At 36.8% G+C, this 142,346-nt stretch overlaps 9 protein-coding genes and 1 long non-coding RNA gene across 32 annotated transcripts; 5 read left to right on the forward strand and 5 right to left on the reverse strand.

Annotated features, from left to right (window-relative positions):
• Positions 1 to 6,645: 6,645 nt before the first annotated feature.
• Positions 6,646 to 64,085, forward strand: LOC122308312 (protein SWEETIE). Of its 7 annotated transcripts, none has more exons than XM_043121563.1 (48): positions 6,646 to 6,948; positions 7,244 to 7,451; positions 10,606 to 10,712; positions 11,497 to 11,733; positions 11,852 to 11,941; positions 12,015 to 12,102; positions 13,401 to 13,465; positions 16,441 to 16,545; positions 18,341 to 18,430; positions 18,522 to 18,602; positions 19,349 to 19,417; positions 28,845 to 28,970; positions 32,195 to 32,298; positions 36,484 to 36,616; positions 36,692 to 36,798; positions 38,119 to 38,247; positions 38,333 to 38,500; positions 38,626 to 38,712; positions 38,923 to 39,016; positions 40,299 to 40,367; positions 40,469 to 40,591; positions 40,674 to 40,742; positions 40,865 to 40,969; positions 41,363 to 41,451; positions 41,845 to 42,001; positions 43,049 to 43,198; positions 43,431 to 43,480; positions 43,622 to 43,721; positions 43,809 to 43,865; positions 43,944 to 44,011; positions 44,788 to 44,881; positions 48,853 to 49,064; positions 50,623 to 50,767; positions 50,880 to 50,948; positions 51,969 to 52,025; positions 52,210 to 52,296; positions 52,395 to 52,523; positions 52,671 to 52,874; positions 52,993 to 53,451; positions 54,200 to 54,265; positions 54,765 to 54,862; positions 54,964 to 55,063; positions 59,580 to 59,724; positions 60,200 to 60,510; positions 60,650 to 60,784; positions 60,893 to 61,054; positions 61,139 to 61,264; positions 62,772 to 64,085. In XM_043121563.1, the coding sequence occupies exons 1-48, from the start codon at positions 6,784 to 6,786 to the stop codon at positions 63,654 to 63,656; spliced, it is 6,774 nt and encodes a 2,257-aa protein (XP_042977497.1). In that variant the 5' UTR covers positions 6,646 to 6,783; the 3' UTR covers positions 63,657 to 64,085. The 7 variants fall into 7 exon arrangements, with proteins under 7 accessions (XP_042977497.1, XP_042977498.1, XP_042977499.1 ...); XM_043121564.1 differs by having other exon boundaries at positions 54,964 to 55,060; XM_043121565.1 differs by having other exon boundaries at positions 54,967 to 55,063.
• Positions 64,086 to 64,831: 746 nt separating this feature from the next.
• LOC122307243 (NADPH-dependent diflavin oxidoreductase 1) lies at positions 64,832 to 82,277 on the forward strand. Of its 9 annotated transcripts, XM_043119984.1 has the most exons (13): positions 64,905 to 65,112; positions 66,305 to 66,430; positions 66,729 to 66,757; positions 66,873 to 66,977; positions 67,316 to 67,407; positions 73,018 to 73,202; positions 73,905 to 74,002; positions 75,561 to 75,635; positions 75,915 to 76,025; positions 78,735 to 78,866; positions 79,862 to 79,981; positions 81,129 to 81,345; positions 81,442 to 82,277. In XM_043119984.1, exons 1-13 carry the CDS (start codon positions 65,073 to 65,075, stop codon positions 81,969 to 81,971), a joined length of 1,860 nt encoding a protein of 619 aa, XP_042975918.1. In that variant the 5' UTR covers positions 64,905 to 65,072; the 3' UTR covers positions 81,972 to 82,277. The 9 variants fall into 9 exon arrangements, with proteins under 9 accessions (XP_042975916.1, XP_042975920.1, XP_042975918.1 ...); XM_043119982.1 differs by lacking the exon at positions 66,305 to 66,430 and having other exon boundaries at positions 64,832 to 65,112; positions 66,680 to 66,757; XM_043119985.1 differs by lacking the exon at positions 66,305 to 66,430 and having other exon boundaries at positions 64,906 to 65,112.
• A 615-nt stretch (positions 82,278 to 82,892) lies between these two features.
• LOC122308433 (ubiquitin receptor RAD23c-like) lies at positions 82,893 to 90,799 on the reverse strand. Of its 2 annotated transcripts, XM_043121759.1 has the most exons (13): positions 90,660 to 90,799; positions 90,409 to 90,545; positions 88,901 to 89,062; positions 86,828 to 86,881; positions 86,634 to 86,710; positions 86,476 to 86,523; positions 86,120 to 86,297; positions 84,401 to 84,541; positions 84,261 to 84,326; positions 84,120 to 84,167; positions 83,914 to 84,020; positions 83,712 to 83,790; positions 82,893 to 83,207 (listed from the first exon to the last, which is right to left on the reverse strand). In XM_043121759.1, exons 2-13 carry the CDS (start codon positions 90,472 to 90,474, stop codon positions 83,091 to 83,093), a joined length of 1,143 nt encoding a protein of 380 aa, XP_042977693.1. In that variant the 5' UTR covers positions 90,475 to 90,545; positions 90,660 to 90,799; the 3' UTR covers positions 82,893 to 83,090. The 2 variants fall into 2 exon arrangements, with proteins under 2 accessions (XP_042977693.1, XP_042977692.1); XM_043121758.1 differs by lacking the exon at positions 90,660 to 90,799 and having other exon boundaries at positions 90,409 to 90,629.
• Positions 90,800 to 92,408: 1,609 nt separating this feature from the next.
• On the forward strand, positions 92,409 to 95,995 carry LOC122308437 (30S ribosomal protein 3, chloroplastic-like). Of its 2 annotated transcripts, XM_043121763.1 has the most exons (3): positions 92,409 to 92,753; positions 93,275 to 93,564; positions 95,770 to 95,995. In XM_043121763.1, exons 1-2 carry the CDS (start codon positions 92,469 to 92,471, stop codon positions 93,554 to 93,556), a joined length of 567 nt encoding a protein of 188 aa, XP_042977697.1. In that variant the 5' UTR covers positions 92,409 to 92,468; the 3' UTR covers positions 93,557 to 93,564; positions 95,770 to 95,995. The 2 variants fall into 2 exon arrangements, with proteins under 2 accessions (XP_042977697.1, XP_042977696.1); XM_043121762.1 differs by lacking the exon at positions 95,770 to 95,995 and having other exon boundaries at positions 92,410 to 92,753; positions 93,275 to 93,697.
• LOC122308436 (IST1 homolog) lies at positions 95,492 to 97,042 on the reverse strand. Its single transcript, XM_043121761.1, has 5 exons — positions 96,639 to 97,042; positions 96,448 to 96,551; positions 96,142 to 96,313; positions 95,937 to 96,059; positions 95,492 to 95,842 (listed from the first exon to the last, which is right to left on the reverse strand). Exons 1-5 carry the CDS (start codon positions 96,822 to 96,824, stop codon positions 95,573 to 95,575), a joined length of 855 nt encoding a protein of 284 aa, XP_042977695.1. The 5' UTR covers positions 96,825 to 97,042; the 3' UTR covers positions 95,492 to 95,572.
• A 2,268-nt stretch (positions 97,043 to 99,310) lies between these two features.
• Positions 99,311 to 104,609, reverse strand: LOC122308435 (ubiquitin receptor RAD23c-like). Its single transcript, XM_043121760.1, has 12 exons — positions 104,417 to 104,609; positions 103,378 to 103,539; positions 103,183 to 103,236; positions 102,990 to 103,066; positions 102,828 to 102,875; positions 102,466 to 102,643; positions 100,960 to 101,100; positions 100,825 to 100,890; positions 100,683 to 100,730; positions 100,475 to 100,581; positions 100,313 to 100,391; positions 99,311 to 99,723 (listed from the first exon to the last, which is right to left on the reverse strand). The coding sequence occupies exons 1-12, from the start codon at positions 104,480 to 104,482 to the stop codon at positions 99,607 to 99,609; spliced, it is 1,143 nt and encodes a 380-aa protein (XP_042977694.1). The 5' UTR covers positions 104,483 to 104,609; the 3' UTR covers positions 99,311 to 99,606.
• A 4,547-nt stretch (positions 104,610 to 109,156) lies between these two features.
• LOC122308186 (cytokinin hydroxylase-like) lies at positions 109,157 to 113,289 on the forward strand. Its single transcript, XM_043121377.1, has 5 exons — positions 109,157 to 109,529; positions 109,683 to 109,909; positions 110,091 to 110,332; positions 110,647 to 111,034; positions 112,818 to 113,289. Exons 1-5 carry the CDS (start codon positions 109,244 to 109,246, stop codon positions 113,238 to 113,240), a joined length of 1,566 nt encoding a protein of 521 aa, XP_042977311.1. The 5' UTR covers positions 109,157 to 109,243; the 3' UTR covers positions 113,241 to 113,289.
• An 8,475-nt stretch (positions 113,290 to 121,764) lies between these two features.
• LOC122307692 (KH domain-containing protein HEN4-like) lies at positions 121,765 to 131,200 on the reverse strand. Of its 7 annotated transcripts, none has more exons than XR_006241799.1 (9): positions 130,994 to 131,199; positions 129,611 to 130,270; positions 124,492 to 124,968; positions 124,054 to 124,338; positions 123,754 to 123,960; positions 123,085 to 123,140; positions 122,868 to 122,999; positions 122,602 to 122,721; positions 122,203 to 122,344 (listed from the first exon to the last, which is right to left on the reverse strand). XR_006241799.1 is itself a non-coding variant. In XM_043120731.1 (9 exons), exons 2-8 carry the CDS (start codon positions 130,238 to 130,240, stop codon positions 122,638 to 122,640), a joined length of 1,839 nt encoding a protein of 612 aa, XP_042976665.1. In that variant the 5' UTR covers positions 130,241 to 130,270; positions 130,994 to 131,200; the 3' UTR covers positions 122,203 to 122,344; positions 122,602 to 122,637. The 7 variants fall into 7 exon arrangements, 5 of the variants coding, with proteins under 5 accessions (XP_042976663.1, XP_042976664.1, XP_042976667.1 ...); XM_043120731.1 differs by having other exon boundaries at positions 122,900 to 122,999; positions 130,994 to 131,200; XR_006241798.1 differs by having other exon boundaries at positions 122,204 to 122,344; positions 122,514 to 122,721; positions 122,900 to 122,999; positions 130,994 to 131,200.
• Positions 131,201 to 132,124: 924 nt separating this feature from the next.
• LOC122308322 (LOB domain-containing protein 41-like) lies at positions 132,125 to 133,683 on the reverse strand. The gene is made up of 2 exons (XM_043121587.1): positions 133,260 to 133,683; positions 132,125 to 133,108 (listed from the first exon to the last, which is right to left on the reverse strand). Exons 1-2 carry the CDS (start codon positions 133,447 to 133,449, stop codon positions 132,378 to 132,380), a joined length of 921 nt encoding a protein of 306 aa, XP_042977521.1. The 5' UTR covers positions 133,450 to 133,683; the 3' UTR covers positions 132,125 to 132,377.
• Positions 133,684 to 137,612: 3,929 nt separating this feature from the next.
• On the forward strand, positions 137,613 to 138,673 carry LOC122306996. The gene is made up of 2 exons (XR_006241602.1): positions 137,613 to 138,216; positions 138,339 to 138,673. It is a non-coding gene; the product is annotated as an uncharacterized LOC122306996 (long non-coding RNA).
• The last annotated feature ends 3,673 nt before the right edge of the window (positions 138,674 to 142,346 follow it).

The raw sequence follows: 142,346 nt of genomic DNA on the forward strand, positions 1-142,346 counted from the left end.
TGTGCATGCATGGACCAATAAAAGGATAAGGATTGTGATTATCCAAGAGTGATGCGCGAGACATCACTGCCAGTCCTAGGTAACCAAGACTATGGAAGCTGCATGGTCCGAGTCTTGCTTTTGACCATAAAGATCCAAATTTCTGAAATCCCCATTGGACTAGCATTTGGCACCCACTGGCTAAAATGGCACGCCGAAAGGGCGGTCCATCTCCTCCATGAAATAAAAAAGAAAAAAAAAAAAAGCAAAGAAAAAAAAAATAATAGAGACTCCTTTTCACACCCAATTTAGGTCTGTTCTTTTCCCAACGAGGAATGCCATGTACAAGTTTTACTTGTTCAAATTTTGTGCATATTTATTGACAGCTATCCATTGACAGTTTTCTTACCATATCAAGACTTGCACAATTTCTGTAATTAGCTTAATTTTAGGTCTCCATCACATTAGTTTACTTTCCTTTTGTATAAACTTTCCTTACATAACCTATTGTACGCCTATTTATTTGTATAGTTTGATATGAAATAAACAATTCACGTAGCTCAATTCTATCTACTTCTTCTGTCTTAACATGGTATCAGCCTAACAAAAAGATCCAGCCATGGCCGAGAACAACACTCTAGCCATTCCCTCCTCTTATCTTCTCCATCCCTCCGATTCTCCTAGTCTACTTCTTGTCAATGGTCTTCTCACCGGCGACAACTATCCCAAATGGCAAAAAGCCATCACCCGAGCCCTTAATGCCAAAAATAAACTTGGTTTTATCGATGGCACCCTCATACCCCCTGAACCTACCAAACCCGAATATACTCAGTGGAATCAAACAAAGGATATGGTCCTTATCTGGCTCCTCAACTCCATCAACCCTTCCCTTGCCAATTCCCTTGAATATCATATCGATCCCCGCGCTGTCTGGCTCGACCTCTCTTCCTGTTTCTGTCATGGAAACAATGCCCGCATTTACCACCTCAAACGAGCCCTTTCCTCCCTGCATCAAAACACAACCTCTGTCCATGACTATTTCAACCAAATCAAACAATTATGGGATGAACTTAGTCATCTCCAAACCGCCACTGACCTCAAAGACATGCAACGGCAAGCTGATGATGAACGTGTTTTTCAATTCCTCCTTGGACTCAACGATACCTTTGCTCCTCTTCGCACTCAGATTCTGGCAATGGACCCACTTCCATCTATCGGTAAAGTTTTTTCAATCTTGTTTCAGGAAGAACAACAGAGGCTTCTCAACCTCCAACCAATGTCGTCCGAGACCATGGTCATGGCCACCCGCACCACCAGTCGACCCCGTCCTCCTCTGAAGTGCACCGCATGTGGCAAAGACGGTCACACCCGTGACCGTTGCTGGACCCTCATCGGGTACCCCCCAGGCCGAGAACCTCGGATCACCAAACCCAGGCCGTCCCTTTTAGGGCCACCTCCGTCGGCTGCCAACTCGGTCTCTCTCCCTCCTTCTGCGTCGGCCAACCTTGTTTCTCTTCCTCCGGAGCTATATCAGAAGCTCCTCAAGCTCCTAGCCCCATCGCCTGTCCCGGCCGACCCATCCCCTGCAACTTTTGCTGGTAATACTTTCTCCTCATCCGATTTTACCTTTAATCGGCATCTTCACTGGATCATAGACAGTGGTGCGAGCCACCACATCTATCACCAGCGGAATGCCCTCACCGATCTGCAACCACTTCTCACTCCTCACCACATTCGGCTTCCATCCGGGCAAGAAATCCCAGCCGAAGGCTTCGGCTCTTGCCGCCTTTCTCCTTCTCTCACTTTACATAATGTTTTTTTTGTTCCCCTTCTATCCTTTAATTTACTTTCAGTTTCCCAAATTACCCTCCATAACTCTTGTCTTATTAATTTTTCTTCTAATTCTTGTTTAATTCAGGACTCTCAATCGATGAAGCCGATTGGAGCGGGTGATCTATGCAATGGGCTCTATGTGTATCGCCCGGACACTTCCATCATTTTTGCTGCTCAAACCACTGCTAATAAGACCTTATGGCATCAACGTCTAGGTTATCCCTCCAGTTTTATCATTCCCAGTCTTTTTAATTCTCCATGTGATGTTTCTGAATGTGATGTTTGTGCTCGTTCTAAACATACTAGATTACCTTTTTCAAATTATGCCAATAAAAGTGATTCTCGTTTTAATCGCATTTTTTGTGATATTTGGGGTGGTTATCACACGACATCCTTATGTGGCGCCCATTATTTTCTCACAATTGTTGATGATTTTTCTCGCACCACATGGGTTTATCTTATGCGTTTTAAATCTGAGGCTTACACCCATTTAACGCACTTCTTCGCCCTTGTCCGTAATCAATTTAATACCACAGTCAAAATTATTCGAACTGATAATGGACAAGAATTTCTTTCCCATCATTTTCAAACCTACCTACACACACACGGCATCATTCATGAACGTACCTGTGTTGAGACTCCCCAACAAAATGGCGTTGCGGAGCGTAAACACCGGCACCTTCTAAATGTTGCTCGCAGTCTTCGTTTTCAAGCACACTTACCTCTCACTTTTTGGGGTGATTGTGTGCTCACCGCAACCTACCTCATTAATCGCACCCCTAGCCGCACTCTCCAAAATAAATCCCCTTTTGAACTTCTGTTCAATAAAACTCCTAATTATGACCATCTTTGTGTCTTTGGTTGCCTTTGTTATGCACAAACACTTCGCGCTCACCGCGACAAATTTTCCCCCCGTGCCACTAAATGCGTCTTCCTTGGCTACCCGAGCACCCATAAAGCCTATAAGCTCTACAATCTCCAGACCCAGTCCATCTTCTACTCTCGTGATGTCACTTTTCACGAACACACATTCCCTTTCCAAGATCTTCCTGCCACTCTACCTCCTCCCACCTCCATCATCCCTCTTCCCGTCCCTGACCCTATTTCTCCTAATCCTCCTGACTCTGCTGTTTCTCCCATCTCTCCTGATTCATCTAACCCCACGCCCTCACCTAGTCCATCTCCTCCCGCTCCTCGCCCTCGTCGCACTATTACTCGACCTGCCTATCTTCACGACTATGTTTGTCCCACCTTACATACAGAGCCCCCGACATCTACACCTGCTTCACCGGCTTCAGGTACTGCTCATCCTTTGTCTGCTTTTCTTTCATATTCCCGTTTTTCTCCTTCACATATTACTTATTTGAATGCTCTTACATCTTGTCCTGAACCCTCTTGTTACACTGCTGCTATTCGCCACTCTCACTGGCGTGAGGCAATGACTGCTGAACTTCGTGCTTTAGAAGCTAATTCCACCTGGACTCTTGAGCCCCTCCCTCCTGGTAAGAAACCCATTGGGTGCAAATGGGTTTTCACAACCAAACTCAAAGCCGACGGATCTATCGAGCGCTACAAAGCTCGGCTCGTTGCCAAAGGATACACTCAGGTTGAAGGCCTTGACTATCATGAGACTTTTGCTCCGGTCGCCAAAATGACCACGGTTCGCTGCTTCTTGGCCGTTGCCGCTACTAAGAATTGGATTATTCATCAGCTCGACGTCAACAATGCCTTCTTGCACGGTGATCTTGATGAAGAAGTCTACATGACTCCACCTCCCGGTTATTGTCCTAAGGGGGAGACCCGCGTTTGTCGCCTCCGCAAATCCCTCTATGGCCTCAAACAAGCTTCCCGCAACTGGTTTTTTAAACTAACCTCAGTGCTTCTTGATGCAGGTTTTCACTCGTCTCAGGCAGATCATTCTTTATTTACCCTCACCACCTCTACCAGCATTGTTCTTGTCCTTGTTTATGTTGATGACATCCTAGTTGCTGGTAACGACCTTTCTCAGATTGAGATTTTCAAGAGAATCCTCTCCACTCACTTCAAAACAAAGGATCTCGGTTCTCTAAAGTACTTTCTTGGACTCGAAGTTGCACGGTCTTCCACAGGCATCTTCCTTAATCAACGCAAATATGCCCTCGACATTCTCTCTGACAGTGGCCAACTTGGTGCACGGACTGCTCTCTTTCCTATGGAGCAACATTTGAAGCTTACTGCTCAAGATGGCGACCTCCTCCCTGATCCTGGCCTTTATCGTCGTCTTGTTGGTCGCCTTATCTATCTGACCATCACTCGACCCGACATTGTTTATGCAGTCAACACACTCAGTCAGTTTATGCACGCTCCTCGAGTTCCCCACATGACCGCTGCTATTAGAGTTCTCCGCTACATCAAAGGCTGTCCGGGTCAAGGCATCTTCTTTCCTTCATCCAACAGTACTCATGTTTCAGCTTATACCGATTCTGATTGGGCCAGCTGCCCCACCACCCGTCGTTCCACCACCGGCTATTTTATTCAGTTGGGCACCAGTCCACTCTCATGGCGCACCAAGAAACAAAGTACAGTTTCTCGTTCTTCTGCTGAAGCTGAGTATCGTGCTATGGCCGTCACCACCTGTGAACTCACCTGGTTAAAACAACTTCTCACTGATCTTGGTGTTCCTCATCCCGAGCCTTTTACTCTCCATTGTGACAATCAGTCTGCTTTGCATATTGCTCATAATCCTGTGTTTCATGAGCGCACCAAACACATTGAGATTGATTGCCATATCATTCGTGACAAAATTCGCTCAGGGCTCCTCAAAGCTGTTCACACTTCTTCACATGAACAACTTGCGGATATCTTCACCAAAGCTTTGGGACATGACCTTTTTCATCATTTCTCGCGCAAGTTGGGCATTACGGATCTCCATGCGCCAACTTGAGGGGGAGTATTGACAGCTATCCATTGACAGTTTTCTTACCATATCAAGACTTGCACAATTTCTGTAATTAGCTTAATTTTAGGTCTCCATCACATTAGTTTACTTTCCTTTTGTATAAACTTTCCTTACATAACCTATTGTACGCCTATTTATTTGTATAGTTTGATATGAAATAAACAATTCACGTAGCTCAATTCTATCTACTTCTTCTGTCTTAACAATATTCATTGTAAGAAATGAGTTCCACTAGAAAAAATTATTTTTTATATATTTATTTCACGGTCAATACACAAGGACCTCACTTCTAAGCTGTGATCGCTTTTTGTATTATCAGACCATTGCTTTTTCTTAATATTTTTACATTCTCTTAGTTTTTTTTTTTTTTTCCTCACTCTCAATCCAAATAAGTTTTAAACACATTTTTTCCTTATAAAAATAGAGCGTCAAATTATTTTTTCTCTAACCTTATAATAAAAAACCACAAAAATTGAAAAACAAAATACTAATTTTCAAACATATTGTCATGATCTCAACCGATCGATACAAATCTCACTAGAAATATATTTTAAAAAATATTAGTAATCCAAACTTTTTTTTCTCAAAATCTGGTAATCTTGCAGCCTCGCGCGTGGCATATACTTCATTTCCAATAAAAATGCGCCACGTGCTGTAACAAATAAAATTTAAATTTAAAGAATCAGTGACGTTAAAAAAATAAAAAAAATAAAATTCAGGGGTGGCCTCCCCCATCCAACTAATGGCAGGCATCGCCACCAGGCCGCCCCCGACCGAGAGTGTGTTTCATTTTTTAAACTTTTTTAAAAGCATATTTATTTTTTAAAATGTAAGTTTTTATGTGCTGTGACACATGGCATAAAGCAACAGAGGTTCTATTGGGTCTAATAAATCTGTAACAAAAATGACCAGAATTGAGAGTACGCCTATAAAAACAAATCAAAATTTTAAAAATTAAGAAATATATATAGATTCAGTTTGATAATGTGAAATTCTCAATTCAAATATAAAATTTTTATTTTATTATTATAATTTTTTTAAATTTCTATACAAAATATAATAAATAATTTAATTTTTTCTTACTTTTTTATATCTCAAAATAATAATAATATTAAAATATAATATCCTAATTTTTTATTTAAAATTCAAAATTCTTATTTCAAAATTATTAAGTGACAAAGCTGAACCTTAAAATGCCAAATCATGGGAACTATTATGGTATTTAATTCATCATCTTATAGTCCCTTCAAAATAAGAAATAATTGATAAAAATTGCCGTATAATGTTTGTGCAGTCTATTACTTGTTAGAATTAGAATAATTTTATGTATTAGCCACTATTCATATTGCACACCACACACTTATAGGTTTTTATAGAATGTAGGGATACTTTTCATAAGATATATAGATGTTTTTAATAGGATGTGTGGTGTGCAATGATAAATAGTAGCTGCTCCCAATATTTTATCTTAGAATTAAGAGATTGAAAATTTTATATATCACACTATTATTATATTTTTATTTTATTATATAAAATATGATATAATTATTATAAAATTATTTAATAGTAATAAATATATCACATCTTATATAGAAATTAGATTTTTTTTTTCAATTAGTGTTAATTATCATTTAAATTGAGAGTTGATCTCAACTCATCTTATTTAATCATTATAATTTTTTTAAAATTTTTACACAAAATATAATAAACAACTCAATAATTTAAAATTTTGAAATAATAATAAAATTAAAAAATTATATTTTAATAATAATTTATTTAATTTTTAATTTTTATCTAAAACTCAATTCATCTTTTAACTCAATTCATTTTACTTTAATTATTCCTTGGCAAAACGGTACCGGATCTGACTGGATGACTCGACGGGCCTGTGCTGTGTCTTCACTGAGTTTCATTTTTGCCCTCACGCTCCAGTCTCTACTGAGTCTCATTTATGCCAAAAAGCTCTCTCATATGATCGTGTTTTGCCTTTTGCATCTCTCTCTGAAACCTGAATTGGCAGTTGTTGTCGTTGAATGGCGAAGAAGTACGTGAGGGAGACCATGCCGCTATCGCGGTTCGGGGTGCTGGTGGCGCAGTTGGAGTCCATAGCGGCCTCCGCGGCCCAGCAGCCTCCGGAGCCCCTCCTCTGCTTTGATCTCCTCTCCGATCTCATATCCGCCATTGACGAAGAGCCCAAGGTCTGTTTTCTTATCTTCCTCGACCTTTCTTTATATCTTAGATCTGCACTCCGCTTCTTCTCCGCAACGTGTTCTCTTCAAAATTTATTTCGACTTTCTCTTTTTCTGTTATCGATTTTCTCACAAATCTATTAGGGTTTCACATTTTTTTGGATTTGAACGATTTGAAATTGGAACCCAACTACATATCTTTTTTTTTTTTTGTCAAATTTTGGTTGAGTTCTCTTGAGTTTTTGCTGCTGTAGCAAGCGAAATGTTTTTATTTGCTCTTGAATGTTATTATTATTCATTTCAGGAGTCTATATTGTTGTGGCAAAGAAAATGTGAGGACGCGCTTTATTCTTTACTCATTCTTGGTGCTCGACGACCTGTTCGTCATCTGGCATCCGTGGCAATGGCAAGGATTATATTCAAGGGAGATGCCATTTCGATTTACTCCAGAGCGAGCAGTCTTCAAGGGTTTCTTTCTGATGGGAAAAAGAGCGAGCCTCAGAGAGTTGCTGGTTGGTCATAAACACTAAAACTTGTGGTTAGATAGTCACTCACATACTAATCTTTTTTTTTTTCTGCTTGCATTTATTCCAGTTCCATTCATATCTTGAACCTTATTACTATGAATGATTCATAAACTAGTCTTTAGCTTGTATCTAGGTCAAGGTGTTTCCGCTTGTGTACTCCGTAATTGGGCCATGCCTATTTATTTGTCTTAATAAAATATCTTATTACTTATCAAAAACAAAAAACATAAACCATATCCTGTTGGCAATTGTTTTTGATGACAAATTTAACATAGGGAATAGATGCACTGATGCTTGTTGGGTTTAAGCTTTTTGTTGGTTAATTGAAATTTTAGTTTGTGGATACAAATGGGCCAATTAATTTATATTATGCACTGTGATGATTGATACTTGCGTGGGATGGGATTAGGGCTTTTTAGAGCTCAAACATGATATTCTTTATATATCATTCAGTGTTGTCTATTTAGTGCATTATGCAAATCCACCTTAGTGTTGTATACATTCAGTGTACTTGGTTATTCCTATTGTTATATATATATATATATAATATTTTAACTTGAAGATTAGGGCTGGAGGGGAAGACAAACTATTATGGACATGCACAGGGAATAAGAAATTTTCAGTCCATTCTTACTACAAGGCCTTGACGATTCACTCCCCCAATGCCTTCCCTTGGAAGAGCATCTGGAGGAGCAAGGCCCCCTTAAGGTCACTTTCTTCGGGTGGGTGGCTTCCCATGGTAAAATACTAACTATAGACAAGCTAAGGAAGCATGGACTCTTCATAATGGACTGGTGCTTCATGTGCAAACACAATGGTGAATTAGTGGACCATCTTCTCCTCCATTGCAACGTAGTTAAGGTATTGTGGGATGAGATCCTCTTGAGGCTTGGCATCGCTTGGGCCATGCCACAGAGGGTGATCGATTTACTGTCTTGTTGGCAAGGGCTAAGAGGCAATCGCCAGATTGAAACTGTATGGAAGATGGTACCTTTATGCTTAATCTGGTGCACGTGGATCAAAAGAAATGACCACTGTTTTGAGAATAAGGAATGCTCTCCTGATGGTTTTCGGGCCTTTTTCTTTCACACTACTCCTTTGGGCATCTACTATTGTATTGAATGGAATGAGTCTTATTGACTTTTATGCTACTATCCGTAGCACTTAGATTGTAACTAGGCTATTTCTTGTATATTCCCTGTGTACTCGGACTTTTCCTATTTACGTGGATCAATAAAATTTATTTACCTATCAAAAATATTTTAACTTACAAAAAATAAAATAAAATTGGGGGATGTATAAGGGTTTTATTGAAATGGCCACTAAGGTGGTGCAACGCTTACACGAGAGGAATATATATGAGTGGAGCACCTCGATAGTCGTTGATAGAAGATCACAGTGAACTCTTTAATGGGATGCCTAAAGGGTCTTGACTTGGTATAATTGCTTGCCTTGACCCTTATGAGTGTGCTTCCCCTTTTAGCTAGCTTAAGGGGTATCAGAGTGCTCCTCTATCTAGGAGAGTAATACCTAGAGTGTGTGATTGTGTATGAGAATGTGGTGAACGAGATCCTACATTGCTTGGGAGGGAGAAGTTCAAGTGTTTTATAATGAAATACGGGAATTCCAATTGTAACCATGATTGGTCTTTTTGGAGCATGTGCTTTGACGTGACTTGGGTCTTCTTTATGATATCAGAGGCAATTCCAACAAAAAGTGTGGGACTTGAGCGGTGCCACTTGTGATCGACTTGGCTTGATAAGGACGTTGGAGATTTTAAGGGGGTGGTTCTAATACCCTAGATTGTGTATGAAAAGGTGGTTGATGGGATCTCACATTAATTGAGAGGGAGAAACTCTAGCATCTTATTATGATTAAGGCAATTTGCAAGATGATCCCGATATGCATTATGTGGTGCGTGAGGCAAGAGAGCAATGAACGGACATTCGAGGATAAAGAGAGATCAATGGAGGAGTTGAAAGTCTTCTTTTCTTTTAACTCTTTGTACTTGGGCTATTGCTGTTAGTTTAATGGCCAAAATTTACATGAGTTTCTTATTTCTTTTGACCCTACATAGTGTAGGACATTCTTTGTACTGAACGCAGCATTTTGCCTATTCTTTTTTAATATACTTTCTTATTTTTCTCAAAAAAAAAACTAGTCCTTATGCAGCATGGCCCCAGATGTGGATTGGACCTTCCTTAGGGTGTTATAGAAGACATGGGATTTCATTAGCATGTTTTTAATTCTAAAGAGTGCATTAATTCAATAGCTAGGTATTTTGTATGCCTTAGAGGCCCGTGATGCTTGTTGTCATTCATAACCCCGGATTTTCTATACGCCTGGGGCCCAAATTTGGCAGTTGGCTGCTGCTGGGCATTAATGATGAAAAATGAAGTGCTAATGGCACCCTTTCTACCACTGCTTTAATGAATCATTAAAACCAAGTAATTAACAATAACCTCCAGCTCCAAGTTTCACTTAGATTGTCAAGTGAGACTCCTAAAGTTTGATTTTATCGATCCATGTATGTGTACCTATGCCTACTTGAGTTGACAATTAATTGTTTATAATGGAACATACTGTTGAAGAAACATTATAGTGTGATGTTCCAGGTCAGGTTACCATTTGAATAAGTGGAGAAAGAAACCTAGCTATGAAGGAAGTATCTGAATGGTTCCCAGATTTGATTTGATTGTTGTTTTCTTAATGAAGAATTAAGTTTCTTGTTGTAGCTCAACAATTGGTAGGCCAATCATCTTGTGCTTTGAGGTGGGAGGTTAATTTTTGAGGGTTATAAATTTCCATCTAGATGGCATCATTTTGATCTTAATTTTATGATTGTTTATTGTTTACAAGTGATATATGGCATATTTTGGTACTCTATATTACTCTATATTATATAATATTTATCGCAGTGATTCTTTTTAATGTTGGTTATTGTATGGGTATGCTTATGCGGCATGTTTCTATTGGCTGTAAAAAAGATCATTTTGTTTCTACAGAGACATTTTGTAGAAACAAAATGCTCTTTGTCATATTCTTGCTGAGGCTGTCTGTTTTTTGGGTTGTTGTCTATTTAGGCTTTTTCCTATTCTATTTCTAATTTATCATTTTCTTAATGCATCAATCTTTATAGGTGCTGCACAATGCTTAGGAGAATTATATAAGCATTTTGGGAGGAGAATTACCTCAGGTTTACTTGAAACGACTATTATTGTGACAAAACTTATCAAGTTTCATGAGGTATCCCATCCTATCTGTGTTTTTATCCATAGAATTTTGTTCATTCATGTCATAAGAAACTGAATCTTCATTAAGAAAGGAGTAGGAATGAAATAGAGGAGAATGAACTTATATAACTTCTTCAAGACTACATGAATACTCTTACTCTCGTGTTTGACATCTTCTCCTTGTTTTCATAAATTATTTTTTTCTCTCTTCATTTCCTTTTATTTGGTGTGACTTATGTTCATTTTTTTTGTAAGTCTCCATACATGCTTCCAGTCATGATTTGGATAATAATATTGCTAACGATCCATAAATATCAAGAATGTTGTTGTGTTATAACTTGGTAATTTTATCATATTTTCTATTTTGCAAGAAAAGGGTATGCCATATGCGTTGATGCTTTTACTCTTGCATATGATAAGTGTTTTTTTATTGGTAAATAAATTTTTATTGATCATTAGAATAGGCAAAAGCCCAAGTACATAGGACTGCATAGTAGAAATCTTTTGTTATTTACTTTTCATGAATTATTATATTCTAAGTATATACTTCCATATCCTTATTCTAGAGAAAGATTTGTTACTTATGGGTCGATCAACTTGACAAGATATTCTAAGTCTTAGTTTGTGTGTGTGAGAGGAAGGGATGGAGCGATTGGGGTGAGGCTTAGTGAGATTGTTAGAAGGGTGATATAGGTATGTTGTGTCTGATTATCATCATTGAGTCATTTTTTTTGAGTTCATGTTGCTTTTCTTTTTCCTTTGTTGTGTAAATTCTATTTATACTCCTCCAATCTCAGGAGTTTGTGAGACAAGAGGCTCTATATATGCTTCAAAATGCTTTGGAAGGTTCTGGTGGTAGTGCTGCTTCATCTGCATATACTGAAGCGTTCCGTCTCATCATGCGATTTGCTGTTGGGGATAAATCATTTGTTTGTAGAATAGCTGCAGCAAGATGTCTGAAGGCATTTGCTCACATTGGAGGGCCAGGTTTAGGAGTGGGTGAGCTTGACAATGCCGCATCTTATTGTGTCAAGGCAAGTGTTGTTCTTTGTGATTTTTATCTCATTTCTTTTTTATTAGTCAACAGCTGAATCTTTGAGATTTGTTGTCATAAATTTTAATTCCACTTTTTTTTACTGATGCTCTTGGTAGGCGCTAGAGGATCCCATTTCATCTGTTCGGGATGCATTTGCAGAAGCTTTGGGCTCCTTGCTTGCTCTTGGAATGAATCCAGATGCACAGGTTCTATATGTCTATTCTGATTGCTTTTTCTCTCTGATCCTTTTGTGATCTCACAGTTTGTTTCTCTTACTAGGTTCAACCAAGGGGAAAAGTTCCTTCTCCTCCAGCAAAGAAATTAGAAGGTGGTTTGCAAAGGCATTTGGCTTTGCCCTTCAGGAAAGGTATAGTTTATTTTATGAACCTAATTTCTCTTTTTTATGAGAGCTCAATTATGCAATCTCCCTTTCCAATTTTGATTTGAACTTAAACAACTTTGGACCAGGATTGATCATTTCGATCGAGAAGGATACAAATAAATAATGAACATTTGTCAATTCCCTGTGACTGGATGAGGCTTTACCTTTTGTAAAGTTCAAACAACAAAAGACCAATATAAATTCCCTCATCAACTGATCCTTGATTGTAGATTGTCACTAACAGCGATTGTGGATTCAAGTCCCACTGGGCATGCATGCCCTGCCATGTAAAAATGTGATGGTTTTACCTATTAAAAAAAAAAAGATTTTTACTAACAGAGAACTAAGCCCTATATGTTTCCCATTTGTATGGGAGGATAATACCCTCATATGTGATCGAGATCCTTTGCAATGTAGACAACCTCGATGTGGTCGAATATCATGACATGTTTGACTGTAATGGTGATCGAATTCATGTAGAAAAACTTGTCGGTTTTGTAGATAACCTTGAATGTATCCATATCTCCTACCCCTCGATTTTGTTTAAGCACTCTTTAGTCTTTAAAACCAAGCATCAATCTAGCTATATCCATTTTTTGCGATGCTATAGCATTGATCTAGTTGTTTTATCACTGATTGAACAAGCCTACTCTTTTGATTGAGGAATATGCTTACATTAAGGGCACTGTGATTATTTAAAAAATGGGATGATCTGATCCTTTCGATTCCTTTCTTATTAATTACTTTTGAAGGACAAGGGGGGTCACTTAATTGATAAGAAACTCGAAGGAAGTGCTAATTTTTCTCAATGGGAACAAGAAGATGCTCTAATATTGTCTCTCATGCTGTCTAGCATTCAACCTATTATTGATTCTAGTTTGATGTATCTTGATATTACGGAAGAGCAAACCATTAAAGTGGTGCCGTTATACAAGAGTTATTCTGTCTATAAAGAAAAAAATAGATTTACCTTCCACATGCACAAGGGGTGGGAAAATGGTCTAATAATTTATGGATGTACAAGTTATTTTATCTATAAAGGAAAAAAAGAAGTTTTTTGTCATATGTATTGGTTTTCAATTTATAACAAAGCTTGTAACGACGAACATAAAGTATATTGACAATGGAAAGGATCACTAAAATTGTAATATTTCTTCCTTTTATTAGTATTTTATCTATCTTGCATAGAAAAAAAGACATCATCTTTTTAGTTGGTTCATATGTTAAATACTTTGCATGCCTCTTGGCATCGATTGATCTCTCACATGTTTTGTAAATTGCAGCAAGCGGAGGTCGCTCAAAGGATGTACGAGTTGGCCTAACCTTGTCTTGGGTTTTCTTTTTACAGGTAGATTCTGGCGATCAATCCCTGCTCTTCCCCCTTCCCTTTTTTCCTTGTCGTGTTTTAGAAGGTTTTTGCAATTGAATTGGTTTTTCTTTTACTAATTTTACAATAGTGTGGTGCATTTGGGAGGGAAATGAACCATAGAACTTTTAAAGACTTGTTAGTGGACAATGGATGAAGTTAAAATTTTCTTCTTCAATATGCAGTTCCTTTGGATGATTGCTAGAGGTTTTAAAGGACTAAGTTTCCGGGATTACATTATATCTGTTTCTAGTTCTAATTAGGCATTTCTCTTGTACACGAACCATTGACTTGGGGCCATGCCTTTTGATTTTTGCAATAATTTTTTATTTTTTGCAATAAGCATGAGAATAACTATTCAACTTTTTATTTTTTGCAATAAGATTGCCACTCCCTATGACTTATCTTGGCCTCCCGTTGGGGGCCCCCTTGAGAGCAGCTTCTATATGGGATATAGTGATTGAGAAAGTAGAGCGTCAATTAGCAAGATGGAAGAGAATGTACCTGTTAAAAGGTGGTAGGATTACCCTGATAAAGAGTACATTATCTAATCTACCGACCTATTTTTTGTCCATGTTTTCTATTCCAGCTAGTGTGGCACTTCGTAACGAGAAATTACAAAGGGATTTCTTGTGGGGTGTAATAGGCGAGGAGTTCAAATTTCACCTAGTCAAATGGGAGAAGGTTTGTAGGCCTATTTCGAATGGTGGTTTGGGCATTAAAAATTTGAGAATCTTTAATTGGGCGCTACACTAGAATCTTACAACTACTTGGTAAGTGGTTGTGGCGATATAATAAAGAACCAGAAGTTCTTTGGAAGATGGTGATTGAGAGTAAGTATGGGGGATTATGGGGTGGATGGTGTTCTAACGAAGTAAGCGGGGTGTATGGAGTGCGGTTGTGGAAATATATTAGACGAGGATGGGAGGTCTTTTCTCGCTACACCAGGTTTAGTTTAGGAGAGGGGGCCAGGATCAAATTTTGATATGGCATTTGGTGTGCTAGTGGTGCACGTAAGGATCTATTTCCGGCACTTTTCAGGGTTGCAAGTGCCAAAGATGCTTCAGTGGCGGAAGTCATAGTAATGGTGGGGGAACAAATCTAGTGGAACATCAATTTTAGCAGGGTGGCCCAAGATTGGGAATTGGACAGTTTTGAAGCCTTTTCAGCCTTTTGTACTCAACCAAACCAAGTAACCAGCATGTTGATTTATTGTGGTGGATACCTACGGGCAAATGCATGTTTTCGGTTAGCTCATTTTATAAGTCTCTAACACATGAGCCTTCTATTCCGTTTCCATGGAAAAGGCTTTGGAAACACAAGGCGCCTCTTAAAGCAGCATTTTTTGTGTGGACCGCCTTCTTGGGTAAAATCCTCACAACAGATAATTTGAAAAAACAAAGGGTGATAATTGTATATTGGTGTTGCATGTGTAAGAAGGGGGGCGAATCTGTGGATCATCTCCTACTACACTGTGAGGTAGCTCGAGGGTTATGGAATGAGGTTTTTCGTAGACTAGACTTGGATTGGGTTATGCCTGAGACAGTAGTAGCAGTCCTAGCTAGCTGGACAGATTTAAGAGGCAACAACTAGATCAAGGCTATGTGGAAGATAATTCCTCTTTGCATCATGTGGTGTGTGTGGCAGGAGCGCAACGAACGGACGTTCAAGGACAAAGAGAGATCAATGGAGGAGCTGAAAGCTTTCATTTTTAGAACCCTTTGTACTTGGCCATTGCCATTAATTTTAATGGGATTTTCATGATTTCCTTGCTTCTATTGCTCCTACATAGCTAGGACATTCTTTGTACTGAACTTGGCTTTTGCCTATTCTTTTATTAATATACTTTCTTACTTATCCAAAAAAAAAAAAAAATTCAACCTTTTTATTATTATTATGATTATTATTATTATTATTATTATCATTTATTGTTGTTACCTGTATTTGATCAAGATTCAATAGATTGTTTTGAATTCAATCTATTGGAAAGTGAACATTTGAGATTAGAACTTTCTACCAATTTGTTGTAATTGATTTTAATGGCATGAACATTCATGAATTTCTTGTATCATTAGAACACTACTCGTAGGCATTGCTCTTGTATATATCCCATGTTTTTGGGCTTTTGCCTATCCTTATGATCAATAGAATCTTATTTACCGATTAAAAAGGAACTTTCTACCAATTTGGAAAGTGTAAAGTGGGTAAGGCCTTGTGTGTCTTGATTTTACCATCTCTTCGGAATATAGTGGATTATGACCAAAGGGTGGTGGAGCTAATGGCTTGTTGGGAAGAGTAGATTGGCAGTCAACATATGTTAGTAGTTTCAGATGGCTCCTTTATGCTTAATGTGGTGTATTTGGGATGAACACAATGCTTGTAATTTAGAAGACTGGTACAGTGTGGTGTTAGAGTCTGAAATCACTATGCTCAAATCCCTCTATATCTGGATGATGACCACATTTTTTGCTTTTGAGTTTCTGTTTCTCTCCTCTCCCTTTATTTGGGTGCTTTTTCTTGTATACTTCATATGCACTTGTTTCATCTCTGCGCTTTTACTAAAATTAACTTGTAAGAAATGGTCAAATTGTTACATTTTCATAATAGTGTGTGTTGTTAGACCGAGAAACGTGACAATTCTTGATGTTTTCAAGGTTTCTGATTGGTAGTTCCATTTCCTTGCTAGTTTGTTATTAAACTGAGATTGGTGACAGTTCCTGATGTTATCTAGGTCTTTTTATTAGTGATAGTTTGTGGTGATTGCCTCAAGTTTGAGCATGTGTTGTCTGGTATTGCTTCTGGCTTGAACTCAACAAATAATTTTTTTTGGTAGGGTTTGCATTCATATCTAAATTCTTTGTCTAGACTACTACTTTTTGTGTGGAGGTTGAGATAAATAAGTTACGCCGTGTTATTGGGTAGTAATGTTTATTTGTTCTTTAAAATATATTTTGCAGGCTATTCGTCTAAAGTATCTGCAACCAGATAGTGAGCTTCAAAACTTCGCTTTGCAAGTTATGGACATGCTTTGTGCTGATACTTCTGTTGATGCCCATGCATTGGTATTTATTAAACAGACTTGTACCTTAGATCTGTTTTTAATTTTCTGCTTCTGAATTTCATAAGAATGTGAAATATTTGACTATCATATGACTTCAAGTGTTCAACTTTGTCCTAATAAAAAGGTGATTATTTTAACTTTGTTTTGCACTTGTATTGTCTAAAGGAGAAAAGAAGGAAGCAAAACTTTTTTTTTTTTTTTGATAGGTAAATGATTGTATTAATAAGAATAGGCATAGCCCAAGCACACAAGATGGTATACAAGAATCAACACCCATCTAGGAAGAAGAAATAGAAACAAGGAAATCATGAAAATCAAGGCCATTGAAATCAACAGCTTTGGTCCAAAGAAGTAAGGTTCTAATAAAAATTAGTCTAAGCTCTGCTAAAGAGCGCTCTTGATCTTCGAACGTCCGGTCATTAAACTCCTGCCATAAGCACCACAGAATACAAATAGGAACCATCTTTCACATAGCTGTGATTTTTGGAATACCACCTAGATTTTCCCAACAGGCCAGAAGTTTAACCACAGTGGCAGGCATAACTCAGGCTGCTCGAACTGTCTGACAGCATCTTCCCATAACGCTCTAGCAACCTCACAATGCAGTAGAAGATGATCCACAGTCTCACCACTTTTTTTGCACATACCGCACCAGTCGACTATAATCACCCTGTGTTTCCGTAGGTTATCCGTCATCAAAATCTTTCCTAGAGAAGCTGTCCAAGCAAAGAACACCGCTTTGGGAGGCAAAGAAGGAAGCAAAACTGGGAATGAATAAATGGAATAAAAGATGACTGACACGTGTTTACCCTTTTTTTTATAACAAGATTTTATTAATAAGAAAAGATGACTGACATGTGTTTACCCTTCTATTTTTCATAAGAAGATTTTATTAATAAGCTGTGTACAACCGTTGTTCACTGTTTTTAAATTTTCCATGCGATCTAGGGGACATGTTGTCTTTCAATTTTAGTTCAATTATTGATAAATTTCTTTTCATTGGTTCATGCACTCATGCAGTGCCTTCATGCCTTGTAGCGCACCCTCTCTGGGATATAATATTGTTTAGAGAACCATGAAACTGTTTGCTGCACATTTATAAGTTACATAATCAAGATTTTGCTGATATCCTCTGCATTGAACTTTCATATAGGATAATGTTCAAGGAGCCTTCTACAGCCACCGCTGGGAGCTCCCGCTAGGCTTAGAAGTTTTTTTTTTTTGATTTTTTTTTTCACATCATTTTTTAATACTTTTAAACATTTAAAAAAAATAAAAAAATTCATAATGATATTAAACAAAATGTTCTTAATCATTAAGAAAAAGAAAAAAAAAAAAAAAAACACTGTGAGCGGTAGCTCCCAGCGGGATCCCCCCTCTGGGGGGATCTAGCATTTTCCAATGTTCAATTCTAATTCATCTTATAATTGTTAATCTAAGATTTAAACTCTTGTGTAAGTTGCTGGAGGTGCAGTTAATGTGTTAAACCTGACTAATTGCATATATATTATTTGGTTTTTTAGATAAATATTATAATGGAGCATTGTCGGATCTGCTAGAATTTATGGGGTTCTATAGTAGTTAACCTTATGCAGCACGTGGATAAAATTATTATTTGAAGCATTAAAAGATCGATACCTTTGAACTTATGGAAAAACAATACCTTTGAACTGAATCTGTGTCAATTGTATAAGTGATTATAATTAATTCATTTGTTGCTAATTTATGATTAAGTGCCTATGTGACGTTCAACATAATTTAGCTACTGATCAAATTTGTCTTATGGTTTGCTGAAGGCATGTGTTCTCTATATCCTTCGGGTTGGCGTAACTGATCAGATGATGGAGCCTACTCAAAGGAGCTTTCTGGTTTTTCTTGGAAAGCAGGTTTCTGATAGTGAATCAACTGGGCTTCAATCGTTTTCTTTTACTTGTTTGGCATCTGTAATGAAAAAGAACTTCTCTTCATACTTGACAGCTCCAGTCTGCTGATGCCAGTCCTTCCATGAAAATTTCTGCTTTACGTACCTTGTCCTATACACTGAAAACCCTGGGAGAGGTAAGGCACAAATCTGGTTATGCATATTTTATGAATACTTTTTCAAGTAGAGAATATTGTATGTGTTGTAACCGTTAAACATTGTGCTTGTTTTGCCTAGAGCACCATGCTTGACACGTTTGAAATAACTTTTTTTTTGGTAAAAAATTTAAGCTCAAGATACGAGGCATTTATAAGCAATGAAGCTAAAGATCAAGCGTACCCCCTTAGTCTCTTCATCTTGCCTTGCATTTTTTTTTTTTTTGGAGGAGAAAAAATTTGGTGAATTTTAAGAGATGTTGAGAATGTGGAGATAGAGGAAAGAAGGTTCACTTCAAGAGGTAACATAACATGCTACACATGATGATTGCTGCCATAGAAAGCTTTTGTTTGTATGTTTCACTTTTGGAATAATACAGTCTCTTTGATATTATCACCTTTTGTACCCTAAAGGAGTTTGGATGAACCTTCATATTTATATCGAGTTCTTAATGTGTTCCTTAAGCAAATGCTGGTTGGATTATAATCACTAAAGTAGTGTGGATGATATGTGAGGGAAAACTTAATATATATCTAACAGTAATCTATAGCACTTAATTATAAAAAAAGTCATCTATATCACTTACAGAAAAATATTTAGCATGCACTATAGCATTAGTATTTAGTTGCAGAAAAAAGTTATAGTCATTGGAGTTGGATTAAGAATATGCTTTGGCATTATGGAAAGTTGCCGCTGATTTTCTATTGCTTGATATGTCCATACGCAGGTTCCATTTGAATTCAAGGAAGTTCTTGATGACACGGTTGTGGCAGCAGTATCCCATCCATCACAACTGGTAAGCTGCTGACTTTGGTTTTTTTAGCCATTCTGCTTTTTGTTCAAAATTATAAATTCAATGTGGACATTTAGAAGCTTATGTTTTTTGATTGGAAAATAAGATTTTATTGATCGTAAGAATAGGCAAAAGCCCAAGTATACGGGTCAGATACAAGAGCAATGCCTAGGAGTGATGTCCTAGTGATACAAGAAATTTATGAATGGTCATGCCATTAAAATCAATTACAATCGACCATTGGAAAAAAAGTGTCAAAAAAGAAAGTTCTAAGCTCATCCATTGATTGCTCACGATCTTAAAATCTTCTCTCGTTCCTTTCCCTCCGAAGACACCAACACAGGCAGATCAAAACCATCTTCCAAATTTTGGCAATCTGAAAAGTGCCTTGTAGACCTTTCCATGATGCTAAGAGGTTGATCACCCTTCCTACCATCACCCAAGCCACACCCACTTTAGCAAAAAAGTCATTCCACAAAGTTGTGACAATCTCTCAATGTACTAGTAGATGATCGATGGATTCTCCGCTCTTTTTACACAAACAACACCAATCCAAGACTATGATTTGGTGTTTCCTTAGGTTGTCGATAGTGAGAATCTTCTCCAATGAAGCTGTCCATACAAAAAAAGAGCCTTTAAGGGGGGCATTTGTCTTCCAAATACTCTTCCACTGGAATGGATTTTCATTATGCTTATAGATGGATTGGTAGAAGGAGCGTACTATGAACTTCCCTTTCGCTGAGGGGCGCCAAGAAAACTTGTCTTCACCTCCCCCCATAGAAACATAATAGACTAGGTTGTAAAGTTCCGAGATTGCTTATTTACTTGTATACATCCTGTGTACTTGGGTTATGCCTAAATTACTTGGAATAAAATTTCTTATTATCTATAAAAAAAAAAAAAATCTGAGATTTCTTCAACTTCCTAGTCATGGATAGCTCTAAAATGTAACATTTAATTGGGGAGTGCCATTAGATTGGTCAAGGAGGTCCGCAACTGAGGCTTCCTTCATTCTCGCTATACCAAAGAAGTTTGGATAGGCTTCCTTAAGTGCCTTTTCACCTCACTATATGTCATGCCAGAATTTGATCGAGACCCCTCACCTGCCTCAAAATGGGTAAAACTAGAAAATGGATGTGCTTCCCCGAGCCCCACCCCATTTGATCCACTCACCTCATTCGAGCACCAACCTCCCCATGCTCTACCATACTTTGATTCTAAAACTATTCTTTGCAAAGCTCGATGTTCTATGGGATATCTCCATAGCCGTTTGCCCAACAACACCTTATTAACAAGCTGCAAATTTCGGATACCCAAACCTCATTCTAAACTTGGGGAACAAATGGTGGCCTATTTAACTAGATGAAATGCTGTATTTTCTCCATATGGTAAGCCACCTTTGATGGAAGCGGAAATAAACAGAGGAAATAGATCGCTAGGTCGGAGAGGGTACTTTTGATGAGTGTGGCTGCCACCTTTGGATAAGTACATCCACTTCCAACTAGCAAGTTTTTGCTCCATTTTTTCTAGCATCATCCCAAATAGACATTGATTTGTAATGAGCTCCCAACGGGAGGCCAAAATATTTCATGGATGAATGAGATATCTTATATCCCAGGATAGAAGCCATACCATCCACATTATGCAGTTGCCCCATTGGAACTACATCTTATTTTCCCAAGTTCACCTTCAATCCATAAACGACTTCGAAGCATAGAAGCTTGGATACGATCATGGTTGGCTTCAGAAAATAATTGGGTATCGTCGGCAAATAAGAGTTGAGATATATTGAGAGAGCCAGTAGTGGCCTCCCCCACTGAGAAGCCAGATATAAAACCACCCTCGACAACATAGACGATCATTTTGCTAAATGCCTCCATTACAAAAGCAAATAGTAATGGAGATAAGGGATCCACCTGTCTCAATCCCTGTGAGCTTTGAAAGAGACTGTTTGGTGTGCCATTAATTATGCTAGAGAAGTGTGCAGTAGAGATGCAAAGTTTGATCCATGAGCATCATTTCACCCCCGAAATTTTGCCGGTTACAAAATTTGTGCGGCCTTAGTAGTGTTTTGTGTATGCTTTTTTGTCTTTTCTCTCCATACAACCTACATGCATGCATGCATCCTCCTCTCCGGCGCCCCTCGCCGGAGTTGATTTCCCCCTTCCCCTCTGATTCTTTCCTCCCCTAATTTCTTTTCCTTTCATTTCTTTCCTCTTTTACTTTCTTCTCCTTAGTTTCGATGGATGTAGTTCAGTGTCTTATGATTGAGTCAAAAACTTTCATATTCGCGATGGTGGGTGCCAACAGTTTTCGCATTACTGAAAGAAATAGACGTTTGGCTTTGTTCATACTCATTAATGGTGCAACAGCTTTATGGGTGATTAGAATGGTGGTGGAAGCCATTGATGCTCGTCGGCGTGAAGGCTTTTTCAAAAAGTTGAGGATAGGTAGCAGGGTCTTCACTCTGCAACATCTCAGAAACTCAAGGGGATGTTATCTTCTTTTGGAGGAGTTTAACAATGGCAGGAGAGGGGGCTCGTTGATCATCCCTGAGGGAGCTAAGGGTAGCGGCTGGGAGGGGTTTCTTTCCATCTTAAGAAGGTGGCTGAATATGTGGTGGCGCAGAGGGTGGTTCGCGAAGGGGAGGGACTTTTGGCTTTGGGTTGGAATCAAGTAACTCAGCATCATATGCCTTTGTCTTGGCTGGTTCCTCTGCAGAATGCAATTTCTCCTGTGGAAATGGGAAGCAAGGTCCTTGCCCCAGTGGACATGGGGGGGTCTTCTGATGGGTGTAAAAAGCTAGGGGATGTAGAGGGTGTTTTTTGGGTTGTCAGAGCTCAACTTTCTGGAGTCCTAGAAGAAGTTTCATTTTTGATGCAAAAGGTTGATATGGGATTGAGTATGGTGATGGGACTGGGCAGAGAGGTTGATATGGGATGAGGGCTACTGCTTCTTCAGTTTCGCATGTCGCTGAAGATGAATTTCAGAATGTGGGAAGAAAGGTGTTGGTAAGGGTAGAGTTTATTGGGGTAAGTGGATTAGATGGGCCGGTTGATTCGAATGGGATGGGCGCTGCTAGGAAGCCCGTAAGCCCTACTATGCAGAGGGAGCCTGTCTGCCCTCAGTTTTCAGCCACAAGGCCTCACTCGGGGGCTGTTAGCCCACGGGCCTCAAGCCCTCATGCCTTGGTCTCAGACAGGTCCCTTCACGCGGAAGGGCTGGCTGAAGATCCAGAGCCCTCGGGCAGGTCAAAGATCCAGATCCCTTAGGGCTTGCTCAACGTTTCTCCGCCGGCGGGTACTCAGGTCGACTCTTCACCGTTGTAGAACTCTCCAATGGTTGTCGGCGAGCCTTCCGATTTGGGTGGGGAGCACCAGACACCATTGCTGCAACCCGCGAATGCCTTCGGGTTGGCTGTGAAGGACGTCGCCAGCTGCTCCCAGGCCACTGTCAAACTCGCGACCGTCACAAAGTGGGCTGATGGCCTCCATTGAACCAGGGGATGGTACTTTGGAGCAGATTACGATCGCGGTAGGTAGGCATAGTGGCGGGGGTGTCGTTTGCACCTGGTCTAGACACGGGAGCAGCTTCTGAAGGTCCTCATCATCTTTTATTGGGTCTCTCTGAGACTTTATCTAGGGTCCTGTGCATTGTGGTGGAGGAGGTAGATGACTTTTATTTGGATGGGGGGTTTTCAGATGTAGGGTCCCCTTGTGGGTCAAATTTACAGCTAGTGTGCAAGGAGTTAGGGGTTGACACTCTGTTAACTGACCTAGGTGAACCCGAGGATGTTCGTAGCCTGCTTTGCTCATTGCCACCAGCAGGTTCATGGGCTGATTTACATTCGGATTGGGTCCTCCAGAAGGTTAATGATATGCGTCGTTGCTTGGGTATGTCCTGTGAGGGTTTTGAGGACTAGATTCAAGCTTTCCTCATTGCTATACGACCAGGTCAGCCTCTTTGGCAAAATCTGTAGTTAAGAAGGACAGGGAACTTAAGAGATTGGTCTGTTCCATAAACAATGATGCAAGGGAGGGTAGCGTGAGCAGGGGATGACATAAGAATATGGTGAATCTTGGCGATCCATGAAGCCAAAGATTTTTGATCGTGGCTTGAATGACCTGAACAAGTGCCTCACAGTAAATAACTTATTACGGGAATGGAAGACATATGTTATTTGTTTTTAGGAAACGAAACTAAAATATATTGATAGGCATATCATCAAAAGCTTGTGGAATTGTTCGTATGCAGAATGGACCACCCTCGCTTCTAAGGGTGCTTTAGGGGGAATTTTGGTGTTGTGGGACAAGATAGTAGTTAACCTTGTGGAGGAATGTGTTGGGGAATTTTTAGTAGCTTGTTCTTTCTCGAATGTGGATGATGGTTTTTGTTGGGGTTTTGTAGGTATTTATGGGCCTAACGATGATAATGGTAGAAAACTTATTTTGGACGAGATAGCTGACCTTTGCAGTTGGTGAGATATTCCATGATGTATAGGGGGTGATTGCAACATCACTCGAATTTCGAGTGAGCGGTCAGGGGTTTCTAGCTTGGGTTCAGCCATGGCTGATTTCTCCACTCTCTTGTTTGATTTGGACTTGGTGGATCTCCCCTTGGCAAGGGGAGATTTTACTTGGTCAAATGTAAGGGCATGGTCGAGCTTGGACAAGTTTGTTGTTTCTTCTTCTTGGGAGGCCCACTTTCCCACTTTATGCCAAAAATGGCTCCCCCAGCTTTGCTCGCATTATTTTCCCCTTTTACTAGATTGTGGGGGTATTCATGAGGGACACCGATACTTTAAGTTCGAGAACATGTGGTTGAGGTGGATGGGTTCGTTGAGAAAGTCAGCATGTGGTGGGCATCTTATCAACTCATGGGCACTCCTAGCTTTGTTCTAGCTGGGAAACTAAAAGCTTTGAAGAATGATATAAGAAAATGGAATTTGGAAGCCTTTGGGAACATCAACGACCAGCGGAACAAACTATTTATGGAGCTGTAGCAATTTGATGAGAAAGAGGCGGGAAGGGTAGTGTCGTTTGTTGATAGGGCAAGAAAATTAACTGTTGTTGCTGAGCTGGAGAAAATTACTCTTATGGAGGAGATCTCGTGGAGGCAAAAATCACGGGCTCTTTGGTTGAAGGAAGGGGATAGGAGTACAAAGTTTTTTCATAGAGTTGCAAACTCTCACCGAAGAAACAATGCCATAGAGATCCTCCATGAGGAGGGCAGGGTTTTATTGGGTAGAGATGCCATTAAGGATTATATTGTCCACTTTTATGATAAGCTTTTGACAGAACAGTACCTTTGGAGACCCAAGGAAGACGGACTAGTCTTTGATTCCATTGACCACACAAGCGCGACTTGGTTGGAGAGGCTTTTGGCGAAGATGAGCTGCTTGGTGTGCTAAAAGGTATGAACAAAGATAAAGCCCCAGGACCAGATGGCTTTCCAATGGCTTTTTTTTCACGCTTGTTGGGACATTGTTACGGAGGATCTAATGAAGGTTTTTATCGATTTTCAACTCTTTTATGAAATTCGAGAAGAGCCTTAATGCCTCTTTCATTGCCCTTATTCCCAAGATGGTGAGGTCGGTGGAAGTGAATGATTTCCGTCCCATAAGCTTGGTAAGTAAGTGGGGTTTACAAGATCATCTCCAAAGTTTTAGCGAAGTGGTTGAGTGAAGTTCTGGGGAAGATAATCTTGAAGTCCTAAAATGCATTTGTGAAAGGAAGGCAAATTCTTGACTTGGTCCTCATTGCCAATGAGTGCCTAGAGAGCATAGTCAGATCCGACATTCCAGGTATCTTGTGTAAATTGGATATGGAAAAGGCATTTGATCATGTGTAATGGGATTTCTTGTTGTATATCCTCGGTAGGTACGGCTTTGGGGAAAGATGGTACCAGTGGATAAAGCACTGTATCACAGCAGTCAAATTCTCTGTTTTGGTCAATGGCACTCCCGAAGGCTTCTTCAACAGTTCTCGGGGATTGAGACAAGGGGATCCTCTCTCCCCGCTCTTATTTATTCTAGTTATGGATGTGCTGAGCAGAATGCTGGAAATGGGTGGTTTCTTGGTGGGTGTTTCTTCGCATGGAAGCTTGACAGTCTCCCATCTTCTTTTTGCCGACGATACATTGATTTTCTGTAACCCGGATCAGGATTAGTTTCGCTCCCTAAGAGCACTTCTTCTTTGCTTTGAAGCTGTATCTGGCCTTAAGGTGAATTTATCCAAGTCGGAAGTAGTTCCTGCTGAGTCGGTCAATAACGCAAGTGAGGTGGCTGCCATCTTAGGCTACGAGGTTTCATCCTTGCCTATGAAGTATCTTGGACTCCCCTTGGGGTCCCCTCATAAATATAAGGCAATGTGGGAAGAAATTGTTGAGAAGATTGAAGGCAAACTGGCAGGGTGGAAGAGAATTTACTTGTCTAAGGGGGGGGAACTTATTAAGAGTACATTATCTAACCTTCCAACGTACTTTCTTTCTTTATTCCATGTGCTTGCAGGGGAGGCGAATAGACTGGAGAAGATTTTCTGTGATTTCCTATAGGGAGGATTAGAGGATGCAAAGAAATTCCATTTGATCAAATGGGATAAAGTATGCGCCCCTTTGCCTTGAGGTGGGTTGGGCTTAAGAAATTTGAGAACTTTCGACAAGGCACTCCTTGGAAAATGGTTATGGCGTTATAATCTTGAGGGAGACGCTCTTTGGAGGAATATCTTGGATGTTAAATATGGGAGTGTCTGAGGAGGTTGATGCACAAAGGAAGTAAGAGGGGCTTATGGCTTGGGAGTTTGGAAACTTATCCGGAATGGATAGGATGCTTTTCATGGTAACTTCAGGTTTGTGGTGGGAAGGGGCACGCGAATTAGGTTTTTGCATGATATTTGGTGTGGGGATGTCGCTTTGAAAAACGTTTTCCCCTTTCTTTATAGGATTGCATCTGATTAGGGCTCCTCGGTGGCTGATAATATGTGCATTATTGCTAATTCCATTCATTGGTCTGTGAGATTCACTAGAGCAGTCCAGGATTGGGAGGTGGGCGTCATCATTGACTTTTACAGCATGTTATATGCGTTGAAGCTAAGGTTTTGAGGGGAGGACAGATTAATATGGACATGCACAGGGAACAAGAAATTTTCAGTTTGTTCTTACTACAAGGCCTTGATGACCCACTCCTCCAATGCCTTCCCTTGGAAGAGAATCTGGAGGAGCAATGTCCCCCTCAAGGTTGCTTTCTTCGGGTGGGTGGCTTCCCATGGTAAAATATTGACTATAGACAAGTTAAGAAAGCATGGACTATTCATAATGGATTGATGCTTCATGTGCAAACACTATAGTGAATCTGTGGACCACCTTCTTTTTCATTGCGAAGCAGTTAAGGTATTGTGGGATGAGATCCTCTCAAGGCTTGGTATTGCATGGGCTATGCCTAGGAGGGTGAACGATTTATACTTCACTATTTTGGGCATCTACTATTGTATTGAATGGAGCGAGTCTTAATGACTTTTATGCTACTATTCATAGCACTTAGGTTGCAACTAAGCTCTTTCTTGTATACTCCCTGCGTACTCGGGCTTTGTATATTTACGTGGATCAATAAAATCTCTTTTACCTATCACAAAAAAAAAAAAAAAAAAAAAAAATTAACCCCCAAAACCACATCTCTCGAGTATCTAGAGTAAGAAGCTCCAATTGACTTAATCATAGGCTTTTTCCATATCTAGTTTGCAAAAAAGCCATGGCTCTCCCAACTTGGGTTTACTATCCAAGCATTCATTGGCAATAAGTAATGCATCAAGTATTTGATTTGCCTCCCCTTCACAAAGGCATTTTGGGGCTTTGATATTTCTTTCTCCACCACCATGCTTAACCTATATGTCAAGACTTTTGAGATGATTTTGTACATTCCACTCACTAAGCTAATGGGGCGATAATCTTTAACCTTGACCACACCCAGTTTTTTTGGAATAAGAGGAATGAAGGTTGCATTGAGGCTTTTTATTTCAAACCTTCCATTTTCATGGAATTCTTGAAAGACCCCATGATATCACCTTTGATCACTTCCCAACGAGATTGAAAGAACACCATAGTGAAGCTATCTGGACTTGGAGCTTTATCACCCGCCATGCTTTATAACACTTTCCGAACCTCCATTTCTTCAAAAGGCCTCTCAAGCCATCATTTTACTTGTGAGTTGATAGTATAAAAGGTAAGTCCGTTTAATTTAGGCCGCCAAGAAAATTGTTCTAAAATCAAATTCTCATAGTAGTTGACAATGTGATCTGTGATCTCGGCTTGGTTAGAGATAGTCACCCCATTTGCCAACAAAGTAGCAATGGCGTTGTTCCTCCTGTGTGAGTTAGCCAGCCATTGAAAGAACTTGGTAAATTTATCCCTCTACCTCAACCATAGGGCTCTTGACTTTCGTCTCCAAGATATTTCTTCCATGATGGAAACCCTCTCAAGTTCTACAGATTCTTGAGTTTTGCGAGCCCTTTCTACTTCTGACATTTCCCTTACCTCCAATATGTTCTCCAATCCCTTAAGTTCCTCCAAGAGTAGCTTCTTTTGGCCTTCCACTTTACCAAACACCTGTTCAAGTCTGTTTTAGTGCCTTCAATTTACATGCCAAAATATAATTTGGAGCTCCTTGGAATTGATAAGAAGTCCACAATTGTTTAACTCTGTCAATAAAGCTCTTTGATTTCAACCACATTGTTGGGGAAGTCACTTTTTAATGATATTCGGATAATGGGTTTCCCAATAAGAGGAGACCAAGAATCTATCGATCCTTAATAGATTGGAGATTTGGAAGCTTATTACACATTGGGCTGGAGGATTTCCTCATGTAGGTATGTCAACTAAGAAATTGCAAGAAAGGAAGTGATGGTTTGGGGACCTGATCCTTTTGTAATGTTAATTCTATTATTTTGGAGGTAAAAAACTCCTATTATTTTGGGAGTACTGCTACATCCACAAGGTAATCACACAAAAATAATCCCACAAACTGACATGGCTTCATCTGATCCGTTAGATCTACTTTACAATTAAAGTAACTTTATAATATGATGAACTACATCAAGCCACGTCAATTTTTGACATTGCTTTTGTCTAATCCCTTTGTGGCTAGATTATTTCCCTTATTTTGGAGGTCTTGAGTTGTGTGTATTATCTTGGTATCAATTAGCCACTTGTTTATATATTAAGGCCAATTGTTTAGAGTACTTTTGGTTACTGTTTCCTCAGGTATAATGAGTTGGAAGATAATCTTATATGTAGTTTTTGTGAATTGATTGCCTTGGGCATAGATGTTGAGTCCTAATTGTGCTTGATGATCATATCATATTATACTTATAATAGATGGCAACACATCTGATTGCTCTTTGATATGAGTTTGCTACACATTATATGGATCTGTGGCTAGGTGTGCGTTGAGGCTGCATTGACATTACGTGCATTGGCCGAGGTTGATCCCACTTGTGTTGGTGGTTTGATTTCTTTTGGGGTGACCACGCTAAATGCTCTAAGGGAGAACGTTTCTTTTGAAAAGGTAAAGTTGATAAATTATGGGATGCCTTCTTTTCTTTATACCTTGCGTTTGGTTATTTATTTGTATGGTTATCCTTGTCTTGATTTTCTATCTCGACATATTTTTAGACCATAAAAAGTGTTTTTTTAAGGTATCTTTTAGTCATAGTGCCTTAACAAATTTATGCACATTGATGAGTTTAGTAACATCTCACCAGGTGGAATAATAAAAGAAGCATCTAACACTTTCATTCATGCTCCACTTGGCTAGGGGAGATTATGTATAATCCAACCATATTTGTTAAATGAGGTTTCTTTAACAGTGCAGAGTTTTTAATTTGTTCCTTATACTAAAACTATTGCTTGCCCTTATTAGTAGCTTTTTGTTGTGCTATGAACAATCGTTGTCGAAGTTTGGCTCTAGCGGATAGGCTAGCAGTAAGCTTGGCCATAGCAAATCTCTTACCAAGTGAGAGGGAAAACTTCTTTGCAGCGTGCAAATGTGGCATTTTTGGTTTTTTGATGGCTAGTAGAAGTCATCCTATCCCAAAATAGAGGTGTAGCCTTAGTACGTGGGAGGCAGAATTTCCTTATATGAATAAATTTGTGAACCATTTGGTGCTGGTTTAGTGCTCTATTGCCTTGATATTGCTCTCAGTTGTTAGTCGTAGCTGAATTCAGTTAAAGCCTTGTTGCCATTTGTGCTTTCTTAAAAGGAAAATAGTCTAAATATTAGTTGAATGGTAACAATTATGGTCTTTGGGACCATGGCTGCTACAAACTAGAAAATTCTTTTGATAAGTAATATAGACTTTATTGACGAACTGAAAAGGCATAGACCAAATACACAGGATGCACGCTAGTTAATTTAGGTGGTGCTTAGATATTAAGGGGAGTAACTGTTACTAGTTCTTAAAAAGGTGTATGCCTTTGTATACCTCTAGTGTACTTGGGCTATGCCTATCCTTTTATCAATGAAATATCATATTACTTATAAAAAAAAAAAGATATTAAGGGGATGTTTGGGGAATAAGATGAGACGAGAATTCTGTGAATACTGGGTGAAATTGGTCTGGTCCGGTTCGAACATCTAGTCGGTCTGTTCGGTTCGGTTCAATTATTATTTTTTCAAAATTTTTTCTTTTTTTTTCTCCAAATAAATTAATAAAAATTATTTAAATTACTAAATTAAAATTAAGTGAATTATTAATATAGATGAATTATTAATGTAGATTATGTAACTAACTCATTAAAAAAATATTTTATATGGTTAATAATAATAAATTAGATGAAAATTACATCCTTAACTTATATAATTACTATATAAAAATAATATATTAAATTATTAAATTGTGAGTTGGTGATAGCTAGTTAATTGATATCATATATTAGTTAATTAAAATTTACATTAATAATAATTGCTTTATATTTACTTACAAGTTACAACTTAGGTATAAAAAATTTATCTAATAACTTCAATTAGATCATAGATGTAGATGTTAGTAATTACTAATTAGTTAATGGTGAATTGATAATATACATTAGTTAATTAATAGAATATTAATTTGTAATTACATATTTAAAATTTTATATTGTCAATGTACTAATCGTTTAGATGAAAATTACACAATTAATTATACAATTATTATATAAAATAATATATATAGTTTATTTAAAAATGAAAAAAAAAACATTTTCCTATTCGGTTGGTCCGGTCCGGGAAAGCCCCACCTCGGGACTAGACGAAAATACGAAAATCCACAGAATCTTGGATCGAGGCCGACCGGTCCGATGGTCGGTCGTGTCAGTTTTTTCGGTCCGGACCGACCGTTCTTCACCCTTAGTGAATAGTATTGAAATGGTTTAAGTTAAGATATTTTATTGAGTTTTGGGAAAGAAGAGAGAAAAAGTTGAATAAAAATTTTATAAAGTTAAAATATTGTTAGAATATAATTTTTGTTTTGGAATTTGAAAAAGTTGTATTTTTTTGTATTTTGTTTGGAAGTTTAGGAAAGTTGTAATGATTAGATGGAAAAGTTAAAAATTTGAAATTGAAAAGTGTTTGTATTTGAGTGATGTTTGGGAAGAAAATTATAAGAAGTTTTGAGATTAAATTAGATGAGATGAGATGAGATGAGGTGGCTTGTGTAAGCTCTTGTTTGGGACGTGAGATGATTTTGAGAACATCTCATCTTATCTCACAACTTGTCATAATTTCTTTCCCAAAGATTTTGCAAGCACAAAATACTTTTCAATTTCAAATATTCAAAATTTTCATCTAATCGTTACAACTTTCTCAAACTTCCAAACAAAGCACAAAAAATAATATAATTTTTTCAAACTTCAAAACGAAAATAATATTAAAAAATTATATTCAAACAATTTTTTTACAAGTATATTCAAACAATTTTTTAACTTTATAATATTTTTATTTGACTTTTTCTCTCTTATTTCCTAAAACCTAATAAAACATTTTAACTCAAACCATTTTACTACTATTCTCTAACAATTTCACTACTATTCACAAAATTCTCATCTCATACCCAAACATGCCATCTCAATTCATCAGTCTTGCAAGTCAAAAAATTCCTTTCTCAAGCTGATAACTTGAGAAATGCAATCACAAGCAGAAATGGGTTGCAGTATTGGCCAAAAATAAATGACAGTTTTTTCTTTGTATTTTTTGTGACTTACAATATCATACCAACCGGCTAGTTCATCCAGGAAGGTTTTTTAAATTCCCTTCTACATCCTCTCAGGGCTACCCTTTTGTATTGTGGCTCTAATCTGAAACTTCTAGGGCTTTATTGTCAAAGATAATTGCTGATTGACAGAAAGCTTGAATTTAATCCTATAAGGATTAGCTGGTTAAATGTCTTATGAAGGGATCATATCTTAGGTATACTGAGGGCTATTGTAAATAGTCTCTCACAAATCACTTTCTTGGTTGTGCATTATCAGTGTAATATTAGGATTCTCCCGATCCATTTTTTAGTTATTGCCATGCCCACCTTTGGATTGTAGTATATGTGATTCATGCATGATAAGCTTTTTACTTTTCTGTTCCCCCCCCCCCAAAAAAATTAAATTTCTTTAGCAAGCTTCATTTGTAAACAAAATTAGTATAAGTAATTGGCTGTTTTATATTGATGTTGGTTTTTTCTGGTTCTTTTGATGTTGATTTTATTTAGTAGTCTTCTTTTGTAGGGAACAATTTGCAATTTGACTCTTTTATGTTGTTTGTAGGGAAGCAATTTGCAATTTGAACTTGATTCTTTGCATGGGCAAGCGACTGTGTTGGCAGCTTTGGTTTCTGTTTCGCCAAAGTTACCTCTTGGTTATCCAGCTAGGTACTGGTCTTCGTTTTGTTCTGCAGTAACCTAGACTACTGTAGCTGACAATGTTGTGCATGCGTGCGCATACAGAGAGATATATCCTTGAAATTATATCATATTTTCTAGTCATGTATGGGTGTAACTGCATGATTTAAGTCTTATGATTTGTTCATATCTTAAATTTTTGAAATATATTAGTCATTTGTACTTGTTTTGAAATCACCATAGACACAAGGATTCTAGCACCCATGGGATGGGATGGTGGAAAAAATGGAGCGTAAATTGGTGAGTTGGAAAAAGAATTATTTGTCCATAGATGGTAGAGTTACGTTGATAAAAGATACTCCATCCAACCTACCCACCTACTTCTTATCGTTATTTCCATTACTAAGCAAGGTGGCTCATCAGTTAGAGAAATTGCAACGAGATTTCCTTTTTTTTTTTTTTTTTGGGGGGGGGGGGGGGGGGGGGGGGGGGAGAGAATGGATGAAAAACTCAAGTTTCATTTGGTGAATTGGGATTCGGTTTGTGCCCCAATACGTGAAGGCTGGCTGGGAATTCGGAACTTGTTGGTTTTCAACAACGCTTTATTGGGAAAGTGGTTGTGGAGTTACCAAGAATAGAGGGGAGCTTTGTGGAGGGTTATCATAAATCTAAAATATGGTGGATTGTGGGCGGGGATGGTGCTCAAATGAGGTGAGCGGATCACATGGGGTGGGGCTTTGAAAACACATAAGAAGAGGCTGGACAAATTTCCATCGATACACACGCTATGCAGTCGGGGATGGTTTCAGAATTAAATTCTGGAATGACCTATGGTGTGGAGATTGAATCCTTTTTTTTTTTTTGAGAGAATGAATCCTTAAGGAAGCCTATCCGACAATATAAAGCATTGCATGAAGACAAGAGGCTTCAGTGGCAGAGCTCATGGATCCATCTAGTGGCTCTCCTCAATGGAATATCATTTTCCTAAGAGCTGCCCAAGACTAGGAATTTGACACATTTACAGATTTCTTCAATCTTGTGTATAATTGTAGAGTGAATGGAGGAGCTAATAAACTTTTGTGGTCATTGTCCAAGAAGGGAAGATTTACTGTATGGTCGTACTATAAGTCCCTTATAACACACTCTACAAGTACACTCCGGAAGAACATATGGAAGACTAGACTAGGCTCCTCTAAAAGCTTCTTCTTCTTTTTTTTTTTTTTTTGTTTTTGTATGGACAGCTTCATTAGGGAAGATTCTCACCTTAGATAATCTAAGGAAACGCCGAATCATTGTGTTGGATTGGTGTTATATGTGTAAGAAAAATGGGGAGTCGGTGGATCATCTATTATTGCATTGTGATGTAGCCATGAACTTGTGGAATGATATCTTTGCTAGAGTGGGGCTCCATGGGTGATGCCACGAAGGATCGTTGACTTTTTGGCCAGCTAGCAAGGCATCCGGGGTAACTCTTAAATTGCAGCTGTGTGGAAGACGATACCAATATGCTTATGGTGGTGCATATGGATGGAGAGGAATGGTTGGAGTTTTGAGGATTGCGAACGGACAATGGACATGATTAGAACTTTTTTTTTTACTTAATACTTTATGCCATTGGTCGCTTGTAATAGACTTTAACGGCATGAACGTACATGATTTCCTTGTATCTTTAGACGCTCATGCATAGATGTTGCTCTTATATATGTCCCATGTACTTGGTTTCGCCTTTCTAATAAAATTCTTATTTACTAATAAAAAAGATAAGATTTTGTCTACTGATAAAAAAAAAAAAAAAAAGGATTCTTGCACCCAAATTGATGTTTGGGATCGTGCAGCTATCGAATGTGAATAGTTTCATGAAATTATCTTGAAGGTAATGAAGTAAGAAGTACCAAAAAATGGTTTAAACATCTCTAAACTTATATTAGCCTAATTGATGGGACTGAAATAAGGTTACATGGTTGAACTTGATTCTTTTACATTGTTGATTTTTGGTTCAATCCTTTTGAAGTTGAAAGAAGAATTGGAATTTTTTTGACCAACTTTTAATGGTGAGTGAAGATGAATTTGGTCAAATGGAGTGACTGTATAGACAGTTTTGTTTGAGAAAAGAAACAATGATTGCTTTGGTAGATTGGCTTCTAAAGGTATCTGAATCCCCCAAATATTCCACATTATATGGGATCTTCATTTTATGGGTATCTTTGGATAATGGTGTACAAAGAAGATCTAGAACCTCTAGTTTTGACTCATATATTTCATCCCTTCACAACTTTTTTGATCTAGTACAATTAGTTGACTATGACTATTTGTAAATAAAATAAAGCTGGGAGTGATGTAAGATATGAAATGGTTTCTTCTTTGCTGCCACATTAAACCAATATGGAGGGCCAAAAATAGTTGGTAATTGTCAAATTTTGCTAGGATGTTTTTGAATGTTAGTTAGGAAGGTGGTAAGAAAGATTGTAGGTTGTGTTTAAATCTATTTACCGCCTAGAGAAGTTGCAGTGAGACTTCCTTAAGTGTAGGTTAGGTGAAGAGGTCAAATTTCACTTGATAAGCTGAGCCAAGATATGCCCTCCGGTCTCTGAGGGTGGGTTAGTGGCTTGGAACCTACTCGTTTAATCCTACGTTATTGGGAAGTGACTTTGGTGCCACTAGAAAATTGGAGAGGCATTGTGGAGAGCAATTGTAGATTCTAAATATGGATGTTTGTAGGGGTGGGTGGTGTTCTAATTAGGTCGAAGGGCCCCATGGGGCAAAACTATGGAAGGCCACAATAAGTTAGGGAAGTTTTCAATCATACCAGATTTAAGTTGGGACATTAATTTGTGATCACCTTCTGTCATGATTTGTGGTGTGTAGATAGGGCCCTCAAAGAAGCTTTCTTGGATGTGTACAGTGTATCCCATACTAAGGATTCTTCTATGACATCCAATTTGGAACTATTTAGTGGTTTCTCTCAGTGAAATGTAAGCTTTATTAGAGCGGCTCTAGATTGGGAGGCAGATGCCTTTACCGTATTCTTTAATTGTTGTATTGCACCATATTGAGATGAGGAGGTGAACAAAGGATTATTGTAGACCCTATTGATTCCTAGAGAGTGTTAGCTGGCAGCCCACTTTTTGATTCCTAGAGAAGGTTTGCTTTATTTCCCTTGTCTTTGTTGTACTTGGATTCCTCTCTTCTTGAATGATGTGTTGTCCTGCTCTATGTATATTTTCTCCTACGAAAGTTCATGTTTCTCATGAACAGATGAAAATACTTGGTATGGTAGTGCTCGGACTGGACATGCATGAGCTGGTTGATATGGGTTTCTCTATGTGCCATTTTTGGAGATGCTTAATTTCATATTTTTGAATATGTTTAATTTCATATTTTGAATATTGATAGCTTTAGGTGCTGAAGTATAATTGGTTCTATTGCCTGTATGAAGTATATGTCCTAATAAATGAACTAATGATGGATATCAACCATATATACCTATAAAAAAAATCATCTTGGGTAACCTTATCAAACAAAACAAAGCTCTTGTATATCCAGCTCTTTTTGCACGCAGTTGGCTATCTTAGTGTAAAGTGATCTTCTATGGCATTTGTTACCGGTCAGATTATCTCCTTTTTTTTATTCTTTTTCTTTTCTTTTCTTTTTTATTTTTTTAATACCTTCCACCTGATGAACATTGCATTACTGGACAGAACATTTTTCATCTAGCGGGCAATGCCTTTGTTCTTTGATTTTAAATTTGAATCCAGGCACTGTCATGGTGATTTGCTGAAGATATGTTTATTCCTTTGTAGACTAAGAAATGAGATATGGTGCGGGACTTGGAATGCTAATAGTGTATTAGTGCTCTTTTATATCGCTTCTCATGCTTCCTTTTAGCTTCCATGCGTTTGTTGTGTTGTCTTATAATTGTGGTTTTTCTTTTTGGTTGCCTCCCTCCAAAGATCCCCTAGCCCAAATATTGTCCATATATTTTGTTACAACTCATACTCTTCTAGCTTTATTCAGCCAGTGCCCTGATTTACACAGCAGATTCATACAGGGGCATGCCATTGACAAAATTCTATTTTGTTTTCTTTCTTTCTTGTGGTCACCATGTCAAATTAGAAATGATTGGAATGGTAATTTATTTATTTTATTTTTACATGAAAGATCATGGTTTCTAAATGCTGGTGGTTATAAGCAGTATTATCTTGTTGATTTGTGCAGATTGCCTAGATCTGTGCTTGAGGTTTCAAAAAAGATGCTGACAGAACCTAGTCGGAACCTTGTGGCTGCTGCGGTTGAAAAAGAAGCTGGATGGTTACTTTTATCATCTTTATTAGCTTCTATGCCAAAGGAGGTACGTAGTCATCTCCGTAATATTTATTTTGTGTTAAGAACTATTTGTATGTTGAGTCTAGGTTTATATCGGCAGGAGCTTGAAGATCAGGTTTTTGATATTCTTTCGTTATGGGCTACCATATTTAGTGGAAATCCGGAACATGAAATCAAGCAAACTGGAGATTTAACATCCAGGATATGGTAAGTCAATACATTATGTACGGTCACTTTTCTTGCTTTTTCTGTTACATATCGTTCTTTAATGGAAAAAACACCTGTAGTAGGTCTAACTCATGCACAGAAGCTGCAATCCCTTGCATCCTTACAAGCTTGTAAGACCAGCAGTATTTTTTTTTTTTAATTGGCACTGGGTGTCTGAGAACAGCATCCCGACTAATTCTGGGGGTGCACAGGTGCTCAGCAAGGAGTTTCCTTCAAGTGCACCTTGAGTAATTCAAGGGGAAATCTGCCAGTCCCGTGGTCCCTAAAGATTGTTTGCACCCAAAAGGTTTTGAACCTTAGACCTTGGAGGGAGCATACCATCAAGACCAAGGCCTTTACCACTCGAGCCATCCCCTAGGGGTTAAGACCAGCTGTATAGTTGTGACATAAGTATGGTTATATTGCAGTAGGATCTCAATTGGAATTACAATAGTTACAACAAAAGAGAAAAATGTTTTCATTTTTATACTCTTAAGAGACAAAAGGCACTGTAATTATGATATGTTGGAGAAGATAAAACTGAAGCGTTTCCGCCAAACTCTTGGTGTTTGGTTTTTGGCCAAACAGTTATATGTTTTTGTTTCATGATGGTTCCATTTTGTCTGATGATGCTTATTTTGAATTAATTGGTGGAGTTGCTGAGCATTTTCACTGATACTATTTTGGAGTGCTGCAGTAGAAAGCTTATGGCTCTTTAATTTTCAAATATTTTAGTGCTGCAGTAGAAAGTTTTACTGGAGTTATCTAGTCTTTCTATGAGTTCATTGTTTGATTCATTACATGTTCTAGGCAGCCTTCATTCTAATCTTTTTTGGAACTCCTTTTAATTTTTTTTAAAAAAATTTAGACTGTGCCATCTTGGAGAAGTGTTTATATCCATGGTTTACTGGCCGGATTTCTTTTTAGAAAAAGAATTATAAACTCTTGTTTTCCTGTGGGGAAATGCCAGGATTGATTCATGATTTTGACTGGCTTTTCTTATCTTAAAATTTTCTTAATCATAGTTTTTTGACTTTTAAGTTTTTGGGTGAAGAATCTTGTAAGGAATGGGAATGATTGTACTGTTCTGTTTTAGTTATTTTTTGTTTTAGCTAGTAAGTAGGTGTTTACATTTGTATACTTCCTGTGTACTTGGGCTATGCCTATTTACTTTAAATAAATTTCTCTTATTAGCTAGTCATTAAGGTTTTTGACTTTATAACTAATTTTTGCTCAAGTAAAGATGCCATAATAAATTTGCCAGGTGTGGATGTCCTGCATTAGGTTGATTGTACTTTGCTGGTGTTTAAATATCTTCAGTTCTTTTGCCTTTTGTAGTGTGTGGTCTGCTGCAGTTGATGCACTCACGGCATTTGTAAGATGCTTTGTTACTCCTAATGCTGCAAACAGTGGAATTTTACTTCAACCGGTGCTTGTATACCTCAGTAGGTATGCCTACTACAAAATGTTAGGTCAAAACTTGCTTCTTATGCATCAATTAGTTGAAGTTTTCTAACATGTCTAATAAAAGCAGTGCTTTATCCTATATTGCGGTGGCTAGAGTTAAAGAGATGCCAAATATGAAGCCTGCACTAGACATATTTATCATCAAAACGTTAATTGCTTATCAGTCACTTCCTGACCCGTTTACATATAAGAATGACCACCCCCAGATTGTTCAGTTATGCACAACTCCATATAGGTAATGATTATCTTTGTTTAAGTTGCTTCCCTTTTCTTTCAGATTTTTGTCATATGTTTAGATTTCTTCGATGTGTTATGTGACCGGTTTGGTTTTCTCTTCCTTCTTATTGGGTGAAATTAAAGAGTTGCTTCTGGATGCGACGAAAGCTCATGCTTGAGGTTGCTGTTAGACAAGAGGGATGCATGGTTAGGTCCCTGGATTCCTGGAAGGTGGTTTAGCTTTTCATTTCCCAAGTCCTTTGATTTTCCATGAATGTTGTTAAACCTTGTATTTCTGCTGTTACTTCTTGATTGTGAGTTTGATAATTTTTCATAATGCATCGTTTTTAATCACTTTTGGGTAGCTCAGATGTTTTTATTCTGTTCCACTTCCTTTCACTTTCAAAAGCTGTTTGTTTGTCATTAATTGTGTTTTATTAGGGATTGGTTTGAAGATGAGCTTCGGGCGTTTCAAGGCAGTAAAGATGGCCTCATGCCTTGTGTATGGGAGAGTGAGCCTTCTAGTTTTCCACAGGTAATAATTTTTTCTACTTGGTTTATGATTTGCATTCTTGCAAATTGGAAGTTGTGATTTTGTGATACCCCATATGATGTGTAAGGATAGGTTGTATATGGGATCCCATATTGCTTGGGAATGAAAGGTTCTTGCTCTTTATAATATTCTAATAGGGCTCCTATTGTATCATTGACTAGTCCCTTTGGCGTATAGGCCATGTGGCTTAGGCCTTCCATTGAGGTGTTACAAATGGTATCAGAGGCTATTCCAACAAAAAATGTGGAATTTGGGCCGTGCCACTTACGAAGGACAGGCCTGACGAGGATGTTGGGATTTTAAGGTGGGAGATTGTGATATCCTATATGATGTGTAAGGGTAGGTGGTATATGAGATCCCATATTATTTGGGAAGGAAATGTTCTTGCTCTTTATAATGTTTTAATGGGGCTCTAATTGTATCATTGACTAGTGCGTTTGGAGTATAGGTCACGTGGCTTGGGCTTTCCATTGAGGTGTTGAAGATTTCAATCTCCAATAACATAGTGGTTTTGCTGGTTGAAGGAAGCAAAATCATTAGTTTAGTGATAGGGGTACTAAATCATAGTAAATTGAACCCTTAGGGTTGGCTCTAGTGGTAAAGGCCTTGGTCTTGGTGGTATGCTCTCTCCAAGGTTCGAATCCCACTTGGTGCAAACAATCTCTAGGGGCCATTGGACAGGGGAATTTTTCCCTTGAATTATCTGAGGTGCACTTATGAGAAACTCCTTGGTAAGAGCCTGTGCACCCCCGAGATTAGTCAAGACGTTGTTCTCGGATACCCGGTGCCAATAAAAACAAATAACAGAAAATTGATACAAAGGAGGAAAGAAGAGCTGGATAAAGGAGACTAGTTAGTTGCTTTTTGTGCTGGAGTGTTTCTAGTAATTTGCTTCTATCTGTTGTAAGTTACAGAAGTATCCTGCGAAAGCAACAATCATAACTTACCATCAAGTGGACCTGCTTAAGCAAAACATATTTGGCTTAACTTCATGTGTATTCAAATGTATGCGAAAGAGAAAATTTGACTCAACTATGAATGATGGTTTCTTACAGAGCAGCTAGAATGCATGGATGGCATATATTGATGTAAACATTAAGTAAATTTTTTATCTTATTAATTTTATTTAGTTATTTAAGTTCATGTCTGTAGAAGCTTTGCTCTAGCATTGTTGATTTGTATATTCTTAGATTTTGCAAATTGTACCGCTTACTTTTCATTGTTTCACTAAGTTCAAACACTGAAGATTTAGTTTTCCATGAAGCCGGAAACAATAAGCAAGACATTGGTGAATCAGATGCTTCTCTGCTTTGGAGTAATCTTTGCTTCTCAGGTACATGAATGTGGTATATGGCTTATTCATTTAAAATTTTCTTCAATATTTAAACTAGGGATTTTGGAATGTTGATGATGACCTGGATTTTCATATCCCAGGAGAGTAGTGGGATGCTCTCACTTCTTGGAATGATGGAGCAGTGTCTGAAAGCTGGAAAGAAGCAATCATGGCATGCAGCCAGTGTCACCAATATATGCGTTGGGTTGCTGGCTGGGTTCAAGGTTCTTTTTATCTTCTTTGATCTACTCAAAATATCGTGTGTGGAGTCTGAGCTTATGATTATGATCTCATGTGTTTGATCAGGCTTTGCTTTCTTTGCGTCCCCAACCACTAGGGCCTGAAATATTAGGTTCGGCACAAGCTATTTTTCAGGTATTAACTATAGTAGCAATCAATGTGATGATGGTTATTGTGGTTATTGTTGTTTTATTTGGTGGTGTTGCTATTGGCATCATGCCATTGGGTTTGCATATAAATTTCACATTTCATGGCAGAGTATTCTGTCAGAGGGAGACATTTGTGCATCACAGCGCAGAGCATCGTCGGAGGGTCTTGGTCTTTTGGCTCGCCTTGGCAACGATATTTTTACGGCAAGAATGGTCAGTTCCAGAGTTTTCTGTCCAAGCAACAATGTCATTCTATTATTATTGAAATTGTATTGCCTCGTTTGGTTACAGATGAGATGAGTTGAGATAAGATAAAAGTTGAAAACTAAATAAAATATTGTTAGAATATAATTTTTTAATATAATTTTTGTTTTGGGATTTGAAAAAGTTGAATTGTTTATTATATTTTGTGTGGGAATTTGTGAAAGTTGTAATGATTATATGATATGAGATGAGATGAGATAGTTTCATCTGTGTAACCAAACCAAGCTTAGATGATGTAAAAAATACAGACCCCCCCCACTTGGAGAGTTTGAATTTTATGTTTGTCAATCTCTGGTTGTTTGTCTGTCTGTCTCTCTCTTACCATATATGGTGATGAAACAGACAAGATCACTGCTTGGTGACCTAACTGGGGCAACAGATTCAAGCTATACTGGATCAATTGCCATTGCACTTGGCTGCCTTCATCGCAGGTGACTATTGAGCTTCTGTTTCATAGTTTTTAACCTTTTATGTCCCATTTGTCTTTATCTATTAAAAAAAAAGAAAGATTGAGTATTGGTTTTCTGATATACCATTCAGATGTGCATCTTTTCTTCATGTATTTTGTATGTCGAAATGTTTCTACACTTCTTGGTTATAAATAATCTTCAGCTTGCTTGTTGTATATATACATTTGTTTGGTCCTTTTCTTGGTTTATTATGAGACTCATTGATGGTAGTTTCTATATTCTAATTGTCGATGGTTTCCTTATGCCTACTTTCTACCATCAATAAAATTATTATGTACTGATGAAAAAAAATCGTTGATGGTTTCCATACCCTTCATTTCTTCCATTGCTCTATCTTACATATCTTTCCTTCAGTGCAGGAGGAATGGCTTTGTCAACTTTGGTGCCTGCAACTGTGAGCTCAATCTCTTTACTGGCTAAAAGTTCAATAGCTGGTTTACAAATCTGGGCTTTGCATGGACTTCTTTTGACCATTGAAGCTGCTGGCCTGTCCTTTGTGAATCATGTCCCGGTAATCCAATTCTTACCATTGCAGTGCCTTGAGAAAATGGGTTTTTTGAACTTACCAAAAAGAGAAAATTGGGTTTTTTTTATCTGTAAATGTCATGTGGTCTCTTTTGATGTACTTCGCTGACTTATTATTTTCTCTTGTGCTACTCTATTTTCGCTTCTCATATTTTTGCTTTTAAAAAATGCTTTGGTCTCAAACAAACATATTTAGATGGTTTTGGAGAAAGATGGCGATCTTGGATCCATTGGTGTATATCTACGGTGAAATATTCAGTTTTGATAAATGGAAGCCCAACTGGTTTTTTCAACAGCACACGTGGCCTAAGACAAGGAGACCCGCTGTCTCCATTACTCTTTGTTGTGATGATGGAGGTTTTGAGCAAAATGATCTCAGCCCTGGTTGATAACGGGCGAGTGACCGGATTCTCGGTTGGATCCCCGGGTGGGGGACTTCTTAATATTTCACATTTACTTTTTGCAGATGATAATTACTTATAAAAAAAAAAAAAACATATTTAGATGGGATTCAAGGGCTGGAGTAGTGCACTCAATTAAGATGGCACTCATTTTGACTTCACAATTCTGATAGATTGTTTTACAAAACTCTCAGTTTCTCATCCACTAACCATTTTATGTGTGAGATGACATTGTGGTTTTAATGATGTCTTCATGAATAAATGCAATAATTATCCAATGCTTGAATGACGCAACTCATTTGACTGGTACTTTGATACTTTTTTTTATGAGTAATAAGAAAATACTCGTACCTTGATACTAACTACGTTTATTTTTCCCCCCGAAAACTGTCAGCATAGCTATGTTTCTAGCACTATTTTTTAATAGAGCTGTAATAGTCTCAGTAGATTCAGTGATGTCATTTATGAAAGAATGTGCTTGAAAAAGATTTCTCTATTTGGGTGCTGCAACACTTTTTGACTTTATGGTTGGTGTCCTCTGTCAGTACAGTTGACAGTCATGTTGATTTTGCACCTCTGTTTAAATAGTTAAATGTTCGTGGGTGTGTACATCATGCTTCTCTCTTCATCAGGCAACACTTAGCCTTGCCATGGACATTCTTTTGTCTGAGGAGAATGGATGGGTAGAGCTTCAGCAAGGAATTGGCCGCCTGATAAATGCCATTGTTGCTGTTATTGGTCCTGAACTTGCTCCAGGCAGCATTTTTTTTACACGTTGCAAGGTATTGCTCTTCAGAGTTTTCACTATCTTAGAAATTCTTCCAGTTTAACTTCTTCTTGGAATGCTTTTGAAACCAATTTGGCACGCGTATTGAGCAATATTCTAATTTGAACTTATCACCTCTGTCGTTTCAGTTTCGTTTGTTATTATTATCATTGTTTTTTTTTTTTTTTTAATCTATACATCTTAGTTCAGATAGGGGATTACATACTTGTGATAAATTTTGTATCCAGTCTGTTGTTGCAGAGATAAGCTCCTGCCAGGAAACAGCAACAATGCTAGAGTATGTGACCCAATTTATTTTCGCCCTTTATTTCTTTAGTTTCAGTCCTTGGTGATGACTTTTCTTAAAACCTATTCTTTATTGTCACATTTCTTGTTTTATGTTCTGAGATTATATTCTATCCCCCTTCTATTCTTGCAGGAGTGTCCGCTTTACACAACAACTTGTTCTGTTTGCACCACAAGCTGTTTCTGTCCACTCGCATGTGCAAAATCTTCTCCCAACGCTGTCCTCAAGACAGGTTTTTGTTCATTTGATAATGAGATAAGTTCTTGAATGCTATCTGGTTTGATTATTTTCTCTGTTACAATTTGCCTTTTTTTAACAGCCAACTTTGAGGCATCTTGCCGTCTCTACTCTGCGACATCTCATAGAAAAGGATCCGGTGCATCCCTGATCTTATGCAACCTACTAAGCCTCATCCAAATGTTCTAGATCCTTCTACTGATATTTTTTTTAGCAGGTTTCAATCATTGATGAGCAAATAGAAGATAACTTGTTCCATATGCTGGATGAAGAAACTGATTCTGAGTATGTCAAATTAACTGTTCTATTTTTTTGGTGCCTTAGTTTCTATTGGGCTCAACTTATTAAAAAAAAAAAGTTTCTATTGGGCTCATAAATTGGTGATCAAATTTCTAATTATTTTCTCTTTTAGCCCCCTAGTATTTGAAATTGTGACTGTATTTCTCTCTTAATTTCCTTGTGCATTTTGCCGTGATTGTTGTATTGTATTATTGTACGTGTAACTATCTTTTGAATATTTTGGTTCAATGAAACGACTTTCACATTGTGCTATATGTCACATAAGGCTTAAGAACTTTGGAACCCTACTTATATTGGAATGTACAAGTAATATTTTGCTGTCAATGGATCCATGAACAGACAATGGACAAGATTAGAACTTTTTTTCTTTATACATTATTCCATTGGTCAATTGTAATAGATTTTAATGGCATGAATGTACATGATTTTCTTGTATATGTCCGTGTACTTGGCTTTGCCTATTCTTGATAAAATTCCTATTTAATGATAAAAAAAAAAAAAAGAAATTTGCTGTCAAGACTTGGGAAATTGTTTTTCAATGCTTTACTTCATTGGTTGGTTGTAATTGATTTCAATGGAATGAGTTTCCATGAATTTATTTTATTGGTGAACTAGCACGCTAAGGCGACGCTCTTGTATAGATCCTGTATAACTGGGCTTTTGCCTATTCTTATTATCAATACAATTTTGTTTACTGATAAAAATAAATATTTTTCCATCAAGAATTCTTAGGCTATAAATAATATTATCTAATCTTGTAGGATTGGAAATTTGGCACGTACCACCATTATGCGATTGCTTTATGCATCATGTCCTTCACGTCCTTCTCATTGGATATCAATATGCCGTAACATGGTAAGATGTTTTCATTGTGGGAAGTGTGGGTTTTTTTTTGCGTATGTTATTCAATTCTTTAAAAACTGTAAAACTGGGTTAAATGATCCAATGCTTTTAAAGAAGGGAATGTGGAAGACTTAATGCCATCTTGAAATTAGTTTTTTGTTCTCACGATTGGATGAATTTCTCAATTGGTTTATTCCTCGTTTCCTTATATTACATGCTTTTGTTTTCCAATGGATGTGTCCCTGGACATATCTCTAGTTGGTGCAATTCCTCTTTTTCTTGCCATCTTAGTTATGTTTCTGTCAAAATATTGTCAGTTCACAAAGTTTTATCTATTTGAAATATCCAAATAATTGGGGTTAGAGCTTATTTTATTATTAAGTGCACCTTCAAAATCCCAAATCTGGATTCTTACCTCTTGGTTTAAGGTATCAATTTTTTTTAAGGAAAACAAAATCTAGGAACCTGTTTAACTGAGAACGAAGAGGCCTGCTGGGGTTGCTTAGTGATGCCTTCAGTTGTGATGCTATGCATTGGTTTAAATGTGATCTTAAGGGGACATGTTTACATGTTATCATCTTATCATGTATATAGTTTTTCATTTATGTATTTTCTAGACTAAGGTTAGGCAATGTGTTAATGAATGATCTCATGGTGTTTGGTTTGTATCCCTTGGATTATTATTGAGTGGAGGTTTGGGGATTGGAAATATGAGGATTTTTAACAAGTCAGTCCTTGGGAAATGGTTATGGAGATACCATCAGGAAGGGGAGTCTTTATGGAAGATTATTATTGAGTTGCAGTATGGGAGTTTGCGAGGGGATTGGTGTTCTAATGAAGTGAGAAGTGCGCATGGTGTTGGTTTGTGGAGGAATATTAGAAATGGATGGGTGGATTTTGCTCGTTTTATTAGTTTCGCGGTTGGTGATAGATGTAGGGTCAGTTTTTGGCATGACTTTTGGTGTGGTGATTCAGCTCTTAAGACCATGTTTCCCTCTCTTTTTATGTTGGTTCTTAATCAGGAGGCATCGATGTTTGAATTGTTGGATTGTTCTAGTGTTTCCCCTCAGTGGAATGTTTATTTCAGTAGAGCTGCTCATGATTGGGAAATTGGAGTTATTTCTGATTTTTACAGTTTATTGTATTTGGCTGGACAGCATCTCTTGGGAAAATTTTGATGTTGGATAATTTGAGAAAGAGGGGTCTCGTAGTAATGGATTGGTGTTATATGTGTAAGAAGAATGGGGAGTCGGTTGGCCATCTCTTAGTTCACTTTGAGGCGGCAAGAATGCTATGGGTGGAGATCTTTAACAGAACAGGAATTGCTTGGGTAATGCCCAAGAGGGTAGTCGATTTGTTTGCATGTTGGCAAAGATGTAGGGCCAATTCATATATTGAGGATGTATGGAGGATGATTCCTCTATGTATCGTGTGGTGTTTATGGATAGAAAGGAATGATCGAAGTTTTGAAGGTAAGGAGCGTTCTCCGGATGAGCTAAGAAATTTCTTCTTCCATACTTTATTTTTTTGGACATCCTCGTGTGCTTACTGGAGCTTGTTTCAATGATTTTCTTGTATCACTTTCTAGCTCCTTATTACGTAACTTTTTTTTTTTGATAAGTAAAGGTAATTATATTATCAAAAAGGAGGCAAAAGCCTTATACAAAGATTAGTGACCAGTTCTATGTTTGATCCATGGCTATAAGGAATTCATGTAATCCCAAACCATTGAAATCAACCGCTATGGTCCATGTACAAAGAGTTCTAAAGAAAAAGACTATCAAATCCTCCATCGATCTCTCTTTGTCCTCGAAAGTCCTGTCATTGCGCTCTCGCCATAAACACCACATGATGCATATAGGGATCATCTTCCACACCGCTTTTATTTGTTGATTTCCTCTCAAATAATTCCAACTGGCCAGAACCCCGACCACCGTCTCCGGCATCACCCAAACTAAGTCCAATTTGCCAAAGACCTCATTCCATAACCTTCTTGCTACCTCACAGTGTATTAAGAGATGGTTCACCGATTCACCTCCCTTCTTACACATGCAGCACCAATCTGCGATGATCACCCTACGCTTCCTCAAGTTATCAGTTGTGAGAATCTTACCCAATGCTGCAGTCCACACAAAGAAAGCTGCTTTGGGTGGCGCCTTATGTCTCCATATCTTTCGCCATGGAAACTGACCAGGTGTCTCTTGAGAAAGAGACTTATAGAACGAGCGTACCGAAAAAGTACCTTTAGCTGTAGGTATCCACCAAAGACTGTCCTGTGAATTACCCGGTTTAATAGAATACAAAAGGCTGTAAAATGCTTCAATACTGCTCATCTCCCAATCTTGTGCCGCCCTACTGAAGTGGATGTTCCATTGAATTTGCTCCCCTGATCTTTCCAGTACATCAGCTACTGAAGCATCAATATCTCTTGCAATTCTGAATAAAGAAGGAAATGATTCCTTTAGAGCCACATGATCACACCAAGTGTCGTACCAAAACTTAATACGGGTTCCTCCTCCTAACCGGATTCGAGTATATCGATTGAAGACCTCCCACCCTTTTCTTATATGTATCCACAAGCCCACTCCATATGCTCCTCTCACTTCTTTTGTACACCAACCCCCCCATAGGTCCCCATATTTGCTCTCTATTACCGTCCTCCACAAGGTATCAGGATCCTTATGGTATCTCCACAGCCATTTACCTAGTAATGCCCGATTGAAGGTTCTCATATCTCTAATGCCCAAACCCCCATTCGAGATGGGGCTACATACCTTTTCCCACTTAACAAGGTGAAATTTTTGTTCCGCTCCCAGTCCCCCCCACAAGAAATCCCTTTGAAGTTTCTCCAGCTGAAGAGCAACACTTGCTAGAATAGGAAACAGAGACAAAAAATATGTGGGTAGATTAGACAAAGTACTCTTGATTAGCGTAATCCGTCCACCTTTAGACAAGTATAATCTCTTCCATCCGGCAAGCCGACGTTCTACTTTCTCAATTACTGACTCCCATAATGACACTGCTCTCGACGCCGCCCCTAGTGGAAGTCCCAGATAAGTCATGGGTAAAGATGCAGTCGTGCATCCCAATATGCTAGCCAACTGTCTAAAATGTCGAACACTTCCAATAGGCACCATCTCAGATTTTTCCAAATTGACTTTCAATCCGGAAGTTACTTCAAAGCACAGGAGAAGGGCCTTCAAAATTCTGAGTTGGTTAGGATCTGCTTCACAAAAGAAAATAGTATCATCTGCGAACAACAAGTGAGAGACATTAACAAGTCCCCTATTCGGGGAGCCGATCTTAAAACTAGTTAGAAAACCACTCGTAACCAAGGCTAATGACATCCTGCTCAGTGCCTCCATCACAATAACAAAGAGTAAAGGGGATAACGGATCTCCTTGTCTCAAGCCTCGTGTACTACGAAAGAACCCAGTTGGGCTTCCGTTTATCAAGACGGAGAATTTCGCCGTTGATATGCACCACCTAATCCAAGAACACCATCTCTCTCCAAACCCGCATTTCCCCAAAAGATCCAGAAGGAATTCCCAATTGACATGATCATATGCCTTCTCCATATCCAGCTTGCATATAATCCCTGCCTTGCCTGTTTTCAACCGACTGTCTAGGCATTCATTCGCAATAAGAACTGCATCTAAGATTTGTCTATCCTTAACAAAAGCATTCTGAGGTTTCGAAATAAGCTTATTACGTAACTATATGTATGCTGTTTGTATACCTCCTGTGTACTTGGGCTATGCCTATTTACTACTATCAATAAAATGTTGTTTTACTTATAAAAAAAAGTATGTATAACTTGGATGGTACACCTCATTTATTTGCGCGGTAGATGTGGTCTGCCAAAACTATTTTTGATTCCTTGAGGCAATGGTTAAGTTGAGTTGTCTTTTAAGACTGTAAAATATAGATTTGCTATGGCCATATAAGCACTAATCAAATGAGCTGTTTAAACATTTCCTCAGGTTCTTGCTATGTCAACAAGGAGAACCGAAAATACCAAAATTCTAGCAAATGATCCAGAGGGTGACACCAGAACAACTTTTGGAGAAGATGACGAAAACATGGTTTCAAGCTCTGAAGGTATGTCAGGAAAAGGTTATGGATTTGAAGCTGCCGGCATGTTGTCTACTAGAGAGAAGCACCTCAGATATCGAACCAGAGTTTTTGCTGCTGAGTATGTGATACCTTTCTTATACCTTTTTTTCAATATATATGAAATTGACGTTTGAAACACTTACTGATATCCTTGCATGCATACTGTGGCTTCTTTCTAATGAACTTTCAGTTTGTGTACATCCATGTCGAGATTTGGAGGTTTCATGTATCTTTTCTTTATTGTCTCATAGACAGATAATTGATATTTGAAACTGATGTCTCTGAGAGTCTGAAGCTTCAGGAACATTAGGTCTTGCTGCATCTCTATGCTGCATATGCTTCACTTTCTCTGTTTGATAGAAGTTGATTTTCCCTCATCTCATTTAATATATCTAAGACTCTTATGTACAATTTGTCCTGTTTTATCTTGCCTCTAACAAATTAGATAAATATTGCATTATATGATCAGCTTCTTGTGTGTATGCATTGTAGTCGAAGTAGTGACAATTTGAGTTCAGGAAATTTTGTGCAGTTTTTTGGTTGATGTCATCAATTGCCAATGTGAGTTGTTTTCTCCTGTATACGTTTATTGTAATTGGGTTGCGCTCTTTTGTATTTCTAATAAATTGCCGTATCAAAGGAAGATGCCACTGGAAAGATGATTGTTGATGATTGATGGGATACATGAGTACATGTCAGAGCTAATTGCATCATGTACTTTTAAGAAATTTATGTTTATAAGCTCACTAGTTAAATTCAATTAGCATCAAATTCAAATTCAAACAAAAATGAATCATTTTGCATGTATGTATGCCTTAAAAGGCATTCTGTATGTAGGGCTGTACCTGCCCTACGTGGGTGGGTAGCTGCCCAACCTGGCCCCTGCCACCTGCCCATCCCTGTTGAATGGGTGGGTGGATTTTTCGTCTCTATGTCTGTAAATCTGCCAAAAACAACACATGATACCAACAAATCTCAACTTCACTGACAAAATTCTTATATACTGATAAAAAAAAATCTCAACTTCAACGAAGGATCTGCAAAAAAATCAGAGCACAACAGTCTCTAGGGGAGGAGAGTCCCACAGCCATGGTCGTGGGTCTCCAAGAGAGAGAAGAAGGAAGAAGACAGAGTAAGAAAAGAGTGGGTGTGCGGCTGAGAGAAGGAAGAAAGGAGAAGAGAAGAGAAGAGAGGAGAAGAGAAGAAAGAGGGAGCACAAGAAAAGATTGTGTATGCGGCTGAGAGAAGGAAGAAAGGAAACAAGAAGGGAAGAGAAGAGGGAGGGAGAAGAAGAAAAGGGTGGGTGCATGGCTGATCTGAAGAATATATATATTTTAAATTTATAGTATGGGTAAGCGGGCTGGCGGGTGGGTACCCCCACCACCACCCATCTGTTGATTATAAATTTTAACACGGCCCGCCTACCTGTTGCCCACCCCTAATTGTATTGTGTCTTAATGCCCAACACACATAACCTGAAGTTTAAATCCCTCCCACTATTCCAACCATCAGTCATGACTTCAATTTAAATTGTTTGTTGATTGAATATTTATATATATTATGTATGCATGGGTGTTTGCATATGCTTGTAGTATTCATCATGAGGTGGATAATTTTAGTTTTCTGTTGGTACATAGGTGTTTGAATCATCTACCCAGAGCTGTAGGGAAGAATCCAGCTCATTTTGACCTCTCTTTGGCAAGGAAACAATCAGCAAACAGACAGGGTTCTAGCGATTGGCTGGTAATCCATGTCCAAGAGTTAATATCGCTCGCTTATCAGGTTTGCAATAGGAACTCACTAGCATGTTGTTATATTTCTTTGAAAAATCTCAGGTCCTGACTCCTGAAATGCATTTTAAATTTGATATATTTTCTTTCATTTTCGGTATCAGATAAGCACAATCCAGTTTGAAAACATGCAGCCAGTTGGTCTGGGGCTTCTGAGTACAGTTATGGATAAGGTAAATGTGTGTGAAATAGCTAGATAAAGAATGATAGTTCTGCAATTTCTTTTTTATTGTTTGATTGGAGCTAATTTTGAAGTCTTGCAGTGTTTTTTCCTCATTATTGCTGACTAAATCCTATGACCTATTGAAGAATGCATTATTAAACCAGAGATTTTATTTTGACATTATGTTGCTATAGTTGAGAACTTTTTGAACTTGAGATATCAAACAACTTGAATATTTTCAAATTATAGATGCTATGCCACATGGAAGTAAGTGTCAGAGATTTTATTTATCAAACAAAAAAAAAAGTAAGTGTCAGAGATTTGGGTTTTAGCTGTTACCAGAAAACAGGAATTATGCACAATACCAAATTGGAGTAACTTTTGAGAATCGACTTTATAGTCCCTTAATATTATAATTGTGATGCGAACCATGATTATGGTATGGCTGTGCTCTATTGAAATATATCTCTGGTGTCTTTCATCAAATGAAGTTCACTAAGAAAGGCCCTAGAGGTGAAATTTTTTAAGGCGACATGGATTGGCAATTGCCTTTCTCCTTTACCTCCATGGTACAAGATAAACTCAAAACTTCATTTTAGGCAGTGGTTTCAGATACTGAAAGTTTGACTTGGCCTTCCAATGTTATATTTCCACCCATGACAGGAAGTAAAAGTACTGTTATGCATGAATCTTCCCACATTTTGCTCGCTTCAACAGGATAACAAGAAAAAAATAATTAAAAAAATATCTTTTGTAGTGGAATGATTTGTAGTTTCTGATTGGTCTTGGGGGATGTGCTAAAATAGAAAATGAAGGATTAATATACTTGCAGGAAACTAGATTTCATCATTGTACTGCAATACTTCGCTATTTTAGTCTGTTATTATAACTTGGTGGAAATAAGTTTTGAAGATGTCTCTGGTTTTATCTCAATCCATACTTTCCATTTTTTCTCTGCTTTATCTTTTGCCGTAGTTCTTAGTGTCTATCAAAAGTTAAATTGTTTCTGCCTTGTGATTTTTGTATGCAGTTTGAGAGGACACCTGATCCTGAGCTTCCAGGACATCTTCTGCTAGAGCAATATCAGGTACATTTATGGGTTTTTTTGGGTCTTTTTCCCTTCTTCCATATAATTCCAAAGGTCAACACCTTAAATTATTCATACATGTTAGTCGTAATTTCTTGGAGGGAATTTGGAGTGAATGTCACATCATGTTTTAAATGTTTAACTTCTGAGATCATGAATCTCACATTATTGAGGCTTTATGTAGGCCCAACTATTATCTGCAGTTCGCACTTCCTTGGACACATCCGCTGGCCCTTTGCTATTGGAGGCAGGCTTGCAACTGGCTACCAAGGTTAAGAATATACCCATTTTTTCTTCTTTCATTACTTTCCGATTGAATGATGAAATGAGATGCAATGACACTGATATAAAAAAAAAAAAAAAATCCAGATACTGACAAGTGGAATAATTAGTGGTGATCAAGTTGCAGTTAAACGCATATTTTCGTTGATTTCACGCCCATTGAATGACTTCAAAGAACTTTATTATCCTTCATTTGCTGAATGGGTCTCATGCAAGGTTTGGAATCCCATTGTTCTTCTGATTCTTTTGTGTATTAAGGGAGAAAAATATCCATTTCTTTTTTCTTTTCCAATGTTTATTATCTGGCAGACAGCTGTTTGTTAAGTTGTAAAGTCTTTTACTAATTTCTTACTGACAAACTAGATCAAGATAAGACTTCTGGCTGCTCATGCCTCTCTCAAGTGTTATACGTATGCATTCTTGAGAAGATACCATAATAGGATTCCAGATGAATATCTAGCATTGTTGCCTTTGTTTTCAAAGAGTTCAAGTATACTGGGAAAGTACTGGATCCGGGTTTTAAAGGATTACAGTTATATCTGCCTTTGTTTGCATCTCAAGAAGAATGTAAGCTTCCTTGTTCCTCTTTCATGACCATCTTTCATCTCAGAGAGATATATGTTTCATATATATTCTTTGTAATGTCTTAATGGCATACTCATTCAAGTTGCATCACTTCTTACAGTGGAATCAGTTCCTTGATGGGATCCAATCACCTCTGGTTTCTTCAAAGCTGCAGCCTTGTTTGGAAGAATCCTGGCCGGTAATTTTGCAAGCACTTGCGCTGGATGCAGTTCCTTTGAATCTTGATGCGAATGAACATTCCAAAAACACTGTTGAAAATATGGCAGGAAGCTTAGTATCTGGATATAGCATGGTTGAACTGGAGTCTGTAGACTTTCGGTTTCTGTGGGGCTTTGCTCTTCTTGTTCTTTTTCAGGGACAATATCTAATTCTTGGTGAATCTAAATTGCCTTTGGTTTGTGCTAAAGCAAGACATAGTGAAGACTCACCAATTGAAGAGCTCGATTCCCCTGGCTTGAACTTATACGAAATTGTGCTACCAGTTTTCCAGTGTCTCTCTACTGAAAGATTTTTTAGTGTGGGATATCTCACTCTAGATATTAGCAGAGAATTATTGCAGGTTATGATCTCTCTCTGTTCCTTTTGTTGTTATAACTTGGGTAAGGAGGTATGGTGTTTTGTGGCGTTTTAATGTTTGAATCCATTATCTTTAATTAGGATACTCTGGAATGAAATCATTGATGCAAGTGGTGGTTAGTTGAAATGGTGTTATCTCATGAAATCATAAATAGATCCCATGCTGCAAATATATGTAGTTCAAGTTTTTCTTCGGTTTTCTGGCACAATTTTTATGCCCTCGTCTTTTTAAATTTCTTTCTTTTAATGCATGATTATCTCACATTTTTATACTTCGAAATTCCTTAAGCAATTTAATGTGTTTTAACCTATGCAAAAGAGTTTATGAAGGCATAAACTTTGCTGCAACGGTATAAGTTACAAACATGATTTGCAAAGAGACTTTTGTATCCCATTTTATATGTACTAAAGTATGATATATTTTGAAACTGCTTTATTGTGATCTCGATCAGAATGGGTATCACTGCAATTAGTAGAACTCAAACTTCTTCCACTTGTTGACTTATATTGTTGACTTTTATTTTGGATAATATTTTATAAATTAAGAAAGAAAGCCACTGCTCCGGAAGTCCACCTTGTCGCTTCAAGCTACCCATATGTTAATTAGCTTATATATAACCAATATGGGTGACTGTTATTAGATATGTGATGCTAGAATGACTCTATTCCTTTGATATTCAAATTAAGGTGTATATTCATAAGGATGCTTAAGAAATTTTAAATGGATGCAGGTTTTCTCATATTCCACACACATGGATAATTCATTTAACAGTCTTGCGATATCAGTCCTATCACAGGTAAACATAGCTAGTCTTGTGAGTTAATTTGAATTCATTTTTGAAGTTGATTAATCAGAAGCATTGGTTCTAACACTAACGTTGCAATTATTTCAACATACCAATGCATAAGAGAATAACACATGGTGTCTATGTGACCAATCAGTTCTGAGTGTTTTCTTTATGAATTGCAATTTTCTTAGGTTTCAATAATAGCATAAATCCAGTGCACTATGCCGGTGTATTATTGACATCCATATCTACTTTCCAGACTTGGGTTTTTGTACCAGTTATTACTTGTGGATTTAGAGAGTATTGGTTCCTGCTGTTTAACATATATCAAGTCCTGTATTGCTTTGATCACATTAGTGCTCTATGTAAGCTATTTGTATAATATATGGCATAATTTTCTCTTTCTCGTATCTGAGATTTACTTCATATCTTTGAGTCATTCTTTATATCCACCAGATTGATTTTCAAACGAAGATACTGAGTTGTTTGCATTAAATTCTGACAACAGATTGTGCAGAATTGTCCTAAAGATTTCCTTGAAACAGAAGATTTTGCTTATATTGCAACGGAACTTTGTTTAGCTTACCTCTTCAAAATGTTTCAAAGGTAAACACCATGCCAGGAAGTTTGGTCATTTTTAGTTTAAATTTGATGAAGAGTATTCTTAGTAATATCCTTATCTAATAGCCCCAACTTTTTGAGCTCAGTAGTGATGCAACTTCACCAGATCAGCCGAATTGGGATGAATTGATGTCAACATTATTTTTTACTGCAAAGACACTGTTGAAGCGATTAGAAACTAAGGTGGTAGGTGTTTCAGACATTTAATCTTGTATTGATTGTGGTGGATAAGATTTTACACAGTTACGGTTTCCTAACATTCTTTATTTTTTTTATTAGTAAGAAATTTATTAAAAAACGTAATTATGCATAGCCCAAATACACAAGAAGTGTACAAGAGAGAAACGCCTAATTACAAGCTAATCCTGAAAAACAGTACAAAAGTCATTAAGACTATTAATAACTGAAGCCCAAAGCAAGTATGAAAAAGGAAAGCTCTAATCCATTCCACCGATCGTTCTCTATTCTCAAAACAGCACCCATTCCTCTCATTCCAAATACACCACATAAGACACAGAGGTACTATCTTCCAAATGGTTGCTATTTGACAATTTCCTAGAATCCCTCTCTAACACGCCAAGAGGTTCACCACCCTCTTAGGCATCACCCAAGCAATTCCCACCTTAGCAAAGACCTTGTCCCACAAAGCCTTCGACACATCACAATGAAGAAGAAGATGATCTGCCGATTCAAAACATTTTTTGCACATAAAGCACCAATCCATTGCAACGATACCATGCTTCCTTAACTTGTCAATGGTAAGAATTTTCCCAAGGGAGGCCAACCACCCGAAGAAAGCCACCTTAAGAGGCACCTTGCATCTCCAAATATTTTTCCAAGGAAAAAAGTAAGTAGAAAAATGTGATGCCAAGGCCTTGTATAAATATCTAACTGAGAATTTCTTATTACCAAACTGATTCCAAAGTAATCTATCCTTCCCTGCAGAGTTATGTTTAAAGCATAAAGCAAGCTGTAAAAATCAGAAATGTCCCCCACTTCCTAATCTTGGACATCTCTAATAAAACATACTGACCACTGAATAAAACCAGCAGTATTATCCAAGTAATCAGCCACAGAAGCACCTTTATTCGAACCAATTCTGAAGAGAGAAGGAAAACCATTCTTCAAGGCCTCATCTCCACAACACAAGTCATCCAAAACCTGATCCGGTTTCCCCTACCCACCTCAAATCTGAAATTTTTTAAGAACTTCCCCCATCCATTTCAAATGAATTTCCACACTCCCACACCATATGCCCCTCTTACTTCATTGGAGCACCAACCACCCCAAGAACTCCCATACTTCGCATCAATAACAATTCTCCAAAGAGCATATTTTTCTTGATGATACCTTCACAGCCATTTCCCTAAAAGAGCCTTATTGAAAGCTTTCAGCTTTCTAATCCCCAAACCTCCCAATGAAAGACGAGTGCAAATCTTATCCCGCTTAAGCAAATGGAATTTCTGCTCATTATCCATACCACCCCCACAAGAAAGCTCGAAATATCCTTTCCATTCTATTAGCCACTCCTGCAGGCAAAGGAAAAAGAGATAAATAATAGGTTGGGATATTAGATAAGGTGCTCTTGATTAAAGTGATCCTACCACCTTTGGACAGATAAATCATTTTCTAACCAGCCAATCGACATTCAATCTTCTCTATAATCCCATCCCAAATAGCCTTGGATTTGCGAGGTGCCCCCAAAGGGAGACCAAGATACTTTAAAGGCAAGCTAGAGACTTTGCAGCCCAAAATATCAGCCAAATCCTCTATATTATTGACCATACCAACAGGAATCAAATCAAACTTTGATAAGTTCACCTTTAAGCCTGATACGGCTTCAAAACATAGCAAGAGAGCCTGTAGAGAGCGAATATGTTCAGAATTTGGCTCACAAAGGGTTAAAGTGTCATCCGCAAAAAGCAGATGAGAAACATTAACGCTTCCATACAAAGAACTGCCCACCGAAAAGCTCGATATGAATCCCCTATCTGCCGCCGCCCTTAACATTCTGCTTAACACATCCATGACTAAAATAAAAAGGAAAGGAGATAGTGGAGCCCCTTGTCTCAATCCCCGGGAGCTATAAAAAAAACCAGCTGGTGTGCCATTAACCAAAACTGAAAATCTAACTGTTGATATGCAATACTTCATCCAAGTGCACAACCTCTCCCCAAAACCTTATCTACCAAGGGTATAAACCAAAAAACCCCAGTTGATGTGATCGAAAGCCTTTTCCATGTCCAATTTACAAAGGATGCCGGGAATGCCACCTTTGATTCTACTTCTCCAAGCACTCATTTGCAATAAGAATGGAGTCAAGAATTTGTCTTCCCTTAATGAAGGAATTTTGCAATTTTGTGATGATCTTCCCCATAACCACACTCAAAACGGTTAGCAAGCACCTTTGAAATGATGTTGTATGCACTACTAATAAGACTAATGGGATGAAAGTCCTTCACCTACATGGACCCAACTATTTTACGAATAAATGCAATGAACATAGCATAAGACTTTTCTCGAGTTTCATAAATGAATGAAATTCAAGAAAAACCTTCATGATGTCATCCTTCACAATGTCCCAACATACCTGAAAAAATGCCATGGAGAATCCATCTGGGACCAGAGCTTTATCTTTGTCCATTCCTCTTATCACATTGACACCTCCTCTACAAACATTCTCTCCAACCAAAGTGCAGTAGGCTGGTCAATCGAATCAAACACCAGCCCATCAACCTTAGGACGCCAGGAATAAGGCTCCAATAGGAGCTTTTCATAAAAATGAACAATGTGATCCTGAATTTCAGATTTATATGTAATGACACTACCTTCCAAGTGAAGCACCTCAATGGCGTTATTCCTATGATGAGAATTTGCAACTCTATGAAAGAATTTGGTGTGCTTATCCCCTTCCACCAAAGGGGCCGAGACTTTTGTCACCAAGAAATCTCCTCCATGAGAGTAATTTTTTCCAGTTCATTAGCAACACCAAGATACCTTTCCTTCTCATCAACCGATAAAAACCCCAACAGTCTTTTTCATCAAGGCAAATTAGCTCCTCAAAAAGAGACTTTTTTTTATCCACTATTTTCCCGAGGACTTCCTCATTCCATTTCCTCAAATCATTTTTCAATGCTTTTAGTTTCCCTGCTAAGACGTAACTGGGTGTACCCGACAACCGATAAGAGGACCACCACTCTCTTAATTTATCTACAAAACCATAAGCTTTTAACCACATTTTCTCAAATTTAAAATATCTCTGCCCTCATGAATACCCCCACAGTCCAAAAGGATGGGAAAATGATCGGAACTTAATCTAGGAAGGCATTTTTGACATAAGTCAGGGAAATGTGCCTCCCAAGAAGGGGAAACAAGAAATCTGTCCAACCTGGACCTTGCCCTCCCGTTTGATCAAGTGAAATCACCCCCTGCAAAAGGTAAGTCAATCAAACCCAGCTCAAAGATTAAATCAGAAAAATCAACCATGGCTGGACCAATACGAGAATCCCCCAACCTCTCCACTTGGATACCAAGTGATGTTAAAATCACCACCAATACACCACGCACCATCCCACCAACTGCACAAGCCAGCAATCTCATCCCAAAGAAATTTTCTTTCACTATCAACATTAGTCCCATATACACCAGCAAAACTCCACCCAAACCATCATTAACATTCATAAAAGAACAAGCCACCGGATATTCCCCAACGAATTCATCCACCAGATTTACAACTCTCTCGTCCCACATCAAAATAGTACCCTCCGAAGCCCTCTAGGAAGCTAAAGAGGCCCATCCGACATAAGAAGAACCCCACAAACTTCTTATAATGTTTCTGTCAATGGTTTTCAGTTTGGTTTCCTGCAAACAAATAAATGACATCTACTTTCCAATCCCAAATCAAATTTCTTACGCGAAGGCATTTACATGGGTCATTCAATCCTTGTACATTCCATGAGAGGATCTTTGGCTTTATAAACTACTTCTGTTCACCCTGTCTTTGTGCCTACCTCTACTAGCACTACCTTCCCTAGCATCATAATTGATAGAGCAAACCAATCTCTTAAGTTCTCTTTCTTTTTTTGAACAAGATCTAGCCAAGAAAGGCCGTCCCGCCTTGATGGCAATGAGAAGAGCTTTAAATTGCTCTTCAAAGCCATTGCAAGAAATCCCTATGTATTTGTGAATTTTGTCCACCTTCTGCAACACCCAATCAGAATGAGTACCTGCCCAAGAGTATGCTGGAGGCATAGAGCAAATGGGACTAGGCTCATCACCCACATCTTCCAATCCATTAAGAAAAGCCTCCCCCCAGACCCCCTGCATACCGAATATAAATCAAGCTCTTCAACAGACCCCTCCTCTGAGATGCCCAATACATCATCCTCAGCAGTGCACAAAACCCTAGCAGATTCCTTCTCAATATTCAACTGGGGAGGCACCCTCCCAAATCCGTCAAATACAACTTCGCCAGAAACTATGGAGGGAAACTGGGATGAGTCGTGATGAATAGGAAAACTAAGTAGGGTTGAAGATTTGCTGCAGTGCTCTCTCAAATAGTATAAACACTAGAAACACCTTGAGCACTGCAACAAAACTAACCAAAAATATTACTAACATTCAGCATATGCCTTCTCTTTCATTGTTATAAAATTGTCTTGACTGCTAAGTTCCATGTTCTCATTGAAGTGCATGTCTTCAGTTGCAGAAGCAGTTGCAGTCAGTGATATTGGCATTTCTATTAATTGGTTACAAGTGCATTAGAGATGCCAGGACTGAATTATGCTTCTCAAAAGTCAACGAATTTGTCAAGTGCACCAATGCCTCATTGGAGAAACTTATTGGTGGTGAGCATTTTGAAGTTACAACTGGATTGGTGGATAGTCAGTTTTCTTTGCCAATTACCTATATATGCCATTTTATCATTACTTTAAAACATTTAACTGTATAATCATTAGTTGATATTAAGTCACTATATTTGTCTGAATAAGATTTTAGATTAGAATTAGTTTACTTTGTCACAATTAGATATATCAGTGATTATCTTTCTCCTGTATAGCTGAAAACTCATGCCGCTCAGCTTCTTCCACAGAAATTGTTTAGTCCAAAATTTTGGCATCATTCTAAGTGGAATCTTTGGATTTTGTCTTTTGTGTTATAAAAAGACGCAAAGTTCATCACATCTTTAGGCGTGAAGATGCCAATCAGGTTTTTCTAGGATCCTATGTTCCAACACATGTAGATGCATCAAAATGTTACCTTTGCGAGTATGCATTTCACAGTGCGTCAGCCTATCTGAAGCTAATAGAATGTGTGCTGCAGAAAATTCTAAACTTGGTGATGATGGCATTCAATATCTGAGAGCAGTTATTGGAACCTGTCTGACTGTGATAGCTAATTTGACCAAGGATTGTATTGAGGGCATCCATGTATTGGAGAATAAGAGATCAGACTTCCGCAAACTACTGCAAATGAAACTCGCTTTCTCTGGGGAACAAACTATATCATTTGCCAAGCTGGTTCATGAAATTCAATGTCTTGGACAGACCAAAGACATTCATCCCATATATTCTACTCTGTTCATGTATTGCACAGAGTGTATCCGAACTTTACTGACAGACGTAAATATACAGGTAAAAAGATATCTGTCCTTCAAATATTGTGGTGAGATTATAAAATCCTTATTTACTGATAAAAAAAATATAGATTAAGGTGAGGTCATAGGCATTATGCTGAACAAAATGACAACTAATGGAATTTTCTTCTGCTCAGGTTCAAGCAATTGGGTTACAAGTGCTAAAAAGTATGGTTCAGAAAGCCTTGAGCAATGGTTATGATGCATTTGTAATATTTTTGGTTGGAGAACATATTAGAGATATTTTCACAATAATCCAGAGGATGCTGAAGGTCTCTTTTCTTTTCAAGTTCTCCCAAAATTAGAGATTACAACTCTTTGACTTGCCCGATTTGAGTGTTTTATATTCTGAAGGACTTGCACTCTTCTGTTGATTGTAGAAACCTCTAACCAAAGAATCAGTGACCATTGTTGGGGAGTGCTTGAGAATCTTGGTGCTTCTGCAGACGCTTTCCAAAGGTAGTGAATCTCAGAGAGGTTTTATGAATTTGCTTTTTGAAGCCATTGTGATGGTTTTCTTGGCATCAGAAGATGGGTCTCAGGTAATATTAAATAAGGGCCTCTAAAATTGAAATTTGACGCATTTAATTTCATCCTTTTTTCCTGAGTGTGTATCATACTTACAGGAAGCCAGTGACATAAAAAGCACTGCTGTAAACCTCGTCTCCCATCTAGCTCAAGTCCCTTCCTCTGCAGTATACTTCAAGGATGTCTTGTTGTCAATGCCTCCAATGCACCGGCAGCAACTCCAGGTGCTGTTCTTGCTATGTGGCGATGTTATATTTGATAACCTAGAACTATATAAATCATATGCAAAATTTAAATTAAAAATATCCCAGTGTTTGACCCCAATTCTAAATTTAAATCTTTCTAATTTCGTTCTTTTAATCCCTACAATTCTGTGTCTATCTTCACTATTTAAGGCTTACAGAGGACCCTTGTGAATTGCACATGGAGCACTTGTATGAGCCCAATGGACCAAAAAATAATAGAAAAGACAATACATTGTCCCATCTGTTTCCTCTCCTCCATGGCCTCTTGTCTTCCTGACTTACCTCCACGGCAGTCTCTCATAAGCCTTAGTAGGTGTCAGCCACCAAAAACACAGAACGTAATATGTGTTTTTAGATTCAAAATATCCATCATGCCCAATTCCCAAATCCCAAGCATTCAGCAAAAAACTAACAAAAATCACCAGGCAGCCACATTCAAATTCTGATAATTCACCAAAAGTTCCAATTAAATCAAGTCCAAGTCTTAAATTCTAAAACCTGAAAAACCAATCAAATTTTAAAAGTAAACAAATAGTATTCATAGTAGCAGGTGATGGGGCCGGGTAAAATTACCATTGCAAGTTGCTGATCCTCATACAATGGCCCACACCCCTCTTCCCACAACAACAATAGAGCAACTCCAGACCTCAGCTCCAGGCACATGAACTCTGGAGGTAGGGAGGTGGGGGGTGAGAACTGAGAATAGAGATCAATTGCGTGGCACATCTGGAGGATACAGAGGGGTGTTAATTTATTTTCATTTTTCATCTTTTTTGATTCATAGGGCATCAGATATGTGTCTCACATTCAACTCACCTGGTTCTACCATCAGTCTTTTTTTTATTGGCACCGCGTGTCCAGGAACAGCGTCCATACTAATCTCGGGGATGCACAGGCTCTTGACAAGGAGTTTCCCGCAAGTACACTTTGGGTAATTCAAGGGGAAAGCCCCCAGTCCGATGGCCTTTAGAGATTGTTTGCACCCAAGACATTTGAACCTTTGACCTAGGGGGGAGTATAACCTCAAGCCCAAGGCCTTTACCACTTGAGCCAAACCCCTAGGGGTTTGGTTCAACCATCAGTCTTAATTTGTGGAGATGAGCAGGGGAAGAATTTATGAAATTATATGGTTTTAATTGACTAAACTGTAAATCAAGGATCTAATTTGAAATCAGGGTCCAATCATGCTATCTTTTATGCAATTTACCCGATGCATACATGCATATGGACATACATGACAGCCAGATGTGGGAATATTGTTCCCCAGAAATTGAGGGAAAAAAAATTCACAAGCTTCATAATGATTTCAAATTAACCTAGAAGATTGCTGCCAAAAAAATGATTAGAATGAACTGCCTAAAATATTGTGACAGATACAGTTTAAGAGAAGCATTGCCATGTTGTAGCGGTAACTTGAAAATAAACGACTCGACTTGGCCAATACTTATTGAGGAATATTTATATGACTAGTCGCCTCTGCTTTCAGGGGGTTATCCGTGCATCTGTAACACAAGATCATCATGCAACAGAAACGAAACCATTGGCACCGTTATTGGAAATAAAATTGCCGGTGCCAACAGCTGGAATTGGAGGGAAACATTCCCCATCATTAGCCTCTACAGTTCGCTTAGATAACAGTGGAACAGAAGAGGATGGAGAGGATGATGATGACTGGGATGCTTTCCAGTCGTTTCCAGCCTCTACAAGTGCAGCTGGAAGAGAGTCAAAATTAGAGAGTCCTGCAAAAGAACCGGGCTTGGTTGAGAACTCTTCTGTTCTGAAAATTGATTCTGGAAGTAATGACTTTCAAGAATACTCAGTCTCGCAATCTCAAAACATTGTGGAGGAGATCAACCATTCAGAACATCAAGAGGCTGGTGAAGAAGCTATATCTGACAGGCAGGGCAGTCAGGCATCTCCAGAGAATGATGCACAAAGTACCAGAAGTGGGATGCATGAATTCCACACTAGTGTCATCAAGCCCTGCGATGATCAACAACAGGAGAAGGAAGAGGAGGAAGAAGAAGCAGCAGTTTCAAGCAAAGAGAACGAACAAAGATTATCCGATCCTCAATCTGTTGAAGTTGCAGCAGGATCGATCGAAGTAAATGATATGGGGGATAATGAGGTGAGAAAGGAGAACCCAGATAACAAAGATGATCTGATATCGTCAGATTCTCTTCTTCCTCGTGAAGAATTATCTTATGAAACTCATGGAGAAGGAATTCCTGAGACTCAGAGGGAACCACAAGAAGCCGACGAAGAAGCCCAAAAGACAATGACTGTCGAAATTCATAGCAGTGACCAACAGCCAGAGAGTGTTGACTATTCGGGAGCACCAGTAAGTGAAGAAGATAATGCTAGACTATGATCATTCTCCGTGACAAAGAAGAGCATACGATGTGTATGAAATGATTAGTTCACAAAATTTTCATAGCTCAACTATAACTCCAAGCCAGGGAATCAGATTTTGTGAGGCCCAAGTAGAATATTATTTGTCTGATGTAATGTGGCCCTCTTTATAATTCTGCCGTTACATCAGTTTCGGTTCTCCATTTACCTCTTTGTATATGTTTAATATCTCATATATTTTCATGCTGGTCTTCAGCTTGACTTGATACTTTAGGAGGGTTCGCATTTCCATATTGTAAAGGTCTTGATATTTGACTGATCTACAGTATATGCTCGAAAATATTGAGAAACGTGAATGATCCAAATGACTTGTACAGATTAAGATCTCTTAATGAACTTAAAGGATCTTAATCCCATTTCTTATTTATAAATACCAATTTCGATGGAACTGGCACAAAAGCACCAAACGCTATATTCTTATTCAACATTTTCACCATCCAATCCACCCTTGAACAAACTGAACACGCAGTCATGGTTGGAAGACAATCACAACACATGGCAACGGCACGAGGCTCAATTGATGACACGACGCCAATTTCTACGGATACGCACGTCAAATAATTTCTTCCCACAGTAAGAGTTTTGACAATAAGCGTAGATTATTAAACTGTAATGACAACATTAGGCAAAGAAGTTATAGTATTGATAGTATAATAAATTCAAATCTTTCCTTGATAGATAGGTTCTTTAATAAACTTTGAGTTTTTGTCTTGCAATAAAATAAATAAGTTAATAAAAGCATGATGGATTTCCAGCAAAATAATTCAAATATAGTATTTTATAATCTTTATTCGAATTTTAGTTAAATTTTGAAATTTAATCTCAAGTAAAACCTATTTATAAATTCATTTGTTCACACATAAAAAGGAAATAAACTACGAACTGATATAATTTGATATGATATATTCAAATAAAAAGTACTTTTTATTATAAAGTTGATGTAATGTATCACAGACTCAAGTCAATTTATATTATTATTTTATAAATTTTATACGTAAATCTATAATTTTTTTAGGTATTTTTACTATAAATAAAACTGACATTGAAAAAGGTTTGGACTTGGGCCTAGATACTACGGACAAACTCGATTAAAAAAGCTATGATTTGAGGCAGCCCAACCCAGCCCATCGTAAGGAAAACCAATCTCCCTCCCCGGTTCTCCCCCTTCCTCCCTCTCCGCGGCTCAGGCTCTTGAATTCCTAGAGCAGAATGTACCATTGAGGTTTGGCCAAGTTAAACCCTAATATTTTCATATACATGAAAAGGAACTAAGAAGTATGGAAGATAGGCCCAAGCTGCTGATACTATACGCTACTCAAACCGGTAATGCGTTGGACGCGGCGGAGCGTGTGGGCCGAGAAGCCGAGCGCCGGGGATGCCCCGTCAAGCTTCTTTCTATGGACGAATACGACGTCGTAAGTTTTCCGTTTTTCATTTTTCCTATCTTTTCTTTCCTTTCTTGGGTTTGTTGAGTTTTTAAGCAAATAAAAATAGGAGAAAAACGTTGGGATCAGGATGTTGTTTTCTTCTAAAAAAAGGTGGTCGGATTTGGTACTAGGATCCGAAATTTTTATCTGAGACAATTCAACCGCGTTATGTGTCATGTTCGAATATTTTTTTTTGATAAGTAATGTGTCATGTTCGAATATTATGATCTCAAATAGTTTTTTTGATAAGTATCTCAAATAGTATAAAGGTGGGGCTGATCTATGGCTTTTGGGTGTGGATTTTGGTATCAGAACCACCCCCTGATGAGTTTGAGTCTTAAGAGCGTGACCTGCCCTTGTAAGCAACCTATGTCGGAGCGTAAATTGTCGGTGGGAGTGGATAATTGGAAGAGCTGTACAGAAGGAAATCTCAGCTTTCTCTAAAAAGAGCTTAATTCAATCTCAGTGAGGCACTGCTATACAGATTATACTTGATCAAAAGTACTCTTTCCAATTTGTCTAAATATTTCCTGTCCCCGTTTCTACCTCCCTCTAGTGTGGCCAATCAAATTGAAGAATCTATAGTGAGACTTTTAGGGTGCGAGCAAAGTGAAGAGCTCAAATCTCACTTCGTAAACTGGGAGAGTGTGTGCTCTCCGATCTATGAGGGATGATTGGGAGTTTGAAACTTTCTCATATTCAATTGCCTTTTCTTTTCCAACATGTGTGGGAGGCCTTGTGAAAAGTTGGGTGCTATGCTTGGAGTTGCCTTTTCTTTTCTACTTGGAAGGAGAGTAAAATCATAGAGAACCTGGTATACAGAAAGTAAGTTAACAAACTTCCATTTCATCTGCCTAAAGGTAAGAATTTCTCATGAAGAATAGCTACTCTCCGAGGGGGCTGAAATGTGAACAACATTGCTATCAGTTAAAGGACGCTCTCTAGATCAAGGATCCAATCCCCTGTTATCTTATCAATGAAGTCTAGAAAGGCTCGAAATAGTGTAAAAATCCCTAATGAATTGGCCTTGAGGATATTGTCTTAATAGAGGCATTATTCTCTGCTACGTACACTTTTGTTGTGTGCGGACATATGGTTGTTCACTTTTTTAGTATACGAGAGTTTAATGTTCATTGCTTGTTTGCACGTGTCACAACCATAGCTCTCCTTTTTTGGGCAGGAGGGGGGCGCATGGGAGAGGGGGATGATTGGATAGATGAGATTGTAGCGTTCTTGTTTGGAAATAAAGAGAAGAAGTGGATGGAAATGAAATGCAGTGAAAGTGTGTTGCAACGCATTGGTGGAGGTCCAATGGGGTCTTATTCCTCTTTTTTCTTTTTTCTTTTTTTTTCCTTTGAATTTTGTTGTTCTCTAGTGCAGACTCAGTTCTATCTTTCCTAATTCCTATGTTGTCAGTGGTGATTGTAATAATAGATTTGTATAATTTCCTACTGCTAATGATAAGAAAGCTGTGCCTTCTGCTACTAAAACTTTCATGGCACCTGCTATCATGTCTTGAAAGCATTGCTTATTAGTTACTTGTTTATTGTCTCAGAGTTCCTTACCTCATGAAGACACTATAATTTTTGTTGTTTCTACCACAGGCCAGGGAGATACACCAGATCCCATGAAGGTTGTATGGAATTACTATGAACATTATTATTTCTGTTTTGTGAGGGGGCCAGATGTCTGTATTTGGGCTAACCCCTCTCCTTCTCCGTTGCCTAATTTCCCTTATATCCATGTAGGTCTTTTGGAGGTTTCTTCTGCAGAGAAATTTAAGTAAGCATTGGTTGGAAGGTGTACACTATGCTGTGTTTGGCTTGGGAGATTCTGGTTACCAGAAATATAATGTAACATTTTCTGGAGTTTTACTATATGTAGAAACTAGATAAATGTTGACCCACAATATTTCAATAATTTCTGTTCCATAAAATGTGGGAAGCTTGTTAACCTCCTCCAGTTTGCATTATGTTGCTAATAGAGCTATATTTGTGTAAATATGTACTATATTGGTTAAGATCATCTTAATTGACTTGTTTAGATGTCTATCAAGTGGAATTTTCATCTTGGATTTTTTTTCTCAAATAATCTCCCTGTCGCATGCTTGTAAGTGTCATTTCAATCTTACTTTGGTAACTTTTGTGTTTGAAGAAGTAAAGTTTGTTTTTGTCCATGCTGATGGGTGCAGTTTGCTGCTAAGAAGCTTGACAAAAGACTGGCAGATCTTGGGGCAGTGCCCATTGTTGAAAAAGGTTTGGGAGATGATCAGCACCCTTCAGGGTATGATTATAGTGAAATAACTGATGGAAAGATTTATGATTCTCTTCATCGAATTTTCACTTTGCATGTTCTTTTGGTTTTTCTTTGTTGTAACAACATCGATTGATTTAGACCAGCGAGCACCTGCTAATGAAATCTGTTCACATATTTTGTGGGGGGCTTTAAAGGGTGAAGAGGACTATTTCTTCAAGTAAAACAGCAAGCAGATTTGAGATTTTTTAGGTTGTTTTAAGGTTTTTCTTATGGAAAATTTTAGGGGCTAAACTCAAAAGATCTATGCTAATCTTAAGGATTTGAGGATCAAAGGACTTGAATGAAGAAGAATCTTAGTGTGAACAGATAATTACATGAACAGTGAGATGGAGAAAGAGAAGAAAGAAAGCAGGCATACAAGCCTCTTCCGAAAGCAAAGTAGTCACTCTTACTTTTTCTGATGACATGGAATCTCACCAAGGCAAAGCCCTTCAAACTAACTCCTGCAAAGTTAACCCCACATACATGAGCCCACCCACCTGCATTATTCAAATTTGAGCTTTTAATTTCAATGACACAGTTATATAGGCTTCAGATTTTACTTTATATATATGTATATAGGCTTCAGATAATTTATATATATGTATATATAGACTTCAGATTTTAGCATCTCTTAATAGGATTAGAACTCCTATTTCAATTAGCAAACTAAAGGCCTCATAGAACCCTATGAAAAATTGTAATGCCAGCCAAACGTAATTAAGAAAACAATTTTTCTAAATAAAATGATGCCCGGGAATTTTATGAAATCCTAGATCTGCCGCTGCTCATAGAAGTTTCCATAACTTGTAATGACTCAATTTAAAAAAACTTTTTATCCTCAGGACACAATCTAAGCTTCTAGAGCATATAGATCTTGCTTCAGTTAGATATGTTGCATGAAGGTCCCACACATAAAAATCTCTTACGCTGCCAAAATTGAAAAATTGAATATCACTTTTTTTTTTATAGCAATATGAATTATTCTCTCTTTTTGTACAAGTCATATATTTTTCATTAAAAAGGTGCAATAAGGTGTGCAACCCTTTGCACACAGAATGTAGACAAGATCCTCATTACACTCTTAATTTCAATTTTTCCATCCCCCGCATCACAAGTAGATTCTTACAACACTGAACTGGAAGTGATAAAATCTAAACTGATTTGACCTTTTTTAGCCCAAGTGCACAAGATAGTATACAAGACGTGACACCTATCTAGGAAGGAGAAATAGAAACAAGAAAATCAAGGCCGTTGAAATCAACAGCTTTGACCATAAAAATAAGGTTCTAACAAAAAGTAATCTAAGCTCTTCCAATGAGCGCTCTGTCTTCAAACGTCCGGTCATTACGCTCCTACCATACGCACCACAGAATACAAATAGGAACCATCTTCCACAGTTGTGAATTGTGGAATACCACGTAGATTTTTCCAACTGGTTAGAAGCTCAACCATAGTGGCAAGCAAAACTCAGGTTAGCTCTAATCATTTGAATACATCTTCCCATAACACTAGCAACCTCACAATGCAGTAGAAGATGATCCACAGTCTCCCCACTTTTTTTACACTTACAGCACCAGTCCACTATAATCACCCTGCATTTTTGTGAATTATCTATCATCAAGATCTTGCCCAAAGAAGCTATCCAAGCAAAGAATGTCACTTTGGGGGGCACCTTGTTTCTCCATATCTTTCTCCATGGAAAGTGATTTTTATGCGATTGTGTGAGTGAATTATAGAAAGAGCAAATCGAGAATATACCTTTTCCTGCAAGTACCCACCACAATGTATCAAATCCTTGGGGGCTTGGTTTCATGGAATACAAGAGTCTAAAGAGATCCCCAAAGCTGTCAATTTTCCAATCTCTGGCAAATCTGGAGAGGGTCTTGTTGTCAGAGGAGATTTCCTAGCGCCAAAAATCCAGAGCTCTTTGGTTGAAAGAAGGTGACAAATGCACAAAATACTTCCACAAAGTGGCCAATTCACACCGGCGCAGTAACGCCATTGAGTCATTACACTCAGATAACCAGGTGCTATCTTCTACTTCTGATCTAGAAAACCATATTGGGAATTATTATGAGTGCCTTCTTTCAAAATCGGCTGGTTGGAGGCCAAAGCTGGATGCTCTATCCTTCAAAACAATCGATCATCAGAACATGATTGTCTTGGAGAGACCGTTTGAGGAAGATGAGATTTACAAGGTCATCTTTGGTATGGCCAAGGACAAAGCGCTGGGGCAGGATGGTTTCTCAATGGGGTTCTTTCAAACTTGTTGGGACATCGTTAAAGGTGATGTTTTGCAAGTCTTTAGTGAATTTCATTCATTTCAAAAGTTTGAAAAATCTCTTAATGCAACGTTCATTGCTCTCATCCCTAAGAGACACAGGGCTTCAGTTATTGAGGATTTCCGCCCTATAAGCTTGATTAGTGGTGTATACAAGATTATCTCAAAGGTCCTTGCCAACCATTTAAGCCCGGCGCTGGAACAGATTATTTCCAAACCTCAGAACGCTTTTATTCATGGAAGACAAATTCTTGACTTAGTGCTCATTCCAAATGAGTGCTTGGATCATAGACTGAGGGAGGGTGAACCAGGTATATTGTGCAAGCTTGACATGGAAAAGGCTTATGATCATGTGAATTAGGAGTTCCCTCTGTATATGCTTAGGAGGAGTGGCTTTGGCGATAGATGGATTGCTTGGATGCGTTACTGCATTTCAACAACTCGGTTTTCAGTTTTAGTTAATGGTACACCGGCTGGTTTCTTTGATAATTCTCGCGGTTGGAGGCAAGGAGACCCTTTATCTCCCCTCTTGTTTGTTATCGTTATGGAGGCTCTTAGCCAAATGGTTTAGGCAGCTGTTAGCGGAGGTTTCTTATCTGGCTTCAAGGTTGGTAACGGCACGGTTATGATCTCTCATCTATTTGCAGACGATACCCTACTCTTTTGTGAAGCAAATAGGAACCAGATTCAAACTCTACGGGCATTGTTACTTTGCTTTGAAGCAGTGTCGGGGCTCAAGGTGAATCTTGGCAAGTCTGAGATGGTTCCGGTGGGTGCAGTTTCAAATATACACAGCTTAGCAAGTTATTTGGATTGCCAGTTGCCTTTGAAATATCTGGGCGTTCCTCTGGGAGCTACTTTTAAGGATAGAGCGATTTGGGATGGGGTAGTGGAGAAGATAGAGAAAAGGCTGGCTGGCTGGAAACGGATGTACTTATCAGAAGGGGGTCGACTCACTCCTATTAAGAGCACCCTTACGAACCTTCCCACTTATTTTCTATGATTGTTCCCTTTGCCAGCAAGGGTGGGAAACAGAATTGAGAAACTCTTTAGACCTTTCCTGTTTGGGGGGGGGGGGGGGGGGGCATGGGGGAGGAGAAGAAATTCCATTTGGTTAGATGGAAGACAGTTTGTGCTCCAGTCGTACAGGGGGGGTTGGGAGTGTGTGACTTGAGAACTTTTAATAAAACTCTGTTGGGGAAATGGTTATGGAGATACCAATCGGAGGGGGATGCATTGTGGAAGGAAATCATTGTCGCTCGCTATGGAGCTACTTGGGGCAGTTGGTGTTCCAACGAAGGGAGAGGGGGGTATGGTGTGGGTTTATGGAAGTTTATAAGGACGGGGTGGTCTTGTTTCAAGAAACATATTCAATTCGTTGCGGGAGAAGGCAATAGAATTAGTTTTTGGCGGGACGTGTGGTGTGGAGATCATGCATTGGAAAGAGCTTTTCCAAATCTTTATCGTATTGCTGCTAATAGGGAGGCTTCAGTGGCGGATATGCGGTCCCTCTATCATGGCACTATTCAGTGGGATGTTCTTTTCAACATAGACTTTCATGATTGGGAATTATCTTCTATATCAGATCTTTTCAACCTTCTATACTCCATGGGGACTCCTATGGCACAGTGTGACCGTGTGAAGTGGAGGTCTAATAATCATAAAAAATTTACGGTAAAGGCGTATTACAAAATTTTGACCACACAAAACCATCCTCCGTTCCCTTGGAAGAATATTTGGTGGTCGCGTGTGCCCTCCAAAGTAACCTTTGTTTGGAACGCGGCACTTGGGAAGATCTTGACCATAGATAATTTGAGGAAGAGGGGGTGTGTAGTGATGAATTGGTGCTATATGTACAAAAAGAATGGAGAATCTGTGGATCCTTATATTTCATTGTGAGATTACATGGGAGATATGGGATGAGATTTTCCAAAGGGTAAACATTGCTTGGGTTTTGCCTTTGAGGGTAGTGGACCTACTGGGGTGTTGGAGGAAGATACAAGGTTGCCAGCAAGTGGCAGCAGTATGGAAGATGATCCCACTATGTATCATGTGGTGTATCTAGTCGGAAAGAAATGCGTGTTGCTTTGAAGACAAGGAATGCACTATGGAGCTAAAGAACCTTTTTTTCAAACTTTATTGCTTTGGTTTTCTGCTATTGTACTAAATGGGGACAATGTCCATGATTTCTTGTCTTTGATTCCTCGCTCATAGAATGTACTTAGGTACTTTATGTATACTTCTTGTATACACGGGCCATGCCTGTTATATTCTGATCAATAATATTTATCTCATAAAAAAAATAAAAAATTTTCAATCTTGGGCCGCCTGGTAAAGCTCACGTTCCATTGGACTAGATCACCAGCTCCTCATGAGATCGGCCACTGAAGCCCTTGATGCAGCCCCCAAAGAAAGTCCGAGGTAACTCATAGGAAGAGAAGAAACTTTACATCCAAGAGAGCTAACCAACCGCCGGATGTTGCGAGTGTTACCAACTGGAACCAATTCTGACTTGGCTAACTTCACTTTCAATCCGGATACAGCTAAAACATAGTAGAAGTGCCCTCAATGCCCGAATCTGGTTTGTTCTACCTCACAAAAAATTAGAGTATCATATGCGAACAACAAATGGGAAATGTTAAGAGTATCCCTATTAATGTCACCAACAGAAAAACCAGCCACAAAACCACTGTTAACCAAGGCAGAAAGCATTCTACTAAGTGCCTCCATGACTGATGAAAAGGAGTGGAGATAGAGGATCCCTTTGTCTTAGACCCCAAGAGCTGTTAAAAAAGCCATATAGACTGCCATTCACCAATACTGAGAACTTCGCCATGGATATGCACCACCGGATCCACGAGCACCATCTCTCTCCAGCAATTAGGAAATTCCAATTGATGTAATTATAGGCCTTCTCCATACATCATGGATTTGCTTGAGATCCAGTCAGGCCTTCCTTTTTGAGCCCTTAGCACCCAACTAGGTAGAATATAGTCAAAGATGAATTTGATACATTGCATTTTTTTTTTCCTTACATGTTTTTGTAACAGTTAGCTCATTCAGTTCCCAAGTGCAATAAAATTTGAGTTATGATTCACCTACTACACTTTTACTACTAATTTTATAATCTACCAGTGCAATCATGCCACTTCATTAAAATATATTTCAATTTTAAAAAACTACTCTCCATTTCATATAGAGTTGTAAAAGAGTCGTAAGTTCATCGTTTTCCATAAATTGTGTCTGTGTGCAAGTTAACTATGATATGCTACTTGGGATAATATCAATTTGCTCAAGATAGATTCTGATGATAGGTATGAGGCTGCACTGGATCCATGGATGTCATCTCTATGGAGTATCTTGAACAAAATCAATCCTAAATTCTTCCCACAAGGTCCATATTTGGCAATTTCAGATATGAAATTGATTGATCAACCAAAAGTTCAGATCACGTATCATGGTGATGACAATGTGGATTCGCAATTTCCAACAAACCCAGGTAATGTGGATAGATTTCTTCTCATGGTAAATGCTCAATAAGAACTAAAAAGCCATTATTTTGCCTTCCTAAACAGTTTTTTCTTAGTTGTTGTTTGTTTCTGTTCCATTATGCATTCATAGAGAATGAGTAACCTAACATCTCATATTACTAGAATCAGGTTTCACGTGCCTATCCCATGAAAGGTTGAATTCAGATAGAGATACAGAGGGAAACATGATAAATGTCTAGTGTTTTTATATATTCATTGATCTATGCTGCTGTGAATTATATATTTTCATCATTGTGAATGCTAGGTACGTCACTAGAACATCCGTGTTTAATTCTAGTCTATATATTGTTTACTAGAAACTGCTTTATTACCAAAAATTGGCTAGTCCCTATATTTTTTCCTTTATATTTTTCTCCTATACCTATTTATTAATCAGAAAAGCAATGCTAGGATACAGAGAAAAATTTTCAATGATTGAAGTGGTGAGTTGAGTTTTCATGTGTTCTTTTTTTTTTTATCTGTGATATCTATTTTTCATAGAAAAAGTGGGTTGACTTGAAGATAAAACTGAGATATATTACTTTATTATGTCAAATCAGTTTATTTATAGCAAATATCCATGTTTACTTTTCAAATTATACTGGTAACAATTAATTTTCAGGTAACGGGGTTTTTACTGACATACTAAATATTTTGTTGTGATGTCTCAGATTTAAAATGGATTGAGATGCAAATTGGGTGGGCTCGCTCAATGTCTCCTGGAAAATTTACTCATGACAAGACTAGGCCTGGCTGCTTTCTGAAAATGGTATTGATATCAGGCTCCATTAACGTACAGAAAAAAAATTATTGTTGTATTTCCGTAATGCATTATTTAACTGTTTACTGATCTCGGTCAATATATAGTGCAAGGTATTGCGTTACCTGTGGTATTTTAAGTTCCAAAATTTTTTATTTCTCTGTTGAAATGGGAGAAGATGATGATAGAAATTGGACTTTATAATGTGCAGCGCAGACACTCTTTAGTATTTGCATACAATGCAAGTCATTCTGTTGAATGTATGACCAGCTCGAAGATGCAACAGTTCTACATATGGGCATGTGGAATGCTGGTCTTATCCCCATCCATTATCAGTTACTCGGGCGTCTCTACTTGTTCAAATTAGTTAGGAGAGCTTAGTACCTTATCTTTCGTAAATCCCTGTCCTCATAAACGACACACAAAATTTGTTGAAAAAAGAAATTAATATATGAAATGGATGCTAAGAAATCTATTTGAAAGAAATTTATTGACCAAAAGATACATATTATTTATGCTTACATTGGTGTAGTTGTTTGGAACTGCAATTTTTCTAAAATAATTGATAGGTTCTATTTTAGTTTTTGTGGCAGCCCCTGCAAGAGCATACTTACAAGTAAAAGCCCTTTCTCCATTGATAGCATTTGCAACGGGGACAATGGTTTGAACTGGAATCGTACTTCTATTAAATTAAAGACACGCTAAAAATTGAACTGACAATTTTTATTCTATAATTTACTGGCACCTTCTTTGTCATTTGTTTTTTTTTCACCCGAGTAGATTTAATTAAATCAAAATAAACCATTAAGCTTCTTCCTGCATGGAAGGATATAGAGAGAAGAAAAAATGTAATATAAAAAAGAAAAATGAACAAAAAAACTAATGTCATTTAGGTGATGTTGGATGGTTATTTCATACAATTTCTCCAAAGTGTGAACTGAGGGGAGGAGCTTTTTTGTCTCCATAAATGGCTGTCCAAGGACTCCCTTATCCTGCTTCCTGGAAGAAATTATAAAAAGAAAGAAAATGTTTAGCTCATAAATGTCCATGTAAGACCGTGCTGCTATGAGTAGGTCTAAAATTCAGGTCCTTTACAGATATTTGAAGATTGTGAGCGGTCAATAGATGAGCTTAGAATTTTCTTTCTCAATGCTTTATTACATTGGTCTATTGTAATTGATTTTAATTGCATGAACTTTCATGAATTTCTTAAATCGCTAGACTAGCAAACTAGGCTCTTATATATGTTCCGTGGACTTGGGCTCATGCCTATTCTTATGATCGATAAAAAACTTTTTACCAATAAAAAAAATGAGATCCTTCATATTTTAATGTGGTTAGTCTATGCATCTTGCATTAACCCTGAAAATACTAAGGTCTTTGTTAATCCTACATGTCTTGGATTGCTGTTGCCTATTTGACATTTATGTTGTGCTGATTTTTACTTTTAAAAAATCGGTTGTGAAATATGTATTTTTTATCATTTTATTTTGTCATAGCTGCTTGGTCTCACTCTCTACCACCACTTTCTCTTGAATTCTTTTTTTGTTGGAATTTTCTTGTGTAGATTAAAAATCAACCGTTGACTAGAGCAGGATGTGGCAAGGATGTGCGCCACTTTGAGTTTGAATTTGTTTCTTCTGTAAGTGGTTTACTTTATGTTCTTATCTGCTGAAAATATAATGGTCTCTGTGTATGCTGTCTTTACCCAGTGTTACTCCCACTTAAGTGGAGTCCCAGGGTGAGTGTCTTGCGTGCAGTGACCACTCTCGAGACCTTAGCCTTTACACTTGCACTTGGCAGCCTGAGATTTTTACCACCACACAAGATGATTGCCCCTCATCACTTTGTATTCCGAGTCCATATATTATCTTGTAATATTAAGAAACATTCATCATTTTCACTTTATTTGAATATTCAGGCCATTGAATATGTGGTTGGTGACATCCTCGAGGTTCTCCCCGGTCAGAATTCTGCTGCAGTGGATGCTTTCATACAGCGTTGTAGTTTGGACCCCGATGCTTTGATTACTGTAAGCAGTTTTCTTGTTAGCTGACTGAACCTGGGTGATTTATGAATGGATTTTGAGTCATAGCATGTGATCACATAAATGTATACTAATAATTATGACCCTAGGTATCTGGGGAACATGTCCTGATCTCCCAGTCATTCATTTGTTAATTATTCTTAAGGAATTTCAAGTTCTTAATTCTACCAATTAAGCTTTTCTTTCTTGGAGTAAAGAAAACTATGAATATCTGCTTTGTGGTTGTTTATTAATTTGCATCTAGTTATATTTCTTGGGACCCACTTACTGCCTATGATCATACGCACACCTCTTTGATCATTAAATGAACTGGTATATGTCCCGTATACTTGGGCTCTTGCCTACTCTATAAATTTGTTTACCGATAAAAAACAATTAAATGAACTGATGTGCCAACCATTTTTCAAAGCCTCTTCCCAAACTGTACAAGCTTTTTCCACATATGCAACTGTGGTTGTATAATGAACTTCAAATGTGCCTGTCAAGTACGTAAAATGGATATCAAGGACAGGTAGCGCACTACGGCAGAGTTTCAGAATTTCTTTTTATACACATAATTGCTATGGTTTTCAGCCATTGTGCTTAATGGAACCAATGTCCATGACTTCTTTTCTTTAATTTAGCGCCTTTAGAATGTATTTAGGATTTCTTTTGTATACTTCCCATGTACATAGGGTTTGCCTATTTCATTCTTATTAATATAATTTAACGATTGGGAAGTGGATGTAGTTCAGGCTTTGTTGGTTAAACTTTACAGCATAAAGTTGGTGACTGAAAGGGAGGATAGTATGGCATGGACTTCTGCTGGAAATGCTAAGTTTTCAGTTTCTTCCTATTATAGAGTTATGTCAAGTCATAGTAGTTGTGTTTTCCCATGGAAAAGTATTTGGAAAGTGAAAGTTCCTTCCAAGGTTGCTTTTTTCTGTTGGGTGGCTTCTTTGGGCAAAGTTTTGACAACTGATAATCTTAGAAGGAGAGGACTGTTTATTTCTGACTGGTGTGTCATGTGCAAAAAGGATGGAGAATCTGTAAATCATATTTTCCTTCACTGTGAATTGTCTAGGTTCTTGTGGGATGAGGTTCTGAGCTGGACAGGTTTGCATTGGGTGATGCCCAAAGATGCGGTAGATTTAATGGTAGGGTGGAAGGGTTTGAAGGGCTGTAAGAAGGCAGCGTCTGTTTGGAAGATGATTCCTCCTTGTCTCATGTGGTGCTTATGGATTGAAAGAAATAGGAGATGTTTTGAAGATAAAGAACGCTCTTTGGAAGATCTTAGGGATTTTTTCTTGAGTACTTAGGGTTTTTAGGCGAAAGTTTATGTAATGGTGGATAATTTTCTGAACCTGTTTTAGTTTTCTGGGTTGTTTTCTGGAAGTTGTAGGTTTATCCTTTGTATACCTCCTGTGTACTTGGGCTTATGCCTATTTCTTCAATAAAATTATTACTTACAAAAAAAAAATAAAAATAAAAAATAAAAAATTTATCTCTTATCAAAAAAATGTATGGGCTGAATACCTCTGAGGTAAGGGAATTGATTTCCCTGTATTGCTCCTGTCTGGGATCATATTTTACCATGTTTCATACTAGGCGTGTGGACCAAAATCTGCCCGAAGTATAGAATATAAATTATTCATTACCACTGAAAAGGGTTGACCAAGATCTGCAACGGCAACGGACGCCTCCTTTCAACAAGCAGTTGTCAACAGAGGGAAGATTTCTTTTGGGGGTTTGAACTTTGCGCCAACTAGCATGCTAGATCTGATCTGGGGCCCATCATATACCACCTCATATGTAATAGATCTTGAGAATTCTTCCCATCCTCAAAATGTCTTTCTGCACCCCAACTCCAAAAGGACCATTGACTGCACTGGAACATCACCCACCCCAAATGCTATCATACTTAATTTCCACTGCTGATTGCCACAAACCCTCCCTTTCAATTGCATACTGAGATAACCATTAGGTTTTTGCCTCACAAACCACCTGAGGAGACCCCAATTTAAATCTTTGGCCAACTAACTACGTGCTCTCCACATACCCTGCTCCACAAGAAACCCTTTAAAAGCTTCTCAATATGCTTAGCCACGCCTACCTATCTGGTAAAGACTGCTAGGAAATAAGTTTGCAAGTGAAAAAGAGTGCTTTTGACTGTCTAGAAGTATGCACAGTGGACGAAAGTTACTAAAATGAAATGTTGAGTTAGGAAGATAGAATTACATTTAGAATTAATGCACTAGAGTTGCATTATTGAGCAATTAAGGGAGCACCAGGCTGAGGTGGTTTGTTTATATGTGTGTATTTATTTGTGAGTGCATGTCAATATGGTCTGCCCATGTGCAATTAAAGTCCAGTTACTTATTGTTATGGCTTGATTGTAGTCAACCAAGATGATTGCACCACATGGACATCAGGAAGCTTATAAGGATATGAGTGGAGAGATGTGTGAGAGAGTTAACACATGCATAATAATCAATGTAAATTTCAGGATATGGCTTTGTGTATAGCAGATTTTTTTGGGCCCAAACCCAAAATTTCAGGCCAATGATATAGGTAAATATGAGATGTTTAGCTCTTAAAGATGCCTTGCACTTTTTCTTTTTGATGCATTTTCGTTGATACATCATGCATACACATACTTCTTAGTATATTTGTCTACTAGCCAAACTTTTCGAACTTAATTTTATTTGATTGCAGGTTCATCCTAGAGAGAAGGACAATCACTTTCTTCGTACTTGTACAAGTGCCAAGGTCCCGATAAAATTAAAAACTTTCGTGGAATTGACAATGGATGTTGCATCAGCTTCTCCTCGTCGTTATTTTTTTGAGGCAAGGACCCCATATGCTTTAGCTCTTCTGTTTTTCCCTTTTTATGGAGGTTTTCGCGAGAAAATCGCCAATGCCAGTTTGTATTACATGTCATTTTCTTGCTTCCTAGTTTTTTTCTTCATTCTATAAGGTAATGGATTTTGATTTTGATCTTTACTGCTCATCTATTTATGGGTTTTAGATTACACCAGGGTGCAGACTAGTGGTCAAAGTGCCAGCGTGGGATGAGCTTTAGACTTAGACATCCTTGGCTTGATTCCACATTAGGTGTTCCCCTAGATTACCTAATACATGATTCTGAGGAGTGGGGTTGAATATATCGAGTTTACTCCCCTTTGGGTGGATCCTAAGGATCCTGTTTGGTCAGGTTTCACATCATCAAAAATAAATATAAGTAATGCTCTAAATACAGTTGTGGAGTGCGCAAGTGCTGTGCAATCCTTTTGAAAAGGAGTGGGGTTTACTATTAAAAAATTAGTTTTTTTTTTTTAGTGGGTTTCATATTTACTCACTTTTTTCAAAGGAATTATATGGTGTTTGCGTATTCCACGACTGCAAATATCATTTCTCAATAAATATATTGCTTTTGGATGTATTACTAGATCCATACTCTTAAGAATATGAACTGGAATTAAAATGGAAAATGTGAAGTTGCGTCCACAATTTGGTTGATTTTCATTATTAGAAAGCCACCCAATGGGACAAAAAAAGAAAAAAACAAACATACAAAATGGAAAAAGTCAACTAAAAACAAAAGAGGAGAATCTCGTTATGCATCATGCACGCAATCAGATTGCAAGTCTAACAATGATATGAATTCAGACTTATTATTGATAAGTTGTACAACTCTGTCCATTGTTTAGGGGAAAGAAATCAAGTGAGTAGTGTTTCATCCTAAGCATGGCTTCTCAATGTCATCAAAATTCTACTGGTTATGCATCTTGATATGTTTGTACTCTTATGGTTATCTTCCATTCTGTTAAAATATTTTGCAGGTCATGAGTTATTTTGCAACAGCTCCTCATGAAAAGGAAAGACTTCAATATTTTGCTTCACCTGAAGGAAGAGATGATCTGTACCAATACAACCAGAAGGAACGAAGAACTGTTCTTGAGGTGATTTCAAGTGAATATAATTGATTCATTGCACTTAGGACTGATGAACAACTCAAGTTCGGTTTGTTTATCAAACAAATTAAGGTTGAAGAAAGATTTAGAATTGTTTATTAATTGATTAATTCAGCCCGTATAACCATTCATAACTTCAGCTTTTTAATTTCTATAATATTATATTTGAGTTTGTATTAAGATCATTGTAAATATTTAAAAAGATGAGAGAGAATCCCCTCCCTAACAGATAGATATAGCTTGAGTCCTAATTATTGTAAGTCGAGCTGTATATATAGAAAATAAATTACATTTATATGATGCGTAAACTATAAAGTATAATATGTTAACTCAAAATTGGATTTTCTAAGCTTTAGATAAGGAAATAAGGTCATAAAATATAATATAACTAGGACTTTGGAAGAGAGATTATTATAGGATTTCGTTGCAAATGCAAGATTGGTAAATTTACTATTATAAGTTGATAAATGAAATTAGCTTATCTTTAAAACTTGAATGATAGAATCATAGCAGTAATTAAACAATAATAAGTAGTACCAGTTAATGAGATGTTTAGACGATAATGGTAGTACTAATTTTATGTGGAAAGAATAAATTAATCAAATCATGCGTGAACAAGGGAAAAAAAGAACTAAACCTAAGCGTTTAAATCTTAGCTTAGTAATGAAGCTTGAACTTTCAATACTCGGTTGGGCTCCGCAGGATTACAGCTATATGCACTGTTCTGTCCTTTATGAACATGTCTGTCACATGAGGGTATTGTGCTGTTACTAATTGTTTATTGAATCTGCTAAATGCTGCATGAGATGCAAGTCGCATTTCCTAAATGCAGTAAATGGTTGCATGCTTTGTTCCAAAACCTTGATTTTCAGATGATTCAGAGCGTTTATATATTTTCAGCATTCTCGTGCAGACGGGTTGTTGTTGTGTTGATGCTCCCTCTTGCACAATTGAAGTAAATTTGTCACTGTTTGTCCTTTTAGTGGGCTGTAGAGAGGATATTTTCAGTGTCAAGTAGCTTATTAAAATTATATGAAAAATCCAAACAATCTTTATTATAGTCTTTTCTTCTCTAGCATGCTCCAGGTGTGATTAGTCTCATTTTTTTTAATTAAATGATTTTCTTTATAAACAGGTATTAGAGGACTTCCCATCTGTGGAAATTTCATTTGAATGGCTAGTGCAGTTGGTTCCTCCATTAAAAACCAGAGCTTTCTCCATATCTTCGTCCCCTTCAGCTCACCCCAATCAAGTGCACTTAACCGTCGATGTAGTGTCATGGACAACACCTTTTAAAAGAAAGCGAAGTGGTCTGTGCTCAATGTGGCTAGCCAAACTTGATCCTGAACAAAGTATGTCGTAAATGCACCTATCAAGGCCCATTATAAAATAAGTGACCACGCATGTTACTTGTTAATATACTTAAACATTCATTCTGTCATGAACAGGCATTTATGTTCCTGCATGGTTTCAGAAAGGTACCCTTCATCCGCCGCCACCATCACTTCCCCTCATTCTTATTGGACCTGGAACTGGTTGTGCACCTTTCCGTGGATTTGTGGAGGAGAGAGCCATACAAAGTGAATCCAATGCAACCGCTCCAGTTATTTTCTTCTTTGGTTGCCGAAACGAGGAGAATGACTTCCTATACCGAGACTTTTGGTTGTCGCATGCACAAGATGGTGGGGTACTTTCAGAAGCTAAGGGTGGAGGTTTTTTCGTTGCTTTCTCAAGGGATCAGCCGCAGAAGGTTTATGTGCAGCATAAGATGCGGGAAAATAGTCAGACAATATGGAAATTGCTGAGCAAGGGAGCTGCTGTCTATGTTGCAGGTTCATCCACCAAAATGCCTTCTGACGTGTTGTCTGCCTTTGAGGATATTGTATCCATGGAAGGTGGGCTTCCAAAGGAATCTGCTGTGAGGTGGCTTAGGGCACTGGAAAAGGCTGGCAGCTACCATGTTGAAGCTTGGTCTTGAGCCTGCTTTATTCTATATGTTATGGAAAAGTGAAAACACCTGTTTTGCAATGGATTATCATGGATTGAAGTTCAGTGAAATTTCTAACCGATGTCGTTTGACCAAGTACACAACCAGAAGCGATTTGGGTAGAGGAGATTGGTCCTCGAGAAAGCATCTGTAATAGTTGTAGAATATTGTACGATAAGCTTATAGATAATTTCTGAACGTTTGAATCATGTTTTACTTTTAACCAAGGTTCTAATTGTCAGTTAAAAACAGACAAGTTGGAAGATTATTTTATTGCTGTCCATGGTTCTCAGCGTATCTTTTATCTTTTCCGGCAAGCATGGATGGTATCTTGTCATGTTAACCTTGAATAAAGTGCAGGGTTGGACATACTTTTCACCCGGAAAAATTTTAGTATTTAGAGATTTTGCACCTTAACCGTCAAAACTGACGTATTAAAGCTTCGAAATATCAAAAATTAGTCATAATAACATCTATCCATATGCGACCTTTTAAGGTTAAATTATTGAGAAATGCTACACATCATCTCACACTACACTTTATATATTAAAATATTATTTTTAATTTTTATTAATTTTTATTTTATTTTATTCTTCTTAAACTAATTAAATTATTCTATTTATCATCCACACACTACATATTTATTATAGAAAAAATTAAAAAAAAATTAAAATAAGTATAGTGTGTGAAGTGTGAGGATGACAAAAAGATTTTTCCTAAATTATTAGTTTTTACTAATGATGTGCCAGACGGTCGGTATGGGAATGCATTGGTATAGATGTCACTCAGCTACACAAAAGATTGAACAAAGCAGGACGGGAAAAATAAATCAGTATTCCCATGTCCCAACACAAAATTATGTATAAGTTGTGATTTAATATTTAGAACCAGAAATTTGAATATGCCAGGGACTGCAAAGGATGAAAGGGCGGGGGGGCATAGATATCTTGACAGCATCTGTGTTTAAAAAGACTACATAGGACAAATGAGTGGATAAAGACACTAAAGACAAACCAAATTGACAGCCGAGGCAGAGAAGTCCGACATAAACAAAAGAAAAGAGCAAAAAAAAAAAGAGACAAGTAAAATAAGGAAAGATGACCACTTTGATCAGTCCTCAAACTCATGCATGTGATCTAAAAGATAGTTGGCTGCAAGCTCCTCGTTCTTGTTGCATGCAAAGAAAACTTCCAAAACTAAGGCCCGGTCAAAGCCCATCGCTTCAAGCTGCAAGAGATTCCAAGTTGGTAAAGGGTACATGAATAGTTTTCACATAACTTGCCTCACTCATAATACAAGGTCCTATTCCAATAAAAACCAAAAACGCCAACAAAAGAAAAGGCACAAGTTTCTAAGACATGCAATTATAAATGATGATGGTAATGGTAATGAAAACCATGTACTTTGAAACATTGCCGCACAATTGGGTTGAACTTTTCCCAAATGCTCACAACAATCTAGGCACATTTTCAGATAATTCAAAGCTACGGGTGGTTACTAAAGAATTAATAAGACCATGTCAGTTCATCCCAGTATTTAAACGATGAATTGACAAAAATAAAGAGAGTAAACAGGACGCGAGCTAGAATTACATTTTGAGGAGGAATAAATCTAATACAACTTGATAGGAGTTACTCGGCATGGAGGCCTGTATTCCCTTGCAGAGTCTCACTCTTTGCAGAAAAAACTGATAACTACTGAAAGGATAGAAATAAGGGCCAGAAAACTTACACGTTCAATGGCCTGACGCTCCTCAGGGGTGACAGTCACAGCCTGTGGCATTGCTGAAGCCTCCTGACCCAGTAGGTTCCTGATTATACATGAATATGCAAATAAGCATCCATTTTTTCCCCATATAAATAATAAAACACCTAATAACGTATATTCATCTCACCCTTCACTTGTGATAAGAATAAATAAGTATACATCTTACCCTTCTCCTTCAACTGGTTCATTTATCAGGCGTAAGAAATCAGCCTGATGCTCTTGAATCAGGCGCATTAGCTGGGGATTTTGCTTCCCTAGCTCCTGGAGCATAGGCTGCAATGGAAGAGGAAGTTAGAAGAAACCATGTTCAAGTACAAGTTAAAAATGACCAGGGCGACCACAACAAGAACTGGACATGTGACATTAGAGTACCTGCAATATTTGGGGGTTTGCTTGCACCATAAGTCGCAAGGCTTGGAACTGAAATAAAGAAAAAATGCTCAAGGAACCTCAAGCAAGTTTGTAGACAATAAGCCAACACCCAGGTTAGGAAAAGAGTCAAGGGTAACATACCTGTTGACTGTTTCGCAAGAAGTCCAAGGTCCCTGCACTGGCATTTGTACCCATAGCAGGAAGACCCTGATTAAAAAAGATAAAAAGTCCTTCAGTTGATTTCAACAAAGTTCACAAGTAATTGATCAAAAGGTACCTACCTGTGGGAACAGATCTAGGGGGTTTGCATTGGGCCCACTAGTAGGTGCAGCCGGTTGTGGAGCCTGGACAGGAGGGTTTACTGCCAGACCGCTTGCCGGAACTTGAGCAACCGCGGGAACATCAGCTTGCTCAGGAATTCCCTGAAATCGTATTAACTCTCATCTTATCCGATGATATGACTAACAGAGAGACATGCTTAAATCCAAATTAATATATACAGACATGAGCGAATAAAATGAGCAACATGTTTATTGCTCATCAAAGAATTTCCACAAGAGCAACAGAGTCAGCATGTAGGATCAACGCAACACCACACAAGACAAGGTCCTAGCATGGTTAGCTATAAATAGGATGTACCACCCTGCATATTCTGTACTAATGGCTCAAACATGTGAATGCAAAACAAGCTTGTTAATTTATGTGACGTGATATTAAGAAAAGAGAGGTGAAAAAAAACGCAACGATTAGGACCTTGGGTTATTAAAATAAACTTTGAGGCCATCGTGAGAATGCACTATTAGTCATTTAGCATATTTCATTCATTATCACAAGTTACAAGCCTTTCTCAACTATCCACCCATGCCCACACCAGATCTCATGGCCATCCCACCATAAACTAGGTCAACACCACTTACATCCATGTCCCTCTTCAACTACCCAACACAGATGCCGGGGAGAAGTGTTACAAAAATTTATATTGTATGCAAGTACAGTGAACAATCAATGCAAGCCTTAATCGAAGTCGAGGAAAATATTGTAGTCGTTGGTGGATCCCAAAAGATGGCTGGATAAAACCTCTACGGTCTTGGGATGAGAGAGAGAGAGAGAGAGAGAGAGAGAGAGAGAGAGAGAGACCCTAACTATAGCTAGGGTCTTGGGATTGACCAAAAGAAGAAAGATTACAACTTGTAATCTATTTGCATGACCAACTGCATTTTTTGAATGGCAGCATCTCTAAACTTGTCCAATTTTAGACTTTCATATCTTTTTGTAACTTTTACTTTTTCAAACTAGATGCTTCTAACGTTCACGCTCACTGCACTTTAGTGCCTCACTTTTTAATAAAATCCTCTAGTAAAAAAATCGGGTTTTCGTGTCTGAAAACACACAACAGTGAATTGAAACTTTAATAGTTTTTCAGCCCTAGCTAGATCTGCAAATTGATGGGCAAAACGAATTCTTCCCAATTTGAGAGGGACAAGCACTCCCTGCAATACGTTGATCTTAAACCTAAAAGTAACCTTTCCAACAAGCCCATTATTCGCAAGTGACGCTGCTAAAACTGCATCATACTAAGACCTAAATTGACCAATCTCAAAAATTGTGTTCTAATACTTTTTTTATGAAGAGGAATCCTGGAGATCTAGCAAACACATGTATTTTACCCAGTTAAACAACAGACCCGTGTAATGCGTCCCCATCACATGGATCATGTAACCATTAGCTTTTCATCAAGGGGACGTGGCCCCTAGAAATTATTTGCACCCAAGGGTTCAAACCTAGGACCTATATGGAGCATACCACCAAGACCAAGACTCTTACCGCTTCAGACAACCCCTAGGAGTTAAAGTTGTGTTCTAACATTGATGTCAGCTGATCATTATATAAGTTAAAACATTAATAGCTTGAAAGAAAATCGAGTCTACAACTTACGAGCTAGATCCAGTCACATGGTGAAGTACAAACAGACAATGAACACGGACTGGAAAAAGACTTACAGAATATAGGTATTCAACAGCTCTTTCAGGGTTGTTAAAAGCAGCACGTAAAGCACGGACAACGGTGTCCCGATCCCAACTTCCTCCACCCATATCCAGAATCTGCTGAATGGTAGCCTCCAAATTATTTCCTGCCACAAGATTTGATGCTGCTAGGCCATAAACATCTGTTTCTGAACTGCATAACCCAAAATGAGAATAATCAACAAACAATACAGTCAAAGAAATATCACATTATTCAACATCGCTGAAGTTCTCTACATTATACAATTCTAGGATGAACTGAAGGTTAAAACACAAGGTCTTAACTACCACGCATGAGACTCAAATACAAAACAGTAACTATCGATACTCACGAAGCAGGAGGGACAACAACAGGAGTGGTTTCAGGGGCAGTCTGTGCTCTGCAGAATTTGATAAACAGCAGCAGAAAGGTTAGTCAAGTAAGAAGCAAATTGCAGCTATATAGAGCTCCAAACTCATACTAAGCTTTGAAGAAGAGGTTTTAACTCACAGTGCTGGAGTTGAGGGAGGAGGTTGAGATGGTGGCACTGGTAGTGTCGAGGTAAGCGGTGAACTCATAGGTTGGGCCTACACAGGTAAGGAGCTCCATTGGAGCAACTTCAAATGGCAATAATGACTGCAATGCTGGTGATAACAATAACAGAAATCAGTATAATAGATTGAAACAGCCCAATCCGTACTTACTTGGCTTGTGGGTGCAGTTGTTGTACTTGAGGCTCCACTTGATGAGACTTTATTCTGCAATAGTTCCAACATGCACACATTAGTCAAACATTAAAGCAACTAGCTTAAGGGACTCTAAAAAAATAGATTTTGAAACAAAAGTTTAAAAACCAGTAAGACACCTGAACAGCTGTTTTTAATTACATCATATCTTGCAATGCAATGAGAAAACCAACACAATGAAGTTTAAAAAGAAAAAAGAAAAGGTCAAAAAAAGTAGTAAGATATTTATTTATTTTTTTATAAGTAAAAAGAGTTATAAAATAAGAATTTTCAACTTTCCACAGAAGTTGAGTTTCCAGTTTCTTTTTAAGTGGTTAGAACATTTTTTTTTTAATTAGTACCAGGTGCCTAAGAACAGCGTCCCAACAAATCCTGGGGGTGCATAGGCTCTCGGCAAAGAGTTTCCCGCAAGTACACCTCGGGTAATTCAAGAGGAAAGTCCCCCAGTCTGATGACCCCTAGAGATTGTTTGCACCCAAGGGATTTGAACCTTAGACCTAGGAGAGGATACCCCCAAAGCCCAAGGCCTTTACCACTTGAGCCAACCCCTAGAGGTTTAAATGGTAAGAACATTGAAACTGAAATTTGTAAACCTAGGGATTTTTTTATTGGCACTTGGTGTCCAAGAAGAGCATCCCAACTAATCCCGGGGGTGCACAGGCCCTCGGCAAGGATTTCCCACAAGTGCACATTGGGTAATTTAAGAAAAAAATCCTCCAATCCAATGGCCTTTAGAGATTATTTGCACCCAACGGGGATTTGAACCTTAAGATCTGGAGGGAGACCCCCAAGACCAAGGCCTTTACCACTTAAACCAACTCCAAGGGGTTGTAAACCTAGGGATATGAATGGCTATCAAGTGCAGATGGAGGAGTTCAAGTTCTTAGAGCAGCCACCTCATGTAAAATCATATTGAAGTACATGACGATATAGAAGCCACCCTCCCAGGACCTCACTTCACTGTGAAAAGCCTTACACAATGAACCTTAATCAAGGGACATAAACTATGCATGGGTTGAATATGATCTTTTCCAGAATCCTTAACGGCCTTGGTGACCAACATAATACCAAAAATTAAAAATTGTGGGCCCAATAACCTAAACTCAGCATGGATAATATATAAGGTCTTTTTTTTACACAGCCAGCCAACCAGAAGAGGAAACAAGGTTGTAATAGTGTAGGCTGCCAAAATCAGACTTATAGTCACTCTTTGGGGATACAGAAAACACATGATAGCCAAAGATTTAACAGAACACACGGATCTAGCATGAAACAGCTCCACCCATAAGTAGTCCCTTTCTTTTCCCTTTTTTCTACACAAATTGAATCCAAAGAGATACCCAGACTGCACCCTACAATCAGAATCAAATATAAAAAAAAAAAAAACTGTTGAGTTTATAAGTTCTACAATGGATCGAAGAATCTACATAGCCTAGAAAATACTCACTCAGCACATAAAACAGGTGCATGGATAGCCCCTATAGGTCGGTCAATTGATATGCAAATAAATAGAAGATATATGAAAGATAATGTCATAGCATAATGGCAATCAAAGCCTTTAGTTGATCTTAAATGGAAACAACTATCTTCCATTTTCCACTTTTTTTCCTTATTGTTTTCATACTTATATCTGTCATATCTAAATAGACATCATTCCCCTTGAATTACCCGATGTGCACTTGCGGGAAACTCCTTGCCGAGAGCCTGTGCACCCTCGGGATTAGTCGGGATGCTGTTCCCAGACACCCAATGCGAATCAAAAAAACAAAACAAAAAAAAATAGACATCATTGCAATTTTCCTTTTTTTTTTTAATCAATGTAGCATGAGTTCTAGTTCTCATGGCAGGAGGAAAAAAAAAAACATAGAGAGAAAAAAGGCAGTAGACAATAGAGGTTTTTGTTGCAAGGTTTTTTATCATGAACTATTGTACAACCTTCTTTTATCAGAGGTAAAACTATGTCCTCACATGCATTTCTTAACATTCATTTTTCAATTAAGAAACATACTCCAGATGAGATAACATATTCACCTTGGTTAACATGATGACAACAAAACTATTCTCCGCAACTTTATTTTCCTCAAGTGTTGTGGCATCCTTAAGAACTTTCCCCTGATGAATAAGCATCTGTTGTGCAGCAGGGTAAACACCAGAACCCTGTAGAGCCTCTATATTTTGCTTGACATCAGCAACCTGAAAAAATTAATTGAAAAAAGAATTGGAAAAATGGGCTGAAACTGTTTTTTTTTTCTTGTTATCGGTAAAGTAAATATTATTGATCATAAGAATACGCAAGAGCCAAGTATATGGAACAAAAAGAAAGTTGCAGAGGAACCACAGGATTGAATTGCACAAGAGGAAACTAGGAAACTAACAAGTGGTACCTTTGTAAAAGCTGGAGACTTATTTATTTCTTTTTTTACTAGTCAAGTAAGTGAGAATTATAACAAATTGAAATGTGTGATATGAAGGGCATAGAAGTAATGTATTATTTGATAACTTTACAATGGTTTTGATGATGCTTTAAAGTGTGAAAAATACATGCTTATAGAAAACTTGGGAGATAAAATGCAGCATATATATTATTCCAGCAACTCCCTCCTGCTTGAGAGGGAGAAGAAGAGACAACCGCCATCTATCTAATGATTGTATCTCCTATCCAGTAAATTTTAAAAAGCTTGTCCTTTATTTGCTCGTATATTTAACAAGCTCTTCTATTTATCGAAAAATTTAACAAGCTCTTCTGAATGTACAGACTCCATCTATCCTAGACCACTACATTGCATTCAATCCTTGAAGGTACATAAGCATAGCATCACAAGCCATCTCATAGAGGAGATGTCAAATCCCAACAAAGCCACCAGTCGCAGTCTTCTTCCGGTACAACGAAGCTCAGAGCTATCACCAGACAAACACTTAACAATACAGACGGCATTGCATACCGCTAAGAAAACAATTTTTTGCAAGTAAAAAAACGCAAAAACCCAAAGACACGGGGAAGTAAACTACTGTTAAGAAACGCATAAAATTGGTAAAGTTGAAGTCTTCCCTTCAGAACTAAATGCAAATCAATATGGGTCGGCCACGCCACAGACTCAAAACTGCAAAAAGTTTCCCAAAATTTACAATACTGGAATTTCACTAATTAGGTACAAGATATCAGAAATTGCACTAAGTTAAACTACACCGTTTATCTGAAAATCACGCCAAGGTTACATTATTGCGAAATTCAGGCATAATTCACAAAAAAACTAATCAAATTATACGACCATGCGAAATCAATCGCTGGAGAAATACAAAACCCTAACCTTCTTCTACCAAGAAAAAAGAAAAAAAGGAAAGAAGACATAAATCAAAATTAGTTCCAATAGCAATAAAAATAAAACACTAATCCCACATAATTAACCGACTATCAGGGACACAAAAAGAAAAAATCAAAATTAAGAGATCAAGAAAAGCATCGGTACCGCAATCGCACATAAGCAACTGACCATCAGGAAAAACTTACAAAATTAAGAGATCAAGAAAAGCATGGGTACCGTGTCTTCGGATTTCACTTCGACCTCGAAGTGAGTACCCTTGAGAGTCTTCACAAAGATCTTCATTTTCCTCTGCGACGCCCGCCTGTCCAGTCCCCGATTATCCGGAGAGTCTTTGACGTCTCCGGTGGCGATACCTTTCAAACGCACAGCGACAGAGCAAGAGAGAGTGAACGACACAGAAAGCCAGAGAAGAAAGTCACTGCAAAAACAAAAAAGCGAGACCCTTTGGGCTTTGCTTGTATACGTACCTAACCGATGGGAAATAATCGTGTACCGTCAACGACTACGGTAATTATCCTCGCACTCAATAGATGAGCGATACGGGAAAATAAAAGGTCCTTTGTGACAGGTTTCGTGCTTTTAGTGGTGAGAGTTAGATGCGGATATGGCAATGTTACGTGAAGAGGTTAGCTTAGAACAGGAAAGAGCTAGATTTTCTGCGTTAATAGAATTACTATGTAAGACGAAGAAAAATGCGGCACGGCACGTGTATACCAGTTTTTTCAAAAGAAAAATTATATTGTTTTGCAAAATATGTAGCTCAATTACTAAGAGTTAGTATTTTTTTTTATTTCAAATAAGAAGTTTGAGTTGGGATATATGTTTTATTTTTATAAGTAAAATGAAAAATATATAAGTTAAAATTATTTATAATAATAAAGTCTGACTTTTGGTTATAAGATAGACTTTGGATCAGCTGAATACTTTAAAGATATTATGATGACGGGTTCACCTTTGAGTTAATAGTTATGGTTCAAATCCAACATTTCACAACAAATAGGGCTCATATGTTTACGTTCAGAAAAAATTATTACGTTGGTCGCCTCCGTCTATTTTAAAAAAATATATATTATTAATATTTGATTTATAAAATAATTTTTTAAATAAAAATCGTGTCATCCCGATGTTATGAAGAGTGTATCATTTATATCGACTTAAAATAAATAAACTCTTTTGAAAAGTTATGATTCGGGCTATACATTATTTCACATGAAGCGATAAAATAATAATAATTACAAAAAGGATTAGACATAATTATATTCAAATAAACCTGATTAACGAGTAATGATGAAGTGGTGTCGACTCAATCTGCAGATTCCAAAAGAAAATCACGAGTCATTCTTGTCAATCCCTTATCAAAGTGACTTGTTATGTGATTAATCGTTATAAATTTAGAAAAATATAATGTAACTATTAAATATTTGCGTCAAATGTTTATATTCTTATATATATATATATATTTAACGGTTAAAATGTTTAAAAAATTAAAATAAAAAATTAATTTATACTAAATTTATAATAAATTGTTTAAAAATAAATTTTCTTTATTTTTTTGTTACCATCTAAATGGGTCTTATTGAGTTAACTCATAAAATATGTGTGTCGAGTTAGATCAAAGTAATTGATTCATTTAATTATAAAGGTTAAATTCAAATTGATTAAAAATGACTCCAAAAAAACCCAACACAATTCGACAGATTGATACCTTTGTATGATCATTAATAAAAAAGCTTCTTACCTAATTCAATTTTGTAAGAAATTAAATATACTTTATTGTAAAATATTATTCTATAATTTGACTTCTCAAATTAAAAATTTTAATTTTTTAATATAAATTTTATTATTTTTAAAAATAATATGTGACTCGTGTTCATTTCACGACTATATTTAATATTTTTTTAAAATAATATATATTTGTATGATAAAATAAAAAATAGAAAAAATCTAGTTGTAAGTATATTTGTGTATTAATATGTGTATTAATTTATTATGATTGGTCAAAAAATAAATTTTATTAAAAATAATATTAATTTACTTTTAAATATAAAATAATTAATATTAATATATAGATTAATACGTGACTTTACTTGTACGTGATAAAATCAAAAGAAATAAAATCAGGATTGTTCGGATTATCCGATAATTAAGTCGGGTTGGAATTGGGCCAATTGGCCCGTATCCTATTGCCCGATAATCTTTTCCTTATCCTCAACACAAAAAATGGCTCTGTCCCTCTGTCTCTCACTCTCTCTCTCGGTCCGTGAAACAAGTGAAAGATGCTTCCAATGGCGATTCAACCCAACCTCAATCCTTCTCTGAAGCCCCTGGCGTTCCCTTTACAGAGCTTCTTCCTTAAACCCTTTGAGAAAGCCCCAATCTTTGCAAGGCCACATTCACACTCGCAGTCCGTGTTAAAACAACTGAGTCGCCACAGTCACATTCAAAGGACGAGAATCTTCAAACTATCTGCATCAGCGTCAGCTTCGACCGCTGAAGCAGCAGTAGCTGAACACACTCTCGCAGATGATGATTCCCCTTCCGAATCCCCTCCGGATAAAGAGGTCACTTCACTCTCTTTCTCTTACACTCTCTGCGTGTGGTATATGTTTCTTTTATTTTTGCGCTATGTTTGGTTCTTGAGAAAATGGAAGAAAATAAAATATGAAGTTCTGTTTTCGTGAAAAGGAGAATTTTCAACTTTGTGTTTTATGAGAGCAATTGTGTGAATTCCGAGTGAGGATTTTTAGGTGACTTGTGAGACGTAGATTTAAAAACCTTTGAAGGTGTTTTGCTGATTTCATTAATAAATAGAAAGCTAGGGAAATAACATGTTTTCCCTCTGACTGGAAAAGATACTTCTTGCTTTTCAAACACTGTGATTTAGGAAAATCTAGGGGAAAGCCCAGCAATACAATGAAAAAGAACTTGCACGTAATTGAGAGCCTAATACGGCTAACTATTGGGCGGGGGCATAAAATTAAAGAAATCGATCAAAACTTGCCCTTTTGTTACTTGCATCTTTTCTCCACATCCCGAACAAGGAATCAGTCATTGAAGTGCTTCGTTTCTTTGATATTTGTAGAAACTTGGGGTGGTTGTGAAGTCATTGGAGAAGCCGCGGTTAGTGTTGAAGTTTGTTTGGATGGAGAAGAACATTGGCATTGCACTTGACCAGATGATACCGGGACATGGCACCATCCCATTGGGTCCATACTACTTTTGGCCAAGGAAAGATGCTTGGGAGGAGCTAAAACTGTTGCTTGAGAGCAAACCCTGGATATCTCAAAAGCAGATCATCATTCTTCTCAATCAGGCTACGGATATCATTAATTTGTGGCAGCAGAGTGGGGGTAATCTAGGATAAGATTCGATGTAAGAGATTTTTTAATCTGCAGCATATTAGGTTATATAGGTTGATCTTGCATGAATGTTAGGCTATTGTTGTTGTAACCCGTTGTTCGATTTTTTTTAAGAGGTAAATGGAAATACATGTTTCGTTTGGTTATTTTTTTGGCTACACAATTTTATTATTTTTTTGGTTTGGGGGGAGTGGGGGTGGGGACTTTCTAAGCCGTATGAAGTTATATTTTCCGAAATTGCATTGTGGGTTCCTTGATGTTGTAATTTTACTTCTATTCTACTGGGACTTACCATGGTGGGTGAACTCATAGGCATACATGCCAATAGAGAGTTGATGTAAGTAGTGAATCTTTTGTAGTGAGACAAGAGTCTTCTTAGAGGTAGAGCTTTCCAGTTTCACAACCAGAATCTAGAAAGATGTGAATCTGTTGACCATCTTTTTCTTCATTGTGAAGTGACCAAGACTTTGTGGGATGAGATTTTTGGTAGGGCGGGTATTGCTTGGGTGATGCCTAAGCAAGTGGTGGATCTTTTAGCATGTTGGCAAGGTTTTAAGGGGAGTAGTTGCATTTTTGCCATATGGAAAGATGATTCCTTCATGTTTGATGTGGTGCTTATGGTTCAAAAGGAATGGATGGTGTTTTGAAGATAAAGAGCGTTCAATGGGAGCACTTAGGGAGTTTTTCTTTAGTTCTTTGTGTTTTTGGGCAAAAGCTGTTGTATTGAATGGAGTTAATCTTAATGATTTGCGTTTAGCCTATTCTAGTTTTTAGCTTGTATTTAGGTGTTTTCTCTTTTATATTTTCTGTGTGCTTGGATTATGCCTATTTACTCGTATTCTCTTATCACTTATTAAAAAAACAACCAGAACCCAGAATCTTTACCATATCTGCCACAATGACGACCTCCACCCCCTCCAAAATTTTTGCCACCATATCTATTTGCAGCACTTTTGCCTCAATCTCATTCTGCAACTTGATCTCCTCTTACAAATTTCCAATCTCTGCAACTTAGCTCTATTCATGTTTTGGCTTGAGCCGGTGGTCCAAAAACCTTCAGCTATACTTTCATTACTTCATCCTCTGGACATGCCTGGTAAAATCTGGGCTTACCAATACACTAATAATGACTTCCCTAACTATTAAGCAAAAAAAAAAATTAAATACATGAACGATCAAAATGAGAGGGCATATTATCATTTTTCAAAAAATAAATGCTTTTCTTGTCATATAGACACACCATATGTACTCTATACAGAAGAAAAAAAGGGGTATGGGAATGGAGTTTTACAGTACAAGGAACCAGAAATTGAAGTATATAATTAAGTGAGAAAAAATATATGTAAAAATACACTATAATAAGCTTTTAACTTTAGAACCGTGAGAATGATAACTTTTCTCCTCTCTATGTACTCATTTAGTTATCACTTATACCATCTTCTCCATGTTTGCGGGAAGTCATTTAAGTGCTCTACAATATTTGAGAAAAGGGTCATTTCTTGCCGTCCATGGGACTCACGATGGGATCAGCTTGAGATTTCTGCAAAGCACTTTTGAAGTTACCCTTTGTCAGACGGATCTCATATACTATTGCACTGTATTTTCTGATAAGTTGCTACTATCTGCTCATGGGAGACACTATGGTTTATTGCAATCCAAGTCGCGATACGTTTTGCCCATTTCCTTGCTAGCTATGCTTCCATATCTATCAAAAACTGTCTCATTACCCAAAGGCTCATTCTGGTGCATGATTTGAAGGGAATTTCCTCTCCATCAAATTGCCATCTCCTGAATCTGGACTTTATATTCCTACTTTATTTTTATTTTTTTTTTCTCTTTTCAAATTCTTTGTGATCTCTGTAATGGTTGCCTTTGGCCACATCTTTGCGTTCTGATTCTGAACCGTAATTGTTAACAAAATGGATATTGCAAAAGCTTAGTGGATACTTCAGGTTCTAATCTACTTTTAAGTTGCATATCGTTCAGTTCAGAACTTAGGTCTCATCCATTACAATTCCTTGTCAATGAGAAGAACCACTATGATCATCTGGATCATTGTCTCGTGATTCAGACCTGGATAGCGCAACAGCTGCTCTTGCAGCTGCTGCTGCATACGCTGCTGATTCAAAAGCCTCTTGAGCAGCGGCAGCTACATCTCTGTACTTCTTCCTTGTTCTTATGGATTCAGGGAACTCATTCTCCATTCTCTCTTCTCCAGGTGATCGAAGATGAGGACCATCTAAGTTGGCTGATTTGTGAGGTTCCAGCTGCCTCTGCTTCTGAGAGTCATCCTGTATTTACAAAACATGGATTCATTCAAGATTTAGTACCAAAATTTTACTTGATGCAAATTCTTAATTTATGATGTACTACAGCTTTCCCTACCTCAACAACCAAAGGAGCAACTTCCTCTAAATGCAAAGTGACTCCAATCTCAGAAGCAATTTCTTTTAGCACTTTCAATCTGGTTTCCAAGCTTTGCTGTCGGACCGAAAGCTTTTGTATCATCTAGATAAACCCAATACAGAATTAACTTAAGGAGACATTATGAGTCTTTGACGATGCATCCTTGAACTATCCAACTAGTTACCTTAGGATTAACATCGCAGTTATTGCGCGACTCAATAGCACGATCAGCAAAATCTTTCCCAAATGTTGAAGTGAGAATCTGACGGAGTTTTTGTAGCTCTGGGAATTCTCCACATCTTGAAGCTGCAAAGATCAGGCTTGATATCCCCTCCTTGATCTCGTCATGACACCCACTGTAAAAACATATGCATATACGGGTAAATCAGTACTAGGAAGCGTAACGGAATTAGGTTTCCAACTAACTTATAGCCACCATCACCACAAAACTATTGAAAATTTGAAATTCAAAGGACTCGCGAAAACTAACCTGTTCTTTTGAAGTAACTCAACCCTTTCTATCAAGACATCACAGTAGTTTGCGATCATGGCAAACACATCTAACATGTTCTGCTCCTTTATCACATGCTCAACCTGTTAGGAGATCCATTAGAATTCCGCATGTATGCGAGGAGGAGGAGGAGGAGGAGGAGAAGGAGAAGAATAAAGAAGAGAAATTACTCGGAGAAGAGCTCGCTCTTGATGACCAAGTTTAAGGAGTTCGATGACATCAGAATGTGCAAGAGAGCACCGGACTTGGCGATGGTTCTTGAGGATGGTAATCCTGGAAATGGTCAGTTTAGCAAGGGTTTTGAATTTGGAGGTCTTGGAATTCCTTCCGAGCAAAGCATCCAGTTTCCTACACATCCTTCCTTTGCCCTTGCTGATGCTGATGCTCTATGCAACACAAAGACCTCCCGCAGTAAGAACTTCAATAAAGGGTAGGTAGTACCAAAAGAACTTATATGCTTTGAAATGTTGACCATGCTGCCTGATACGTCTTATGACTTGTCATCGTTGCAATCTTTGCCTGCCAACTGTTAAAAATTAGCCGCCGCCATATATTTTTTGCTGAACGGCAAGTGACGTAAACGGTCAATTCTAGGCAGCTTCTTTTCTAGAAGAAACCCAGAAACCTGACCACTTCTCAGCCTAAACGACCTGAGGCTTGGCACTGTTTGGATACTTAAGTATTATCTCATCTTATCTAATTTTAATATTTCAACGTAACTTAAAAATAAATATTTTTTAATTTTCTTTCATACTTTTTCATCTACTTATTACTAATTATTATAATTTTTTCGAACTTCCATATAAAACATAAAAAATAATTTAATTTTTTCAAATTTTAAAACAAAAATAATATTTTAACTTTATAATATTTTTATTCAATTTTTTTCTTCATTTTCCAAAATTTAATAAAAATCTTAATTCATCTATTTCACTACTATTCGTAAACCATGTCATTAACTATTCATAAATTTTTCATCTCATATCATTTAACCATTCAAATAAAGCCTTATATTTACCGTTAGTATAGAAAGAGTCTATTTTCACACAAAACAAATAAGACTTTTCTCTACATGGAAATTGAGAAAGAGTTTGTAGACTAGGAGGAGTACATACTAGGGATGTACACCAAACTGAAAAATCGGCCTCTACCGGTCGAAACCGGCGAAGAATCAGTCGGCAGGCAAGTTAAATATATAGGAACCAATGTCAACCAGTTCGATTCATAGTTCGACCCTGGAAAAAACCGTTGAACTGACTTTTTTTTCTACCTATAGAGAAATGACGTTGTTTCACTTAATGAGTGAAATGACATCATTTAAGACCCTAGACTGAGGAAAAAAATTTAATAGAACGGCACCGTTTGGCGTTTGGTGTCATTTCAAAATGGGATTAAACCAAGTTACGAACTCCCCCATTTCTTCTTCCTCAATCATTAGGATTTCTTCTTCTCTACCAAACCTTCTTCACATACTAATGGCAGAGTCACAACAACGCTCCTTCATCGTAGACAACACTAACAACAAACTAAAAACCATGACAACGCAAATCGAGACCGATGGAATTGGTTTTCTCTCCCCCAATCGACCGATTTCGACTGGCCCTAAGCATCATTCACCCTACGCATCAATTTTCAACCCTAGTACATACTGTCATACTTAACGACCCAATAATAATAAAGTGTTTTTCTTAGCCTGGTTTGGATAGGTAGATGAGATGAGATAATCTGTAAATAGTAATAAAATTATTTGTAAAAAATAGTGAAATTGTTTGAGTTGAAATTTTTTATAAGGTTTTGAAAAATGAAAGAAAAAAAAAATTGAATTAAAATATTATAAAATTAGAATATAAATTTTTAATATTATTCTTGTTTTAGAATTTGAAAATATTAAATTATCTTTTATGTTTTGTTTAAAAATTTGAAAATTTTGTAATAATTAAATAATAATTAGATAAAAAAGTTGATGATTTGAAATTAAAAAATATTTGCATATATAATATTTAAATATTGAGATAAAATAGGATGAGATAAGAGGCTCTTACTATCGGTGCAAATTTTCTATTGTTCGGTTACGTGGAGGTTGGATCACTGCCCTATCATCAAATTGCATCAATTTCCTCATCAAGTTTCAAAACACTTATTTTTTCAAAAAATAAATAAATTTCAAAACACTTGTTAAGGCAATGAAAACTCAAAACGGCATCGCAAAAATCAAAGAAAAAGGTTCCTCATGGTTTATCAGAATACCTACCGTCAAATAAAAAGGCGCAGCAAGTGACCGGTACCATGGGCTAGTGGCTTTTATTCAACAAACGCCATTTGTCTGTATCAGAAATTCCAGATCAAACCAAACGTGGAAAAGAAGAATATGTGAACACACCAGATGAAAATTGAAACTAATGTACTTCTGCATCCTCCAAGTCATGGTCCTACGGTAGGCTGTTGCAATGTTCATGTTTTCATACACGAAAATACGATACGAAGTCGACCCCCGAAAACATGATTCATGGTTCAAGCATACTTCCCTCTAGGATTCAGTTTCCACTGGGAACGTGCATAATTAATATGGGCTTTTTTTTTCCTATTTATTTTCCTTGTTGCTAAGGAAAATATGCGAATTACACAACATACCCACGACATAAGCTCGACATAGTTTTCTTGAATTCAATTAAAGCTCTCTCTCAACAACATAAATAAATTTAAGAACAGAGTGATGATCCAAATTCGTTAAGAACATAATTCGGGATAAAAGGGCAGCAAAAGTAGCAATTACTATTTATGTGCAGGCAGTCTGCGTGGTAATGCCCAAGTTAGCATAAATGCCTTACAGCCACCTAAAAGATTAAACAAGTCTGGACAGGAAAAGAAGCCACTATTTCCATGTGCCAGCACAAAATTAATAATTATGCGTATAAGGTATGTAACCAATATTTAGAACAGAAATTTGGAAATGCTAAGGAATACAAAGGATGAAAAGGTGGGGAGAATAAACATCTTGACAGCATCTCTGTTCCAAAGACTCCACAGGACAAATGAGTGGATAAAGACACTAAAGACAAACAAAATGATCAACAAGGCAGAGAAGTCTGACATAAACAGAAAAAGGGCAAAATAAGTAAGATATGATGACCACTTCGATCAATCCTCAAACTCATGCATATGATCTAAAAGATAGTTGGCTGCCAGCTCCTCATTCTTGTTGCATGCAAAGAAAACCTCCAATACTAGGGCCCGGTCAAATCCCATAGCTTCAAGCTGCAAAAGATCCCAAGTCAGTAAAGAGCACATGAATAGTCCTTTTACATAACTTGCCTCATAAGACAAGGTTTTACTACATTTTAAAAAAAAAAAAAAAAAAAATACGTGTGATGGTGATGTTGATAATTAAACACTTAAAAGCATTGCAGACCACAAATTTGGGTTGAACTTTTCCCAAATGCATATGAATAGGCCTAATTGCACGCGAATAACATAGCCATATATTTTCAGATATTTCAAAGCTACAAGTACCAAAGAAATAAAACCATGTCAGTTCATCCAAGTGAAGTACTTCTAAAAATATATATATATAGGATGAATTGAAAAAAAAAAAAAAAAAAAAAAAAAAAAAAAAAACCTAAACAGGATGTTTAGCAGAATTTTTTCTTTTTGGATAAGTAACAGGATGTTTCGCAGAATTACAAAACATATTTATTCAAGAAGACAGGAATACATAGGATACAACTTGAAGCTTCAAGGTATGGAGGCCTGTGTCCCCTTATGGGGGTCTCACTCTTTAAGTGCAGAAACAACTGACAATCAAACTGAAGGGCTAGAAATAAGATATAAGGACCAACATACTTACACGTTCAATGGCCTGACGCTCCTCAGGGGTGACAGTCACAGCCTGGGGCATTGCTGAAGCCCCCTGACCCAGTAGGTTCCTGATCATACAATAACATGCAAATAAGGATACCTTCAAATATATAAATAGTGGGCAACTAAAAACGCATCATATTCATCTCACCCTTCTCCTTCAACTGGTTCATTTATTAGGCGTAAGAAATCAGCCTGATGCTCTTGAATCAGGCGCATTAGTTGCGGATTTTGCTTTCCAAGCTCCTGGAGCATAGGCTGCAATGGAAAAAAAGTTAGCAGAAACTAATGTTAAACTGTAAGTTACTAAAATGACCAAAGTGACAACAAAAAGAATCTGACGCATGACATTAGAGTACCTGCAATATTTGGGGGTTTGCTTGCACCATAAGTCGCAAGGCTTGGAACTGAAATAAAGAAAAAATGCTCATGGAACCTCAAGCAAATTTGTAGACAATAAAGCCAACACCCAGGTTAGGAAAAGAGTCATAGGTAAGATACCTGTTGACTGTTTCGCAAGAAGTCCAAGGTTCCTGCACCGGCATTTGTACCCATAGCGGGAAGACCCTGATTAAGGAAGATTAAACTCATTCATTTCCAGTAAAGTCCATAAATTATTGATCAATAGGAATCTACCTGTGGGAACAGATCTAGGGGGTTTGCATTCGGCCCACTGGTAGGTGCTGCCGGTTGTGGAGCCTGGGCAGGAGGGTTTACTGCCTGCCCGCTTGCAGGAACTCGAGCAACTGCAGGAACATCAGCTTGCTCAGGAATTCCCTGAAAAGTATTACATTTCAACTTAATCCGATGATATGACCGACAGAGAGACATGATTACATCCAACTCAAAATGAGTGATAACAAAATGAGCAACATGTTCCATGCTCATCATGATACATTCCACATGAACAACGCAGCTAGCATTTAGGTTGAATACAACAAAAGACAAGATCCTAGTAAAGTTGGCCATAAACAGGATGTAATACCCATATTCTGTACCAATGGCGCAAATATGTGAATGTAAACAAGTGTGTTTATATGAAATTTTCACATCAATTTATGTGGCATGAGGTTAAGAAAAGGGTGTAAGTGAATAAATTCCAATGATTAGCACCTTATCGTTATTAAAATAAACTTTGAGGCCTTCATGAGTATGCACTTCAGTTTTAGAATGTGTCGTGCAGCATCACAAGTCTACAAGCCTTTCTCAACCTTCAACCATGTCCCACAACAGCTCTCATTACCATCCGGCCACAAACTAGACCAACACCACTTATATCCATGTCTCATTCAACTGACCCCAACACAGATGCTGGGAGAAAAGTGTTGCCAAACTTATACTGTCTGCAAATACACTTAACAATCCAATTAAAGCCTTAATCGAAGTCAAGGAGAATTTTGTAGAATCTTAGGAGGATCCCAAAAGATGGTTGGATAAAACCTTCACGGCTTTACGGTATAATGTATTATAAAAACACCCAAAACAAGAGACAGAGAGAGAGAGAGAGAGAGAGAGAGAGAGAGAGAGAGAGAGAGAGAGAGAGAGCCTGAGTATGGCTTGGGTTTTGGGATTAATTATGTTTTTTATTTGCATGATAAATTATGGTTTTTGAATGGCAGCATCTCTAAACTTGTCCAGTTATTCTTTCTCATTATTTTAAACTTTTCCCTTTTCAAAGTAGGTGTTTCTAATTTACACTCCTGGTGTACTTTGGTAGCACCTCTTGCTTTTTAATACAACCATCTTACTTGTTAAAAGAACCAGGTTTTCATGCAAGCTTTTAAATATTCACAATAGTGAATTGAAAACTTGAATAGTTTTCAACCTCATTAGATATGCAAAATGATGGGCAGAACAAATACTGCCCAATTAGAGAAGGAAAAAAGAACTTGTCATCCTCAAGGCCAACATGCATTCCCTGCAACCCATTATTTGCAAGTTACATTGTTAAAACTGTAAAACTGCATTGTACTGACACGTTGAACAGATTTAGAACTTGTTTGCTCCATGACTTGAGCCCAATATTAAATGAGTTGAAACATGAATACGAAAAGAAATATGAATCCACAACTTACAAGCTAGATACAGTCACAAGCTGAACTACCAACAGACAATGAACCCAAAGACTGGGAAAAGACTTACGGAATATAGATATTCAACAGCTCTTTCAGGGTTGTTAAAAGCAGCACGTAAAGCACGGACAACAGTGTCCCGATCCCAGCTTCCTCCACCCATATCCAGAATCTGCTGAACAGTAGCCTCTAAATTATTTCCTGCAACAAGATTTGATGCTGCTAGTCCATAGACATCTGATTCAGAACTGCATGACCCAAAATGAAAATAATAAATAAAACAATACAATCAAAGAAATATTGTATCATTCAGCATCGCTTGAAGTCCTCAACATTATACAATTCTAGAGAAAACTGAAGGTCAAAACACAAGGTCTTAAATATCAATATCACACGAGTCTTGTATCCAAAAGAATGACTATCAATACTTACGAAGCAGGAGGGACAACAAGAGGAGTGTTTTCAGAGGCAGTCTCCATTCTGCACAATTCAAAAAAGAGAAGCAGAAAAGTCAGTCAAGTAAGAAGCAAACTGCAGGTTTACTATATGGTGCTCCAAACTCATACTAAGCTTTCAAGAAGAGGTTTAACTCACGGTGCTGGAGTTGAGGGAGGAGGTTGAGATGATGGTGCTGGTTGTATCAAGGTAGGAGGCCAACTAACAGGTTGCGCCTACACAGGTAAGTGGCTCTATTGGAGCAACTTCAAATGGCAATAATGACTACAATTAAGTGTTAACAATAAAAGGACTCCGTAGAATATATTGAAACAGCCTCATCTGCACTTACTTGGCTCGTGGGTACACTTGTTGTACTTGAGGCTCCACTTGATGAGACTTTATTCTGCAATTGCTCCAACACACATGCATTAGTACAACAATTAAAGCAACTAGCTTAAGGACACAAAAAGGAACTAAATTCTAAGAGCCAGTACGACACATGAACAGCTATACTTAAAATTACATCACTAATAAACATATTCACCTTGGTTAACATGATGACAACAAAACTATTCTCCGCAACTTTATTTTCCTCAAGTGTTGTGGCGTCCTTGAGAACTTTCCCCTGATGAATAAGCATCTGTTGTGCCGCCGGGTAAACCACAGAGCCCTGTAGAGCCTCTATATTTTGCTTGACATCAGCAACCTGAAAATATTATTTGAAAAAGAATTGGAAGAATGTGCTTAAACTCATGACATTAAACTAAAAGAAAGTAGCAGAGGAAACATAGGATAGAATTGCACAAATAGAAACTCACAGGCTCACAGCCAGTCCCTTTGTAAAAGTCGGAGAATTAATTATTATTATTATTATTATTTGTTTACGCGCCTAGTTAGTGAGACTTTAACAAATTGAAATGAGTAATACAAAGGGCACAGGAGGACACTAACACTTGATAACTTTACAATGTGTTCGATGATGATTTAAAGGCACAGAAGGAAAGTACCATTGATATCTTTTTCAAGTACAGAGAAGCTTGGCACTTGACATGTCATACCGTTAAGAACACTTATTTTTTTGCAAGTAAGATATGTTCATTAATAACCGGGAAAACCCAAGCACACAAGAAGTATACTACAGCCAAGAACCGCTCAAAATTGGTGAAGTTGAAGTTTTCCCTTAAGAACTAAATGCAACTTACGGAGACTCAAAAGTGCACTAAAAAGTAGCCCAATCATTATAATACAATAATCTCACTAATTGCGTATAAAATATCCGAAATTGAACTAGGTTAAACTAAACCAATTACCTGCAATTCACGCTAAGGTTTTCAGTATTGCAAAATTCAGGCATTATTCGCCAAAAAAGCTAACCAGGTTATACGAACATAAAAAATCAACCGCTAAAAAATTAAAAAAAAAAAAACCCTAACCTTCGTTTGCCAGAAAAAAAAAATAGGAAAGAAAACATAATTCACAATAAATCCCAATAGCAATACAAATAAAACACCAATAAAAAATAATCAAACGACCATCAGGGAAAGAAACTTGCAAAATTAAGAGATCAAGAAAAGCGCCGGTACCGTGTCATCGGGTTTCACTTCGACCTCGAAGTGAGTACCCTTGAGAGTCTTTACAAAGATCTTCATCTTCTTCAAGGAAGCCCACCTGTATAGTGTCCAATTCTCCGGAAAGTCTCCGACGTCGCCGGTGGCTATGTGACGGTGGAAGAGAAATTTAAAAAAGAGAGACAGAAGAAAGTCACTACATGAAGAAAAAGCTGTACCCCCGGCTTCGCTTATATACGTAAACGATAGGAAATAATCGAATACGGGCAACGACTATGGTAATTCGTCTTTCACCAATAGAATATCGAAAGGTGGGGGGAAGAGGGTCTTTCTGACAGGTGTCATGTTGTGACTGAGCCATGAGAGTTAGCTGCGTATAGTGCAATGTTACATAAAGGGGTTAGCTTAGAAGAGTAACGAGATAGATTTTCTGTGTCCATAAAAATTAAAATTACTATAAGAATATTTTTTGGATTATCCGATCACAAAACTTCTATTTATAATCTTCTTAATTTGTATTTATTTACGTGAAATTAAATAACTAAATAATTTATAATATATGATAAATAATATTTACACCCTCTGCTTTTTCAAAGATACATTTACATATATATAGAAAGTTTTTAATATTTATTTAAATTTTAATGTGTCAAAGGCATGATTCAAAAATTATTTTTTTCATACTATTTTCGTATTTGCTTATTTATTTTTAAATAAATTATGTGTTACTTGCATACTTTACAATTATAAATATTATTTTTTATATTAAATACTACGAGAACACATGTTATCTATATATCTCTCGTCATTCTAGATTTTAAAATTTAGATAAAAATAATAACTTATTTTTTATGAAAAAAAAAATCATTTTTTCAAAAGCTTACTTGGTGCAGAGTTTTAGTCTGATGCTTAATATTCTTTTTCCCGAATGTTTTTCAAACTTTTTGGTTACTTTGTGCAATTTTTGCAGAGATTCTTTACTTCGTTACTTGGCCTAAGTTTATTAAAAACATCGAGTTGCTCCGATGATATATTTATATAATTGAGTTCTGTTATATATAATTATTTTTATATATTCTTTACTTATTATATTAATATGATTGATCAAAATATTTATATTATTATATTAAAAAATAATAATGTAGTCAATTATATTAATAAAATATATAAAAAATACGTAAAATTAACTACACATAAAATTTTTATATGCAATTTTACTGACATGGCATATTCATCACGGATTACAATGCTTGCATTAAACACCTCTTCTTCTTTTCTCTCTTTTTGTTTCAGCCATCATCATGTTAGGAATGATATTCTGCGATATGATGACTTGTATTAGAACTGTTAGGTAGTTATTAGTTACAAATTAGTTAGAGGTGGTTAGTTTGTTAACAGAATATTTAACCTCAAGTGTTGTATATAAATACTTTTTCTTGCGTACAAACTATTATTCTGTAAAAAATTAATCTCCATAAATATAATAGTTTTACATTTTTTTAATTAAAAATTCTATTTATAGTCTTCAAATTAGAATAATATGTGCGAACTCTTTATTAAATGAGAAAATAATATACCCTTTAATAAGAACTTTTTTTTTAAAAAAAGAGAATGTAGAGATACATGGAAACTAATAATAATTTATCTATGTTTTATTTGATATGCATAATATAGAACATGGAAACTAATAATTTTCCTAAAAACATAAATTCAAATGAATAAAAAAAAAAGTATTTTTGAAGAAAATACATGCTTCTGCAATTGACTACACTCCCTAACCATAAAAGCTAAGGGTAGTAAGCTTACTACCTTATCACTATCCATTTACTACTTACAAAGAATTTGAAATTTTTTGTTTTATTATTATTTTCTTTTAAGTATTTTTTTAGCATTCTTAATTATTAAAAAAAAGTAAAAAATATATATAATTTTATTAATAATCACTTCCTTAATTATTAAATAAAATAAAAAATTAAAATAAATAAATAAATAGTAAATAGATAGTAGGAGAATTGTAATTCTATCATTTTTCAGAAGGTAAAAGCACAACAATTTTTTTTCCTATTTTAGTAATGGTACGGAAGTTAACAAATGACAGTTGCCTTAAATGAAAGGAAAAATATAGTTGCAAGTATAATTATGTACTAATTTGTACACCAATGTGATATAATTGATCAAAAAGTAGATTTTATTAAAAATAATATTAATTTAAATTTTAAATATAAATAAATTAATATTAATATACAGATTAATACGTGACTGTATTTATATATAGCAAAACTCTAAATGAAAACATTGGATAATTTATCCATTCGAATGGTTTTAAAGACCAAGCAATCGGGGGAGCTTGATATCATGTCAATCTAACTGGGCTTGGGCCCAAAAATAAAATATTCAACATATAAAAAAATAGTTTTTTTTTTTTTAATAAAGAAAAATGGTTTCTAAATCCTTTTTTGTATGAATTATTACGAAATGTCCCTCGTTGAATTTGAATTGAATAAGGCTTTCTTTTTCCTTATATTTTGCTGTTATTGATATGTTTCACTGTTACTTATACACGATCACATGTAACCAATGAGTTGAATAGTTTGGAAGTTATAGGAAACGTTTTTGATGTCTAAATCAGTAATCATAATAAAAAAAACTTTTTTTTTTAATACCAATAAATTAGATAGTCTTTACGTACAAAGATTCTATGTAAATAGAGCCAGTGAGATTTCTATTATTAAGTAATAGCGAGCTTATTCGCTATTCGAAATTCAAGTCCTATAATGAAAAGTTTATCTATACTCAAACGATTGGATAATTTTTTTTTGTTTGGAGAACTCTCAGATATTTATTTTTTCAATCGTCAAGATGGATTGGGTAATACGATGTTAGATCTAGTAGTTTTTAATAAAAATATATTTACAATTTAATATATCACATTAAATTATATCAATATATGAATTTTAATTTTATAAAATTTGTTTCTCACTCTTAAAAATATGACATGATAAAATTCCTTACTTTTTTTTTTTTTTTATTTGCTCCTTTCCCATCTTTTTGATTGATTCAGTTAATAATTCCCATTTTTTCTTACAAAGAAATGTTGAAAAATAAAAAAGGCATTATGGCGCTGTTTGGATTTAGAATTGATCTTAGTTCATCTCATTTAATTATTATAATTTTTTAAAAATTTCATATAAAATATAATAAATAATTCAACTTTTTTAAATTTTAAAATAATAATAATATTAAAAATAATATTATAATAATAATTTATTTAACTTTCATCTCATCTTAATCTACTATTCAAACATTAACGAGCAGCCGGCAGATTCACTGGACCTTTCGGCCAAAGATTTTCATTCAATGCATCTATATATATACATCGTAACCATGAATCATAATGCATTCACTTTCAGGAAAAAGTTTTAACTTTTATATATCCATTTTACTGCGACTATAAGCTGGATTGGATGGATGGTACTTTTGACGCATATATATTGCAATACCCACTCACCAATTATATTAATCAATTGCTGTTCGATTAGCATATCAATTAATCTCATATTTTACTCGAACTTATCAGAACCTTTTCTTTAATCATTACTCATATAAATGGGATTAAGATTATCAACAAGACTCAGATGGCTCCATTTTCTTTTTACAATATTGAAGAAGAAGATAAATAAAATATGTAGATCTCTTAATATTGGATTTTGCTAATATATTTATAGGGTGTGCAAAATCTGCATACTCTATTTAAAAAAGAATGGATACGTAATCTATTATTAAAAAATTAATTTTTTATTTAAAAAATATACGAGACTTGTACGTACACTATAAGAATGCAAATATCATTTATCATTTTATTATTGTAGAAGCATTTGAGGTAATAATTAATTCATAAGATTTGAGCTACTAAAATCATTAAAAACATGAAGTACTCTTGATCATGGTACGTACTAACTTAATGGCACGACTCTTGGCAAGAGATCAGAAGAAAATTGACACGATGGTTGATGTGGGCAAGGTTACGTGTAAATTATTATGGTCTGCATGAATATAATCCATTCTCCGAACACATGGTGGACAAGTTCAATACTAAAATTCTAGCAGTACTAAAAGCTTAACGTCCCAGCAATTAGCTAGACGTTGTCAGCCGATCAATGTGATCGTGAAGAATATATTCTAATTATCTGTCAATATATATCTTTTTCCAATTCTGGTAATTACATGGTTTATAACGATTTAATTGGCAATCTCTACGAGCCAGAAAAATTAAAATACACCAATATTCCTCCCAGCTTTATTCATTTTCAATTAACATTTTTTTTTTTTAATTTCGATCTTAACCAGCATCATATGATGATGTGTATACTATTTAGACCAAGTAATGTAAAGTATGCATATATATATATATGTATATATTCTTTATAAATAAACGGATTCCGTTAAAAAGAATAAATTTTTTACTCATTTTTATCGTGGAGTTTACATTTTTATAAAGAAAATGAAAAAGACTTATTTATTTGAAGTTGCACATGATATTTAATCAGTTACGTACGTAATTGGAGAGTACCATGATCTATTCATTTTAGCCAGAGTTCAAAATGTGTGTGATACGTGAGGTTTTCTAATTCAGCCACTATAAATGAGCCTCCTCGGTTTACTAATTAACCAACGTTAATTCTCTCTCTCTCTCTCTCTCTCTCTCTCTCTCTCTCTCTCTCTCTCTCTCTGCGTGTGCCTAATATGATACGCTAGCTAGCTGCTTAATTGATCTCTCTGTGGGTGGGTGCATGGGTGTGTGAGGCAGTTTTGCATTGCCAGGCCGTGATTATAAGCACCTGCATGGCCATGGTGGTACTGATCATCAGAACTCTCTTGGCCATATTCCTGTCTTTGTTCATTAAAATTGCTCATGACACTCTCTCATGCTACTTTCTAAACCCACGACGCATCAAGAAAATCATGGAGAGGCAAGGAGTGCGCGGCCCCAAACCCCGGCCTCTGAAAGGCAACATCTTGGACATGGCCTCCCTTGTTGCCAAAACCACCTCCCAAGACATGAACTCCATCAATCATGATATCGTTGGCCGTCTTCTCCCGCATTACGTCGCCTGGTCCAAACAATACGGTTTGCATGCTTGGCCTATACCTTCCATACTTTCGTATCCATGATTTTCGTGGATATTATCATCACCCAAAACTCACACACACACACACACACACACACGCATATATATATATATATATATATTTCTGATCCTCTGCTTCTTCGTTGCAACAGGAAAGAGATTTATATTTTGGAATGGGGTAGAGCCCCGGATGTGCTTGACGGAGACTAAACTGATAAAAGAGTTTTTGTCCAAGTACAGCACGACGTCCGGCCGATCATGGCAACAACAGCAAGGTTCAAAACATTTCATCGGGAGAGGTTTGCTGATGGCAAACGGCAAGGATTGGTACCATCAGCGTCACATCGTAGCTCCGACCTTTATGGGAGACCAACTCAAGGTACGTACGTACAAGTGTATGATCATTAGATCATAATACTGCCATCGATCACCTCAAATTTCACTTCAATCCTATATATGTTTTTTTAGTTCTTATTTCCTTGTTTGTTTTTTGGATGCAACTAAAATATAAGAATCATGTACGTTACAATTTACAAATGGTTGGCTATGATTTTGTGAAGAGTTATGCGGGGTACATGGTGGAATGCACTAAGGAGATACTCCAATCACTGCAAAATGCTGTAGAATCAGGCCAAACCGAGTTCGAAATTGGTGAATATATGTCTAAGCTCACTGCAGACGTCATTTCTAGAACTGAGTTCGATACTACCTACGAGAAGGGAAAGCAAATATTCCATCTCCTAACTGTTTTGCAACATCTTTGTGCCCAAGCAACCCGAAGGTTGTACCTTCCCGGAAGCCGGTGAGCTATATATAAACTAGTTAATTTGTGCATGCGCATTTTTTTTATCTATATATATAAATATATACATATATTTTCCCACGATTCTGTCTTTGACATAAAGCGGATATATCTTTTACGTGGTTGGGTTTCCTTGTCTCCTTTAAAAGATTCCACCTTTTACTTTAAGCTAAGCTTCATCACTGTTATCTTTTATTTTTGTTCCACCACTTTCAGGGAAGTTCTAGCTAGTATGCTTCAATCTGAATAAATCTTCTCCAAACTGGTCATTAATTACTAAATTCGGCAATATTTCTTGATATTTTTATATGTAGGTTTTTTCCCAGTAAATATAACAGACAAATAAAAGTGATGAAGATAGAGGTGGAGAGGTTATTAATGGAGATAATTCAAAGCCGAAAAGACAGTGTAGAGATTGGCCGAAACAGTTCATATGGAACTGATTTGCTGGGTCTGCTGCTAAGTGAGATGCAAAAGAAGAGATCATCAGAGGGTGGATTTAGGTTAAATTTACAACTGATCATGGATGAATGCAAAACATTCTTCTTTGCTGGACATGAAACCACTGCCCTCTTACTCACATGGACCATCATGTTACTAGCAAGCAACACCTCTTGGCAAGAAAAGGTTCGGGCTGAGGTGAAGCAGGTCTGCGATGGTACTGAGACGCCCTCTGTTCATCATCTTTCCAACCTCTCCTTGGTAAGAGCACTATTATTATCATTATTATTATTGCTCTCACTACCATTTTTTTTTTTTTTTCCTATAATGGTTGGGGTCGGGGGATACTAAAAGGTATAGTTAATGTAGGGAGATCTGCCAGTCGCCATTAATTATATCAATGCATTTAACCAGAACAGGTTTTTGGCAAAAATTTATACGTAGCCAGATCCAACTTGTGGCAGTACTGGTTGCAATTGCTATTAGTATAATGTCATGTATAAGAAAAAGTCTAATTGCAAGCGCACTTATGCATTAATATGTATATTAATTTATTATAATTGATCAAAAAATAGATTTTATTAAAAATAGTACTAATTTAACTTTTAAGTATAAAAGAATCAGTATTGATACGCAGATTAGTACGCGACTTTACTTGTATGTAGCAAAACTCTATGTACAATCTTGGAGTACTCCTTCCGCAATCGTTTTAGAAAAGAGGGTGATTTATTATTAAAAAAAAAATTAATGTGAACGTTATCAACTATAAAGTATATATAAACTATCAAGTATCAAGTATATATAAACTAGAATATAATGATGCATGGTTCTGTCGAGTATAATTTCTTATTGTTTTTATTTCCATTGTAGGCTCGTTTTGCATAGTATAAGTGTTTCATTTAATTTAATTTTATTATTATAAGCTTTTAAATTTTTATATAAAATATAATTATAAATAATTTAATTTTTTCAAATTTTAAAATAATAATAATATTAAAAAAATAATATTCTATTAAAATTTTATTCAACTTTTAACTTTTATTTAATTTATTTCATCTCAACTCACTGTTAAACGGTAACTAAAATTCATGATAAAAAAAAGATGTATCCACAAGAAATCGGTACATTCTAGATTTGTTGCTATAAAATTTTCAAATAAAATTTAAATATTAGTAAAATATTGTTGAGATTAATTGTCAGATTCTTCCATTTTTTCAAATTCACACAGAAACTTTATGGAATATTATTTCTCTTAACCTTTTCACTAGGATCAAATTCAAGTCCAGAACTATTGAAAAGTAGAATCGTGCAATACTCGACAGCACCTCGCGCTGTCTTTTATAAGAAAACGAGGGGCTGGTTTGGTAGATGGAGATAAAAAAAAATAGCAATCAAATAATTTATAAATAATAGTAAAATAATTTAAATTAATATTTTTATAAAATTTTAAAAAATAAAAGATAAAAATTTAAATAAAAAATTTATAAAAATAAAAATAAAAGTTAAAAGATATAATTTTTGTTTTAAGATTTAAAAAATTTAAAGAATCAATGATTTTTTTAGTGACTTAGGCTCTTAGCTAGCTGGCATTGAACATATCAGTTTTATTGCTCATCATTCCATATATCATACGCCACACGTCACACGTCACACGTCACATTCTTCTTTTTTTTTTCTTCTAAATTAATTAAATTCTTCTACTCATAATCTATACATCACATATTTGATAAGGAAAAAAAATTAAAAATTATGTATTGTATGTTGTATATGAATAATTTGTAAAAAAGAAAATTAACATATAGTTATATGGCCAAAAGATTACCAAAGAATTCAGCATTTCGATGTGTAATTACTTTGTTGGCAGAGGTCTGAAACATATATAATACAAATGATCATGATATAATGCCAAAAAGGGTCTTATGATTACCTAAATCCTACCTTTGTGTATTCCTGATATATATTATTCTTAGGTAGATCATCTAGTTCTTGCTTCAAATAATGGCAAAATTAATTACATTTGGCACTGTCACTCGGTACTTTGCAGTTAAATATGGTAATAAATGAAACTCTTCGACTCTATCCGCCGGCAACTGTTCTTCCTCGGATGGCCTTAGAAGATATTAAACTCAGTGATCTGCATATTCCAAAGGGTCTATCAATATGGATTCCAGTGCTTGCAATTCATCATAGCAAAGAATTATGGGGCGAAGATGCAAACGAGTTCAACCCGGAAAGATTTGCTTCGAAATCATACACACGGCGTGGCCGGTTCATCCCTTTTGCTGCCGGCCCCAGAAACTGTGTTGGCCAAGCTTTTGCCATGATGGAAGCTAAGATCATATTATCCATGTTAATCTCGAGGTTTAGCTTCACCATTTCAGAGAATTATCGTCATGCTCCCGTCACTGTTCTCACGATAAGGCCTAAGTACGGGGTTCAAGTATGCTTGAAGCCCTTAAACCCTTGAAATTATTATTATTATTAATTTACTACCCAATCTCTCGTTGACGTGTGTTTATTTTTTTTTTGGGTCTCCATCTTTTTCAATCTCCCTAGCTAAAATCTGATGCCATGCATGCATTAGTGTTTGCCTTTAATTGTGTCATTATATATAACTAGGCTAGTCCGCAATATCTATATATATATATATAAAGAGCCTATTTAATGGAATTTTCTTATTTTAACGGAAAATCTTGTTTTACCGTTAGTTTTGTTATTCTTGTTAAGTATAAATTAAGCCACTGTTTGTGGCCATTTATGTTGTTTTAACGTTTGAATTCCAGCACCAAGTAACTATTTGTATCCATTGCTCTCGCTTCGTCTTCCACATTAGAGTTACCGATGTGCCTTGTCAATAGCTTATGCCAACCCCCAAAATCTTCCTTGGAGTATTCAAATCCCTCCTTCAGCGTCGCCCCAAATCTCTCTCTCTCTCTCATGCACAGCCGCTCAGCTTGACGGCATCTTCACCGACCACCCAGTACTGCATCGATCTACTGTCGCAAGCTCCCTCTAGTATATATATATATTCTATAATTATAAATTCCTTATAAAGTAGTTGTTAGCTAGGACTGTTAATATTGATCATCACTGATCAAGTCGTCAATATTAATGAAGAATTAGCGGCTTTTGCTTGTATTGATCATCCCAGTCATTCTGATCCAAGCTGGCTTTTGATGATCAGATTGTGAAGTACAACGTACGTCGTAGTAGTGGATTAGGCCAAATTAGGCTTAGGCCATAGAACTATGCATGCATGGTTTAATAAACCTCAATGTTTATGCTGGTATTTCCTGTAATAATCATGTGTAGGTCTCTCTACATATAATCACAAGGCTGACTTAAGCAGATATATACAAGCTGACTCGGTACTGAATGCATGTGTGTATACACATACGTACGTACATACATACAAGAAATTGTAGTGGAGCTGGTTAAAATTGTGGAGGTGGGTGGTGCATGGGGGCTATAATCCAAGAAATTAAGCCCTTCAAATTATCACCTTGCATGCTCTATATATACATACGCGCGATCAATGTATTACGATGGTCAATAAAACCAAGCTGTACTGCGTGGTAAGTAGTCCTATGATTAGGACTAGATAATATATAAACCTTTGATTCCGTCCCGATGATCTGCTAGAATGAGTGGGTCTTAGTGGCCACAAGTTGGTGCATGAGGGTTCTCTCTCTCTCTCTCTGAACTGGTGTATCATGTATATTGTTGGTTGTGGAATTGATAAAGTAAAAAAAAGCAGAAAGATAAAAGATGCTAAGGAGTTTTCTATATATTGATGAAAAACTTACTGCGTACAGTGTGATGACTAGCTCTATATATAGTAAGTACAGTAGTGTAAAAGAATGAAGCAGAGAGAAAAAATAAAGAATCTTTCTAACAAACTTTGCAGAAGATGCTAACGGAATGCTAGTATTTTTATTTCTAGAAGCATCTTGTGATTGGCTGATTATTTGGATGACTCTTGGCATCTTGCTGTGATGAAGTAGCTGGCATGGTGTGCTGCTGTGATGACTGTATTACTTGATTTAATATCCCCCCGCAAGATGGAGAGTGGAGATCAGTAACTCCCATCTTGAGCAACAATGAGTAGAACATGGGGGAATGGAGGGCCTTAGTTAAGAGGTCTGCAAGTTGCTGCTGTGAGGGTGTGTAGGCAGTGGAAAGAACTCCTTCTTGAATTTTGTCCCGAATTAGATGGCAGTCTAATTCAATGTGTTTGGTTCTTTCGTGAAAGATGGGATTTGAGGCAATGTATAAAGCTGATTTGCTATCACAATAGAGAGTGGCTGGTTGAGGATGAGGAACCTGAAGATCAGTGAGGAGATATTTGATCCATACGATTTCACATGAAGCAGATGCCATGGAGCGATATTCTGCTTCAGCAGAACTTCTTGATATGGTTGTCTGTTTCTTGCATTTCCAGGAGACAAGAGATTGGCCAAGGAAGACACAGTAACCTGTTGTTGAACGCCTGGTGTCTGGACATGATGCCCAATCAGAATCGCAGTAGACAGTCAAGTGACATGAGGATGAAGATGAGAAGAACAAACCCTGTCCTGGAGATTTTTTGAGGTACCTCAGCACTTTATAAGCAGCATTTAGATGAGGAACCCGTGGTGATGACATGTATTGACTCAAGATATTAACTGAGTAGGAGAGGTCAGGCCGTGTAATAGTGAGGTAGAGAAGTCTTCCAACCATGCGTCTGTATTCACTAGGATCATCCAATAATTGACCTTCATCTTTGCACAATTTAATATTTGGATCCATTGGGATTAAACTTGGTTTACAACCAAGCAAACCAGCATCATGTAATATATCTAATGTATATTTCCTTTGACAGATTTGTATACCAGTAGGATTTCGGGCAACTTCTAAGCCCAAAAAATATTTTAGATAACGAAGATCCTTGATTTTGAATTTGGTGGCTAAAAAAGCTTTTAAGGCAGAAACAACCTTGATATCATTAGAAGCTACAATGATATCATCAACGTAAACAAGTAATGCAATGAATGAAGGACCATTGCCTTTGGTAAAAAAAGTGTAGTCAGCCCGAGATTGAATGAAACCAAATTGAAGTAAAGATGAGAAAAATTTGGCATACCATTGCCGAGAGGCCTGCTTGAGGCCATACAAACTTTTCTTTAACTTGCACACTTTATTTGGGTTGGAAAGGGAGTAGTCAGGAGGCATCTTCATGTAAACTTCTTCATTTAATTCTCCATGTAAGAAGGCGTTATTTACATCAAATTGATGCAAACTCCAGCCTTTAATAGCAGCAATGGCCAATAGAGATTTGATTGTGACAAGTTTGGCAACCGGTGAAAAGGTTTCATTGTAATCAAGTCCTTCTTCTTGGGTATACCCTTTAGCAACCAGGCGTGCCTTGTGTCTTTCTATAGAGCCATCTGAGTTGTATTTGAGGCGATAAACCCATTTTGAACCAATTGCTTTCTTTCCAATAGGCAGATCAACAACATCCCAAGTATGATTCAATTGTAAAGCATCAATCTCAGCATCCATGGCTTTGCGCCATTCTAAAGATTTGACAGCTTGGGAATAAGTGGTAGGTTCAGAATTTTGAAGAATGGTAGCAGCAAAGGCAGCATATTTTGGAGACAGATTTTTGTTGGATAAATAAGAAGACAAAGGGTAGAGAGAAGCATTACCTTTTACCTTGGAGGTTGGTTGTGAAGAGGGAGTCACAATGACCTGTTGACAATAATAATCTTGCAAGTAGGAAGGAGGTTTCTTTTGTCGAGTGGATCTTCGTGGGCAGAAGGAATGTTAGGAGTAGTAATTTGAGTGGTGGGGGATTGTGGGGTGGACTGCGTGTTAGGGAAATGAGGCTAGGAGGTAAAAATAGAAGTGTGAGGTGGGGGGGTAGTATGTGTAGGTAAGGGACTGATTGGGCCAAGAAAAGGAAAGCATGGTGTAGAAAGTGAGGTGCTGCTGTGATTATTGGACATGAAGGAGGAATTGTAAGAGAAAATGTGCTCATAGAAGATGACATCACGGTAATGAAAGATGGAATTGGTGTCAAGATCTAGTAACTTGTATCCCTTGATGCCAAAAGGATAGCCAAGTAAAATGCATTTTCTGGCACGGGAATCAAATTTGTGGCGGTTTTGTTTGATGGTTGATGCATAACATAGACATCCAAAGGTCTTCAAATGATTATATGTTGGTTTCTGTTGAAAAAGTAAGTGATATGGAGTGCTGTTTTGTAGATTTGGGGAGGGGGTACGGTTGATAAGGTATGTAGCAGTTAAGACAAGATCATTCCAAAAGGAAAGTGAAATGCCAAATTGAAATTGTAGTGCTCGAGCAACATTAAGAATGTGTTGGTGTTTGCGTTCAACAACACCATTTTGTTGGGGACTCTCAACACATGAATTATTCCTTGTTTTGAATAAAAATCTATCATGGCAAATTCAGCTCCATTGTCTGAGCGAATGATTTTTATTTTAGACTGAAATTGGGTCTCAATGAGAGAACAAAAAGATTGAATGAGAGTTCTGGTTTGAGACTTATTTTTCATTAAATATAACCAAGTGCATCTTGTGTAGTCATCTACAATGGTTAGAAAAAATCTAGAGCCATCATAGGCTATTTGAGAGCAAGGCCCCCATATGTCACAATGTATGAGATCAAAAGGTTTCGATGAACGATGTTCACTTGATTGAAATGGTAGGCGGTGATGCTTAGAAAAATGACAGATAGTACACGGTGTGTTGTCATTGATAGCAGCAAAATTAGGCAAGTCTTTTTGTAATAAGGAAAGTCGAGAATTAGATAGATGACCCATTCGATAATGCCAGAGATGTTGGTCATTATGATGGGAAATAACAAAGTTGGAAAATGAAAGTTGAGTACATGGTAAAGTAGAAAAAAAAGTGGAGAAGGCAGTAGGTGAAACTGTTGTCAACTTGAGGTGGTATAGGCCATTGTCAATCTCACCCTTCCCAATCGTGCTCCAAGAGAAAAGGTCCTGTAAAAAACACTCATTAGTGAAGAAGAGTAGACAACAGGATTTATCTTGTGTTAATTTTCTGGCTGAGATCAAATTAAAATTAAATGTAGGGATACATAGAACATCATGAAGGATGAGTTTGTCACTAAGATGGACAGTGCCTTTGTGAGTGACTCGTGCAAGATGAGCATTTGAAAATTTGACATTAAGAGACACGTGAGTGGGGGGACTGGTGTATAGGGAGGGGCAACAAATCATATGATCTGTTGCTCCTGTGTCGATTATCCAAGAGAGAGTAGTGTTTGGTGGAGAAGGGGATTGAAAAGCTGAGAAACAGAAATTCATACCAGTCATTGTGGAAGCCGAGGGGCAGGGGGGTGTGGAATCAAGTTGAACCTGATTAATAGAAGGTGGTGTAGGTGGTAATTGCAGCAAAGTCAAAAGATGTTGATATTGTGCTTTGGTGAGAACTGCTTGGGATTCCTCATTGATCTGTTCTTGGTTGGATGAGCTAACTTGGTTAGCAAATGAGTCTGGTGCTTTTCCTCGAGTGTATAGTTTATGGCTAGGTGGATAGCCATGCAATTTAAAACAACGTGTAGCAGTGTGACCAACTAAATTGCAATGAGTACATATTGGTTTCTCAAGAGTTGGGTTGGCCTTAAAACATTTTTCAAGGGAATGGCCAGGAATTTTACAATGGCTACAAAAGTATTTTTCATGCCTTGAAGATCCAAATGGTTTGGAGTTGTCTCGGTGAGAGAAGGAAGTAGACTTTGCTGCTAAGGCAAGGGTATCATGGAAATTGGGAGGGTTGGAAATTTGCTTGCGTTTTTCTTCTTGTTGAACCAGGGCATACACTTCACTTAGGCTTGGAATGGGTTTAATCAAAATGATTTGAGCTTTGATATTGGTAAATGAATCATGAAGTCCCATGAGAAACTTCATGGTCCAGTCACGTTGCTGGTTTTCAAGGACATGTTTCATGGCACCACAGGTGTAGGATGGAATGAATTCAAAGTTGAGAAGTTCATCAAGAAGCCCTTTCAATTTGGAGAAATATAGACTGACAGAATCATCTCCTTGAACAATGGAGTTAATGGACTGCTTGAGCTCATAAATTCGAGGACCATTATTTTGTGCAAATCGTTGTTCCAACTCAAGCCATAGGTCATGAGCGGTATCAACATACACGACGCTGTTTTTGATTTCCAAAGACATTGCGTTTTGAAGCCAAGTTATTACCATGTCATTACATTCAAGCCATGGTTCTAACAATGGATCATTAGGAATATTAGGTTCCCGTAAGGTGCCATCAATAAAACCCAACTTCTTTTTGATTCGTAAGGAGCGACGAACTGTGCGTGCCCATGAGTGATAATTATCTGCAGTGAGAAGATGATTGGTGAGAAGGGTTGCAGGGCCATCGTTAGGATTAAGAAAGTATGGGCTAGAGGGATCTTTAGGATTTTTGTTGGTGGGAGAGGAAGAGGAGGAGGAGGTGGCGGTGGGTTATTGCCGTCTAAAGCCACTATGGCTCTGGTACCATGTTGGTTGTGGAATTGATAAAGTAAAAAAAGCAAAAAGATAAAAAATGCTAAGGAGTTTTCTGTATATTGATGAAAAACTTATTGCGTACAATGTGATGACTAGCTCTATATATAGTAAGTACAGTAGTGTAAAAGAATGAAGCAAAGAGAAAAAATAAAGAATCTTTCTAACAAACTTTGCAGAAGATGCTAACGGAATGCTAGTATTTTTATTTCTAGAAGCATCTTATGATTGGCTGATTATTTGGATGACTCGTGGCATCTTACTGTGATGAAGTAGCTGGCATGGTGTGCTGCTGTGATGACTGTATTACTTGATTTAATATATATGTCCAAAATTTCGAGTGATCATGAAGTACCTTTTATAATATATAGAGTCAAAATTATAATATAATATGCCCCCATCTAGTAATTAATAAGTAGTATCAATATAACGGATTAATATACGACACTTATGCACTTCACGACTGCAGATATCATTTTTTAATTTATTTTCTTAATGAGCTAAGAAATTTTCTCAACATGTTAAATTATCCCCCACCATTAGCCTCCACACTAGTACTACTTCTGATCTCTTGGCCGGGTGCCTCATGGTACATAATTAAAAAATAAATAAAAATAAAAGAGACACGATGACTAGATCATTGGTTTTCAAATTATTATCCATGCATGGTCCTTTGATAAATACTAATTAATTCGATGGTTAACCATATTACATATATATATATATATATATATATATATATAATGTAATTAAAAGCTTATGGTGTTCCTTATTTAATTCAAAATTTAGTTACGCATTTTTGTTTAAAATTTGTTTAGGCTGATCACAAGTGAAGAATTTGGGAAATGAAAGATCGAGAAGATAGAGTCGTATCATGCAGATAGAGATAATCATCGATCAGTGACTTCCACCTCACCTTCATGATCAAGCATGGTCTCCAGTACCCCGGCCGGCCACTATATACTATGCCTTGAAATTTATTTAAATTCAACAATATTATTAAAATATGTGGTAAACATGAGTTTATTGAGGCATCTTGTTTAGAGATTGATCATGGGCTTAATTATATATGTTCTTGTCCAAATTCTAGAACTAAATAAATTAGTTCATATATACATTATGTTTTTTTTCAAGATTAATCAATACTCGATCGGCTTACAAATTATATCGATCTTCTTCCAATATCCTAGAATATCTACAGAGATTCATGCGTAGAAATTCAATAAAGACTAGAAAATATTCCCCCTCTATCTTTTAAATTAACCAAACAATCATGTCCAAATGTTGGTAATTGCGTATCCAAAAGCCTCATGAATTCATAAAATAAAAGATATGGATCATGTCTTGAATAGTACTTATGATGGAACTACATATTAAATGCTAGAAGATCGTGCCAAATCTCATCGACCAATATTCTATTAGAGTTGCAAGAATTAGTTTTCAAGATGTTGTCAAGATCATTACCTTCAGATCTAATTTAGATTGGTATTGGCATTATATATATATATATATATATCTAATTATAAATTGGATTTGGACAGAAGAAGATCAGCCAAACAAATACCAATACTTGATCATGCATCCTTGTTATGATGGAAATTATCCGGCCCTACTTATGACCATTCTTCCCGTATAAAAGCTTTTCTTTTTCCCACTCCCATAACCAGCTCGGTGTACTGAAATCAGAAAATTTGAAATCTATCCTATTAAAAAAAAAATTTGATTTTATAAATTTAAGATAAAGAATAATTAATATTTTCTCTTCCACTCATAATCAGGCTTAATTTAGAAATATATAGATTGTTCATTGTTCTAAACAAGACACAACTGGTTTTGATTGGAAATGGAAATTTCAAGAACAATAAATTGTATCCAAAAAAAAAAAAAAATGTAAAGTCTCTATTAGAACCATCTCGATATATAAACTTTTAAAGGGATTTTATTGCTTGGGAATGGACATTACTATTAGACTGTAAATGCCCTAGATAGATGTCCACAGAGACAAGAATTAAGCCATCTACAAGATAAGATAGTACTGTAGGCTAAATATTGCATAAGCCCCAAACATGCATGAGATTCGTGGAGATTTCTTTGTTTCAACTGACAATACCCACGATTCATTACAACACAAACACCGGCCGAGAGCAAATTTTCGAGATTCAAACTCGAACAACATTTGAATTGTCTATACAGTAATCTAATATTGAAAACCAATTTGTCAATAAGGACGTGGCTACTATGCCCGCCTCTACCATACTGCTGGGCGTACCGCTCAGTTTTTTTTTGTTAATTTTCTTTTCACATTTTTTTAATTACTTTCTTAATCATTAAGTAAAAAAAAATATAAAATTACTTTCTTAATCACTAAGTATAAAAAATAATAAATAAATAAAATATTTACCTGAGCAGTACACTAGAGCGCTACCGCTCAGGCGGCATGGGAGCATTTTCCTTGTCAATAAACATTCTTGTACTGCGTGAAAATGCTTACAACTCACCCCTGCACAGCAGAGCAGAAATGTTTCTTTTAGTTCCCCATCTAAACAATCTCATGGCAGTCATCACGTGATAACCGAGCCTCTAAGCACCCTGTCAAAATCCTAATTTGGCAAACAAAACTAACAGATTTTGGCACAAGAATTAATTATGGTACAAAATTGCCGAAATCAGAGTCAGTATTGGTAGCCTTGCTGCGCAGTGATGTTGTGGTACCCGCCATGCGGTACATTAATGTTGGAGTAGGATCCTTGCCGACTGCTCAAATGGTAGGGGCTTTGCTGAGCATTCATGTTCGGGTAGGAGCCTTGGTAAATTTGCTGAGCATTCAGGTTCTGGTGGGAGCCGTGCAGAGCATTCATATTCTGGTAGGAATTCTGCTGAGAATTAATGTTTAGTCCAGCAGAACCCATGACAGACTGAAGATTACTCAGTGCCGCATTCGAATGCTCAGAAGAACCATGGATCGCGACAACACCTTCAGTGCCACCAACTTGAAAGTCTCGTAGCTTCACTCTTGCTCCACCAATCTGAACATCAGGAAATAAAAACTTCAAGATTCTACCTAAAGAAGACCCAAATATGATATTGTCTCATGACAAGCTGACAATTAAATAAATATGAGAAATTTGGGAATTCTACCAACAGTGAAATTTTCTGCTTTCATTTTTAAAGCATTTGAAATTACTAGTCTGGCACCTCAATGAAATGGTGAACGGCTTATCAAGGAAAGTCACAAGGTATAATGAAATGGTGAGATCTGTGAGCCCACGAGCAAAGTACAAACCAAGGCTGCTCGTTTTGGAGATGGCAAATTCAGCATTCAGAGAAATTTGAGCAATAATGACCTCGTTGTTGAGATGATGCAATTGGCATAAACTTTTACACTGTATATACTCCTTTCAAACTGTAAGCACGTGAAATAAAATCCAACCACATAGCTTTGTTGTCATAATTGAACTCATCCAATTATTAAAGGTTAATGAATTCTAACATCCAAGGAAAACCACATCAATGATTCCCAGTTGAACACCATTTTACCAAAGTTCTCACCTTCTAATAGGCCAGAGGGTTGTGCAACATACCTCACCAACATGGGAAATGCTGCTCCTTCCTGATCCAATGACAGAATGGATTGCGCTGTTTGGAATCTTAACATCCAAAGCACTATTAACATTTGAATATCTGGAACAAAACAGATAACCACCTTCTCAATCATGATGATTAATCACAGAGTTTACATAAATAAAGACTTTGAATGGCACAGTACCCAGTAGCAGCTGGCAGAACTGGATGGCTCTGAGGTTCATATTCGTGCCCATCAACCTTCAAGAGCATCAACTCTATTTCAGTTATCATGGTGAGCATATATTAAAGTAGTATCTTAACCAATAATAAATAAGAAAGATAAATTTGCTCATGAATTATGAGCACAGTTAAGAACCCGACAAATCAGATGTCACTCTCAGACGGCAAGGTTTTTTTAATATGTTAAAAATTTTATTCATAACCAATAGAGAGAAACAGGCGTGACAACGTACACTGGGAGAATACTTTGAATCCAGCTTTTATTTTATTGGCTACTTTGAATACAGCTATGAAGTAAAGGGCAACGTGGCTTGGGCTTTCCTTGGGTAGAAATAATCAACCTTATTGAAGCATTACACCTGCTGTACCAGAAACTCCATGCATGGGATTTTCTAATTAGGCATTTTAAATGGCCTTCCACAAACTCATTCAACTAACAGTCAAGGGGCAAGTGGTAGACAACTAGACATCCTCAACATAAGATGGGTGTTAGGGTAACTAGCGCAGGTTGGGTGGCACAGCGGCAAGGGCAACAAGTTACAACAGAATGCAAACAGGTAGCATAGAGGAAATTGCCCTATGATATACAAGCAAGCCCATGAACACATTCACAATAGACGAAAAAATGTACCTCTAGAGGATCATATCTATCAGAGCTACCAGCTCCCATAGTGCCAGATGGTGGGAGCCCTCCGCCAGGTATGCTTCCTCCCCAACCAAATTTCTGGGCAGACCTAACAGGAGCAATTTCTGCTCCAGCATTTTGCAGGGTTCTCACTCGTAGTCTTGATGCAATCTCTGCCAATGCATCTTTGGCAACACCAAAATTTCCAGATATCTAAATGACAAAAAGTTCAGAAATTTAGCGCAGATCAATGCAAGGCACAAAAAATTAAAACAATTAGAGCACAGTATTCAGTAAACAGCATACATATAAAAAGACCGCAAAAAATGCATGTTGCCCCATCACCTGCACAAGCTCTTCATTTTCAGCTGCACACTTAGGCTTGTCATCTTTGGAATAAACACGAATGTCTGCTTGGGTTCTCCATCTCATCTCATTAATAACATGACCGCCTTGACCAAGAATGCAACCAACCTTACTCGCTGGGACAAGAAGCCTGGTAATAATATTGCCTCTTTCAGAGTATTCACTAGCTTTATTCTGAAGCAGAAGAATTGCCTCAATGGTCTGAGATCTTGGGTTCCAGAGATCCTGAAACAACATAAGCACAATGATCCACCAATAATAGTCTAGTAAATTGGCCACAACAAACCCCATCAACACCAACAGTTAAAAAATAATGCAAATGAATTAATGAAGAGATGTAAAAGAGGGATATGGTCAACATGTACAGAAAAGGCAGACCTCAATAGCAGAGACATAAATCACACGTTCATCCGATTTGACTGACACATCCGGAACATTTATAGTGGCGCCTGTCTCATGCTCTAACTGTTTCAAGTTAAAACCTCCCTTGCCAATCACCCAACCGATTCTCTCAGCTGAACACAAAATTTTCATAGAGAACTCAGCTGAACCTTCGCTACCAGGTCCAGGAGGAGGAACACCATCGAAACCCCTTGGTACAGATTCAGAATGCGGGTTTCCATATCCCTCCATCCATGGCCTGGGTGGCAGACCGTGGGAACTAGAGTTTTGATGGGACCACATTGGATTTTCTGGGGGAAGCATACTGGGCCTGGAACCTCCAGGAGGATGAAATCCTTGACCTCCAACAGGTAAAGGGAAAGCCAGCGGAGATTTTACCTTGCGTGCCTTCTGATGTAATAGAGTCGATACTTCATACAGTGCTCTCTTTGCCACATCTTGTTTTCCTGCTATCTGCAACATACCTTCCAAAATTACAAATTGTTGGGAGTTCCAAGAAAAACCGGAATTGTCTAAACAGTTTTCCAAATATGAGCACATATAGAAATTAAAAAAATGGATGTAAGAAATGACAAACTGAACATAGATATTCAAGTACAGGAACAAGGAAAAACACAAAAACATAGTAGTATGAGAAGAGCAAGACACAATATTCCCTGATAACATAGTAGCATCTTTGCATCAAGACAATAACCTTTTAGCAGCAAACTTCACGTCATGGTGTGTGCATATGTGCATACATGCATATGTCAATTCAAATGGAGAAGCACTCACACAGAGACAAAAAGGATGGACTGAAACAAAGTAGGAAAAGCCATAAGTTAGATGAAGCCATAAGTTAGATGACAATAATGTTCCTTACTTCTTAAAAAACACCAAACTGAATCAGCCTTCCCCAGAATTAACATAATGCTCAGGAACCTATTTCAAAGTCAAACTAGACGAAGTTATTCACATTTTGTGCCACTAATAGTGGGCCAAAAGAAAGCAAAGACTTTTACCACGTAGTACACTCAAAATGGACAAATAGCATAAACTGGGGAGAACCAACTTCAAAGTCACCACACCAAACAAGTCAATCCATGGACATAAAACATTAAAAAATCAACAACCAAATAAAGTCAATAGCCAACTCATTCCAAAACCTTCAAATCTTGGTGTGCAGGATGACTGAGCATGAAACTGATTCAATGGCCATAGAATGATGGTTTGAAAAAAAAAAAAAAAAAAAAAGCCCAAGACCAAGGATTTGAAGCTCATCTCAACCAAAGAGACCGAATGTAATTAAGATGCTCTTTTCGTCTGGGTTTGGTAGTCATTTCTTTAGCACCTTAGCTACATCAACACTTGGGTCGTTTATGTAGGTATAAGATCTGCTCAATATCAGGGTTCGGATCTCTATATATAAAAGCTTCTCAGAACATAGATTTTTTTATTTTTTGATAGGTGCTTCTCAGAACATAGAACGAGAACCTATTATCCTTCTTAGCATTGATACATAATGGATAGAGATTCACTGCTTGAGTCTGTTTATTGTGTGACATCTCCATCTTCTTTCTTTAATTTTACCCACCTTATCATTAAGCAACGAGAAGCAGACAAAAGAATCCATTCCTTTATGCCATAGCAATCATATTTCACCAAGCATAATACTTTTCAAATTGAAGTACAAATACTAAAAAAAATGCCAAAACTACAAAAACCAGCCTCTGGTACTATTCTTGACACTATCGAGGGAAGTAACTTGTAATGACCGAATGAAAGCGTTAGTCATATCCGAACCATAACCCCACCATTTTTTTTTTTTTTTTTGGTAGGTAATCAAAAAATTTTATTCATAGGAAAAGGAGGCATAGCCCAAGTACACAATGTATACATAAGTACCTAACAAGGTTCCTTTTTACAACCGGAAGTAGAAAATCATGGACGCTAAGTCCATTAAAATCAATGACCCTGCCCATAAGAACAAGGTTTTGAAGAAGAAAACTTAAGTCCTATCATTTTTTATGGGATGGCATTGGCGAGGAACGTAAATATCATTGGGTGAGTTGGAATTACGTATGTACTCCGGTGTCTTGTGGAAGTTTGGGTGTGCGGAATTTAAAGCTTTTCAATAAAGATATACTTGGGAAGTGGCTTTGGAGGTACAACAATGAGAGAAATGCATTGTGGAGACAGATTGTAGATGCTAAATATGGAAGGATGAGGGGGGAATTGGTGTACTAACGAAATAAAAGGGGTATTTGGGGTGGGATTATGGAAGTCTATTTGATTGGGATGGGGAGATTTTGTCAAAAACATTAACTTCAAAGTGGGATCTGGAACTAATACTCTCTTTTGGCATGATGTTTGGTGTGGTGATATGGTTCTTAAATTAGCGTTTCCCAGACTTTTCAGGATTGCTAAAAACAAAGGAGCTGCTGTGGCTGATTCTTATTTGTTTTCAAACAATATGTTGAATTGGAATGTGGAATTTAATAGAGATTTACAGGATTGGGATGTGAGTGAAGCTGCTGATTTCTATATAAAGCTCTATGCTTTGAAGATTGATCAGATCAGGAGGATAGGATGCAGTGGGTTCATGATAACAAGTCCAGATTCTCCGTGAAATCCTTTTATAAGGTGTTAAATAGTCATGGTAACATAAAATTTCCCTGGAAATGCATTTGGAAAGCTAGAGTGCCCAGTAAAGTTGCATTTTTTCGCTGGTTGGTGTCGCTGGAGAAAGTTTTAACTATTGAAAATTTGAGGAAAAGGGGTTTATATGTGATGGATTGGTGTTTCATGTGTAAAAAAGATGGTGAATCTGTTAGCCACTTATTTCTTCATTGAGAGATGGTGGCTGCCTTGCAGAATGAGTTATTTGCAAGGGTAGGCATTGCTTGGGTGATGCCTTTTCATGTGGTGGATTTCTTGGCTAGCTGGCAAGGTGCAGAGGGATGTAGAGGCAGTACAGCTGAATGGAGGATGATAACTTTGTGTTTGTTTTGGTGTTTAGGGCTTGAGAGAAATGGGAGGTGCTTCAATGATTGTGAGGAATTTAGGGATTTTTTTCTTCAGCACTTTAAATTTTTGGGTGCACAATCTTTTGAGGGATTGAATATTTGTAATGCCTTACTTTAGTTCTATTTTGTTTTAGCTTGTATTTAGGTATATTCTCTTGTATACTTCCTGTGTACTTGGGCTATGTCTATTTACTTGGAATAAAATCTCTTATTACCTATCAAAAAAAAAGTCCTATCATTTCTCTACCGCCAAATGTACCAACACATACATATTGGGGCCATCTTCCATATGGCTACCACTTGTGGATTGCCTTGGAGTCCTCTCCAACTTGCTAGAAAATCTAACAGCCTACGAGGCATGACCCATGATAATTCTATTCCCACCAAAAAAATAATCCCACAAGGTCCTGGCCACTTCACAATGTAGAAGCAAGTGATCTACAGATTCCCCATCCTTGTTACACATGCAACACCAGTCCAACACCATTATACGACATTTCCTCAGATTGTCTGTAGTAAGAATCTTGTCTAGGGAAGCTTTCCAAACAAAGAAAGCTGCTTTTGAATGAGCTTTCGTCTTCCATATATTCCTCCATGGAAACGTCTACTTGCTTTTACTTATAAAAAAAAATATTCCTCCATGGAAAAGTGGTCATGCCCTGGTTAGTTAGAACTTGGTAAAATGATCTAACAGTGAATCTACATTTCTTGGAGGGGTTCCAACTGATCTTATCTAAGGTGCCCACAATCACCCTGACGGAATATAGTAAGGCAAAAAACTCGGAAACAACTCTCAACTCACAACTTGTGCTACGCTAAATAACCCCACCAAAAATAACAAAGATAATTTAAAGCTTCCCCAAAACAACTTATAAAACCTAGTTTTACTTAATAAATAACCAATGTGGAACTTAGAGCTTATGAATAGCTTCATAACTAACCCACTCTATGTGACTTATTCATTTATTCCAATATGGGATTGGGCTGTTACATTGATTTAACTAATCCTGACTCAACTATAATCCTTTTTCACCATGTTATCCTAGCCTTTCCACTCCAACTTTGGTACCTCAAACCCACATCAAAAAGCCTTATTTAATGCTATCAAGAATTTCCAGTGCCCTCTTTCACTAATTCCTAAGCAGTCACACCTATGAAACCCTTCCACAAGCCCTCACCATCATAATTCAGGTCCCCCCACCATTCTTGCGAAAGAGACCCCTTAGGTCAACAATACTAAGACTGTCCTCCATCAAACCACCTACTCCAAGTCACACAATTAAAATTAACCTCTTCATCTTAATCCAACATATCATGCAGGGATACTGCATTGTTTAACGAGGGAAAAATTATTTCTAGGTTAAACACTCAATTCCACCAACAGAAGATACATCAACCAAAAGAAATAGTGGTAAAAGCAAAATCTGAGAATTACTTTGTTGCCCCTCCCTCTAAACAAAAATAATAAAAAGAAACTGCAAAGGTGCACCACATGCACCTACAAAGATAGATTTGCAGATAGAGACTGAAAGATGTTTCAATACAAGCTATCTCAAAGAATAGTGTAGTAAGTCTAAAATCATGGGGATAAAGGCTAAGAGGTGGAGTTGATAAGATTTGCTGGATTCCTTCCAAAAGATAGACCTTTGAGATCAAGTCTCTCTACCTCATGCTCTTCCCCTAAAATGGACCTCCTCTTTGTAAGACTATTTAGACAAATAAGAAGCCGTCAAGGAAGCAGTCTTTGACTGAATGGCAATGTTAGGGAAGATCTTAAGGGTGGATAATTTGAGGACGAGAACGGTAGCAATAAAGAAATTTTATTGTATGCAAAAAGATGGGGGAAGAAAGCACGGATCCTATTATTCTTCACCACAGGGTATGGGATCTATGGGCATTGATATTTCATAACTTTGGGATTGAGTGGATCATGCTTCAGGATAAAGTGGTATCCTTCAACTAACACTTCATTCTAGCCAATAAAGATGCATGCTCACTATGTTAGTTTGTACTGCTGAAATTTCATTTCACAGGCTCAAAAGCAAATCATGAATATTTGGATTTAAAAGCACAAACCATAGAAACATTACCTGCACCAATTCATCAGTGCTCGTAGCACATGCAGGAAGATGATCTGCAGGTAAAATGCGTATATTTGCACCCGTCTCATTCCGTAATCTTTGAATAACATCTCCACCTTTACCAAGAAGACACCCTACCATTTGATTTGGAACTAATAGTCGTGCTGTGACAACATTGCTATCATTATCGTCACCAGATTTCATGCCATCAACGAGCTCCTCCTCAATAATCCTATAATGAACTTTTAAAAGAGCATCCTGGGCAGCACAGTGAGGCTCCATCGGCTCTGTTTCATCCTCTGCAATTGAATCTTCATCATCATTCTGTTTACTATAAATTCTGTCAGGAGAACTATAAATAATAATCACTCTATCCTCTGAACCGGGAACAGGATCAGCAACTGTAATCCTTGCCCGTGTCTCTTCTCTCAAGGCTTTGACTATGCTGCCTCCCTTTCCAATAACACAACCAATTTTTATGGCTGGGCAGAGTATACGGTAGACAGTGTCAACAGAATGAGACTCCCCTGAGGATTGTTCACGGCTTGAATTATTCCACTTTCCATTCTTGTTGCCTCCTTTTTTCTTAAATTGGATGCTGGGATGTTTCTTGAAAAAATTCCGCTTGTTCCCATCCATCCTCCCAAGGGAACGGAACAAGATCAGAACCTAAAAAATAACCAAGAAATCATGACCTGGCTATTTTGGTCCTTGTGTTTTTTACTTTTCACTAAAATCTAGGCAAATGATTCGATGAAAAGTCGCATATGGAATTTCTTTTCTTTTCTTTTTGGACATTGAGAGATGTTTGGGTTGAAGTTCTAAAAATTTGTTTGAAATGATTTTAACTAAGTATTAACCAAATATTGCCAGTCTCTAGAACAAAAACTAGTCAAATAACCAATCCAAAAAAGCATACAAATCAATATAAAAACACACAAACGGTCCCCCTGCTTTACTATTCTCAATCACATGCACACTCACACAACGGAAACCTCTGAATATTCAAAGTAAATAAAAGCCCCAGAAATCGCATCGCTTCCAATATATATAAAAGAAGCAATGCTCGTAAGTTCTTGGCATTCTATACTTATTTCAGTTCTTATATTATTCTCACCAAGGACAGGCTTCATATGTGCACGGTCACATTCAAAGATTACAAATTGCAAATTGAATAAAACGATGATTAGGCTAAATTATTAAAGTTTAACTTGAACTGAATCCATTTTTTCTAGATCATTCCGAAAAAAAATTAGAATTCAGATTAATGTAAAGAATTATTGTATAGGTTTTCAGAGAACAGCTCAACTTTTGCACTAATGAAGTTAGAAATAAACCCAACAAAAAGGGAATAGAATCTTGAGATAGAAAGAGCGAGAGTAGCGGATGTACCAGAGAGGAGTCTGGGAGAGTTATTTGAACAGTCGGAGACTCAGAGGGAGTGAAAAAATCAGTTCCCCTCGCACGGTGGTGGCGGGGGACGAGAAAGCCGCGCCGGGGGTTGGGGGTGGGCGGAAGGGCTTGTAAATAGGGCTTTCTCCTAGCTTTGAATTTTTTTGCAGGGCAAATGGGCTTTTCGATGCTTCCGCTGCAAGAAGACCAAAACTCTCTGGGTGAAATATGGGCCTTTCGAGTAACTGAATTTTTATATGTTTTCAAATTATAGACGAGCCCAACAATTTCTTCAATAGAAAACAAAATGAAAGCATTTTACATCCTTATTAATGGGATGTAAAATGTAAGAATACAGAAGAAGGTGGTGTAGATCTCAACAAAAACATCCTTATTAATGGAATGATACTCGAATGAGAGATGCTTTGTCTGCATAAGTATGTTACAAAAGTAATTTTAGGTATGTTTGATATTTGGTTAAAAGTTGAATAGAATATTGTTATAATATAATTTTTTAATATTAATTTTATTTTAAAATTTGAAAAGTTAAATTATTTATTATATTTTATGTAAAAATTTAATAAAATTGTAATGATTATATGAGATTGGATAATTTAATTTTATATAACGAAACCGATAATAAATAAAGCTTTTCTTAATAACGCATTTTAATTATAGAATTTTACTAAAAAAACTCTATTATTAAAAAGTTATTTATTGTTTACAATTAAATTAAAGGTAGTTTTTTTTTTAAAAAAAAAATAATGTAGTCATATCTACCGAGATTTTCAACAAAATCTTAAATTTGATACTTGTTAAAATTTGTATTTTCATTTAAATGCATAGAGCACTTGTTATATATAAACAACACAATGTCCCGACCCATGCACAAACAAAAGTCTGTGCATGCAGCACCATGCATGCGCAGCCGAATTTACTTTGTACTCACACGCATAGACTGCTCACCTTTTCCAACACTACTTTTGCTAAAGTAGTGTGTATATAAGTTTCCAAAAACCAAAAGAACAACCACCATCAGCATAGTTGAAGGAAGTTTTATCACAAACTTTGAGAAGAATCCCTAAATCGGTAAAAGCCAAAAAAAAACAGCGCAATAAAAAGATCAGCATAGATGTCACCAAGATTTTAATCCCTCTGTTCCATTAACACTTCTATATTTGCAAAACCACATTTATACACCTCCATCGCATAGGGTAAAAGAAAGGAAAGACCACGACAAGACTAAAACCCAAAAGAAATAAATTTAAAAAAATAAAAAATAAAAAACAAAAACGAAGGGTCATGATCTCTTGTATTGAAATGGACAATGCCGATCTGAACCGTCAAAACTGGACTTTGACTCCATTTTTACGTTACTTGGGCTTCAATGAATTAAGCCGCGGTAATCGAGCCCCAGCTCCATCTTACACGCGCCGAAACCGGTCGAGCCACCAAGACAAGACTCGACCTTTCTCTTCTTCACTGGAACCACGAGGTTTGTACGCGACACCGGCTCGAATCCCAGGGTCAGCTCCAGAGGTATCTCGCTTCCCTGATTTTGCTCATTGGGCTTCGGGATGGACTCCGGCTCGGTTAGGAACAAGACCGAGTCCTCCACCGTCTCAACGGAGATCATGCTCTCGGTATCCTTGCTCTCGCCCTCCACGTTCGGGGCCAGAGACGACTGGTGGCTCAGCGACGATTCGTGACTGGTCGACCCGTTCAAACCATTCAACTCCTGCCCACAGCACCCAACATCCCACTTGATCTTCGCGTCCCCTGACGAGTCGTCAACAGCGCCGAGCACGACCTTGCTGGCTCTCGGTTTGATCACGGAGCGCTTGAAACGGCACCGGCTCTTGACCCGGTGGGGATCGTTGGATGCGGCCGAGTTCTCGTCCTTGGACACATGACGAATGTCGTAGGCCTTGAGGGGCGGTCCGTGATCGCTTACCGCGGCCTCGGAGGTGATCGTCGTAATCGGCGATCCCTTTAGCACGGCCTCCACCGCGGATTGGCAGAGCTGCCAGCTCCCGGACCATAACAACCCGACCGACCCATAAATGGGGTTCACCATCCTCCCACATGCCTCATATAGCAAAGACCTGAAAATCGCTGTAACCCAAAAACAGATCAGAACTAAATTGTTAATCTCTGCATCTCAGAGAAGAAAATAACACGTAAAACTCGGAAGTTTTTTTTTTTTTTTCTTTTAAATCTTAGATAGTACAAAAAAAACGTGGGAGATGGAGTAGGGGGGGCTAACCAGGGCGGAGTTGTTCAGGGCCAGCGTTGATAAGGTTCATAAGGCCAGCGCGGCCGTAGAACTTGGCAAGGAAGACGGTAGCGTTGGCTTGGGAATCGGGACTCTTGATCCACTGCAAACAAGGTCTTATACTGCAATTTTCACTACAACCCTTGCGAAGGACCCGGCACCCATTGCAGCTCATACGCATCTTCGGTCTATCTCTCACTCTCTACACAAAGCGAAGAAAGTACAACACAGAAAGGAAGAAATGAAGAAAAGGAGCAGAAAGCGTTACTATGAGTAGGACTGATTTTATTGTTGCTGTGGTGTTCTGGTAGCCTGAAGGAGAATTTCAGGAAAGATGTAGAGGGGCGTTTAAGAGAGGGGGCGAGGGGTTGGCAGAGCGATGGAGACTATATATACATATATATATATATAGTTTATATAATTTAGGGGGGCCGCTGGGTTTTCAGGGACTGGGGTACGCAGTTGTTTTCAGGTTTCCGAAAACACTGGTTTCCACACATTCAAGGAGGTTGGGCATTGAACCATTTTATTTAGGACAGAGAAAAAAAATAAATAAATAAAATTATGAATGAAATGGAAGTCGGAGCAATCTCCGTTACAGCGCGTGGGCATGGACTCCCCAATCATGGGACCCCGACTATGTTCTCATTGGGGCGTAAGTAAACCCACGTAACAGCATAACAAAAGTCTTGTGACTATTTACCACGAACCCCATTGCATTTCTTTAGGCTTTTGTGGTGCAAGATCAACCTTGTTTGCATGCGTAAATTACAATCCTGGCCGGAGGGAGAAAAAAGTAACGGGTGATGAGAGTAATATGGTAATTTAGCGAGAACGGGCCTAGGGAGTGGGGTACGGGGTCAGGGGTATTAGGTGGAGGGAGGCATGCAAGTGGATACAAAAATTTAGGAAGTAAGAGAGAGGCGCGTGGCGTACACGTAAATGTGTCAGAGTGCGGTCGAATCGCCACATATCGTGGGGGTGTGGGGGGACTGGCCCACCAGAAGCTCAAGCCTCAAGCTCTTTTTATTTTTCTGAAATAAAAATTGAGAGAAAAGGGCCTCCTGGTTTTCGGGAAGTCGTATTGGGTCTAAAACTGCTTTTAGAGCAAAACAGGCGACCGGTTTCTGGTTTTGGCTATGGGACTATGGGCGCAGTACAATAACCCCCATTAGCCAACGGTTTTCCCACCCCCCACCTCCCCTCCTTTCGTATTTCTAATTTCGTGTGCTTGGCTCGCTTATCTTCTTAGACAGATACCCGTCGCCTCAAACATGACACACGTGAAAAACAACCCTAGATTCACCTGGAAAGTCTATATTCCAAAGACAATTTATAATACTTTATAATAAAAAAAGACAATTTATAATCAAAAATTATATTTACAATTTTAAAAAAGGGTAAGTTTTGGATTTTTATTTAAAAAATAAATAAATATAAGATTTATATGAAAAAATTATTTTTTAATAATAAATTTCTTTTTTTAAAATAAAATATGTATAATTTACACATCTTAAAATTATATCTTACATTACTTATTTACAATTACTACCCTTGAACTTGTGATTATAGATATGAGTCCCACAGCATTAATTTCTTTGGATTCGAATTTATCACTACACAGTATTTATTTTTATTTTTATTAAATCGTTTATATTATGAAAAAATTTAATTGCAAATATAATTACACACTAATATATATACCAATCTAATGTAATTGATTAAAAAATAAATTTTATTAAAAACGATATTAATTTAAATTTTAAATATAAAAAAATTAATATTAATATATAAATTAATATACAACTTTACTTATATGTAACAAAACTCTTATATTCTTACCTACTTAACATATACGATCGTATATAATTTATTTATCCATTTCTCTCCTATACTAACAATAAATCTTGATCTCATTAATTACGATATCCGTACAGATAACTTTAAATCCATTGAAATCTCAATCCTCATTTTCAGTATATGTTATCGTGCCATCCTAATTATATTTATATCACTCACTATCTGATTGACATGTGATCACTACGTAGCAGTACAACGTATTTTATTAAATTAAATTAAATTAAATTAAAAATTCAAACATAAAATGAGCAATGGGAATCTAAGATTTTAATTTTTTTTCTTTATATATTTTCGAATATCATTTTGAATTGAATATATGTATACTTTTTAATAAATCACATGGTACCACTCGGTGTAACCACGTCAATGAAAAAAAGTGAGGACGACACACAAGCACTACTCTTTCTACACTTTTGTTTAGATTGCTTACAATGATATACAAGAAAACATATATTTATCATCGAATTTTTTATTATTCTTTCATCATCTCGTGATATGGCATTAAATGATAGGTTCATAAGTGAAATATAATAAATAATTTTTAATTATCTAATATCAACTCATGAGATGACGAGAGGATGATAAGAATTGAGATGATAAGTAGCATTACTCAATTAAGATTATTATTAAACACTGTAAATAAAATCATATTCCATAGAAGTTATATTTTTTAGCTCAAGGGTGGTGACATTTCGTTTCATAATAACAAATTTAAATGACTATTGGCTATGGATTACATATTGATGAATCAAACTTTCATGAGTTGATTTTCACTTATAATTAAATAGATCCAATAATTGAAACATTATAGTTTTAACTATAATTTAATTTTCGTCACCTGAAATCGACTCTTTGCATTACAAGCTTACTGAAGTATTTAATTAAGTAGCATCTCTAATTTTTGTTCTTTAATTCACTACATTAATACATGGATAATGTTATATAGTCTTAGAGTGTGTAATCTGAATCTAAACCAAAACTACCTAACCTTTTTCATATTGTATTTATTAATGCACTATCTGCATTGCAGTTAATTCCTTGGATCTCACTGATGTGAGCTTTACTTACATAGAGTTTGCTTATTTAAGTTTGGATATTTTCCTACACCAGGTCAACTGGGTTTCTCTAGAACGTGATATATTTACCGGAGAGAGAGAGTTAAATTTAGAGCACGTTTGAATTTAAAGAGTGTTTCATCTCATTTTATCATTACAATTTTTTTAAATTTTAAAACAATAATAATATTAAAAAATAATATTGTAATAATATTTTATATAATTTTCAACTTTTATTTAAAACCATCTCATCTTATCTCTAAGATCATGTAGTCTCTACTAGTCTCATTTCAAGCTACTTAGAATGAAAAAAAAAATAAAAATGTTTGGCTTGACTTAAAAAAATTGTAAAGTTAATTCTATATTAATTCTTATTATTATATATAGTCTTGTCGGATTAAATCCCTAACTCATTTAATTTCTTGGCATATGGCCGAATAGGAATATTATAAAAATGATAGAAATTGAGTTATTTTAGTTTTATATTCGTCGATCTATTGCATAAAAGTATTCTATAAATTAGCCAAGACTAATCTATTCATAATTATTTTCTACTCATATATATATATAAATATATATATATATATATATTTCATGTGTATTTCATTATACACATACAATTAATTAGTAGATAATTTTTCTTCTTCTCGAGAAAATAGTCATGAAGAAGATTGCGAGACAGCATCTCGTAGGGTTTTTAAATTGCTAGTCATGCCAAAGAGAGAGTAGTAGATTGGTAGGTATATCAACAATTAAAGGTAAAGGCAGATTGTCACGGTGAAGGTACTTATATTATTTATTAACATCATTTGATATAGTATATTAAATTATAAAACTTATTTATTATAAAATAAAATAAATATATTATATTAATATAGATCATGTCGATTCATAAGTTTACATGTAAACCTAACTTTTCCAAACAAAACTTTGATGCCGGGATAAATATCTATGGGTTGGGCAAGTGGTTAATTGAACTTTAATTGGGATGAATAAGTCATTATAATATTGGAGAAATGATTTTTATAGTTATAAAATATATAAATATCGTGTATTTTTAAAAAATATTATGTAAATATAAAATTTATATAAATTTTTTTTTTAATGATGGACTTTAGTTTTTTCATAATGTTTACATATTTTATAATTATATCTAATATTATTTTTTATATTTTTTAAATATTAATAGTAATAATTTATTTTGTAAGGTTGTTCGAATTTATTTGTATTTTTTTATTTTCTCAGCAAAGACAATCTATACTTATGAGCAAAAATAATTACATGGAAACATTCAGACCGACGAATAATGAGGTGTTGAATAAAATTGCTTTCGATACTGACTTTGTATTTATAATTTTTTGGGAAACGACGAGAAAATACAGGTGGATGAGGTCAGGACTCAGGATATGGGCGGTGAAATGCAGTGTAATGATGCCCCATGCAATGCAAAAGTGTCCAAAAAGTCATGCGTTAGGCGGTGGAAGCGCGTGGCGTAGCGTCCAGACATGTCAGATCACTGATCAATACTATACCCAAATAGGAAAATGCTACTCTCACAGATATTACTCACCGAAATCCTCCACCGACTGACACGGTTTCTGCCACCTGAAAATATAAATAAAAAAACAAACTGAAAATGTACAACCTCATCTCCCTGAAGCGTCGTCCCCCTCGTCTCCCTCAACACGTTGAAAGCTGAAACTGTCAAATCCAAACTGAATCGTCTCCTTCATCTCCCTGAACATGCGAAGTGTCAAATCCAAACTGTAAATCGAAAAGGAAACCTCGTCTCCCTAAAATTGTAGAACCCATCTCGTCAACAACTCGGCAAGATGAAAATGGGTCTCCTGGGCAAGTTTTTAGTTTCGGAGTTGTTTTTGTCCTTTTCTTCATTTGCTTACCAAAAGAAAATTTTATTCTTGAAGTAGTGTAATCTTAATTATGGAATCCAAATCAATGTTTTGGAGAACGAACGTACTGCATTGACATTTATGGTTTCTACTTCAAATAAAGTCTCTTACTTGATACTCTGGGTACTGCAAAAATCGCTTAGTATTCTTCTCATAGTTAGATCCCATCCGTTGGTAGCTATGAACTATGCATCTTTATGCTAATTACTTCTATTTATTTCGTGATGGAAAATTTTGATTTGCAGAAACATTTCTGGGTCAACCTTAAGGGGACTTTTTGCACCAGAACTGGAGTGGTTTTGGCCGGCGGGAGGCGTTCCAGATCTAGACGATGGTGCCGGAACTAGAGTTCTGCCGGTGAGGACTTCTCAAGACGGCGGGAGAGGCATGATAGGTTGGTTTTCCTTTTTTTTTTTAGGTACCAAGGTGTCTGTTTCAGAACAAGGACGAATCACGATGAATCATGCCGGAACAAGGCATGGTGGGTCTGTTTTTGTTTTCTTGTTTTTTTAATTCATCTGGCATGCCATGTAGGGTCCATCTCAGTCGGTAAAAATTTTCTGTAGAAAGTTTCTTTGACTGTAGCGTGACCCACACTATTTAAGCATCGAAGTGCCACGTATGATCGGAACGCCACCTCGTTTTCTTCGATAGAACCTCATATTTTTAAAAAAAAAATTATTATATATAAATACAGTGTATTAATATATTAATATTGATTTATTTATATTTAAAATTTAAATTAATATTATTTTTAATAAAATTCATTTTTTAACCAATCAGATCATATTAATATATAAATTATTACATAATTTTACTTGTAACTATATATTTTCTTTTTTGAAAACTCGTATTATGACTATCCCCGCCTTTGGCATTCATTTCGACGACCGGACACCAAACTTTTCAATCTATGATGTTTGGTCGTATAATGCCAACAAGAATTGTTGAATACAAGAACTCTAATATGAATTGGTTAACTCAATGCCTCTATGATTCCTATCTCAATTAAAAATCAATATTAATTTGCAATCTAAATATAATTAAATCTCATTTAGTTACATAGTTCAAATAAAATGATATAATATGTTGTTTGTTAAAAGTTAAATAAGATATTATTGTAATATAATTTTTTAATATTAATTTTATTTTGAGATTTAAAGATTTTAAATTATTTATTATATTTTTGTGTAAAAATTTTAAAAAATTATAATGATTATATAAGATAAGATTAAACGAGATACCTTAATTTTGTATAACCAAACCAACCATTAGAAAAAATATTTCCTCAATTTCTTATTTAAATTTAAGGAGTTTAGATCATTCTATATCAAACTACTTAAATAAAATATCATTTAAAATACAACATATTAATAGGTGTAATCGAATATGATCAATCTAATGGCTGAAAACTTGAAAGACAATAACAATTTATTTTTTAGGAAAATGTTATTTATATTTATAATTTTAGCTCGCATGACAATACGTGATAACGTCTCAATCATTGATATTGTGGAGATTGTAATTTGGAATTTAAAATTAGAATTGAGAAATGACAAAACTGATAAGATGGTCTTATAATATTGTAGCTAAAATTATATTATTGTTTATTGGTAACATTTTAAAATATATTATTATTATTATTACTGACATTGACTTTTGGTTACATATTGTAATGTAGCTATAAATATATATATATATATTAGAGTGGCTATCGCTTTCCACTTCAATTTATGTTGGCATCTAGCAAGGATTCTCGCAAGCTACCATCGAACTTTATAGTATATGTTCGATCGATTTGCCCACCATTTACACAATATTAATGATCTTTAGTCATCTTTTTTCCTCCCAACTTTGTAGAATATAACGCGATACATGAATTTCTAGCTTGTTGTATTCCCTTGCATCTAGATTTCTTGTCTCATCAACTCCGATCCCACCGCTACTTCGACAATAAATAAATTACATATGTAAACAATAATATCTAAAGTTCTTAACAGAATCTAGCTAAGTGCCACTTTACACACAACATATATATATAGAGAGCAAAAACTTTAACATGACCATTTGTCACTTTCTCGATCGTCTTTGGAATATCATTTGGAAAAATCAAAGATCTTGATTTATATATAATGCAAATTAAGATGTGTAGATCAATTGCTAGTTGAAAAAAAAATAAAAACTAAAAAAAACTCTTATTTCTAGCGGACTATTTGCTACGAAAACGCCATAAGTTTGCTTGTGTGATTGATTGAATAGAATATATATATGAGAATATATAATAGAATAATGCTACTATGTCTCATCATTTTGACTGCATATGTATTTAATTTTTTTTAAATGGCTTATTAATTAAGAAAGTGGTTATTAATGTATTGATTTTTTTTTTAAAAAAAAATATGTAAACGTATTTAAAAAATATTTAAAATAAAAAAAATATACAATTTACACTAGAAGACACAACAAATGGACGTACAGATTGAGGGGTCGTAGTAACACTACCCTATATAATATTGTGTATAGTGCACCTAGATGGTGGCATATAAGTGGTAAACTTTTGTTGTAGTGGTGGCATATTGATGCAAATACGGAGGTTGTTTCGTGAATGAGGTTCCGTGATCTAAGGTGAATGGAGATCATGCAAGAATGGAGATTAATTCTTTAAGGAAGATTTTTCAATTTATTTTTGAATTTTTGTTTATCTGATTTGTTGTGAATTCTTGCCATTTTGATTAGTTATTTCCTAGCTTATCGCAATCAATGTAATCCTACAAACAAAGTCGAAATCGAATGGAGAAGACAGTTGCCATTTTTTTTACGAAATAAAACTTTTGTTTTGGAGAGACTCCAATTTACAGAGAGATTCTATGATTTACCCTCTTGGCTATCAACGTGACGTTGATCCTTGAGGTCTTTTGTACCATGTATGTATACATGGTAGACAATAGTTGCCATAAAAAATCATATTTGTTGTATAATATTATCCTAAATGTGAGATAGATTTTTTTTTTTTTTTCTCGTTTGAACCAATATTATTTGTATTGTATTATTTAAAAATTGAAAATGGAGGAGTAAATGTGAATGCGAGATATATAGATATATATATATACAGTACGTACGTTTATGGGTGCGTCCAACGACAAGCTACGTGATGTTACAGTAATATTTAGTCATAGTACGTACGTAGGTTGGCTGTATTAATGTACATAAAATTAGTTAATTTAGTTCTGTCTGAGCAAAACTTAAAGTTGTTTTACCCGACCAAGTTGCAGAATCAAAATATTAAATTCCAAGTGCCTTTGTAGTAGATGCATGATCTCTAATAAATATTGATTAAATGCAATATCCATTTTTTTAAAATGTTTGTTCGTCGGTTCATTCCCCCCGGATATTATTGACTCTCGGAATCTAAGAGCCAACTGCCAATGGTATATATACCACCACCATATCTATGCTCATCAACGTCGACACATGAGACTTTACCAACCGTTATTATATTTTGTTCCAATAATTTAATGTATTAGTACCATAATTGTGTAACCTTTTTTTTTTGGTCCCACAATCTTCCAAATAGAGTCCAATCCTAATTATTAATGTGGGGTCCACCAAAAATATATTTATAAAAGTGGTGTATCGATGAATTAGATGGGATGAGATAGTTTTAGATGAAAGTTAAATAAAATATTGTCAGAATTTTATTTTTTAAAATTATTATTATTTTGATATTTAAATTTTTTATTATTTATTATATTTTGTGTGTGAATTTAGATAAATTATAATGATAAGATGAGATAAAATACTTTCTGAATCCAAATGAGATCTAAATATTATTTTATAAAGAAATTACTTTTGACAATGATTGTTATAAGAAAAATAATTATTTGCAAAGATTTATTAGCAACGAGAATGAACTCATTTTTATAAAAGATTATCAATTTCAACGCAAATATTTGGTCACATATAAGCATTTTCTTGTAGAATATTTCAAATGAACAAATCATAATCTTACTTAATTCACAATCTAATGAGTAAAATAAACAAAAATGATGATGATACAGTTACACCATCTTACCACCTTTTTACTACTATAGTATATTTGAAATTTTTATTTTTTTAATTATTTTTTAACATTCTTAATCATTAAGAAAAAATTAAAAAAAAGATACAATTTCATTAATAGTTATTTCTTTAACCATTAAGTAAATAAATAAATTAAAAAAATAAAAAAGTAGTTAAATGATGGTAAAATGATA

This window comes from Carya illinoinensis, chromosome 4 (genome assembly GCF_018687715.1).
Source record: "Carya illinoinensis cultivar Pawnee chromosome 4, C.illinoinensisPawnee_v1, whole genome shotgun sequence".
NCBI lineage: Eukaryota > Viridiplantae > Streptophyta > Magnoliopsida > Fagales > Juglandaceae > Carya > Carya illinoinensis.

Bases quoted from the DNA above. Each gene is read 5' to 3' on its own strand.
- LOC122307692 (XM_043120729.1), bottom strand. From the start codon at position 130,240: ATGGATGGGAACAAGCGGAATTTTTTCAAGAAACATCCCAGCATCCAA. The intron at 123,961-124,053 runs GTATGCTGTTTA...TTTGTCATTTAG, and splicing joins TTTTTGCGGTCTTTTTATAT to ATATCTGGAAATTTTGGTGT. The intron at 123,000-123,084 runs GTACTGTGCCAT...GTTTTGTTCCAG, and splicing joins GTTCTGCCAGCTGCTACTGG to ATATTCAAATGTTAATAGTG.
- LOC122308322 (XM_043121587.1), bottom strand. From the start codon at position 133,449: ATGCGTATGAGCTGCAATGGGTGCCGGGTCCTTCGCAAGGGTTGTAGT. The intron at 133,109-133,259 runs GTTAGCCCCCCC...TTTGGGTTACAG, and splicing joins CCCTGAACAACTCCGCCCTG to CGATTTTCAGGTCTTTGCTA.
- LOC122308435 (XM_043121760.1), bottom strand. From the start codon at position 104,482: ATGAAGATCTTTGTAAAGACTCTCAAGGGTACTCACTTCGAGGTCGAA. The intron at 103,540-104,416 runs GTACCGGCGCTT...TAATATTTTCAG, and splicing joins AAGTGAAACCCGATGACACG to GTTGCTGATGTCAAGCAAAA. The intron at 100,731-100,824 runs GTATCTTACCTA...TCTTTATTTCAG, and splicing joins TCTTGCGAAACAGTCAACAG to TTCCAAGCCTTGCGACTTAT.
- LOC122307243 (XM_043119982.1), top strand. From the start codon at position 64,975: ATGGAAGATAGGCCCAAGCTGCTGATACTATACGCTACTCAAACCGGT. The intron at 66,758-66,872 runs GTTGTATGGAAT...ATATCCATGTAG, and splicing joins ATACACCAGATCCCATGAAG to GTCTTTTGGAGGTTTCTTCT. The intron at 67,408-73,017 runs GTATGATTATAG...TTCTGATGATAG, and splicing joins GATGATCAGCACCCTTCAGG to GTATGAGGCTGCACTGGATC.
- LOC122308433 (XM_043121759.1), bottom strand. From the start codon at position 90,474: ATGAAGATCTTTGTGAAGACTCTCAAGGGTACTCACTTCGAGGTCGAA. The intron at 83,791-83,913 runs GTAAGATGTATA...ATGTATAATCAG, and splicing joins GAACCAGTTGAAGGAGAAGG to GAACCTACTGGGTCAGGAGG. The intron at 83,208-83,711 runs GTAAGTTTTCTG...AATCTCTTGCAG, and splicing joins AGCGTCAGGCCATTGAACGT to CTTGAAGCGATGGGCTTTGA.
- LOC122308437 (XM_043121763.1), top strand. From the start codon at position 92,469: ATGCTTCCAATGGCGATTCAACCCAACCTCAATCCTTCTCTGAAGCCC. The intron at 92,754-93,274 runs GTCACTTCACTC...TGATATTTGTAG, and splicing joins AATCCCCTCCGGATAAAGAG to AAACTTGGGGTGGTTGTGAA.
- LOC122308186 (XM_043121377.1), top strand. From the start codon at position 109,244: ATGGCCATGGTGGTACTGATCATCAGAACTCTCTTGGCCATATTCCTG. The intron at 109,910-110,090 runs GTACGTACGTAC...GATTTTGTGAAG, and splicing joins TTATGGGAGACCAACTCAAG to AGTTATGCGGGGTACATGGT. The intron at 110,333-110,646 runs GTGAGCTATATA...TTTTATATGTAG, and splicing joins TTGTACCTTCCCGGAAGCCG to GTTTTTTCCCAGTAAATATA.
- LOC122308312 (XM_043121563.1), top strand. From the start codon at position 6,784: ATGGCGAAGAAGTACGTGAGGGAGACCATGCCGCTATCGCGGTTCGGG. The intron at 43,866-43,943 runs GTGCATCCCTGA...TTTTTTTAGCAG, and splicing joins ATCTCATAGAAAAGGATCCG to GTTTCAATCATTGATGAGCA. The intron at 52,524-52,670 runs GTTTGGAATCCC...CTGACAAACTAG, and splicing joins CTGAATGGGTCTCATGCAAG to ATCAAGATAAGACTTCTGGC.
- LOC122308436 (XM_043121761.1), bottom strand. From the start codon at position 96,824: ATGTGTAGGAAACTGGATGCTTTGCTCGGAAGGAATTCCAAGACCTCC. The intron at 96,552-96,638 runs GTAATTTCTCTT...ATCTCCTAACAG, and splicing joins AAGAGCGAGCTCTTCTCCGA to GTTGAGCATGTGATAAAGGA. The intron at 96,314-96,447 runs GTTAGTTTTCGC...ATGTTTTTACAG, and splicing joins GAGTTACTTCAAAAGAACAG to TGGGTGTCATGACGAGATCA.